The 122,113-nt window shown below is 33.2% G+C and overlaps 5 protein-coding genes and 1 non-coding gene across 8 annotated transcripts; 2 read left to right on the forward strand and 4 right to left on the reverse strand.

Moving 5' to 3' along the window:
- Positions 1-7,027: 7,027 nt before the first annotated feature.
- Positions 7,028-21,560, reverse strand: LOC110999481 (facilitated trehalose transporter Tret1-like). Of its 3 annotated transcripts, none has more exons than XM_022268540.2 (10): positions 21,410-21,560; positions 15,464-15,537; positions 13,604-13,713; positions 12,094-12,213; positions 11,382-11,537; positions 10,570-10,737; positions 9,974-10,106; positions 8,961-9,190; positions 7,741-7,935; positions 7,028-7,472 (listed from the first exon to the last, which is right to left on the reverse strand). In XM_022268540.2, the coding sequence occupies exons 1-10, from the start codon at positions 21,466-21,468 to the stop codon at positions 7,251-7,253; spliced, it is 1,467 nt and encodes a 488-aa protein (XP_022124232.2). In that variant the 5' UTR covers positions 21,469-21,560; the 3' UTR covers positions 7,028-7,250. The 3 variants fall into 3 exon arrangements, with proteins under 3 accessions (XP_022124232.2, XP_022124233.2, XP_022124234.2); XM_022268541.2 differs by lacking the exon at positions 21,410-21,560 and adding an exon at positions 20,097-20,186; XM_022268542.2 differs by lacking the exon at positions 21,410-21,560 and adding an exon at positions 16,752-16,784.
- A 2,141-nt stretch (positions 21,561-23,701) lies between these two features.
- On the forward strand, positions 23,702-31,349 carry LOC110999492 (ovochymase-2). Its single transcript, XM_022268554.2, has 9 exons — positions 23,702-23,775; positions 25,126-25,213; positions 26,300-26,426; positions 26,812-26,897; positions 27,730-27,781; positions 28,637-28,833; positions 29,509-29,657; positions 29,986-30,117; positions 31,072-31,349. The coding sequence occupies exons 1-9, from the start codon at positions 23,773-23,775 to the stop codon at positions 31,228-31,230; spliced, it is 993 nt and encodes a 330-aa protein (XP_022124246.2). The 5' UTR covers positions 23,702-23,772; the 3' UTR covers positions 31,231-31,349.
- A 76-nt stretch (positions 31,350-31,425) lies between these two features.
- On the reverse strand, positions 31,426-37,203 carry LOC110999478 (facilitated trehalose transporter Tret1-like). The gene is made up of 9 exons (XM_045632709.1): positions 37,043-37,203; positions 36,355-36,464; positions 35,630-35,749; positions 34,970-35,125; positions 33,986-34,153; positions 33,749-33,881; positions 33,125-33,354; positions 32,547-32,741; positions 31,426-31,991 (listed from the first exon to the last, which is right to left on the reverse strand). Exons 1-9 carry the CDS (start codon positions 37,098-37,100, stop codon positions 31,731-31,733), a joined length of 1,431 nt encoding a protein of 476 aa, XP_045488665.1. The 5' UTR covers positions 37,101-37,203; the 3' UTR covers positions 31,426-31,730.
- A 3,820-nt stretch (positions 37,204-41,023) lies between these two features.
- On the reverse strand, positions 41,024-95,088 carry LOC110999490 (serine protease inhibitor dipetalogastin). Its single transcript, XM_022268552.2, has 12 exons — positions 95,010-95,088; positions 67,178-67,286; positions 50,056-50,196; positions 48,504-48,651; positions 47,782-47,943; positions 46,956-47,099; positions 46,124-46,288; positions 45,406-45,567; positions 44,579-44,704; positions 43,931-44,107; positions 42,712-42,870; positions 41,024-42,230 (listed from the first exon to the last, which is right to left on the reverse strand). The coding sequence occupies exons 2-12, from the start codon at positions 67,224-67,226 to the stop codon at positions 42,152-42,154; spliced, it is 1,512 nt and encodes a 503-aa protein (XP_022124244.2). The 5' UTR covers positions 67,227-67,286; positions 95,010-95,088; the 3' UTR covers positions 41,024-42,151.
- On the forward strand, positions 68,378-68,469 carry Trnai-uau. The gene is given in 2 exon segments: positions 68,378-68,415; positions 68,434-68,469. It is a non-coding gene; the product is annotated as a tRNA-Ile (tRNA).
- Positions 95,089-106,874: 11,786 nt separating the features above from the next.
- Positions 106,875-121,059, reverse strand: LOC110999486 (facilitated trehalose transporter Tret1). The gene is made up of 10 exons (XM_045632646.1): positions 120,945-121,059; positions 116,111-116,343; positions 114,042-114,195; positions 112,832-113,001; positions 112,196-112,316; positions 111,315-111,401; positions 108,687-108,745; positions 107,854-108,012; positions 107,374-107,556; positions 106,875-107,120 (listed from the first exon to the last, which is right to left on the reverse strand). Exons 1-10 carry the CDS (start codon positions 120,979-120,981, stop codon positions 106,890-106,892), a joined length of 1,434 nt encoding a protein of 477 aa, XP_045488602.1. The 5' UTR covers positions 120,982-121,059; the 3' UTR covers positions 106,875-106,889.
- Positions 121,060-122,113: the final 1,054 nt, after the last annotated feature.

Raw genomic sequence — 122,113 nt, forward strand, 5'->3', positions numbered from 1 at the left:
ATTCTTCGTAGTTTTTATTAATGACCTTATTCAACAACTGTCCTGCAATTGTCTCTTATATGCAGATGACTTAAAAATATTTACTTCTATTACTAATTTAGATGACTGCTTAACATTACAGCGTGATATCAATACCGTATCACAATGGTGCAAGACGAACTACATGTATTTAAATATAGACAAGTGTTTTGTCATATCGTTTACTAATAAACGAAACAAAATCGTATGGAACTACGTCATAGATGGTCAATTAGTTAACAGATCAGATGTTGCAAAAGACCTAGGTATCCTGTTCGATGACAAGCTTTCATTCCGTGCCCACTATAGTCACATCACGTCTAAAGCAAACCATCTACTGGGTTTTATTCTTAGATCCACAAAAGGTTTTAAAAATCCTCGTAGCACCTTGTACTTATACTTCAGCCTCGTAAGAAGTATATTAGAATACGGTAGTCCTATATGGTCGCCGAATTATAAGGTGCACATTGACGATATTGAACGAATTCAGAGGAAATTTCTCAGAATTTTATGTTATCGTATAAAACCTGGCCGGTCTAACTTAAATTATTGCGATAGACTCCTGAAATTTAAAGTTCAACCATTAGAATCCAGACGCATAGTCTTCGACTTAGTTTACCTTTACAAAATCACCCACTCCATTATAGACTCTCCCGAACTACTAGCTCACATTAGCCTTAACATTAGATTTAGTGCCCGTAGAGCTAACGAAGTCAATTTATTTTCCCTTCCAACTTATAAGAATAACATCTCTTTTTACAACCCTTTGACCAGGATGGCTCGTCAATATAACGAGATGGCAAAGAGCAACCACTTACTTGTGGACATATTCTGTCGCAACATCAATAAATTCATTAGTGTCGTTAAAGACATCCTCCATCGTAGGTTAAGTGCTGACCCTTGTGGTCCTGGTTAACGTTACGTTAAATTGGTGTCGAGGAACTTATTATTATTATTATTATTGTTTTTTTTTTTTACTATGTTACCTTTGTTAGTTATGAGCCTTTTATTGATGTAACATTAATTTTGCAGTGTGCACATGGTTTTACATTAGAATCCTGTTCATAACTATTAGTTTTAAGTTTATTTTTGTAAAGATTATAATGTGTTTTGTGCACCAAATAAATAAAATAAAATAAAATAAAATAAAATTAGTTAATGTACTCTCTTCACATATAACATAAAAGTCTCTTAAGTTTAATAAATCGTCAAAAAGATAATTACTCCTAATGTTATCTTAGTCATAAGCTCATGTTTTATACAATCAGAGCCACTACTAGTAACCCAGCTTCAAACAAAGTGTTTTATTTACACCTATTTGAACATACCTATACAGTACAGAACTAGATCCAGCTTCAGTCTCATTTCTAAAACTAATCTAATCTAATAGAAATTATAATAACAATATTTTAATCTTTCAGGGCATCTAGATCATCAAGCAACATTTCAAAGCCTTCTTGTTTTATAATGCGATTGATAGCCAGGAGTCACTTCTCCAAAGGTGACACAGTCAAAATTGGAGGAAAGACTCTTATATATTTGAGCTGTGTACGAGGGAGGTGAGGTCAAACTGGGACGGGTTAAACCAAGGGATCAAAGGCATCCATCCAGCCGCATGTCATCGTCTTTAGAGAAACCTGTTGAATTCAAAATGGTTAGTACATTGAGGCAAGAGGGCGGAGTATGGTGTCCTCGACGGTGGCGTGGCAAGAAAAACAAACTGCACTCTTTTGGCCATGGAGGTTATGGTGTCTAAGGCAACTTCAAACCCACAGGGAAAATTATTAGTGCAAACGGGCACTTCTAAACAAAGGCTGATAGCAATACGGATTCAGGGTCCAAAAGAAGAATTAAATCTAATCTTTCAGGTTTCTAGATCTTCAAGCAATCTTTAGTCTAGTTTTTAGAGCGTTATTGATAATGCAGTCTCCATGGTGACCACCTGAACGGTTATTGCCGTCAGTAAATCTCACTCATAAATGAACCTTACTATATCTTTTTTTTATATATAATAGGGGGCAAAAGATCCGAGCCACCCATAAAAGGTAGTCATCAGCATGGACACACATTTTTAGTGGATGCGTGGCCGACTTTTAAGGGAGGAGTACACAATAACACTCTCAGGGAAGTCTCCATCGGGAGTCGATTTCACAGTTCTGTAGTTTGCAAAGAAAAGTGTCAGACGTTGGAAGACTTCCAGCCATCAAGTAATATACGATGCGTACAATACGGCTCGTACGGTGTTGAAAAAGTCAGGGGGGATTGACCTTAACAACAACACTCAATTCATCATCAACATTCAATTATATGGTCCAGGATGGATAAGGTGGACAAGACATGGAATAAAATGGGATTGTCTAATGATGGCCTATCTTACTCCGCTAACGGAGAAGCCAAAGGGAGTATTGGCCTGCGAAACAAGTGAACGCGAATCTTTATTAGTAGGTTCTACCTCTTTGGCCATTAATGATATAATAAATAATAATTATAAGTAGGTCCGCTACAAAACAACTATTATGTAACACGAGTCAACAAGTCATGGTGCAAGACATATTTAACTAAACATTTTTAAGGCAAGGCGATCAATGTCTATACGAAACAAAATTTTCGCCGGAAATCGATTCTTTGTTATATATATATATTATTGGTTGGTTAGCCAATCACCACCGTCGACACTCGCAGATATACTAAGGCCCGCACGGTATATTACGTTTAATCGTGTTCGTTTGATAACACCCGTGCGGTAACCTAAGTAACCTCGATGGGGCTTTGTATACCGGTGGGGATTGACTGCGTACTCGTTTGTCAAGACGGCTCGACGTAACGCTGGTACCGCCTCGACCCACGCACCCCTGCTAGTGCGTAATTGTAGGTGTTGTCTTGAAATGAAACTGCGCCTTGTTCTTGTTTCTTGCTTCGCCGATTGTTCGTGGATCACAGCTCGTTGTCACGGGATAGAGGAAAGAGCCCGAGTCTCTACGCGCGTCTGCACCGTGTCAAGTCTGAACCGAGACTGCGCGTGTGCACCGTGTCAAGTCTGAACCGAGACTGCGCGTGTGCACCGTGTCAAGTCTGAACCGAGACTGCCCCGAGACTCGCCCGCGCCGAGCTTAAGTACTACGCAAGTATACCGCGACGAGAGCTACGCTTACATACATTTGCGCCGGTATACCGCGTCGAGAGCTGTGACCCTTTTATTCGGCGAAGTATTCTATTTATTTATTATATATATTTACATTCATAACATATTTCTCACCTAAATCTGTATACATATTTTGTCTAACTTATAACTCTTAACACTCGCACTTAATTTCTATTTATAGAGTTACAATTTTCAAACCTAACTTATAATATATTTATATTTCTATATATGAGTCGCCAACATATATAATTGGGTTAATTGCATGGCAATTTAAATTTAAAAATACATCATCAACATGGAGGATGTTGATGATGATGTATTGACAATTAATAAAACAATTATTTTTTGTATTTTATTAGTTTTACATCGTTGGTTAATAGTATTGTATCGCAGTATAAGTAAAATTGGTATTAAATTATTAAATTTATTCTCTGAGTGTTGCTGTACAGAAACACGACTTTTTTACCTTAGGTCTCTCCTTAAGAACTAAATATTATTCTATGAGTGCGATATATAACCAAAAATAGTTATTTTTAAATCTTTGGTCATCTCTTGAGTCTCTCTCTATCTCCTCAACCTCCGTCATTCCACAACTGTGCGTTTATAAGGTAGTTTTTTCCAGCATCACAATGTGAAACCAGCTGCCCACTGGAGTATTTCTGAACCAATGCAATTAAATAAACGAGTGTATAAAAATTTAAATAGCTGGCAACGCACTCGCGCCGTCTAGTATTGAGGTGGCGGTATTACTTAACATTAGGTGAGCCTCCCCGTTTAACCGTTTCTCAAATAAAAATTGGAGCCAAAGATCCCTGGGTAGGTTTGAAACCGGATTTTCAGCTTATCTTGGTGCGAATTTTTAGAATCACTCGTATGGGGAAGAAAAACATCGCGTCGAAAAACCAACATGCCTCAGACCCAAAAAGTCGGGAGGCTGATCACCTACTTGTAATATAAATATGAATTGATCACGAAACAGATACAGAAATATTAAATAAATCTTAATGTTATTCCTTAATAAAGAGACTAATAAAGTACGTAGTCTAAAATACTGACGTTGAAACTATTATTTAAAATATCACAGAACCAAAGATCCTGCTAAAACACATTATCAATTTTGCCATTGCATTTTGTATGTGGGTTATGAACTAGAATTTTAATTAAATTTACGATTAACAGGTTCTTCACCGATGTCTTAAACTCTCTCTCTCTGATATCGCTAATTAATGTATAAATTACTGTAGATAATCTACCAATGGGCCTGATATAATACCTTATAGAACAGGGGGCAAATGGGCAGGAGGCTCACCTGATGTTAAGTGATACCGCCGCCCATGGACACCCTCAATGCCAGAGGGCTCGCGAGTGCGTTGCCGGCCTTTTAAGAATTGGTACGCTCTTTTCTTGAAGGACCCTAAGTCGAATTGGTTCGGAAATACTTCAGTTGGCAGCTGGTTCCACAGAGTGGTGGTGCGCGGCAAAAACTGCCTAGAAATACCTGGGATAAGCCAGCAACAAGTTCGCGGAACATGAGAATAGAAAGACGCAGTGACCAAAGAACAAGTACAGACCATTATAAGGGAGATGCCTACATCATAGGAAATCTTGCTTAGACACGTTCATATGTCATTGTTGTATATGGCCAATTAACATACATCGGTAGCATATTTTTTGACATAACTATAAACCAGAGAGTTATAATAGCCATTAATTCAGTGATCAAAATTCAGTCAGCAAAGACAGAAATGCATTGAAAATTTCATCATCGATCGTCTGAGTAGAAAACAAAATTCCACCCTACTACGGCCGTCCTTCCAGAAATGAGGTTGTAAGGCAGTTTTTGCCGCCCACCACCAGTATATGGAATCAACCATATATTTCTGAACCAATTCGACTAAAGGTCCTTCAAATAGCGTACTAAATCTTAATAGGCACAACGCGAACAAACATTGAGAGTGAACAAATCAAATGAGCCTCCTGCTTGTTTACCAGGTTGTCAGGTCATTAAAATTACGATTTTTTTTATGAATACAAAAACAAATGTTTTTTTATAAATCTATTAACCTGATAATAAAACAAAACGCTGTGTACCATGAAATAATAGAAAAGTTTAAAACTTCTTTCGTTAATTTGTATGGCAATTAATAATACTTTAAAGATAGACAATTCAATGGAAATGAAAAGATATTCTTATTAATATTAAAAATTATTCTAAGCAGATAAAAGGCTGTTAGACTTACTATAGATGATTACATATACATATTTGTGACAGCGATTTTGATTTTAAGTTAATTTTTATAAATATATAAAGCATTTATCTTCTGTAAGAACCTTTGAGATGCTTAGTAGCGTTATATTTTATTGTAGGCAATCCATTCCATCGTTAGACATCGTGGCAGAATCCAAAATTCCATCCTCACTCGATAATATACAACAGAGCGCTTTTCTTCTACTCTCTGCGGACTAAATTTATAATTATCAAGCTAAACTGTACTTTACTTGACCTACTGATTAAAAAAAGAATTTAATAACCTACCTGAAATCAACATTTTTGCCAGAAGGTTCGCGAGTTGTTTTCTGGATTTTTAAGAAAAATCAAACTTACATTTTCAGTGTGATGATGACTCATTACGATAATTTATTGTATTATTTGATAGAATATATTGTAAAGTTTTCAATACAGTTTTACAATACAAGTCAAAAGTGTAGATATAGAAGATATATTTGTCAATTCACAGATAATAGATATAAATAGACAAAAAGAGTGGAACAAAGCTTAAATGCTGACCAATCATCAAACTAAATGCGTCAATACCTCGTCTATTTACATTTGCTTGTTTGGAATAAATACACTTAACAATTAACAATATTTTGTACTCATTAAGATGATACTTAACTATTCGCATCTGTACTAGAACACATATTTCGTAAAATTAACTGGGATGAGTATGGGATAAATGTAAATGGCAAAAAGCTCAACCACCTTAGGTTCGCAGACGACCTGATTCTGCTTAGCGAAAACCAAGAGGGCTTAAAAACAATGTTAACGCAATTAGACAGAGAGAGCAGAAAGGTGGGTCTGACTATGAATCTAGACAAAACAAAACTAATGACAAACAACATAAAAACACCTATACTGTTAGACTCAAATCAAATAGAATATGTCGATGAATATACATATTTAGGACAGATCATTGCACCGGAAAATCAAATGCAAAAAGAAATTAACATCAGAATAAATAAAGCTTGGAAAAGATTCTGGTCTCTAAAGGAAGTTATGAAGAATCCACATATGCCCCTTAAAGATAAGACTACATTATTCAACTCTTGCATACTACCAACTTTAACCTATGGAGCACAAACCTGGGCCCTCACTAGCAAACAGAGTGGAGCACTCAGAGTGTGCCAAAACAAAATGGAGAGGAGCATCCTAAACCTCAAGCTAAGAGACAAAGTTAAACTTAAGAATATAAGAAGCAAAACAAAAGTTATGGATGTCACTCACACAGTGAAAAAGCTTAAATGGAACTGGGTAGGCCATATGGTAAGAAACAAGAAGGGAAAATGGACAAAAGATGTTACTGAATGGTATCCTCGGGATGGGAAAAGAAAGAAAGGAAGGCCAAAAACAAGATGGGAGGACGATATTAGAAATATAGCTGGAACAACATGGCAAAGAAAAGCCGCAGATAGACATGGATGGGAAAGCCTAGGGGAGGCCTATGCCAAAAGGCAAACTGATACCGAAAATTGAAATAAATCTAATGTATATTTGTATCAGGTTAATCAGTAATAAAGGCTATTTTTATTTTTATTTATTTTATTTAAGATGATACTTACGATATATTTACAAATAAACTAAAAATGTAATTATTTAAGTTTGTCTTAACAAATGAGATGCTTACAAAACTCTCCATTCTTACGCTAAATTATCTATATGGTTCAAGCAAGAGTTATTTTATTGTCCATACATAATGTCTCACTATTAAAATTCACACGAAATATTAGTAAAACCATCAGGTCTAGTGTGGATAGACTGATTTTGTCTTTTGTTTCGTCTTGCGTCTGCGTATATCGGTTAAGGAATAAATTAAGCTTTTTTCAATTCGTCATAGATCTCTTCCAATGATCTATTTTTCGTTTCCGGAAGCTTGAAGACCACATATACAACGGTTAAAAGGCACATGGATCCGAAAAAGTAGAACGCGTAGAACACGCCAATTGAATTTGCGAGTGGCTTGAAGAACAGAAGTTGGATGAAGTCAGCTACTGATGCGATCGCCATTGTTGTTGCTAGGACTGTACCTCGGTACTAAAATATATAAAATGTATTCTGATGTAGATAAGTTTTGTGAAAGATATGTTGGCTTACGCCCAAACCCAATAATCTGAATCCATTTTTGACCATTGAGATACACCGATCCGATCTAAAATGCATAGCATGTATCGAGAGATGGCTATTACAATCCGCCGATTGGTTATTGGCACACTATTACTAATATTTGGATTCAGATGTCTCTATCAGATGTTTATAATTGGATTGAGATAGGTTTAGGCGTAATTTAAATTAAATGACGTACCTTAAATGAGAATATTTCTCCCGTTATGACGATGCTTATTGGCATTAGACCTGCTGCATCACAGAATACACACAGGCACAATGTGATTACTGGTATCCACGCGGTGGTGATAATGTTGTAATCTCTGATCAGGAACCAAGATGCAAGTACGCACATACTTATTCCTGATACTAGGCAGGTGATGATCATTAACCACTGGAATTAATTAATGCAGGTATAACATGGTTTCTTTAAGTGGGAAATTTTGAAGGTTTTTATAACGTAGTCCATGAAATTGAGCGATTATTTTATGTCATAGATAAAATGAGAATACTTCAATAAGTTTTTAAAAAGTTATTTACCTAATGTCATATATTAATGTCTATTTTCTCGTATAATAATAAATAACGTTTGTCTATACTTATGTACACGCGCTAGAAGTTATACTTCTTTGGGGTAATAAGATAAAAATCTTTTCAAAAAAAAATCTACGTTTGTAGATAAAAACAAAACTAATAGTAGAAAAAAGGTATTTAAAACATTGCAAGATTTCCGATACCGCATTACTTAGTCAAATAATGTGTATATCACAAAAAAAAAACTAAAATGTTGACTATAGCTAACTTCAGGTGTTCGGTTTTTTGTGATGGTGTGTGCGCGCATCTTAAAAAATACTCACATCGCTTTTCCCTAACGCGCCAATAGAAGCATAACTTCAATAAACACAATAAAAAAAGACTACTGGAACCTATGCTCTTCGGAGCATAGGCTGCACCATCATGTAAATATCGAGGCTTTTCAACATCTACACACCACGGGCCTTGCGAGAAGATTGCAAAGGGCAAAACCAGGACATACATAGTACGCGTTTGTGTTTAGTATTGAACAGTGTTAAGTGGTTACGCAAGAACAGACTGTCATCCCTATAATAGACACTGTAAGTAGTGTTATTAGGCACTTTCTTATGTTAAAAATCCTTATAAGTAAATTAGGTTAGACTTAAATTACTTATAAGTACTAAGTGACTTGCGAACTGGTAGTAAATCTAAATTTACTATTAATTTAGTTTGTTTTTTTGACGTTCATAAGTGTACATGTTTACCTATATGAATAAAGATATGTTTATGTTTCAGTTTATGTTAGGCTTGATCGTTATGTTTCAAAATGCTTTAGTAAAGACACATGTATACAAAATATATAATAAATTTGACGGTCGACTACTAAGTTAAATTTAAAAATACCTTTCTACCACACTTCTCAACAACATTAGATGCTAACAAAGATCCACCCAGTTGCACGACTCCCAACATCATGGCCTGCTTGTTTGGGCTAAGAGCAAAGGCGTTGTCCTCTGATGCCAGGTTAAAGATGTCTCCTGCGAAGTTTTGGATGGGCACAGCACCACAGACCTCTCTAGAAACTGCTGCTACCAAGGCGATGAGAAAAGCCTTGAAGAGGGTTTTGTCAGTCACTAAAAATGTATATTGGTTATCAAACATAATGGCCAAAAATAAGTTACGATTTACTGGACTAATAGTAGTAAAAGTAGTAAGTACAGTAATCCCTTCTATAACACGGTAGATCGGTTCCGCGTTTCAGGAAAATAACGAGCTTGTATGACCCCGTATAACGCGTTATGTACAAGTGATTCAAACGTTTGTAAGGAGCTGAAACCATGTTCCATGTGACATCTTGAGTAATAAGGAATAATAAAATAAATTAAAAGCAAAGTTTTCCTCTATCAGCAGGAGGCATGGTGAAATAGGAGCACGCACTTACATACTCGTGAGAACAACACGCAAATACGTAGTAGAAACAACTAATATCACCGCATACACGAATTCAAGTACGACCAGTATGAAACAGATTTCTGAATCTGTTTCATATTTAAATCTAACAGGCAAGAAGGAGATCAATCTCCAGTGCCTGACACACGTCGTCAACTTTTTTTTGGGTCTAAGAAATGTCGGCTTCCTCACGATGTTTTCCTTCACCGTTCGAGGAAATGTTAAATGCGCACATAGAAAGGAAGTCCATTGGTGCACAGTCGGGGATCGAACCTCCGACCTCAGGTATGAGAGTCGCACGCTGCAGCCATTAGGCCAACACTACTCATAAATATGTGCGTACATTATAAATGTCACAGTACAGAAATATGTGCGGAAACCCCGCGTTGTGTTATACGAGGTACTAAAGTCGCCTAATATGAAAATGCGTTATAAGATTTATTGTTATAAGGGTTATTCATACTAACCTATAGATTTTAACATAAATTGTTTATTCTCATCGCTCTCTTTCTGCTCCTTCATCAAACGTTCTAGTTCCATTTGTATAGATGGATCCGCAATGTCTTTGCATCGTAGCCACGCCAGTGCTTTAACCGCTTCCTACAAGACGTATGTTGTTTATAAACTTCCGTCTGAGGAAAAGGGGGAAAAGTTGGCGAACAACGCAATTAAAATCATATTTGATATATATATTATTCTACAGTATGTGTGTAGGTCACTGAACTCTTAAACGGCTTAATTGATTTTTTTCCGTTTGGTTTGTATGGATGGTTTAGATTCACGCCTCAGCCCGGCAGATGGCGCTGTAATCTGTATCTAGGTATCATATAGTAATTAAACAGCTGGTTATATAAACCTTCTGTGCATGGTCGTAATTAATCTCCCTAAAGGCCTCGAAAAATTTTGATGAAGTTAAGAAAAAATATATAAATACACAAAAGTGTGTTCAAGTTGCATCGAAAATGATTTACTTATTATATTTTTTTGTATGAAGACGTGTGATAGCCAGACGTCTGTTGGTATATATGTTAGGATATGTAGTCGACCTTTAGGTGAAAGATACCTTTAGCTTTCCTTCCTTGACGAGGTAAGATGGCGAATCTGGCATCATGAGAAACACAATAGAGTGAATCATGGGAAATGTCACCAACACATAAAGGATCTGATGATAGCTAAGACAGTCTCCTATGATGTAGGAAAAGAGAGATCCGAAAGCTGTGAATAATGCACCCTGGAAAAAAATAGATGTTTATACATCACATCGGAATCGCAGTTTTGAGTACCAATTAATAATGATAGTCCAGCTAAGCTTAAGCAAGCAAGAGCAGTTTTGGCTGAGTAGATCGTGTGTTCTTTTTTATGTTACAGGAGGCAGACGGGCAGAAGGCTCTTTTGATCTTATGTGACACCTCTGCTCATGAACAATCTGCCAAACGGCTCGCAAGCGCGCTGCCGGTCGAACCCTAATGTCCGAACCCAATAATTAATCCACAACCTCAGATTGTTTACAATCAGACCGTGACAGTCGATCGATCCTATCTGTATCCCTATAACCATACCCTACGAAGACAATCCATTTTTGGCGACGGATAGAATGCAATCTCTTCGCTTTTTACACTCATATTTGATAATCAATATATAACAAATAAAGTAAATAAAACCGTACAAATAATATTAAAATATACATGTCTATGTTTAAAAAAAAACAAATAGCTTTTTAATTAAAATTTAATTTAAAAACTGGTGTAAGTTAAAATCTTAAGATAGGATATTGGCACAGATGAACTGTCATTTTCATACCAAGGCCAACACTGCTCAAACAACTCCTAAAACAGATGCAAAAATCTGAGGACAATGTCAAATTACATGACTCACCCAGCATCCCAAAGCTCCTCTCATACTATCTTCACTTATCTCCTTGATATAAGTTGGGCCTGTGACGCAGGCACCAGCCATGCCGATACCAACCAGTATACGAGCAGTAATAAATACCCAGATATTCATTGAAGAGATTTTTAAAGTCCAAATTGTCTAAAACATGGGTAAAAATTAACTGTCTTTCTTTCTCTTGCTTCATATTTATTTTTATTCCTGTACATGATATTAGTATAGTATAGATCTTGAAACATGTAAAAATTTGTACCAGTGACTCATTAACGCATAAAGAAATTTATATAGCAATATCACATTATCATTTCCATACAAATTAATTTAGCGTGTTTTTATTCAATGGAGCCAATCATTATTAATTCAAAAACAGGCATTATCAGGCAGTTATTTCCAAATAACTGCCTGATAATGCCTGAAACCGCCATACATATCGCTTAGAGTTCAAAACATAGTAGCCAATTCTCAGACCTACTGAATATGCATTATAATTTTCATAAGAATCGGTCGAGCCGTTTCGGATGAATATGGGAACTAACATTGTGACACGAGCATTTTATATATTATGTAGAGAAGATGTTCCATCGTTTATTTTTAAGTTACCAGTAATTAAATTCTTTAATAAACAGAAGTCGAGGGTTTTAGTAGTACATATTATAAAAGTAAATTTGATCACTTGAAAGTATAAGCTATCACTTACAAAATTTATAGCAGACATGAACATAAGTGTTGATTTTCTTCCCAATGTATCTCCCATATATGCCATTAAGTATGTTGCAGGAACACATGTTAAATATGGTAACGATGCCATCCACGATATCTTAAAAACAAAAAATGAACATTTTTCTGATTCAATAACAATTTTTTTGTGTGTGTAATGTGGAACTAAATAGTTTTATTGCCATAAAAATATTGATTACGAACCTTCGCGGCGCAGAGGGTAATATGATAAATTTTTAATCCTCATTTTATTTTATTATTGTTATATATTGTATTTGTATTTTAGAAAAATAGAATACAAGAAAGAGACTTCCTTTCTATAGAGACTGTAAGTAGTGTTTTTTGATACTTATGTTAAATGGCCTTTTTCGTAAAATTAAAAAAAAATACATACATTATCCTTACAGACCATGCTAATACGATAATTTCGAGAATCATTTAATAAAATATAATAAAGTGCATATTAAACACATACAATATCGCTACTGTGAATTCACTCTGCGAACATACAAATATGTCGATAGTGTCAGAGACAGCATTCAGGCGTAGGCGTTATGTTTTTAAATTAATATTTTTTTACGAAACTCAAAAATTTTAATTTAACATTTTTTTTATAGAACAGGGGGCAAACGGGCAGGAGGCTCACCTGATGTTTAGTGATAACGCCGCCCATGGACACTTAATGATAAAGGGCTCGCGAATGCGTTGCTGCCTTTCTCCTTTCCTATAATGTCCAATACGCTACGAGTCACTAAGATTTTCGAACTCTTCAAAAATTCAAATTAGTTTTAATCTAGCGTCGCAGTTTTTATTTTAAACAATAAAAGCCAGTCATTACCCAGCGTTTAATTTATATTTAGTGTATAATATATATTTGAACATAGACAGTGCGTGATTCGTGGCCAAACAGATTAAAGGCCTGTATATAATATTTGACTTATTTACCGGATTGAAGCTATGTATATATAAAGTTATAATTATTTAACATAATTTAAAATTTATCCGAGGTTTCGCGTGCTTACGGCGACACGGTGACTGAAGATAAAAGGTGTTGAATGTAAAAAAAGTATCACAGCTGTAGAAAAAGGTTGTATTATCTGTATTTATTTCTCCGGAGTTGGTATCTAAAAGATGAAGGGTTTCTGCAGAAATTTCTCATGGTGTCCTCCATTTTCGCGTTCGGGAAACGTCGGATAAATTTAAAATTATGTTAAATAATTATAAGTTTACAATACTACATAGCATCAATCCGGTAAAAAAGTGTTTTTTTAAAGACCTGTATATAAGCCAAAGACGGCCATTTCAAATAGAATATATGTAATATTTTTTGCTGAGATTTTAATAAATATGTAAGGTATAATTTTTAATATTACTTCACTAAAAAATGCATTTTATTTGTACCAGAATTATGGCCACAAAAAAAGGGTAACAGGTTATAAAATTGCAATTTTTTAGGATCGAATGTACGAATTTGATAATTTGTTTTATACCTCTAAATCCGTCAGAGGAACGCCTTTCGGAGAGTTTTTTGATTGTAAAAGTAATGTCATTGGAGACATCCATCCAATACAGGTACCATAGCTGAAGGTGGGAAGACATACTGAAAAACAAAACAAAAATATTGTGAAGTTATACTTCTTTTGGCGCGATGGAAAAAATTGTTGAGAGTGAATTTTTACGATGCGCGCGCACACCAACACCTAAATTCGACATCGTAAAGTTCGTTCTAGGTGGCATGAATATCGATAATAACTATGTTCAAGTTGTTTATTATAATATCTAATATAAGTATCGCAATACAGTGCCAGCATTCAACACTGCTACTGAGAGCAAACATTTTAAATTGTTTCAATTTTCTATTCATCAATCTTTAATTATTATAAATATGTTGTAATATTGTAAAAGTTAATAATATTAATTAATTAAAATACAAATTACATTTTCGCGACAGTGTTTCAACAATGCCTTTACAAGGTCGGACGTCTGTAAAATTGATTGTTTTCCTATCGAAAGATAATTTGAAATAATTATCATTTTAATGAGTATACATAAATATTACATAGCGTCAATCGCTTTAGGCCACTGCTGTTTCACGACAACGCTAGACCACACACTATACTAGGCTATAAATAAGAGGAGCTTCGATTGGAATGTCTAAGGGTGCGTCTATCTGGCGAATTAACCTGCAGCTGAGTTTCATCATCGGACGTCGAGGCAGAATACGAAATTCCACCCGTATCACCTCGACGTCCGCCGTTCCACAACTGCGCGTTTTTCCAGGCAGTTTTTGCCGCGCACCACCACTCTGTGGAACCAGCTGCCAACTGAAGTATTTCCGAACCAATTCGACTTAGGGTCCTTCAAGAAAAGAGCGTACCAATTCTTAAAAGGCCGGCAACGCACTCGCGAGCCCTCTGGCATTGAGGGTGTCCATGGGCGGCGGTATCACTTAACATCAGGTGAGCCTCCTGCCCGTTTGCCCCCTGTTCTATAAAAAAAAAAAAAAAAAAAAGAATTTGCCGCGAATATGCAGCTTGCGAGCCGGTTACAGGTGCAGTCACACCACCACAGCATACACCAGATGTGGATGCACCCTTCATGCACCATACTCCTCAAAACTTGCTCAACTGATCACATTATTTTTTAAATGTGGATAACTTCTTTCGTGCAAAGTAAAAACATCAACTCTAATTGCGCAGTCGAAACCGCCTTCAAAGATTTTACTGATACCCGAGTTATGTAACTTTAGTTAAGTTAACTCCAATTGAAGATAATATTGAGATCTTTAGTACCATACTCATAAATTAAGTAATAATTGTCTACCTAAACTAAGTTATTAAAGTTACGTTACATAACTCACTACACTTTTAGTAAGGGGATCAATGAACCACCTATGAAATGGCGTAAGTTCATATATAGCAATGGTAAATACTGTAATTAATAATAATATTTAAAAAAATCCTTCCATACAAACCACAAATTTCAAATGTTACAATAAAATGCTAAATAAAATATGTTAAATAAATTTTTTTTTAATGAAGTTAAAAGGTTAATAATAAAATTTATTTGAAACAAATAACAAAATACATACCTTATAACCTAATAACTAACCTTAAAATTTAATAATTAATAAATATTATTAAAAGGAGTCCCTTTTGGCAAGGTTCCGAAGATACTGGCAGCTATCTCGCACAAAGAATTAGTCTAGCGATTCAAAGGGGGAACGCTGCCAGTATCTTCGGAACCATACCTAAAGGGACTCCTTTTAATAATATATTTAAAGGTTAATTAAATATTTAACATTGTTGTCTATCAAAACAATTATATATAGAATAATAAAATGTACTTACTTAGTAATGCGCAGATGATTTGATTAATTTTACTCCCCGGCGTAAATAACTTGCACTCAGACATGCTGTAGTACCTATAACATGTTATCGCTGTGACAAATGTAATGAAAAATATATTTGTTTCGCTTTCAAATTAGTTAATTGCGAACAATAGTGTTCTCATAAGGTTCCGTACGATTTTAATTTAAAATATTTAAAATCGTACGGAACCTTATGAGAACATTATTGAACTTTTTTAGAGTACCGAGAGATTTTTACGCCGCTTTTTCTCTCGGCCTACATCCTGTATCTTTGGCCATGAGTAGGAATTTAGGTTTTATTTATTAGTCCGTAGATATAATTATTAATTATATTCGAAAATATAAAAAAAAGGAATTTAGTATTTCATTTGGTTTCAAAAATGTATTAACTGTGTCCCCCTCCTAATTCTCTAGTAATTTCACAATTTAAGTATGTTTATACGTTCTTATAGGAACAAAAAGGTTGGCAACGCACTCGCGAGCCCTCTGGCATTAAGAGTGTCCATGGGCGGCGGTATCACTTAACATCAGGTGAGCCTCCTGCCCGTTTGCCTGTTCTATAAAAAAAAAATATATGAAAAAATATGTAAACGGTTGTCATTACATGTAAAAAGGCTGAGGTGGCCCGAATAAGTTGCGAATATAAGATTTGCTATTCTAGCAGATAAATTAATGTAATATAATTAAAATTAATTAAATAATAACAGGTAAATAACTTTTAACCGCGGAATTCCGACACGTTAATCGTTTTCCATTAAATATTAAAATGTAATTAATGTCTTTATGTGTTAACAGGTGAAGCATTAAAATTATCTTAGCATCGTTATAGGCATAATACTGTTTTAAACAATAAAAGACCGATAATACACGCAAATTAATTTGGGTAAAATTTCACGCATCAAAATTCCAAAGACTTATGGTTGCCAACTGTTTAGCTGTGCTCAGGGGAAAGGTCAATGCTCCCTATTAAATTCAAGATAACGATCTTCATTGGAACCTTAAGGGTGTCGCCACAATAAAAAAAATCTAGAGCCAACGAACAGAGGCTAGTGAGACTGAAAAAGACATTTGAACCAGTGAAATAGTGTTAGTGCACGTTAGTATTAAATGCAGTGAATGAAAAAGAAGTTCAAAAAATGGAACACTAGAACAGTGTTTTCCATTTTTTAGAAAGTAGTGTTATCTGACACTTAAGTTTGTTAAATATCCTTATCAGTTAGATTAGAATTTAAGTACTGGTAAGAAAGAAAGAAAACATGTTACTTAACACGATATTTAGGTGATGTATAGTGCACAATAGCGTTCCCTGTGTTGTGGGCAGCCAATCTCCTTTTCACATGTAAACAGTATTTTACTTAATAACTTCTATATGACACATTTATATTTAAACAAATTTTTACAATAAGAATATTTTCTGTATCATCATATTTTAGGGTTAGAAAGATCTTGCTTTAGTGGTTTTAATAAATGTTTGTAATCTGATTTTTTAAATGTTAGTAATAATGTTGTTTTTAAGGAATTGGTTCAACTGAGACTCGGAAGGAGAAAAATAGCTGTAGTAAGTGTAGTCACTTAGTACTCTTATATATAAAAAAACGTAGTAAATTTATCGATTTCTTGAATTTTTCTCACTCTTCTGTAATTTTAAAATTAAAAATATCAGTTGGGATTTTTGTATTTGTTACATCTTTTGTCAATCTAATCCCCACGCCGCCCCACAAGTTAATCTATAATTTTATTCCCTCCAACTCATTGTGTTCATATAAATACACAGTTACTTATTATCACACAATTATCACTTTTTGATTACAATATGCAAAGTAGTTTTTTTATCATTTACATAACTCATTTCGTAATGTATGTTATTCCGTATGTTCTCGTTCTAAATTAAAAAAAAATTATACAAATTCTAATATATCTTTAAAGTAATTAATTATATTATTTTATTTTTATTACAGAATAAAGTGTCTTCCCCTTTAAAAAGACTTAAGAGTTAGAAGTTCATTTATATTGCAACATTTAATTACTAATAAAATTAATTGGCAGTAAAAAACAGTCATTTTGACCTCGATAATTTTGGTGTAACAATAATTACGACAAATTTAATATTAAGTCACTTAGACCACTACTTTCGTGGTATTTTTAGTCATTTTCTACAGGTTAACTAAACTACTACCACTCAATGATCAACCTTAGTCTTAACTGTCATTCGTTAGAAAAAAATTGAAAGAGATGTTATATTATATGGTGTGATAGTATATTATGGTATATATTATATTTATATACTATAATATATACCCCATATAAACTGATTAAATATGTACACTTCAATATTACAATCCAGAACATGATCTATGGAAGAGCACATTAAAACAGTTCACCCAACAACGCAACATACTAAATACCCTCTTTTTTGAATGCACTAAATAAACTAAGAAACGCCCTCTATAACAGAGCACTGCAAAACTATTCCGTCACTAACGCAACGTACTACCCACGGTATTACAATAAAACAAATTATCCATCTACCCTCTTTTTCGAACACATAGTTAATAATATTATATTCTTAAATCAAATATTTACATCAAGAATCAAAACACAAAAGTATCCATACTACGGCAAACACTATATTAGTTATTTATTTATCATAGCCGCGCTAACAGCCGAATGAGTGAGAAAAGAAAATGAGCAGGCCACATTGCAATTATACAAAAGATAGACTGCCGAATCCTACTGGAAGCCAACAATCTCCAGGAAAAAGATACGTAGGAAGGTACATAAAAGGGCTGAAGACACCATGATTTGATTTCTGGGGAGTAATGGATGGAGGAAGCAAAGAAAAGATCCAAAATATGGAAAGTTCAGGAGGTTCCACAAACCCAAAAGAGATTCATATTGCAGGACACAACAAATCTAACACCTATCTCATTTTTTATAGAATGAAATTAAAGTTCCACTATTATTATTAAATATTTTATATATTCATTAAGATTTCGTGCTATTTCAAGTATAGTTTATTTAATTACGTGACAGGCATCACGTTTTAGAATTGATAGATTGATATTAGATCCATTTTTGCGTTTCCCGATTACCTAAATACAATATGACTAATTAAAATCAATAATTACCTAGTGTCGGTACAACTATACATCGGCCTTGATCCCAAATAGCATCCGTTTCTTCGATCTATTATTTATAAATATATATATTATAATTTTCAAATTTTATATCAAACACGATTTTTGGGAAATATAATAGGGAAATTTGAATTGTATAATAACGCTAAATTTTTATACCGATTCTTAATTTTTTTCTATTCAATTATTGTACTGTAGGATAAAGGTATATAAACAAGTTTATTATTAATTATATTTATAATCGAACGATATATTAGATAACAATAGTCTGTATGGAGTTAACGTTGATAGAGGAACTTTGAGGTGAATATTACCATTTATGTGTTATCTTTCTGGGTCAAAAACTTGTTTAAACTATAACAGGGAACCAATAACCTCTCAAAGGGGTTAATATTTTTTTTAAAAACAAGTATGTAGTATCCCTCCCTCCCTCAAAGGCCGGCAATGCATCCACTAACATGGATGTCCATGGGCTGCGATAACAGGCTTATTAATAGAAGAAACTGAATAAGACATAAGTAACATGAAAAATATCAGATTTCAAGCATAAAAGGGCCTCAGATCATCTTTTTCACCAGGAGTCAAACAGGAGGCTCACTTGATATTTAGTGAAGTTAAGACTCGAGAGTGTGTTGCCGGCCTTTTAAGAATCAGTACGTTCTTGGAGGATTCTAAGTCTAAATACTTCACTGCTAATACATCTGTATTTGATTCGTGAGCATTTGTTTATTTGTCTTCTGTGCCTGTTGGTTTGCTAACCGCACGAGCACGTAGATAGAAAGGCCATTGATGCACGGGATTTGAACCTACGACCTCAAGGATGAGTGTCACACTGAAGCCACTACTGCTCGTGTTGGTCTAGTTTTTGATATGATCTCAACCGTTAATAATTATAAAATTATATCATAGTTAAATATTTTTTTTTACAATAATACAATTTTTATAAGTATAACAATGATGAATTATCTGCTAATTCATCAATGTTTCGGGTTTGAGCTCATTACAATACGATTTATGAGGATGTTGCTAATTCCCATCAAAAGTGTGAGGAAATGTTTGAAGCCGTAAGTTATTGACATTATTTGGCAGTAGACAATATAGTGTTTTTTTAAATAGTATATACGCGTTGATTTGATGTTTAATTTAAGTTTTCTTTTTTATCTATTAATGCAGTGTTGGCCTATTGGCGTGCGAATTTCATCGCACAGGCCGTAGGTTAGATCCCCGGCTGTGAACCAATGGACTTTCTTTCTATGTGCGCATTTAATATTTGCTTAAACAACAGGGTACCTTAGACTCAAAAAGTCGAAGTCCTGTATAGGAGGATGATCACCTATTTTAATAAATTCTCTTTTATCCTATGTACCTAAATTACTTATTATTTTGTTTCGTATATTTTGTTTAGCAATGCAGTTTTGGCTTTGTTTATAATATGTATGAGTAGCGTTATTACTAATAAATAAATAAATTACTCACTGAAACACTCCACACTTCAACACGATATCCAAAGGAATAATAAAAAATGTATCAATACGTTAATTTTATTGACGTTTCATCTTAAGCCATTGTCTTAACTTACTGCAAAGATCACGTTGCTGTCACAGATAATATAATTGAGTCATTCTATAAATTTCACCGTTTACGCACTGAACTTACATACCCTCACTGACTGTATACCCTCCTTTTCACACCCATCAGAATAATGTATTATGTTTTTAATATATTTTTAATATTATGTATTCCATCTTTGACTATATTTAGCACCTATAATTGTTGTATATAATTTTGTTAGCTGTTGAAATATGAAATGAACAAATATATAATATAATAAACTTTTAAGCAATGACGATAATTAAGTCTAGCACGTGTCTATTTTAAACGAAAGGTAATTCGATTCTACGAGTATGTAACAAAAACTTAAATTACAATTTTCAATACATTTCACATATAAAATACTAAAGTAGATTCTTTTTAAAATTCAATTTTCAGAAAGATTTGAAATTTAGTTAACTCTGTAGCGTGTAAAATATTTAATACAATACTATCTATGTAGACATAACCTTTTTTTATTGTGACTGTTATAATCTTTTAGAACACAGTTTACTTTTAATTAACGGCTTTGAGTGGACTATGTATTCCATATTTAAAATTTCCAAAACTTTTTATACTTTATAAACCTAAACAAAAGTCTGTTTCAATAAAAATAATATTTGAATTTGGAATCATTCTTATCAAATACTATGTTGTTTTTTTAAGAGCCAAACTATAGTATTTGAATTTAGAATAATGTTTCATTTTGGCGCCATAGAATTTATGTTAATTTAGAATCTGTAATTTTGAAGGTCCATATTTTTTTATAAATATATCTGAGCAAAAGTTAATTACAAGAAAAATAAACCATTTGAATTTTGGAATCTACTTAATAAATATATCTTATTTTAATTTAGGGCCTGTAATGTTTCGTTTTGGCGCCAATTTAGGTTGTTTATATAAAACTTTGCCCTTTATTAATTTCCTATAACAACAAAAGTGTGTTACAGTAAAAAAATTTGAATTTGGAATTTATAATTTTTATTCTTTTTTTCACGCCAAACACTGTTATTTCAATATGGAATAAATGTTATATACATAATAATCTGACGTCAGAATAATGTTTTGGCAGCAATCAACATAATATGTCAAATGTTATTTTAAACTTTATTAAATTGTTTCATTTATTCCCTCTATTGTTAAATTAGCTAAATATTATGTAATTTTTACCCAACCACAAAAAAGGTAAATAATGTTACCCATACGTCCTTTTGCGGCGGTTATTAAGAAGAGGAATCCGTACATGTTCACTACCCATTTTAAACTGCGATCCGTGTTATACTTTGTATACTTATAACGCAGAAGTGTTAAGAGGAAGATCTTTAATATATATTTCTAAGAGAAAAGACGGTGTATTTTCCCTCCAATACAAGCCGGCCCGAAGACCCCCATATATATAATATAAAATAAAATACGTTTATTTTGGAACATAAGATCATCATGGTATCACTTATTCCACGTCATTAAATTCGAACCTGTTGGCATCCCTACTCATCGGCAAAGAAGACAGAGGGTGTTGGCCAAGAGAAAAAGCCGGCGTAAAACCTCTCGGTACTCTTTTAAAAAAGAGCAAATCATCAAACAATTCTACAATATTTAAAACAAATATAGCAAGTTAATTAGAAGTAGCCTGCCCAGCACTAGTCCCAGTATAGTAGCAGTAGGTATGTCAAGGCAGTGCCCTCGTGCAAAGAAACCTGCCTTAACATCGCGTTCTCGAAGCAGTTGGCCTATTGGCGTGCGACTCTCTTCCCTGAGGTCGTAGGTTCGATCCCCGGTTGTGCACCAATGGGTTTTCTTTCTACGAGCGCATTCGGTCCAATGCGACGGTGAAAACATCAGACACAGAAGGCTGATCACCTACATGCCTATTATATTAAAAAAAAAATACGTTTATTTTGGAACATAAGATCTTCTAGGTATCACTTATTCCACGTCAATCAATTCGAACTTGTAGGCATCCCTACACATCGGCAAAGACAGAGGGTGTAGGCCGAGAGAAAAAGCCGGCGTAAAAAACTCTCGGTACTCTTTTAAAAAAGCAAATCATCAAACAATATTTAAAACAAATATATCAAATTAATTAGAGGCAGCCTGCCCAGCACTAGTCCCAGGCCCTTTTATCAACTAGCCTTTTATTAACAAATGATCATAAAACTGATTAAGATAGTAAGTTAATAAATTATGTAAAATAAGTTATCTAATATGAAATAAGTATAATTTATTTTTAACAATAAAAATTATAAACTATTTACAATTTTCTTAACCTACATAGAAATAAAGAAATATGTAATTAAACATTACTTAAACCATAATAAAACAAATTTGTAAGGTTTGGTTACAATGGCAGTGTACCTTTAATGCTGCCAGCATTACCTTATCCTGACACCTGTATTTTATTTTCGCCTGTGCACTTGAACCCCACTCCAAAGGGAACCAAATCGAAAATGGAGGAAATATTTTTTTTTATAATTTAATTATATTTGCACCGTTAAATTGTATACTCCTTAAGCCGTTATCTAAGGTCTTGACATTACAACATATATACTTTATGCGTAGCATACAATGTTGCCACAATTTTGTGATATATTTAGTTTATTACATTTTGTTGGAATATTTATAGTAGTTTAAAGAGCAGTATTGGCCTAGTGGCTTCAGCCTGCGATTTTCATCCTTGAACTCGTATTATAAAATATAAATATATATTATATAATCCGGCCTGCGAGATACAATGTATTTGAACAATGTATACTTACGACACATCAAAAGATTTCAACAAAAATTACCTGGAAAAAGAGAATTTGCCGCAGCTTAGAAAATTCGCAAGATTGATTCGTGCGTTTGGCAGTATTAATGCAGTTCATTTCATTGATGAAAGTCAATAAATCAACACATCTTACAAGACTGACTGACGATAATTGGGAAAACTCTTTACGTCTTTTGTATCAGTGGAACTAATCCAAATATCGATGGACTTATTTCCCAAATTAGTTTTTTTTATAGAACAGGGGGCAAACGGGCAGGAGGCTCATCTGATGTTAAGTGATACCGCCGCCCATGGACACTCTCAATGCCAGAGGGCTCGCGAGTGCGTTTAACCATAATGTATCAATCTTCTTATATTTACTTGTGTTTATCATAAATTGTACTATTATAACAAAGTGTCGTGTTATATTATGTCTAATATCTATCGCAAAACATTTTATCTCTACTTTTAAATGCACTATATGTACTTTTAAACATATCCCCCGAACGTATTTGCGCGCGAAAGGCCCTCAACATGTCAAAGGTATGCCCATACCTACGTTACAAAATCTACGTTGCAAATCTCGGTTTTTTATTATTTGTAAATAATATGTATTATTTTGTAAATAATTTACATAATTAGTATTTCCGTTATCATTGGCTAAATATGTAATAACAGCGAATAAGGAAAAGTAACATTTGATTATTAAAATAAATCAGTATGAGGAAACAATATTGATAAACAATCGTGCGCATCGCTTTGCCAGCCAGAAATACCAGTTCTGTGGGAGATGTGGTTCGAGTGAACCGTGTTAAGATGGTAAGTTTAATTTTATATTATAACGGTATTTAATTATACATTATTACAGCTTTTAGCGCTGGAATAATTCATTGTTTGGTTATATTTGTTTGTTTAATGCTGCTAGCGTTAAAGGTAAGTATACTGCGCCCCGCCAAAACTTTTGAACTTATACTTCTTTTTGCGCGATGGAGAAAAATGATGAAAGTGAATTTTTACGATGCGCGCGCACACCAACACCTAAATTCGACATCGTAAAGGTCTAGGTGGCATGGAAATCGATTACTATGTTCCAATTGTATATTCTAGTATTTTTATATTTAGAGCACGTGTTTCGTAACAGTACATTTAAACAGTGTGAATAAATAAATATTATTTTGGTGTTCTTAAAACAATTTCATATACGACGGAGATAGTATTTATTTTTTACTTTTAATTAATTTATTATTTATCGTTAATCACTACTGCATTTTAGTTTTTTTTCCGTACGCCAAAGAAGTATAACTTCTATTTTTTATTATCATTATTGTGGTAAGAATTTTATATATACTACTATAACAATTGTGTATAACAAGTGGAATATGAATAAGTTGCTAAAATATATTTTTATTAGACACTTAAAACTTCACTAAGTATACGTAAAGGCTAGAATAATTTTAGAAAAATGTAGTGTTTGATCTTTCATTAAAATTATAAACAATTATTTTAATTAAATCCCCAACCATCGAACGAAAATGCTTCTTGTAAAAATTTAAGTATCAAGCCAAAAATCATCATTGACCTTAAAAAATTATATAACACGTGAGTTTTGACAGAATTAACAAATTAGATGTTTTTCTCAGTTAGAGTGGCCCTCTTGCGTTGTAATTTTCAGGGTGCCTGTGGTGTATTTAAAGCGACTGGTAAATAGTACCGGCAGTAGTGTTGGCCTAGTGGCTTCAGCGTGCGACTCTCATACCTGAGGTCGTAGGTTCGCTACCCGGCTGTGCACCAATGGAGTTTCTTTCTATGTGCGCACAACAACGCACAATTAACATTTGCTCGGACGGTGAAGGAAAACATTGTGAGGAAACCGACATGTCTTAGACCCTAAAAGGCGACGGCGTGTGTCAGGCACTGGTGGCTGACCACCTACTTGCCTATTAGATTTAAAAATTATCATGAAACAGATTCAGAAATCTGAGGCCAAGACCTAAAGAGGTTGTAGCGCCACTGATTTTTTTTTTAAATAGTATCGGCACAGCTCTGTGTACCGACAGAAACTAAACTTTTAGAAATTATTTTAATTTTCTATTAATACTTATTTATTATTATTTTTTATTACATTTTTATTAGTATGTAAGTTAATTATTTAACTATTTTATGTTTCAGATAATGGCGTTTTCCGAAAGTTTGACGTTTTTATTTCTAATATCAGCTGTGGTGGCTCAAACTACTGCACGAAAGCCGAATTTCAATGGTTTGCATTTCACATTTCAATCATATTTTGTTTTATTTAACAGGGCATACGTAAGTCGAAACGGCTAATACTGTTCAAATGTAAAAGATTTTATCTTGCTCGTCATGGTATTTGTTACATCCTCCCTCGCGAAGGGGATGCGTATTTCTAGTTTTCACCATTACGACGAAAGGTTGCGCTCGTTGGTGATTGGTCACAACATGATTTAGGAAGTCAATTTATATTTAAAAAAAAATGTATTATGTTATATTTATATTTAAAAAACGATTTTATCAGATTTCTGAATCTTTTTCAAGATTTTTCAATATAATACACAAGTCGGTGATCAGCTTCAAAGGCTGATAAAGCCTCGACGTTTTTGGGTCTAAGGCAAAAGGCGATGTTGCTTGCTGACATAAATCTATGGTTTGAGCCCATGACCTCAGGGACAAATAATGATGCATTTGACAGTCGCATGTTTTAACTCTGGCTGTGTACTAGACGTTTCTTAGTAAGAACGTAGTTCCGAGCGGGGACTAACCAAAATCACTCTTTATTTGATTTCAACTAAGTATATTATGTTTGAATTAAAAACGATAAATATTTCCTTCCCTATGATTTGGCTCTAATTAAAAACACAATATTAATACCTCCGTACAAAACAAAACCCTCACGTTTGCCTTATTTCGTTTTTATTCAATCATGGCTTATATTATGGAGCCATAAAAAAAAAAATATGCACATTGGATAGGCCGAGAGCTGTTTGACTAGCGATATCATTCAATATTGTATATTTTACGAGTTATTAAAATAAAAAGCATTCGGCGTTTACTTCATTTTACTTCCGCGAAACGCGATACAATCCGTCTCATCCCATGCGAACGACATACGTCTGTTGCAATAGTTACTAGGGCGAGAAGAGTCAGACGCGAGGGGGGAATAATTAATTAGCTTAATGCGCGATAAACATTCGTTCATACGAGTAAGAGATGCCTTTGACCTATTGACGGCATGTGACAGGCATACAAAATAAAGAAACAGATACATCTTTGGTCGAGATTTTAAATTATTTTATTGTTTCACGATTTTTATTAAAATTATTTTCAGTAAGGAATACAAGAAGAGAGTGCACATTGGCTGATGGAAGATCAGGAATCTGTGTAGATTATTCATATTGTAAGAAGGAGGGAGAAAAAATCGAGCGTGGAGGAATAATACATATCAGTGAATTCAGGTAAAACCATGAAAAACAACCACGCTCAGCATTACTACTGTAGTAAAAGATTATCAGATCTAAGTAATACCATGTATTACAATACCTAGTTGTCGGATTCGAGTAATCGACACCCAATGTGCTGTATGCCGACCACTCGGATCCGAAAAATGATTCTTATTTATTGCAAATACAATCATACTCTTCACTTTGTATCCATTCTTTAAGCATTCAATGTAAGTTTTTTCTGTGAAACAAACTTGAAATAAATCATTATCATTATCAATATCATTATCATTATCATTATCATTATCATCATCATCATCATCATCATCATCATCATCATCATCATTATTATTATGTATGTTAACAGCTGCTTTGTTACAATAAGTTTTTTGAGTTTCAGATCAGGCGGTTCCTGTAAGGCTGGCTTTAACTGGTGCTGTATTGAAAGTAATATGACCAAACCCCCGGAAGTCATGAATAAGGAAGGTTAAAACTTTTTATTATGCATAATTAAATGTACTATATACAGTAAAGGTACTCTCAGAACGTATTTTCAAAATACGCGACTTCAGTCCTACGTATAACACAGCTATTCCCGCATATTACGCGGGGATTGTACTCGTTATATTTCTGTAGGACACCTTTTTTGTTATATTGAGTTTTTATATTAATAATATTCACTTTAAATCATTTTAACAAGAAAATTTTAACGTTGTTAACGAATCATTTGTACATATGGTGTCATACAAACGTGTTATGTGAGGATACTACAACGCGTTTTCTATAACGTGTTATAGGAGGGATTAGATAATATATACCATTTACACAATTGGTAAATATCAAAATTCCTCCAACTGCATATTATTAAATTGTTTAGTCAGTTACAGCATACAGAAAAAAAACTTATATACAAATCTGCACAGTTTAGTTACAATGTAACACACACATCTTCCAAGAAACCAAAATAATAATTATTATAATTCTCTCCATGGTATTATCATTATTACCTTATCATTACTATACAAATTAAACACTAGACACAAAACCCCACTACAACAATAACTACACTAGGTTAGGTAACTCAAAAGATTTAGTTCTCTTTAGGCGTCTTGTACCTGTTGTATCAAGAAGTTGGATTGCCCCAGTTTAAACTATTCGGGATTAATAAAGATTTAACACACATTTTTAAGAAATAACAATCATTAATAGAAAAATGAAAGGATACTTCATTTGTTTTTTAATGAAATATCTTTTTTCGAAATGTCATCTAATTGAAATTCAAAATAGATTTTTAGCGAGACATTTCTTTAAATTTCAGAATGTTTTGCTCGCGATGGCGATTACTGCCCATGGTGTGTTTCATTGTATAGGTAAGATCTGGTGAATTTTATTACCTTCTTCAGTAGCATTTTTCTGTTAAAGAACGTTCAAGTATTCATTTGGATATACATTCATGTAAAGCGCCGTAACGTTAATAGTAAGGCAATAGTAAAACTTATCGTGAGTAACCAGTGATTCTATAAACCTTAAAGTTTCCATTATGTAGTATAAAGTAGCAGAAAACCTTAACAATAACGCGTAATTCAAATTCGTTACATAATATTTGAACGCTCCCTTAGCGCCACACAACTTTCTCCTCTCACCCCTCGAAGCCTCAGTGCTTGGGTGATGGCAATCATCATCAATGGGGGGTCGGTCCGCACCTGGTGTCACCTTTTTTGGGGTGACACCCACCCGGTCTCTCAAATTAGTAAGAACAATGTACAAACAAAAAAACATCGCTAGCATAAAAATTTCTTTTTCGAGGATTCCTCTTTCTAGAATTCGGGTATTCCCGCAAAAGAGCCTGACTCTGTCGTGGGGGATTCCCTGTCCCATACTCGCGATCTCTTAATGTATGATCCATGTCCTTTATCATATAAAATTTATTGTTTTTTACGATGGGGTGACACAACCAAATTCCACACCGGGTGCCACCCAAAGTATGTATAATGCAGTCGTAGCTAAGCAACGACTGTATTATACCAAGATGCTGTAGTGAAGTAGTGCTGGCCCTCAGATTGTTTAATCTGTTTCACGATCATTTGTCATGTCATGTAATAGGCAAGTAATCGACCTTCTGTGCCCGAATCCAGGGCCAGCCCTAGGATTCGCTGGCGCTGAAGTCCATGAATGACAGAAATAACTCACGAGTCTTTTTTTAATATATTTTTTTTATCTTCTAGAGGTGACGCAAAGAATAAAAATGCGGCCGAGCTTTTCTGCGCGGGAGTGCTAGTAGGATCTAAAGTTGTTTTAACGACTGCTACTTGTCACATTGTGTCTGTCTACCAAGATATTTGGGCAAAAATACCAGGTTCGGCAGAACCAAGGAATATGTATTCAGTTGCATACAGAAAACAGCACGAAAATTACAACTCAGGTTAGTTGGTGTGTAATGTGACTGTTCCGCAATTAGTCTAACCACTAAGCTCCTGGAACCAGTGCGAACCCAAATTTCGAAATTCTGGAATTCTGAATTCGAACCAAAATTCTGGTAGCCAAACACAGAGCATCTTTTTATCAAAAACTTCGCAGACCATATCTGAGATTGTTAACGACATATTTTTTCTACAAAAGTGAGAAACTGAAATATGATGTCAGGGAGATGCTTTTTAGTCTCCAGTGATGTCGACTAACCTATTTGATATTTCCTAAAAAACCTTATAGCGCTAGGATGCCACGGACCAAGAGTCTCGACGGGACAAAATCATATTTAGACCCTAGACCCCTGTATTTGCAGGCTTTAGCTTTTTCAGCCGTACCAACTCTGAAGATGGGACGGGGCCAGTGTGTCTGAACAGGTGGTATCCCATACCGAAACCCGGCCCATCTTCAATGTTAGATTAAATAACTTACGTTACAACTTTTTTAAATACATGGTAAGCGCAAATTATCGGCATAGCCTGAGTGCTCGGTAGCCCACACAATCAGGAATAAATCTGGATTGTATCAAGCAAGTTGCCGTTGATTGAGGCGATTTAAAGGATCTAATAAATCGCCTCAGTCATAATAATAATCGAATCGTCAGTGAGGTATCGCATATTATTAATTTCAGGCACACATGCGTACGACCTGGCAATATTTACATTAGACGAGGAAGTGAAATGGAACGACAAACGTAAAGTTGCCTGCTTAGCTCTGACGTCATCCTTTAAGCCTGTCTGTATCTCGTTTGGATATGACTCAAAAGATAGATTTGTTTCGGTGAGTTGGGAATATTTTAGAATATTCTAGATGAGGAAATTATAAGTTCAATTGGAAGAGATATCCCCAGGTCTTCCTGTTTTCCAGTTTTGTCTTTGTATGGCTTCCTGTGTTTGTTGATTGGCGAATCAACTGGGGATTTATCATAACCAATATTTATTAGCATTCGGTATAATTCGGACTGACCTTCACTAAAGAAAAATAATCAAGCAGACAAAGATGTTGCATGATGATGAGAAACAAGAAATCATTTTTTGTTTCTTCATGCGTTTACATTTAAATTGTAGTATCTTTATATTCTTTATTTAATTTTCTCTAAAATTTTCAGACAATAGTTGAAATTACTAAAGGCAGTTGTATACCGGGAGCTGGAGAAACCGTTGACGTCTCTTGTGGTAAAACTATTGATGATGAACCATGTTTCGTCGCTACTGGAGCCCCTGTGATCTGTGAGGAGGAGGTAACAGATTTGTATAATATTAGTTAGTCAAAATATGATATAACATATTTGTAAACTATGAGGGTTCAATAAATACTGGTAATGAGATACTTTCTCCTGAAAAAAAAAAGGTCAGGCATAGCCAAGATTAATCATATCAGATAACTGAAGAAACTATATTATGTTGCATGATCTTACAGTCAACTTGATAGACAAGTAGGTGATCAGCTTGTTCTTCAGCGTTAGAGTGAATGTTAAATGCGCACATAGAAAGAAAGTCCATGCACAGCCGAGGATCGAACCTACGACCTCAGGGGTGATAGTCGCACGCTACTAGGCCATACTTCTCTGCTGCATGCATTAGATGTAAGCAATCAACGCTCATTTGTTATATAAACTTAGAAGTATTTTGTTTACGTTCTGTCGAAACGTGATCTTTAAAATGGGATAAAGTTCGTACGGTAATATTTCAAGGAATGGAATGCCAGGAATGCTAATGCTGGCTCTAGCATTCCTGAGGTCGTAGATTCAAGTCCCGAATGTGCGTTAAAAATGTTGACTACGGAGCAAAAGCAAGACTTTAGAACAACAAAAGAGGTTCAGGCTCCTCCATATTTTGTGAAGTCCCTCCATCTTTAAAAACTCAAAATCGAAAAGTGCAAAAATACAGGAATGTTATGATAGTGGTATAAATGTCATATTAATTGAATAATGTCATATAATACAAACATAAACATATTGTCATAATAATAAGCCACATATAAATAGGCATGCAAATGTCATATAATTTTTATAATGTCATATAATACAAACGTTAACATAATGTCATAATAATAGGTAAGGTAATTTATCTGGAATTGGTGTCAAACTTAGAAGTCTAGATACTCGCCCACGCTGTAAAAGCAAGCACCTTGCTTTTACAAATTTTATCATAGTGGCCGTTAAAGCAGGCCTAAATCATTGTCTTTCTTTCAGCCTAATAAAATGACAGTGTACGGCATCGCCAGAAGCCCCTGTAGAAAGTCTGCAGCTCAACTTGGCGCTATTAATTTATCCTCACAGTGGCTTGCAGATAACCTTAAGGGTTTTGGCCTTAGTGAAGAGAATTATTTGCTTAAAAAGTCAACCTATTAACCATTAACCATACGGTGCTGTTGAAATAAGATGTTTTTATGTATCTTTTCTATTTATTTTAACTCCAAAAACATACAATTTTATAATATATTAATATATATAGGCTACTAAATTATATATATCTCATTTTATGTTATCTTTTCTTTCAATAGATTTATCGTTTATTTTACAAACTCATGATAAAACTTTTTGATACATATGTTTCTATCTTATTTTTTTCATATTGATCTTGCTTTCTATTAGTCTAGCGCTAGATTTTGCTATTTGTAGTTGAATATCTTAAACAAAATCAATGATAGTTAAGACATAGTAACATAATATCTTAATCATACGAGGTATTAATTTTCATCGATATCTGAAATACAAACTAATATATTCAAAAATATTTTATTTATTTTGTTTTCCCAAATCCAGTAATTTTATAGACTGCTTTTTCTCTCTCTGTAGTTTATTTTCTTTCTTAGCTAAATATATTTTGGAATGCACACAAACTGTATAAATTAAATATCAGTTGCTTCTTTCTCTGTTGTTTCTCTTTTCTCCTTTTTCCTTAAATCCCCATAAATATCTTCCAAAGTTCGCGCTCTCGTCTCAGGTATACATAGAACAACATAAATAGAAATAAAGAAGCAGACGGCGGCAAAAAAGTAGAACGCAGCAAATATTCCAATTTCATTAGTCAATGGTTTGAAGAAGAGCAGTTGTAGAAAGTCCGAGAATGAAGCAATAGACATTGTTACACCCATGACTGTCCCACGGTACTAAAACAAAAACAAATTAAATTTAAATTTGAGTTGAAGCACGTGAATTGTAGTTCCTGGGAACATATGACAGAAAATATGTTCCAGCTTCGAATTGTTCCCTTTGAAGAAAAGACTCTTGAAACCTTGGGTTCAAGTGCATGGGCGCTAAATAAAGATTTAAGTTGGTGCCTGGTTATTACCTGGTTATGACCCCAAGGCTGGTGCTATCCCCAATAAATAAGTATCGCATTACAGCGAAAAAGGAATCAAACTTTTTTAATTTGGTTTAATTGTCTATTTATCCCTTTTAAAAATTATAATTATGTTTATAATTTTGAAAATGGTTAAAGTTTGATCCTTGTTGCACACTGTGTGTGTTCTTTTAGCGCTTGCAACATAGCATACCTTTCGAAGGAGGTAAGAATTTTTTTAATTCTGACAAATTCAAAATAATTATATAATTATATAATAAAGTGTAAAATAAAAATTACAGTCTCTATTAAAGGTAAGAACTAGGCTATTTGCGAAGTTTATACAGTATACATATAAGTTTATATAATTTGAAATACTTGCCTTGAATGAGAAAATCTCTCCTGCAAGAACCATAGAAACTGGTTGTAGACCAGCAGAGTCACAGAAAATGCACAAACATAGGGTTACCAATGGTAGCCAAGATGTAGCTCTGATGTCAAGGTCTTGGAGTAAGAACCATGTTGCTAAGGCACCCATGCTTAGTGCTGAGAGGAGTGACGTGAAGAATAGAAGATTCTGGAAGCAAATGTCTTAGTTTTATAATATTTTAGGCATTTAAATAAAAATATAATTCTGCGTTAAGGTTAGAGTTTTTCTACAAGAAACGAGAAATTAAATAGAACTAAATTCTAGAACAATGGAACCAGAACTTCAGATTAAGGAAAATATTTTAAAAACTTAAATCTCATATGTACGTGTCGCAACTAACTAGCTTAATTAGCCATTAATTCGAAAGTCTAGCCTCTTTACTAAACAGCACCGTTAGCGGCCTGAATGTACAGTAATTTGATGAAACACCTCAAACAGCAGCAAATATCTAATAACTTGAATCGATGCTGTTTGACACCGATACTTCCGTTTGTTTCATTATTCGTATCAATATTTCCGAAAATTGTTACCTTTCTTCCGGATTTCTCCACAATGCTTGAAGCGAACACTGAACCAACAACTTGCACTGATCCAAGCAAGATAGCTTGTTGATTTGGCGACAGTAACAGTTCTTTGCCTCCAGATGCCATTGTGAAGATCTCACCAGCAAAGTTGAGAACTGGTACTGCACCACACACTTCTCTTGCGAGTACTGCTACGAGGGCGATTCGGAAGGCTTTGAAGAGGATCTTGTTATTATCTAGAAAAAACAAATGGTCAATGTTGATTAGTTGGACGATAGAATAAGGGTGTTATTCTATCGTCCAACTAATCTGATATTCTGCAAATTCAGAAATATATGAAGTATCCAAAGTAGATGTGGCACTAAAATATTTTTTAGTTCATGACCTTAGATTTCTGTGTTTCATAGCATCTGGTCAATGGGCAAGGTGATCAGCCTTCTGGGCTTCGGAGTCACACACCGTTGGCGTTTTCGGTCTTAGGCAGGACAATTTCCTCACGATATTTTCCTTCACCGTTCGAGCGAATATTAAATACACAGAAAGAAAGTCCATTGGAGCACAGCATCAATGAAAACCTCTAGGCCAACATTCTTCTACTTGGATATAACTTCTATATAAAACATATCTTACATATTTCTTTAAGCAGGAACTTGTTAGACTGAGCATCATTTTCCTGCTCTCGCCTCGTATGTTCCAACTCTTTTACCACCTCCATATCATCTTCTGATCTGCATCGAAGCCATGCTAAAGCTTTTAGGGCTTTCTGAAATGAATAATACCATAAAAGCAAACTATCTTAAATATTTTTAAGCTTAAACACATTCAACTTCGTCATACGAAATCTTGTGATTCCTCATCCCTGATTACCTCATCCTCTCCTTTCTTCAACAGAAATGATGGTGTTTCCGGCATCATGGATGATAGTATGAGGTGTGTGACGGGGAGAGACAAGCATATCCATAACACTGTATTGTAATCTAACATGTCTCCAATGATGTATAGAAACAAATTTCCGCAGGTATGGAAAACGCCAATCTGTGTAAAAGAAAGCAAAAAAAATTTAGAAATTTTATTTGTTTAATTCTTTATCAAATTCTAGTATGATTTCACCACAGCACAAATACAATTTAATTGCTTGAGCAATGTATGTATTAAGCTTTTTTAATAGGAGTGATAAATATTGGTGATCAGCACAACTACATATATTTATTTTCACTTCGATACATTATACAAAAGCAGGTTACATAAGTTACTCGGCAACGAGCGACCGTATACTTAACAAGCGATTTCTTCCAGACAACACTAGTATAGAAGAAACACCTACCGAGGGTAAAGTACAAGAAGTGCACAAAAAAGAATATATTTAATAACATACAATACACATAACATACAATCTTGAATTAGATTGTCATGATTCATGTGCACTGTTTACTTTTTGTTTTGTTTTATGTAACTTGTATCAGTTTAGTTTATTTTTATTTCTTTTTGTTTCTGTTAAGTATGTTTTTTTCCCCCTTTCTTATTTTTGCACTTCTTGCCTACCTTATCTAATTTACTCATAGTGGTTTTTCCTTTACTAACAGTGGTTGTCTGGAAGAAATCGCTCTAAAACGATAAGGCCACCAGTTGCTTGTCATTAAATTATGTTTAATATTTTCCTTTTATGTAATGCAACAAAGTGTTAATAAATAAATAAATAAATACATTTTATAGTGTATGTAAGTAACATAAAAATCCTATTAAATTTTAAAATAATTTTTATTACTGTTAAATGAACCTAATCGTTTCTTTTATATGCTTATCATCAGACTTTGGATATTTGCTTAGTTAAATATAGACTTAGCAACTTACCAAGCATCCAAGACTTCCTCTGATACTGTCTTCACCAATTTCTTTAATGTATATTGGAAAAACTACATAGCTCCCAGAGGCGCCTATTCCAACCAGTGCTCTCGCTGTGATCAAGGCCCATGTCTCTAATGATGATAGAAGGATAGCCCAGGTTCCCTATAAATATTACTTCCGGTTAAGTAACTACCATCAATATTGATTAGTTGGACAATAGAGACGCATTTAAAGACAATTTGTTTTTCTTTCTTCGTTAGAATGGACCTCAATTAAAAGAAGAGTCTTTTAATGGGGACATCCATTAGCGCAGGTTGGCCTTCAGTCTCTTGAAGTGTGTCTTATCCTGTGACAGATGCAGCAACTTTTCTGGAGTCGCAATACCCGTACACTCGCCAACATTGCGAAGCCATGATTTCATCCGTCTAGCAATACGCTGTTTACCCTGGATTTTACCCACTATAATTAATTGAAGGAGGACCCAGGCACGTAACTTTCCGTTGTTTAATGTTCTGAGTCTCAACTTGTTTAATACGTTAACCTTCTCGTAAGAGACCTTCTGGATCCAGCTTAAACGAAGTATGAGACGCAATATGGCCGCCGCCCATGGACACAAGGCTCGCAAGTGCGTAGCCTTTTAAGAATAACATTCAAAAACATACTTACTAGACAAGATAGTGAGACTAGAAGTATGGCGCACTTTCGTCCAAACTTATCAGCGATGAGTACTAGCAACCAAGCACTAGGCAGTGTTATCAAATATGGAATGGAAGCCATCCATGATATCTGAAAGATGATCAATTGTTAGCGTCTGAAGCCTGAACCTCACAGACTATTAATTTCTCCCCCTTGATAGCTTTTAAGGAAGCTTTTAACTAGGACAGGGCACAGGCGCTAATAGAAGCTTTAAGTTTGCGCCTGGTTTATCTCAAGCTGCTGCTTTCTTTGTTCAACGAATAATTGTACGCAATAAAGCTAGGAAATGTTGAAAGGTTTATTAAATTTCTTTTATTCTTATATTTAATTATTATGTAGGTTAAAAATATTGTTATTACTGTAAATTTGTTTCTTGAGAAAAAATCCTATTACATAAAAAAGAAAAGATTTAGAAGAAAATAGTTAATATTGCACCTCAAACTAGCCGCAATTTGATTTCAAAATGTGAGAGGAGCTATCAGCCAAACCAAGCTCGTTTATTAGAATACTCAAATCATATCAAATCAAAAATCATTAATTCATACAGATAACATAATGTACACTTATGAACGTCAAAATATACTTTAAATGATTCTAATTTTACATTTACTGCCAGCGAGACAGTTAGACGATTCATCAATGATATCTTAAAGTGGGCTAGCCTGGTTTCGTAGAAGAAAGGAATACCTCCCTACCTCTATATCTGAAAGAGGTTTACTTTTTGGGGAATTTTCTGATTGAAGGAGTAAGGTCATCGGCGACATCCAGCCGACAGCAGCTCCATATGAGAAAACTGGTATTAGAGCTGCAAGAAGAGAAGATTTACTAAAGAAAATTATTAGCATTTAAGTGTGCGAACTACCCTCTATTTAATCGAAAATCGTTCGTCTGTCGTCGTTCGGTACGTTTCCAAGTGCCATCGTTTAATTAAAACTTGCACATGAACCGGGAATCGAACCCGGTACCCCTCACCTAGCAGCCACTTTATTATTAAGTGTAAATATCATTAATAAGTAAATATTATTATTAATAAGATTAACAAGACCTCTATATAAGGCCCTTTCCTAGTAATGACTAGACTCTATTTTGGAAATTTCTCAGGCTGCAAAATGATGAAGTATTTTGAAATGGAACTGCCATTTTTTCCTCTTTATATATTCTTTTTTTATTTGTCGCAGGGATAGATGCTTTGCTTCTTTTAAAGCTATGTAACAATATGCTCACCACTTATCTTGTCTAGACTTCTTGCGCTGGCCTTTTATAATTTCTCTTTTTTTCTCGCATCTTGAAAGCGATAAGGTCGAAATTTGGCCTTCTTTTCTAATATGTCAACTGTGATATATTTCTGTATGCATCGAAGTTGAAATAAATAAAAATACTTACTTAAGAGAGAGCATATTAACTGCGTAATCTGGCTTCCTTTGCTAAAGATTGACTTCATTTTTAATTCTTCACATAAAGTTTTCCTTTATTTCAGGAGTACAGAATAGGTGTTTAACACATCATTATTAATATTTAAACAGACATTTGTAGACTGAATATTCATAACTAAATGTTTTATAAACTAATCTTTTATATTTGTTGAGTCTATTTGAATGGTGATAATATTGTTAATATAAATAATTAATGATAACTTATATAACGATGAAACTCAACCTCACCTGTGTATAGCCATTATGAAAAAGTTTACATATTTTTTAAACATAACAGCCACCACCATCACTCAAATTTCCAGGGTCTCACAAGTTACTTTCCTTATACTAAAGAAAAATGATTTATTAATATTCGCTGTTTTTGTTTGAATAGTATTGGCCTTGTGCTTGGAGTCATAGTTTCGATTCCCGGCTGCACCAATGGACTTTTATTCTATGTAGAACAGGACCCAAAAAGTCACTAGTTGCCTATTAGATTATAATATATGCAATATTTTTGTTTAATATTGCATGCACCTGTCACTCCAGGTTCCATTAAAAAAATGGCAGCCACTAAACATGGGCCTACTTTTGTTTTAAGATTTTGTTTTATTTACTTCGTTTTATATATGAGCGTTATTTATGGGATTGCCTTTTACTAACTATCTAACATGAACAGCCAACACCTCGGCTTTTCCAAACACGTTTATACTACAATATTTATTATTTGATTATAATTTATAATCCTTTATTTACACATCATTACATATTTATAACTTGTTTACTTAAGATTTACTTTTTTCGAGATGACTTAAAAAAACGATTTGAGCATGACGTACAGACCCGAGTCGTTGCTCGGGTTTCCTCGTCTCTCAGTTAAGCTCTGTACGTCGAGAGAAAACAACGTACATGGCGAGAGAACATATGTACGTACGTACGTAGAGGTATTTCGACTATGTATTTGCGTGTTGTTCCTACAACAATGTAAGTGCGTGTTCCTATTTCACCATGTCTCCTGCTGCAGAGGATCTTTGACAATCTGAGACAAATCTTTCTTTTATTACTATGAATTACTTAAGATGTCCGGTGAAACGTTGCAGCTCCTTACAAACGTTGTGTAAAACAAAGAAAACTTGGCGATTAAAAAGAGTGGCGGAGAGTTTATTGCCAGTTCTTCACCCTTGACCACGCACGCTGTAAAGCACGCGAAACGTCGGATAAATTTAAAATTATGTTTAAATAATTATAAGTTTAAATACAATAATACATAACTTCAATCCGTAAAAAAAGTGGTTTTCTTTAAATGTGTAACCGTTATGTTAATAAAAGACAATACTACAAATCTATTGTGTTGATTCAATTTTAAGACAAATTTTTGTACCAACAATAAATAAAATGCAATAAAGGAGATATAATCATTATCTGTAGCTTAAATTAATTGCCAAACTTGACAATGAATGTCATGAATTCGTTGTTATTTCCGTGTTTTTCTAGCTAATCAAAATTGGAGAAATTTAACAGTAATATTTATAATTGAATAACTAAACGCGCAAAAGGTAACATTAACTCTTGTAATAGCTCAGAATATATCTTTTTCAGTATTTTAATATAGAATAATGTATACACGGTTTCTTTTTAATTCTTATACGGTTAAATCGTCCTTACTGATTTTTTTCTTTTGTGGTCTTTCTTTCGTCATAATCTCAATGTCTAAGAAGAGGTCAATTTACCAAGCTATCCCTAAAATTAATTAAGCATATATATCGACAAACTTCTAGTTTATATGCTTAACACACGCCCACAGAAGTATAGTAGATAGATAACATAGAGGGGAGGGGAATTTTTACAGAAAAATTACTCTACTGTGGATTTTCGCACTACCTTAAATACAATTCGAATTTACGAGACATCAAAGCAAGCTATTACCAGCACTGCGTTGTAACACAATTTATAATATAATATAATGGTGTATGTAGATGACAATGTTATAGCGATTAGTGTTAGTTTCATGTCATATTATGGGTAATAAGAAAAATTTTGAAAATACAAAAATAACTACTACAGAAAATACTTTTTTACAATGACTTAGCAGTTACATTTCCATCCGCGTCGAGGCTGAGAAATGCCACCCGTATCACCTCGACGTCCGTGCAGTGTTTAAAACTACTATCTGGAACCAGCTGCCTACTGACGTATTTCTGAACCAATTCGACATAGGGTCCTTCAAGAAAAAAGGGTACCAGTTCTTCATAAGCAAGGCACGTGCGAGCTCCCTGCCTATGGGGGACGCTATCATTTACCGTATGCCCCCTTTTATGAAAGAAAATATGGATTTTTCCAAACAAACTTAGTTCGCTTTTTACATGTACACAATGTTCAGTTTCATGACATTTGCGTTTGAGATGTATTCTAGAACACGCGTCCCACTGCACCAACCTACTTACGTTTTCTCTGTTATATTGCCAGGTACACTCCGGTAACTACAACTGTATGATTTGGGCGTGGCTATTAGCATACATAACTACTGTAGGTGAGTTTGATTTGGTATTACCGAGTTTTGATCCCTTGGCGTTGCGAAGAGATGTTGGATCTCTCTGCATCTTCTATCGCATTTAACATGGAGTGTTCAGATTTTTTCGGATGATTACCTGCGGCTAAGATTCATTCAGTGAACCAATTTGAAAAAGGCCAGCAACGCATTCGCCCTCTGGCATTGAGTGTCCATGCGCGGCTGTATCACTTAACATCAACCTCCTGCCCGTTTGCCCCTTGTTCACAAAAAAAAAATTAGTTACACAGTACCGTGCCTTTTCTGGAACACTTAATAATTAAACCAACTTAACAGTTGGCGAAATTCGGCAATCTTGTTTTAGACTGGGGTTTTGCTATACAATTATATATATAATTATATAGCTATTTAATTTGAAATTAATGATATACATAGATGGCGCTTTTTCAAATAATTTAGGAAATAAGTAATTTTGTTACATAACAAATACTGTATGATTGTAGATTTTTTTAGGAATTACTTCGTTATTACAACGCTATCTATCATTTTGTTTATTAACTACGTTATAAATATAATACTACATTTTATAAAAAAATTATTTGAGCGCCATCTTTGATTAGATTTAGTGAAACTGACATCGGAGTCGCCTTTGCTATTGTTGTAAGAGGCGGCTAGTTAGTTTAGCACTGCTTTATAAATATTATTTACAGGTGGAATTCTATTTTGGCATAACGCATTAAATATTACAACATTGGAAGAATTTACAAACAACTTCAAAGCCTTGGTGGATGAGATGTCGATATCTTTTCAGCCATACGGATATCCAATAGAGCTTCTTATTAGAGACAAAATGTTTTTGAATAATATAAAAGTGATTTAATAATATTAATTGCTCATGGACTTATTATAAAATAATTATACTTGAAGCGGTCGGAATTTGTATAATGTAATTAAATATTTTTGAGTCAGTCAAGTAGTTTTTTAATTACAATGATAGATACTTTCATTCGGGAACTAGCGAACTGTGGAATCGACTCTCGGTGGGAATTTTGACCTTTAAAATTTGTGTCCATGGGCGGCGATGTCTATACTGTACTTATCCGGAGCTGGATATATTTGCTAGTGGGAAGTCAGAAGGAAGTCCGCTGTTTTTCTTGCTTTACAAAAATTTCTGGTATTTTTATTAATCTTGTCACATTAATGATTATCTGTGTTAAACATTTACTATAGGAGTACGAAGCATATACCGTAGGTATAGTATAGTGTGTATGTTAACTTGAATAAATAAATATATAAGTAAAGGCTAGTCCGTGTGCGCAGGCATTACGATAACGTTTTCCTCTGAAGTCCACACTTACTGGGTTGGTAATTTTCTGATGGAATCACATCAATCTTATACCATCTTGTGTAAATATTTGCTTAGGTCAAATTAAAAAAAAGCAATTTATTTAAACATTTTATTTGTCTATAAAACATCGGTACACAGACTAAAACTATTAGAATTTGCTAAAGTTATACATAGAAACATGCGTTTATTAAATGCAACCGTGCAGATTTGGTTATAAATAACGAACCGCATTTGGTCTCAAAACCCATGCCAATCATTATTTATAACGGACCAGACAAATACATTATTCGTATAAGCAGTTATGTTGTCTGGTATGTATTTAATCCTAAAAGTATTTACAAATTACATAATAAATAAGAACAATAAATAAACAGTCAGAAATCTTAATCTATATGCCAACGGCCAGCTTAATCAATTATTTCCAAAAAACTAAGTTTCTTTAAGCTTTGTGTCGAAAAAGCTTATAGAAATGGGCTAAGTTTTTTTAAGAAAAAACTTTTAATAATGCGACGATATTTGAATAAGCTAACTAGAACTTACGTAGAGAATAACAGAGAGATTATAATTTTGTACTTAATAATAAAAACGAATGGAAGACGATGAATATAAAGCAACTGGCATGCTTTATCTATTTGTCAAATATCTTGTTTATGTAACAGACTGTTACAAGATATCTTCTAAACAGTACATCACAATACAATCCGAAGAAACGTTATCGTTTCGATAGCAAGTACGATGGAGTTCACGCTCGAACGTTTTTAATTTAACCTGGAAATTGTTTCGTCTTTCTTTTGTTTAATTATACTTTATTCTTAGTGTGCTTGCTAACCGATACAAAAAAGGGAAAACTTGCTTCTGTCAGATATTTCGGTATTTGTGTGTTTTTTGTAAAGTTTGGATTCCTTGGGTTTCCCAGTTAAAAGGTTATTTTCATTAAGTTTTTCCCTCTAAACTACGTTTACATAAGAAAGAATATGAAAGTTGTCCTAAAGTTTTTTAACCAATACTAAAAAGGTGTAAGTTTCATTTTATGTCTTAATTTTTAATGTTGATATCCAGATTTTCCCAATCGGGTTATTTTTACTAAATTTTCCCACGAAAATACTTTTAATATGAAATAAAGTTGCCAGATGCAAATAACTAAGCTATAGCATAAAAATCATTCCTAAAAGAATTGGCACTAATTGAAAATGGTGTTACCATAAGCGATTATGAACACTGAATTATCGATACAAATAGTTTTTCGGCTCCTCAGCGATTGGCTCTGTGCACGTTCCTAGATGTTTTAGCTGCATGAAACTCCTGTAAAAAAAAACAAATCACTGGCACTACAACCCATTTAGTTCCGGAACTCAGATTTCCGTATCTTATATAATCATGTCAATTCAAGCAGGTGATAAGCCTCCGGTGACTGACACACGTCGTCGACTTTTCGGATCTAAGGAAAACCGGTTTCCTCACGATGTTTTCCTTCACCGTGCGAATGTTATTTATTTTATTTATTCACACTTCTTTGCAATACTTATAATATTAGTTAGCTCACAATCAAATTTAATATATATTTTTTATCGAGAACCTTAATAAAATAAAGAAAACCAAAAAATCGAATATTATTAACTAACTAAAAACTAAAATGCTTATCTTAAGGAAATACAAGAATTAAACCTGTCAGGACGTTAAATGCGTACGTAGACTGAAAATCTACGACCTTACGAGTCGCTGATGGCATATAACAACTATACCACTGTGTACTAGCAAGGCTTTGATTAATAAAACAACATACCTTGATCGGCAGTTCTCCATCTCCAAGAAGCATTTATTGGAGTAAGTCTTGTTATCAGTCCCACAGACAGGATCGTATTCCGGTGGGCAGACACGAGCGCAACCAGCGTATTTGAACCGAGAGAGGCAGCGCTTCAATGGCACGACATAAACGTGTTTTCTGGGAATGCCAATGGTGTTAGTAGTTTTATCAATGCATATAATCATACAGCTAAAAATATATATAAAAAAAACAATTAGCCATAGATAGAATACGTATATATATATATATATATATATATATATATAAGCGTTGCTGTGAACTGGCAGTAAATGTAAAATTAAATTCATTTAATATTTCTTTTTTTGACGTTCATAAGTGTACATTGTTACCTACATGAACAAATAAATTTTGAATTTTGAATTTGAATTTGTGGCTAAGATTTTTGTTATATTACAATATAGTAGTCAGCTATTCAAGGGAAACTGTAGGAGTACTGATGTGAAAGGTATGTGAAACTTTGATACTTTTAACACAGCGCCATCTGTTAGAATTGTATCAAATAATAAACAAAAAATTTTCAATAAAATAAAATTGCGACTATAATATTAAAGATCTAAGCTATCCTATCTCTTAAGTTAGTAATTTAAAATCGGTTAAGTAGTTTAGGAATCCATCGCGGACAAACATCGTGACAGAAGATTTATATATATACAAAAAGTTTAAAATATTTACGTTTTTACATTTTTAATAATAACTAATTCGGTTGTATGTGGTATGTGCTCATGATGCATTATATCGGGTAAATATTATAATTTAAATATCTAAAGCATTCTTTTATCTACTATCTCTTTTGTATTAAGTATTGTAAGTAAACAGAGTACAAATATAAATCGAGTAGAAAACCTATAACTCGGAAACAGCTGGACCGATTTTCATGGTTTTTGGTTTGTTGCGTCAGCAAAAGTATACCTACCTTGTGGGTCAAAGTAGGTATACTTATGAGAGCGATAAGCAACGTAAAACAATCAGCGCAATTGTATAAGAATATATTTCCAAAATTTAATTCACAATTTTAAAAAATAGATTTTAAATCTCCTGAAAATTACAAGGGAAATCTATTTTTCGGATAACCTGGGATGTTTTCTTGTTTTTAAGATAGATGTTATATATATATATATACATATATATAGGTAACATAGATTTTTAGAAACAAGAAGAAAGAAAAGAGTTCCCTTACCCACAATTCTCCTTCTTCATAATACACTCGTTCTTATAGAACCGGTTATCGGATCCGCACACGAAGGATGGTGTATCTGGGCAGTCTTCGTGGCAAAGTGCTGTGGTGCGACAGTGAGACGCCGAAACGGCGACCACATGTTGGCCACATGTGAGACGGCGGAGTTCACATTGTGACCTGTAACACAAAATTAAAAAAAAATAGGATAGGTATCCTACAGGACGCTCATAAAGGGCTGTCATCACATGAACACGTGGGTGCGTTGCCAGTCTTTGTGGAAGTATGCTTTTTTTTAACAATTAAACATCCCAGGAAAAAGGCACCGGGAGTGGAATCCACAGTTTATTAATTTTTTAAATTTTACCATATCTACTAAAGTATATGATAATTTTGGTAAACAATGTAACAAAATAAAAATCCCAGCAAAACAACATCCCGGCAACGCACTCGTGAGCCCTCTGGCATTGAGTGTCCATGGGCGGCAGTATATACTTAACATCAGGTGAGCCTCCTGCCGGTTTGCCCCCTGTTCTATAAAAAAAATCTAGCCATGGAACCAGAACTGATGTTCAGCGAGACCATTGTTGATTAAGATCTTGTGAATACTGTACATTATTAACGTAAACTAAATTTTATTTAAGAACTTACTTGTAAACATTTCCGTCTGACCCACACACAGGTTGTTCGACTACGTTGTCACAATTTTCTGGACAATCAGTCTCAAGCCGCGGCAGAAGAGTGCAGTTACCGAAGTGTGCTAACTGGACTCCTTTCCTGAAAATATTATAGTTATTAAGATGATGAACAGAATATATGCAGTATATTTATAACGTGATATGTGAAACTATTTGCACATATGTGATGACAATTTCTCAAGGGCTAATAATACATACATAACATTCAGTTAAATCTTTTTAAGGACCGGGATAACTTTCAAAGTTTCTGAGCAAGCATTCCACTTTTTTGGTCCAGTTTAGAGATCCAGCTATATATCTTTTATATATGACAAATTAAAGTTGTCTCTCCATAGTAGCTTATACAGAAATACTCGTCGATCGAGTTTGCTTATCATGCTGAAGCCGCGTACAAATTATTTAAAGAAATCTATTAGGTATGATGATTACTATCTAAAATTCGCAAAACGAGCGCATTTAACAAATTCAAAAAATGCATTAAAGAGTCAACATAGTAGACTAAAATTGAGACAGCTAATAGCGATGTGTATCTAAATACATTTTTGTAATGAGAAATAAAGTTCTTTAACACATTAAGTGCTCTTTTCTCGGATCCGAGTGGAGTGAGAATAAAGTAGTAGTGCCGTCCGTGCGAACGTCCCTCGGATCCTAAGCATGTTATTTTTTTAATAATAACTATTATATTTACTTAATCAAAATCCGCCATTAAAGTTTTTGGTTTCTGGCTATTACTTAGTATTTGTATTAAGCATTCAATGTGTTAAACATAAAGTTACTCACAGGCAAGTAGCGACTTTAAGTTGACAAGGGTTGTAGTAGACGTTCGCATCAGTTCCACAAACCGGATCACCTTCGCTTGGACACTTCACTTTGAGACACTTGCTCATCTTCGACTTGCATTTCTCCATGTCTACCTTCTTTACTATTTTTCTGCTGTTCACGCTAGAATGGAAATGGAGTTTATAATACAAATATTATATTAATATATATATATATATCGATAGTATTGTTTGTATATTACTATATATGTGTTTCGGAATAAATTTCGATTTTTTATATAAGACAAGACAAAAGTGCTCTAAAAATTTTCAAAAGTAACTTTAAGATGAGAGCAGTGTTAGCTTAGTGGTTTCAACGTGCGACTCAATCCTCAGGTTCGATCCCCGGCTGTGCACCAATGGACTATCTTCTGCTTTTTAATATCAGAACGCCGAAGAAAAACATCGTGAGTAACCCATAAAGTCGATGATTCACAGGCACAGGAGGCTGATCACATACTTGCCGTTTAGACAAATGAAACAAACAAAAATCTGAGGTCCAGGCCTCAAACGGTTGAAGTATGTTGATCTAGCGATCTGAATCACCATTGTATTAATTATTTAAATATGCTTGACGTCCTAGTGGACAGAAAAACTGTGTCCAGTTTGTGTTTCAGGTACACCAACTTCTTTCTTGTAGATTATGTATATAAAATAAAATATTAAAGGGTGCTACATACCCACAATTAAGCATCTTCATCTCACACTCATTCCTGTAGATGCTCTCGTCGGAGCCGCACACCAGCTTCTCTTTCTGATCGGAGCAGTCGGTGGGACAGTATTCGCCGCCAGAGGTCCGCTCTTGGGACACACAGAACGCCATGGGCACTTCGAACACGTGCTTACTGAAAATCGTAAAGATATGAGTGAGTATCTTATAATGGTGAAACTGGAATGATTTAGAAAATCCAGAAGGAATTTGGAATACAGAGATCAGCGTCTGTACTTCAATTGGGAGAGTAACGTCCCAACTTTACAAGTGATTCAAGAGATGTGGGGTCTTTCTGCATCTTCTTCCGCATGTATGCATATGTATCGAAATCAATACAAAATACATTTCAAGTTGCTAAAATTAATAAAAAATGCAGCTGTGCACATTTTATCCATTGATTATTATCCTAGCCTGCAATAAACTCACCGTCGGCACCATACAGAACATTCTAAAAAATTCATACTTTTGTTTACAAATGTACTGTTTGTGACCATGACTAATAGGTATGTAGGCGTCATGGATTATACGCTATCATTTTTCTCAGACCTCATTTGCTAAAAAAATACAACAAAATCACTGGTGCAGCAAAAGATGTCAGACAAAAATAACAGACTATCTGCAATAGTCTTCAAATAAGAAGACAGTTTGATCTCAGAATCCATATATTAGGAGATTTTATTACAAAGGGTCCTAAATATATAGGCCCGTTTGCCCCCTGTTCTATAAAAAAAACCAATGAAGCATTGAGCTTATTGCGTAAGGATTACGTGGATGCATTTACGAAAGTATTTTTCACTCACCCACAGTTCGTCGCCTTCATTCTGCATGCGTTGGCATACAATACGCCGTCCGACCCACAGGTCGGTCTGGCAACACGCCAACAGGACTCTCGGCAGTGGCGCGTCGTTTGACAATGCTTCTTATTAGTCCGGACGACGCCTTGCCTGTGGATTATCAGTTATCCTTAAGTTGGAGTTGCTAGGAGGAAGTTTGCACAGAGAACTTGTGGTATACCCAAGTATTTCGGAACCAATTTGACATTTCTATATTTAAGCCCAATTAAATTAATACTACTAGAGATTACAATTCATTTATCATGAACTACTTTTCAACAAGCGTCAATCAGTTTTTTGTAAACTATCTTTGTGAGGACCTCTATTTTTGGATTGATATTTGTATGATAATGACAGATCGACGCTTTCTATATAGTCTTTGAATTCTACAGATCGAACTTTGACATTTATCAATCAAAATCTGCGATCTTTTCACTTTGATCGATTCACGACTGTTGTGGTGCTGATTTGTCGCGTAATATATGTGTAAAAAACCATTCAAAATGGATTTATTTTCAAGTGACAATGATATGACACTTACGAGCCCATTGTTAATGTGAGACTATGGGTTGTATCATTTATCTAATAAGTCTGTCTGCCCCACTGTTATAAAAAGAAGTGTTACCGCCAGGACTCCCAAGAGTCTATTAGTAACATGGCTCCAGGGGAGATAAACCAGTAAAATACTTTTTATATAGATTTTTATTGGTCGAAAATAAATTAAATTAGCCATGATGATCAAATCTAACTTATAACTCACTCGCGTCTCCTACTTTAATGTCATCCAACTTACCCACAAGTAAACAACTTCATCTGACAGGTATTCTTGTAGACGTTCCCATCTGATCCACAAATGGGACCATCGAGTGGGGCTTGGGAACAATCGACGGGGCAGTTTTCACGATGTGCACTTATATTGTTGCACGCACCCAAATGAGAGAGACCGATGCCAACTCTGAAAGATACACATTGTGCCTTGATCATTAACCTGTTCACTAAGACTTAATGTAATCCCAAGGTCATAGGTTCAAACTCCGGTGCAGCAATGTACAGATTAACAGAATTAATTCCCTTGTCAGCTAAAGTAATTCCGCAAATCTCTCAAAATATATGTACATAAATGTTTAATTTTTTTAGGAATCCCCGAAAATGCATTGCATGCATAAAAAAGTAAATATTTATTTTTGACGTAATCAGCAAATAAGAAAATTAAATATATTATTGTCTTCTGTTTCCTTAATAATTTACTTATGGGCAAGAATAAAAAATCTATCAGATAGTTGATCATAAAGCCAACTAAACGACGCCGTTTAAATGGCGGCCTGAAAGATTTTCAGTCAGTTGATTGAACAGATAGGCAAATGACTTGGATCTTCATTTAAGGCTAGGCTGTTAATTGAACCAATAAACCAATTGGATAATGTTTTCGTCGTCAATAAAATAGGATTTGTATTGCTAACGAATAATTGCCTATAATCTTTGTTTAAACGCCATCTAGTGTTGAGAAATGAATACCTGCAAATTTCTACTTGCAGCATACACCTGTTCAGGTACGTGCGACCATTAGTTCCACACACAGGGTCTCTTTCTGAAGTGCAGCGGTGCTCGCATTTAGACCCTTGGGCTCTTGAACAGGAGCCTTGATCTGGGGCCAGTCTTACTCCTGGAATTCAATGTTTAAGTACGAAGCTATGAAATAATTTCTTTATGCAATTAATGCGAATATAAAATATTTTAATTAATAAATCAAATAAATTTGTTTTACTAACTAAATATTTTTTTTAATGAAATTTAGTAGTCTGTAATATATTATTAAAAATATGGACTTTTAATTGTAAATTATGTACACTATATAATGTGTATATATATATACATTTTTGCTCATTTTATGGCAACTAAATATATCGAGAGTTTCATTGCATTTATCAATTGACTTATGGCCACAGATATGTATATATATGTGTGTGTAACTTAAGTAGTATTAGGTAACATTACTCGTGCTTCACAAATACACCAAATCTTAATACTAGTAGCGCCATCTATGTGTCAGCCTACGAACTGAATCTGAATCTTAGAATTTGATCGCGCACGTACTTATAACAAATCTCTCAAATTAAACTAATAAACATTGCTCTCGCCATTTTATGGTTTCATTCATTCCTGTCATAACATAGTCTATGTCCAATTTACTATATTCCTAAGCTATAAATTATGTTACTGAAATGCATTAACCAAGTCGAAGTACATGTGGGTGTGTACATTGAAACCATTTGTCCCGCGAAACTAGTTTATGATTTATATTCTGTTATAGTAATCGAAACTTTATGTACTTAATTTATCTCCTTGATGAAGTACCTAGTAACAGACAGCGATATATACAATATTCGAAGGCATGAGGAATTGGCTAGTGACCCATCATCGGTCTGGCCACCATAACTGTTGCTTAACGTTAATAATCGATCATTTTTATATATTTTTTTGTAAAAACATTGATTTATTTATAAGTAATCTTACAGGTATACATATACATATTATTAAAAAAAACACAGACTATACAAAGCCATAACAGATTACATTGACAAACAGAAAACAGAAGAACATTAATATATAAAAAACGTATGTGTACATAGGTACACGCTTTAGAAGTTATACATTGGTGTAACAAGATAAAAATGATTTCAAAAACATTATTCTACCTTTGTAGAAGAAACAACACTAACAATAGAAAAAAATAAATGTTGGCTATTTTGTCAATCAACATCGTATAAATTGTAATCTCATAATTTTCGAAACGCACCAAAAGAAGTATAACTCCTAAAAGATATTAATCATGTAGTTAATTTAACACTTATGCATTAGCTAGTTTGACCCATCACAATTCTGGCCATACAACTGTTACTTAACGTAATGATCGCTCATTTTGACACATAAACCATGTAGTTAATTTATCTCTTTGTTTAAATACAATAAAGCATTGCCTTTATTGTTCCGATTGCATTAGCTAGTTTGACCCATCACAATTCTGGCCACCACAACTGTTGCTTAACGATCGATAATTTTGACGTACCTTTTCCACAAGTCTTCTTCCTCATCTCACACAACGATGGATATATGTATCCGTCGGTCGCACAAACCGGTTCACCTTGAAGTGCTGGCCCACAAATTCGTGGACATGATGCGTCTCTTGCGCCTTCACACCAGAAAATAGCTGGAAAAGAGAAGTCAATAAATAAACAGATAGCAATTTCTTTTATGTCATGATAATTTTTTTAAGATCTGTTGTATTGGGAAACACTTGGGGGAGGCATATGTCGTCAGATAACCTGACCAAAGCGATTGATAATAAATTGTTATTTCGCAATGTAAATTTGATTTATACTACTGTTTAATACGAATAGCATGTAAGTTAAAATGGTCAGCGAATAGTATAAGTATTAAAGTATCATGAAAAAAAACAGCAACTAGTTTTAAAGAGTTAACTAACCGAGGTTTGAACTAAGAAAAGTCTTTTACTTTTGCAATACTAAGCTAATAGTAAAATAAAACAGTATTGGCCTTGTAGCTTCAGCGTACGAGTGTCATCCCTTATGACGTAGATTCGATTCCTGACCGTGCACCAATGGACTTTCTATATGCGCATTTAACATTCGCTCGAACGCTGAAGGAAAACATCGCGAGGAAATGCTTGCTTTAGACCTGGCGTGTGTCAGGGACAGGAGGCTGATCATCAACTTGCCTATTAGATGGACAAATGATCATGATGATTTTTTTGAAGCTAATATAAATATTATACTATTTTAAACAAATTATTGTAAAACTTTATAATACATATATTTGCTTTTTCGTTGAAGATTTTATTAAAATACTACTTGACCCGGCTAACTTCGTTCCGCCTAACTGTCTAATAATATCGTCTTAACGTTGTTTTACTTAATTTAGGGTTTTATTAATACAACTTTTTTAGTAAATACATAAATGTTTTATTGCTTGCCATTGCGAGGTAGAATGGCAGTTTTACACGTTAGCCTTGCTCTCCAGCACCACTATTGCGTACTGCTGCTGCATACTGCATGTTAAAGCACTTTCTGATATACAACATTTTTTAATGAGGTCATGTCTTCGATCAAGATCAAAGCCAATGCATCTCTCCTTTCACCTCAAGATCGTAATTTTTTGAACTGACACGAATTCGATGTAGGGTAATACGTAGTTTTGTCAACAGATGGTAGCACATGCTGTTTTTATTCTTAATTAATTAATTTATTGTTATACGATAACTTATCGGATAGTTTATTACTTATTCTGCTATTCGGAGCGGAGAAGAAGCCATCAAAAAGAGAACTCACATCTGTCCAGCCGATCTTGAGTTCTAAGTTATGTAAATAAAACGACTTTGTTTTATATATTTAGATTCCTGATTACCTACCTATGTTTTTTTAATACGGGGCTACAATACAATACATTTGGTACGCTAACATCAGATGTGTCGATTAAAAAATTTATGTAACTGTTATCAAACTACCTAATTGAATTAACACTACCATAAACAGATATTCTATAAATGGCGTTCAATATAAAATAAATAGAATAATTGCATGGCAACACGCAAACCCTTAGCGAGGTCTCTAAGTTTGAGATAAAAATCTTGGACGGCACGCATTGTCTACCGCGTGGCTACTAACGGGGCGTCTCTAATTTACAAATTTTAATATATACTAGTTTAGCTATATATAATAGAATTCAGATTGAGGCCTCCCAAGTAAGTCAGAGACCTGTGACGGGGAAGCTATGCTCTTCTTTGACACCCGAACCCAATAATTAAACCACAATCTCAGATTGAAAACAATCTGCATCCAAATGACCAAACCGTACAAAGACAATCCATTTTCGGCGACGGATAGAATGTAATCTCTTCGCTGTTTAAACTCATATTTGACAATCAATAAAAACCAAATAAAGTAAATAAAACCGTACAAATAATGTACGTACAATAATACATGTCTTTGTTTAAAACATATCACTACTTTAATTAACTTTTGAAAAACTGGTGTAAGTTAAAACCTGAAGATACTAGCACAGTGGAACTGTCGTTTTCATGCAAAGGTCCATTACAATCCGTGGATTGGTTATTGGCACACCTTTATCAATAATTCGATTAAGATGTCTATCTCAGATGGTCAAAAATGGATTGAGACAGGTTATTGGGTGTAAATAGGCAAAGTTTTAACAGGGGTAACCAACACAATTGGTTATAAAACGAGGGTAGTGTAAAAATAATATTTATATTATTATTATCGTTGTAACCTATAAGTCTTTTTTAATCTTATTTAACCTATAACGATAACAAACAAAATAATGGTTTCAATAGAACATCTTTAGTATTGTAAATACCCGCGAATCTCTTGGCCATACTTCGACAGAGTATCTCAATGTTTTGCAGACGAGGAAAATCCATTAGCACCCAGACAACTTTTATCTCGTGAAACTTTTTAGTTTAACATTTGTATCAAAATTATTATCCATTAAATTTTGCTTTTTGCTAGTGTATAAGAAATAGTATCAGTTATCAAGTAAATACTATGAGTACACGCTCAAAGCTTATACGCTTTCTATACAGTATATAATATAATAGAGAAGTAAAGAAGACCGAAGGAGAGATAATTAGAAAGGGCGTACATAGTATGAAGCAAATAACCATGTAGAGAGAGAAAGGAGCAAGCAAGTGTGAAAGATTCAGAGAGAGAGTGAGATAGAGCGAACGTCTCATCATCACAGTGCCATGGAGCAAGAGGTGGGAGAGAGCTATAGTGAGAAAGATTAAGGGAGAGAGTAAGGAAGATCGAGAAAAACACTCGCCATTGGTTGATGTATTCGTTTTATTACATATTAGAACTTTAGATGGCAAATCTATCGCATAACTAATACAACATATTAATTTATATTCACACGTATGTACAATATGTAAACAGTGTAGATATAGTTATACAAATACCTATATTTACACTGTATTTTTTACCTCTGTAATAATTTATTTAGAAAAAAAGGTTTCTATTCTGACATGTATTAATATAAAAAAGTTGACTAAAGTAGGCATTTCTATTAAAGTGTAAACCCTGGTTATATGACCATATTTCTTGGCTACTATGACCCGTTATAAACAATTGTGAATGCCGTTCTCGGTTCACGTAAAATGATAAAGGGTCTGATTATATCTTTTGATGGGGAACTGTTTCCGTAAGGTCGTATCTGATCGCTATCATAGGGAATTCAATCGCTTCTATTATGTTTAAATAGTCTATGGTCTATTAAGATTTGTTTAGATGTTGATAAAATATTATGATATTTCTTAAATAATTCAACTACAAATAGGATAGAAACATAAAAATAAGCTATATTAAATAAAAATATAAGTTGCTTATAATATGTACAATATTTTTTTACAAAGGCGCGGGTAGGCCGCATCGATGTTACAACACGTAATATAAATAAATTCTAGAAGTGAATGTTTCATGTTTTGTAAACACATATTCTAAAATAATAGAAATTATATTTTTTATATGTATTTTTATATATTTTTTCTTACCTACCAATGTGCCGTGCGTTGGCTAGCTTATGTAAATAAATAAATTCACCGAATATTTAACAAGACTATATTTGAAAAGATGAACGTTATTTTTTTGTTCATTTTTAATATATTAACGTTATCTTTGAATGGTTTTGCATTTTATTAAACTTTTTTTATTTAATTATTTGTACAAGACCACAAGTTGCACGAAGACCGCTACCATCTCCTTCAATTAATTAGAATGGGTAAACGGCGTGTTGGTATAAGGAAACATCATGAAGCGGATAAGGCTCTGCTGTTACCGCATCCCGCATAAGGCGATTGTTGGTGGCACCTTGGGGTTTTAGTGGGTATGCACAATGGCGAGTCCAAAGCAAGCACCAAGCAGTCGCGCCGCGGAAGGGTATGCGCAATGCATTTCCCCAAGTAAAAAAAAAAGGAAACCTCATGGCTTATGTTAGGGTGTTGATGGGTATTGCGTCTACGGAAGAGTTGATGCATCGGGCTCTGGACACACGCATTACGAGACTGAGGGAGAGAGAGAAATCTCCAGTAAAGAAGAGGCATCAAAAGAAGAACATGCGGCACCTTTCCACCTTTCCACACAAACCACTCATTTAAGAAATATTTTAATTACAAAAACATGTCTGGCAAATAAAAGACCACATAATAAATGTAGCTGTCATGTTTGACACCGCAATGTAAATTACTTAAGCCGAATTTTAAATCGAGATTATCTTTGACGATAAGATTTATTTTAGCAACAAATTAAATTAAACAGAAAAAAAGTTTAAAATATTTTTCGTATGGTAACAACAAAATTCCCGTTTCGTCAAAGGCGATTTAATAGCTGGCAGCAAAAATCTTCTGATAGCATGTTCCCCATAATATAATATATTTAAAAGCAACTAATATATTTATATCAATATTGTAAGCTGTGTTTCTAATATAATAAAAGTTAAATAAAAAAATATGATAATCTGCTTACAAAAATAAATAATTATTAATATAAACAATACAAAATACGGATGGGCCGTATCACATGGAGGTCTGTCGTTCCACAACAGAGCGTTTTAAAGGCAATTTTTGGCAATGATTGTCCATGAGCGGTATCACTTAACATCAGATTAGCATACTGCCCGTTTGCCCCCTGTTCTATAAAAATAAATATCCGTCGCACTCCCTTTGCCCCGTAACTAATACCGGTACCTCTCTGACGAAACACCATACTAATAGGAGATTGAGAACTTAAACCAGCAGTTTTGATCGGGCAGGTAAATTGTCAATTAGGAATAAGTTTAAAATAATAAGGCTTTTCATCTGATACCTAGCATCGGACCGGTCAAACTTCAAATAGTATTAAGTATAATATAGATAAATGTCCCGTATCTAATATCGGGCCGACTTAATTATAATATCAAAATTCGGGCGTACTCCTCCATTTAAGGCCGGCAACGCACCCACTAAAAATGGGTATCTATGGGCTGCGACGACTGCATTTTTGGGCGTCTCTGTGGATCGTTTGTATATAAAAAAATATTTAGTTAAGTTATCAATTGTTGTAAAATTAAAGCATTTAAATCTACTTTGTTTTTTTGGGATTCACCATTCACTTAATTCACTTCTAATTATTAAATAAAATATAAATATGTAACTTAAATAATGTTAGGTTACATAACTCAAGTTATTATTGTCGAGTTTAACTACGGGAAAAGCTAAATATTTAGCATATAACATCCAAATATATATATTTTAAACCTTCAGAATGTTTACTAGATCAGAGTTTTAACCCACCCTATTGAATCAATCCTTAAATGAGGAATGCGGTCACATCCTAATCGGGTCTGTTAGGTGTTAAGAAAATGTGTCAAGGGCCAGAAAAATCTTCATGATTATATCTTCACTAGATTTTCTTTATTTATATTTTATTTCTAAGGCACGTTGGCGGTAAAATCGTAAAGATAATTCAAAATCATTTATTAATACATGTAACACAATGTATGTACACTTATGAACGTTGATAAAGAAATACATATTAAATGCTACTAATTTTACATTTAGAACGGACGAGAGGAACTGATAACAAACTCTCCGCCACTCTTTTTAATCGCCAAGTTTTTTTGTTTAACATAATGTTAGTGCTGCAACCATTGCACCATGTTCTACTATAAACTCATAGATGTTTGCTGGTGATGTTGGTAAATTCTAAATTTCACCAAGTTCTCCTCGATGGCTGGAAATCTTCCACAGTTCCTTTCACAAGACATTTTCTTTTGCGAACTAGCGAACTGTGGAATCGACTACCGGTGGAGGTCTTCTCTGAGAGATACAACCTCCAACTATTCAAAATTCGAGCGTACTCTTCCCTGAAAGGCCGGCAACGCACCCACTAAAAATGGGTTTGTATGGACTGCGATGACTGCCCTTTTTTTAATTAATCTTAATATAATGATTGTGCCGTAAATGTTGTAATAAATTCGTAGTAAAAAAATGTTGAACTCAATGTAAAAACCATTCATATTATGTCTATGATCTTATCACAAAACAGTTACATGTGATGATCCTAGTTGTAAATTGCAAAGAACGAATAGAGCTGTCGGCGATGGTTTGAACTATAGTTGTCGGCGATATCAAATAATTATGTGCATTGTTCAAAATTTGTTTACCCAGAAATAGTTGATCTTTTTTATTATCTATTTAGTCACATGTATATACCTACATACCTACAACGTGCTCTTGATTCGAGGCAATATAATATAATATAATATAGATAAAAAAATTGTTAGCTTTTTTGAAAGTATAAGTATACATATTAACGTTTGGCGCGATGGAGAAAAATGATGAGAGTGAATTTTTAGGATGCGCGCACACCAACACTTAAATTCGACATCGTAAAGTAAGGTCTAGTTGGCATGGAAATCGATAATGTTCAAGTTGTATATTCTAGTATTTTTATATTTAGAACACGTGTTACGTAACAGTACAATTAAACAATGTGAATGAATAAATAATATTTTGGTGTTTTTAAATCAATTACATATACGACGGTGATAGTATTTACTAGATAATAATTTATTTATTAAATAAAATCTTTTTGATTAATTTCAATATTTAACGTTAATCACTACTGCATTTTAGTTACTTTTTCCATATGCCAAAGAAATATAAATTCTAAGGCGTGTACATATATGCACACACACTCTTTTTTATAATTATACCACTACCAAACAACAAATGTGCCTTTAAAATAATTGCTTCAACGAGGTTTACTTGTAAACAATATTAATTAAAAATATTATTTATAGACGGCCTCAAGACAAAACAAAAACTAAGTTTTACTTAGAGCAACTTAATTGAAAACAGGTTTAGAACACCAGGCGAGCATAACTTATGAGTGGGTGACCATTATTTGCTATGCACGGTTCAGGATTACTGTAAATTTGCATGCAGTACTTATCGTCACTTTCTCATGAACGAAATAGAAATCGCTAGGTCAATGGTGTTTGTGAAGATCTTGAGATAACTTCTTGTGAATTAAGCAGCATAGCATTTTGAAGTTTAAAAAAAAGAGGCCAGTGATTATTTTCGTAAATATCTTACCTGGGCATTGACAAAATGGCGCCAAAATCGGTGGAAGCGGATAAAGACTAAAATTAAAAATGTAACAATATGCCACATCGTTGCAATAGACTATAGACAACGCACTAAACATTTTGACGTTCGTAATTCAAATAATTAAATGCGTTTTTTTAATCTACAAATAAAAAGGAGTTTTTACTATGAGGATTTAAAATACTCTCAGCTACATTATAAATACAGTCCACCTGACTCGATATCAATTACAATAAAAAGTATAAGATTTAGGCCTAGTCTAGACAGCTTTACGGTGTGCTTTCGAACTATAAAGATAATTCAATAAATTACTATTGCGTACACCCAGCTTTACTTTAGGGCTATCACAAGGTCTTAAATAGTCATCAATTATAAAATTTAGTATGTAGGAACCTAAAATCTCACTGCTGAAAGGCTCGCAAGCGCACTGCCTCTTGAAAGACCGTAAATCGAATTGGTTCGGAAATACTTCAATGGGCAGCTGGTTCCACATAGTGGTGGTGAGCGGCAGAAAATGCCTTAAGATGCACTCAGTTGTGGAACGACGGACGTCAAGGTTACAGATGGTATTTTGTATTCTGCCTTGATGTCCGATCATAATGTCTTGCAAACTTACTAGAAAATAGATATTACAGATAATAAATAATACAAAGTTATAAAGTTCATAAAACACCAGAAAATGTTGTATTTTCAAAAAATGCCATTAAGTTTTCAAGAAATAAAGGATTTTTATATATTAAATTAATTCATTTATTATAAGACCTTATTTATTCATTGTTATCCTACAGCTAACATAAATAATACATAATAACAAACAAATACACTGAAAATATAGCCAAAGATGGAATACATTATATATTTTTCTACAAAAAGATTTACAAAAGGGAAAAAAACAAACAAAATGTATTCAGTATTATTATAATAATTTATTTTTTACCGGTGACAACCCTAAAGGACTATCAAGTTCACCGTGGGCGAAGACAGGCGTTGCAGCTCGGACCATTTATATCGTTTGCACGATTTGTGAATTGTCGCTACAATATTTTTTTTATACGAAAAACTGTTTGAATACAATAAAAAACACATATTGTCGTACTTTTAAATTTAAATTTTTGAAAGAATTTTTTTTTATGTTTTTTTCTTTTAATTTTACATATAGCAGTGTTGCCCTAGTGGCTTCAGCATGCGACTCTCGTACTCGGTCGTAGGTTCTATCCCCGGCTTAGCACCATCGTAAGGAAACCGTCTTGCCTCAAGTGCGGCAGGCAAAGGACAGCCTCCTGTGCCTGACGCATCACCTACTTGCCTATTAGACTAACGACCATAAAACAGATACATAAATCTGAGGCCCAGGCCTAAAAAGGTTATTAAATAGCACCATTGATTGATTTATTTAAATATTTAAAAGAAAGAATATCGAGGCTTTGTTCATTGGCATTTCCACACAAGCAAGAGTCTTTAGACATTTTTTATCACTTATTCAAATCTGCTATATCCATATTTTGTCTATGCCGAGAAATGTTTACTCCAAGATAGAAATCAAAAGATAAACTTTCGAGGGTAAAATAGAAAGTTATGACATGAACGCCGTACACAATGCAGGAAAATTTCACAAGGAAAGCTTCGTGCTTATAATAATTTGACCTAATATAAACGCGAAAGTTCGCGAACAAAATTGCCTGACACAAAATGCTTATTGGTTAGACAGTAACGGTTGCTCCTTACAAATATTGTGAAACAAAAGACTTGACGATTAAAAGAGTGGCGGAGTGTTTATTGCCAGTTCTTCTCGTCCGTTTTACGCCCTTGATTTGAACTGGAAATAAATGTAAAATTAGTACCATTTAATGTATTTCTTTATTTTATGTACATGGTCTTTGGGTATAATTATTAAATCAATGTATACAAATATTGTAAGAGCTATTTTAAAAGACATTTTCGAAGGGGCAATAGACATTTTAAAGATTTTTAACATGTATTTTTGACATTCAACACAGCCTTTGTGACTTAATCGTTTAAAGATAATCTTCTTAAGCACAATTAAATAAAACGTTTAAGCAATTACTTTTCAAGGCTGTTTCATATTAAATGAATTATTATTAACAAATAAAAATCTAACGATGCTAAATGAAGACGTTTATCATATTCTGAGGGCTTAGTACAGTTAGTTATACAATGCTTTCACCACCCCAATACCTCAATGTTCAATAAATATTGACATCGTTATAATGCCCTTGCGTTGGTTTCTCTTCACATAATTCACGAGCGCTTGAGAAAGTAAAATTACCCCATTTTCTATCTGAATCTAAAGATTTATTATCATTTAATAACTGTAAGGTTTTCCTTTCGTAAATGTTTGAATGTTTTTGTTTATATGTATTACATCTTTGGCAATCAAATATACAATTTTCTCCTAAACTAACCAACATAGTAATAATAATAATTAAAATAGTAAATTTAAATTTTTTTTAGTTCCTGTGGCTTTAACAGCACCACGCTATATTGCGATAAATATGTATAATGGTTTTATAAATATATTAAACATTAAGTTTACGACGACATCGTTTTGAACAATGGTAATTGTAAATACAATTGTTAAAATAGACATGATAATATCTAATAAATCATTCTAATATGAAAAAAGAGTGGTTGTACTTATATACAAGCGTTAGAAGTTATACTTCTTTGCCGTATGGGAAAAAAACTAAAACGCAGTAGTGATTAACGATGAATATTAAAATTAATAAAAAAAAATATTCAAATAAATAAATTATTAGTAAATTCTGTCACCGTCGTATATGAAATTGATTGAATATTAATATTTATTTATTCACACTGTTTAATTGTACTGTTATAAAACACGTGTTCTAAATATAAAAATACTACAATATACAACTTGAACATAGTTATCGATTTCCATGTCACCTAGATCTAACTTTACGATGTCGAATTTTAGGTGTTGGCGTGCGCGCTTATCGGAAAAATTCACTCTCATCATTTTTCTCCATCGCGTCAAAAGAAGTACAACTCCAATAACTAACCTTTAAATGTAATAACTAAAATATATTATTAAAAGGAGTCCCTTTAGGGAAAGTTCCGAAAAAACCTCGGACAAAGAATAAGTCTAGCTATTCAAAGGAGGAACTCTGCCAGTATATTCGGAACCTTGCCTTACGGGACTCCTTTTAATAATATATTTAGTTATTACATTTTATGCTTTTATTATATTTAACTTACGTAAGCTGTAACAAAGAAATAAATAATATTAAGCGATTTTAAACAAAAAAGTCTGAAGCCAAATATATCAGTAACTCTGTTGCTCACATAACCGAATATTCGAAATACAAAATCACGAATCAGTTATATACATGTTTCCTTACATTTCGAAAGTAATTGACTTTCTAGATCATTAGTATCCAATTTAGATGTTATTACTAGAATTTTCACTTTAACTGGACTTTAGTTATAATTAACCATCTCGTTATATATTGGGTTGATTTCGAAAATAGTCTTCTAAGCCAGCAGAGGTAGTCTTGATACCCCCTGATATTGTAGGTTTGATCAATGCGCCAATGGACTTTCTATGAAACAATGCTCATCTACTTGCCTTTAAAAAAACAAATTCACACACAGATCACATCACAGATATCTTAGGCTCAGACCCTGCAGCCCCTCTTTTGTTTTATCTTAATATATATATTTCTTGTGTGCGTGTGTATGTGACTAAACTCCTCCTAAATGACTGGACCAATTTTGATGAAATTTTTTGTGTGTGTTCGTGGAGATTCGAGAATGGTTTAGATTCACAATTTTGTCCGCTGGACAATGTTTTTTTAAATTAATTAGTAGTTGTTGATTTTGGAATGTTTTACATTGGATCCGACAGACGGCGCTACCATCGCACTGTCAAATTTTAAATAATATTCGAATTTTAATTTTAGTCTGTCCCTAAATTTAAAAAAAGTTTTGTTATCATTGTGTTATTGTAGACCATGTGCTGGATCGTTAGATATTGTCATAACATTTGAATAATAATTTTCATCAAAATGGTCCAGAATGTTTTAGCTTATTAAAAAAAGTTTGAAATTTTCAAATTAAAGACGTATAGACAGGACAACGTCTGTCGGATCCGCTAGTTGTTCTATAAAACAGCTCTTTCATGGTGGCCACACTAGACTCGTCCTTCTAGAAGTTAATGCTAATAATAATAATAATGCTTTTGTGTGTATAGATTATTACAGCTAATATAGAAATTAAAAATATTCAATTGTTATTATGTATTTGTATGCTAGTAGCTGTGCAGTTTTTTATTATATTATCTTTGCAATCCTGGTTATTAAAGATTTTCAAATAAATAAGATGTTCATATAATCGTATAGAGTCGGGAAGACTATTAGATCCGAGTTTAGCACGCCGGCTTTTTCTCTCGGCCTACACCCTCTGTCTTCTTTACCGATGAAGAGGATGCGTACAGGTACAAATTTAATGACGTGGAATAAGTGATACCTGTATATCTTATGTTCTATAATAAACGTATTTTATTGCACAACTTAATGGCGGAGATCTTAAACGAATTGCCTAAGAAGTGGAATTTACAAAATGATACGTGATTTAACTTTTTACTTCATATACGCACTTGAATGTGCAATTTGTACGAATTCCGCGAAAGCGGGAGCTTAATACCGTAAAGCTTTTTACCGTAATCTCAACTCAATATTAAGTGCAATTAAATTGATTTTAGTCGCTGATAACAACGCTTAAAAGAAAAATTACTCCTTTGACGTCCTATTAAACCTTGATCAAATTATAGGACTAAATAATATATCATTAGTTGTGTCGACTCACAATTTTCTTAACGTACATAGTTATAATAAAAAAGAGTGTGTGTACTTATGTACACGCGTTAGAAGTTATACTTCTTTGACTTAACTTCAAAAATAATTATAAATTAATAAAAATAAAATTTAAACAAATTTAATAAGTTTCTCTCTTAAAAACTTAAATGTTTTATTAGCGCCTGTGTACTTGAACCCCACGGCCGAAGAGTCTACTCCCAAGGGAACAAAGTTGGAGGAAATACTTATATTTGAGCCGATATTAAATAATAATTGTATAATATTATTATTTCAAATATGGATATGCTTAAGCTAGCGGCCCGTCTCGGCCTCGCACAGGTAAACATTAGTTTTTTTGAACATGTTTTTTATTATTGTGAAACCTTTTTCTTTCTATCATCTTTTGCAACGCAAGCGATGAAAGATATTTTATAGGCATTGTTTGACATCTTGGATAACAATATTTACCTTAATTTTTGATTGCATTTGAAATAGCCTATATAAATCAGTGATAATATAGCATTGAAATGATGAAAGAATTTTTTTAAATCGGTCTATTTATTTTGAAGCCAATTCGTTACAAACATACTTACATAAAAATCTTTCCTCTTTATCATATTATAGTATAGAAGTATAGATTTCTAAATCTTAGGTGCATGTTATTAAATTTTTAAATAGTTGGACAAATTTCGATGATTATTCTGGATTCAATAATGATTAAGATTTACAGGACAACTAACTTACTTACTTAGTAGGTACTATAAATATTAGAAATACATATGCAGTAATAATAATAATGCAGTGGAGCTACAACGAATGATTCTCTACAATGTGAGTAGAAAAGCTTATATGACAGTTGACTTGTGTCAAAACGGACGTTTCATTTAACGCAGCAGTGGTCATACATTATTATGATAGTCAAGATCTAAGATAAATTAACTTGCTTGGACTGATTAGACATTAAAATAATTTATATTCAAGCGATATCAATCGACCGACTGGTTTGACAACACGTTGATAGATTTATCTTTAGCGAAACAGATAAATCTCATGCATATTTTGATTAAGAGATTAATGTTAAAAAGATGTCCTGATATCTATGTCCTCGATCGAACATAGCATATGTATGTAACACGTCTATGTTCGATTGAATTCTTGGATAAAAATTATGTCAGTTTATATCACATAATATTTTATGACGCCTTTATACTAATTCAATAATATTAATTATTTTAATAATAAGTTAATAAAAGCCTTTTTGCAATTGGAAAATGTTGGGACCCACTGAAACCCAAAAGCCCCATCTGCTCGCTATAAACGGGAGGCACGGAAAAGTTTCTCTTAATCCATGTCCCCATCAAGAGCGTATGCTGCGCTTCTGCAAGCCAAGCAAGGAGTATAATCATGTCGCCGTCTCCCAGATCTGCCGGCTTCTGGGCGCCCCAAACTGCGGCTCGGGTTGTGAGCAACCCAAGTCTTCTCCAAGAACTCGGTTTGTGCCTAAGAGATGTGTACGACAGCGAAGGCCAATGTTGTTTCATACCAGGGCTATATATAACCAGTCTGGTGCAGAGATCCCCGTTAACCGCGTTGCAGGGACTGAATGCTGTCTCCGATTCACTATCGACATTATCTACATATTTCTATTTTATTTTGTTATTATCGTATCGTATCGTATAAGACGGTAAGGATAACGTATGTATTTCTATAAATAAATAAATTTAAGGAAAAAATTAATTTGTTAATAAAATAAAATCTTTCGTTATTTTTTACGTATCGAATAGTAATTGTGGTGTATTTATTTAAACATTTGCGTGTACAGTAAGGATAAACCAATGTAGGCCAGCGTTGAGATAATGATGTTACGAGTTTTTGTTTATATACAGCGTGTTCCAAATATTTCCATTTTTTTACATTTATTCACACATCACAGACTTGGTTATTTATACAATTGGATTTTAAAAAAACTGCATCGTCCAATTGTAGCGCAAACAATATTTTAAGTGGTTACACTAGTCCTCTCTAAACTTGGCCACTTAAAAAAGGCGAAGTGTTTATTGCCAGTTCTTCTCCTCAGCCCCAAACAGTAATTGTAAAAGTAGAAGCATTTCACATAATATATTTTTTGACATTCATAAGTGTACATTGTATTACCTATAAAAATGATTTTGAATTTGAACTACGCGAGTCTTTAAACGTCCCACTTCACAAATGTCTGGGAGATTAAAATATTTATAATAAAAAATCTCTAGACAATTAATATCAGGGAAATATTAATTCCGTTCAATTGCCATTCAGTCTTCTATAAATTGCACTCCGGATACTATTCCATGGAAATACGCTCCTCTAGAAGATTGAGCTCTTGAAGCTTAAGCTTCGTCGTCCTTGGACCTTCGTCGACATACTACTAATAATTGCATCGTCTTTCTCGAGGAGTGAAACTCCTAGCTCTTTTTTGCCTAGACAGTTTAATATGGTTTCATTTAATCAGCGTCTAAATAGGCATGTCCAGGACAACCATCTGGTCGGATTTCCCAAAAAAACATATAAAATTAAATCACCCTGTAGACGCGTGCCGCTAACCGAGCAAAAACAGGCCCAATGTATCACACTCGCGCACGTGTTACTATGTTGAGTGTAAAAATATTAACAGTATGCTTTGACAGGTTTATTGAATACCTTCGAATCTGGGTTAATTAATGAAAAATGTTCAATTATTTCAATGTTTTTAATTGCTAACTAAAGAACTGTTATACGATAACCGACTGTGTCTAAGGCGTTACTCGAATTTATTTGTTTCGCTTTAATCTTTCGTTCTAAATTGCTCTTAGGTAGCACGTAAATGTCTAATTAAATAAATAATCAATTATAGTTTCTAAATGTACGCTGTGCTGAAAAAGTTCGTGTACGGTACAACTTGTACCTTTTAATGGAGGATTTAAGTTTTTTTTTATATTAACCAACAAACCAAATCTTAAAGAGGGTGCTTAAGTCTGGCCATACTCTCAGGGCGTAATTCCCATGATTAAGGAAATCGCCTCGTCCATTTAGCCTGAATGAGCAAAATGAACAGCCTTGTGCTCGTACAGCTCGTAAAATTGAATATTTATCTCAACAGAAAACAAATATATGTATTAAAAACTTACAACGCTCAGTAGACGTGCGTGAAAGTAAATCACACAATCATCATTGATTTTGGCACAGATATGTGGCACACAACACACAAGCTGCCCCCTGGTATACATCACGATCGTCATATTTCTGGAAAGGCCAGCAACGCACTCACGAGCCTTCTGGCAATGTGAGTGTGGGATTACATAACTCAGGTGAGTCTGCCCGTTTGCTGTTATAAAAAAACTGCAAACGTAAAAATCATTGACACAGAATAACACTCTCAAATACAGAGTGTCTTATACGCACACACTTATTCACACACTCATTAATTCACGCATAATTAAGAACTTACACGATTTTTATTTGATTAGTTATAACACAGACAACATTTAGTCAAAAAAAAATGTTTTAAACAAGACAGGGGTACGTTTGATTACGTCACAATCATATGTCTATGATTAATAAAGTTTTATTATTATTATTCAAGACACAAGTGAGTGACCTATAATTAATGATTCAATATTCAAAGGTCAAATATAACAAGGATCAATAGTCCATTAATCGAATTGTCATATTAACGGTTATTGGCATCGCGCCGTCGATCACGATCTATAGATCATTGATGTTAATCGTGCTTATTGAATTTTGATTGTGTATAGATAAACTAATTAACATATATGTTTATTTATTGTAGTTTGTTATATTATAATTTGTTTATCCATAAATAAGATTTTTTTTTTAATTTCTAGTTCTCTGTCTGCTCTTAATTTATATATATATTTCTGTAATTCTCTAGTTCTTTCTTTGTATCATTAGTTTAATCATCAATATGTGTCATTATTATCATTGTCATTATTATTTTAAAAGTATTTCTATCCAGTTTATTTATTACTGTTATAACTATGATGAAAAAAAAATTAGAACGTAGATAAAAAGTACTAGCTTTTTTATCTTATCTAATAATAAAATCTCCGCTTAATCGGAGGATTAATTATGTAGGTCAAAATCATAGACAAAAATCACATTTTTATAGTAGTCTCATTTCTAAATCCCTAATAAAATTTAAACTACGCTTTTAGCAAACGTCGCCGTGCCGAGTCGATTTAACAAAAATTCATTGAATAAAATAATAATTTGCATATTGTCGAGTTTCAGAATTGGGTTAACATGTTTCGCAATCGTTTAGTAAAATTGCATTCATTATATATTTCATATAATTCGATTGTAATTTATTTTATAGTATCGATAGTGGGAAGCTGTTTTTTTAATTGTAATGTACCTATATGTCGGAGCAATGGCAATAATTATATGTCACAGACGTCCGACATTGACATCTGCGATAAGAGAGTGCGGTGCTGTACCTACGACCTGTTGCAGCTGGCTGGCATATGGACCCCACTAGCCTTGTATGGGCGGTGTATACTCATAAACTAGAGCTAAGAATTTGTTCTAAGTATAATTATTTAATTAAAACAATTTTTGCTATGCTGTTTATAGTGCTGAAGACAGCTATACTCTCGAAGCGTAACTCAACGCTTAATACATAGAAGAAAGCCTGAGTCAGCGAAATCTACGGCCTTGTGTCAAAATTGATATAACGAGTAGATTCCGATATTTTTTTCCGAATTACATTTTCGCAATTTTTAATATTTGGAACACGTGCTTGTTAGCCAAAAAAGATGATTGACTGAAATATCGAATTCCTACATGTCATACTCATTTATCTAAGTCGGTTAGAAATTATGTATGTCTTTAACAATAGTTAATCATCGGACGTCAAGGCAGAAAACGAAATTCTACCTCTTTCACTTACGTACGTACCCCGCAACTGAGGAAAATTTTGCTATGCACCATCATTATGTAGAACCAGTTACCCACCTAATATTTCCGTACCAATTCCAGTTAAGGTCCTTCAAGAAAAGTACCAATTTGTAAACAGGCAACGCAATTGCGAGTGTTACGGAGTATCCATGGCCGATGGTATACTTATCTGCATATGAGCCTTCTGTCTGTCTAACTACTGTTAGTTAAACTGTTCTGTAAAATATCCACAAAACACTTACCGCTCAAAAACACGCCAGCCACTAACAGGAGATGAGATTTGACATCCATTTTGAAGCACTTTACAAATTCACTATTTTTCTTCAAAAATCAATGGTCCATTGTGTTCTTCTGTAACAAGAGAAACAATAACGTTAATATTTAAGATAGGAAAAGCAGTACACAATTTAACATCTAACTTCAAAAATAATTCCCTTACAAACACAAAAGGCGCAGACGTAGAAAAAAACCTCAGGCAATCCGCCAACTTTGATTTTGTTTCATTAAAAGTAGTCTCTACTCTAAAGGGAAGAAAGGAAGATGAATTGAAGGAAGGATGGAAGATATTTAAGTTTATTATTTTCCGCCTACTGCCTGATATAAAAGGTTATATAAAAACTGATTAATAGAACAAAATACGGTTTCTATGCTGGCATTTACACGATATATGTATTTGTTAAATGTTGAAAATACCAGACCACAGGTCACCGGAACTATCAACCAGGCGCCAACTTTAATCTTTAATTAGGGACTGTACACTTGAATCTTACATTTTAGTATCAAATCAAATTAAAAATCCTTTATTTATATAGGTAACATAATGTACACTTATGAACATCATAAAAAATATATACATTAAATGAATCTAATTTTACATTTACTGCCAGTTCTCAAATCAAGGGCGTAGAACGGAAGAGAAGAACTGGCAATAAACTTTCCGCCACTCTTTTTAATATAATATATTATTATTAAAAGTAAAGAGTATTTTAAATTCTTAATATGTGTTATGTGGGTAGTTAATAATTATATTTTATTCATTATATTATATTAATACATTTAATATCTATATGTTCCATTGTATCTAAAAATGCCATTTGAATGTTTTAAATTGAATAGAAATGTAACTATTCCGAACTCATAACAAAATTCGGAGACATGTGAGGATCTCTTTGATAACTTTTTTATCAAAGGCTACCATTTACTCATGGGTGCATTGCCATTGAGAGAGAATAGTCAATGATTTATAGGCAAATAGGGGTAAATGGTCACATTTTAGAGTATTTTACCGTATTTTACCCAGTATTTCCTTAATAGAGCATTTAACAGGATTACTGGACAGCTTAAGAATGCTTAATTTTACTGGAGAGCAAAACAATTTTTTGGCAATGGACGGTAGTTATCACATATCTATTACTATGTCAAAATTTGGTAGTGTCATCATCGCTCCAGTGGCGCAATTGGTTAGCGCACGGTACTTATAAGGCAGTGGCCGTGAGCGATGCCGGGGTTGTGAGTTCGAGCCTCACCTGGAGCAAATTTTTGGAGATCATTCGATCGTGGCAAAGTTTTACGTTGATACTGTTGCTATTAATCTGTTCAGATGAATTGAATGAATATTAAAAAAAAAGACTTTTCGAAGGTATTTAATCGAAAATGATTTGTGATGAATGCCTTTGAGAGCAGTACGCCTTTTTAAATAGTACTTAGAAGTCGTGTCTGGAAGCCGATTCCATCAGATTACATCAGAGTAAAAAAAAGTTTTACAAATGTAATGTTTTGATTTTTAACTGGACCGAAACACACCATCACACAACACAGTCAAATAGGTATTACATAGTTAAATGAATTTAATATTTTTATTGATATTTTCCTTTCATAAATGTTTGTACCTTTTAGTATATGTATTCCAACTTGTATATCTTTTATTTATGTTAGCTGTAGGATTACGAAATAAATAAATCAGACAAGAGTTATGTAATTTGACGTTAGTGAAGTTACATTAGTTAATAATATAAAGCGACAACGAAATGTTAACAATTACCTTACACCAAGCCAATAAATTGTAAAACGTTGTTATGGTAATAACAAATGAGCCCTTAAATTATTCATATATTGATAAATTGTAATATAACATTCTTGATTCCGTGAACAATAGGTCATCAATAATATTCTTTAAAGGTAAAAGATATGTAAATTTTAAGATTCCATAAGTAAGTCACAGTTTTTTTTAGTCCAACGTCGCAATAGTTTTTTTAAATTTTTTTTAACAACAGGGGGCAAACGGGCAGGAGGCTCATCTGATGTTAAGTGGTACCGCCGCCCATGGACACTCTCAATGCGAAAAGGTTCGCGATGCGCTGCCGGCCTTTTAAGAATCGGTACGCTCTTTTCTGGATGCGACACGCACAAAGCGACTTGGTAGGTATTGTTTTAATTTTGTTTAATAACTTAGGGTAAAAATTAAAGATTTATGAATAAGTCTACATATAAAGATTCTCAAAGAATAGCATAGACGAACCTTACAGAATCTAGACTTCGTAAGTTCCACATTGTTTTCTCCGACCTGGATAGAGTTAAATTTACCGTTTTCGATATTAACCCGAATGGCTCTCATTCTCATTATAGGCTTTCTATATGTGAAAGGTGTTACTCTTCAGTAAATAGGTGTGTTATTGCAGTTTACTGTACTATAACATACTTTGAAATTTGTTCGAAATATTTTTGTGACATGCAAAAAACAAGATTTGCGCTACAATATTCTTAGTTAGATTCTGTATCTGTCTTGTGATTATCTGTCAATCATACATGCATTTCTTGGCCGGTAAGTGCGTAACTGACATGGATAGTATTGCCAGTAAATGTAAATTACTCATTATAAGGGGAATAATTTGAAGTCATATAGGCTGACTTAATAATTCATTGAAATGTAAAACAATGTATACTTTAATAAATATGACACAAACTAGGTTTTGTTACCTGTACTATTATTAATACACATATCATTTAAAAAACGTAGCAATCAGAACTGTTAGATAATTAAAACTTTGCCATTGCAATTAATGGAACGAATAAAAATAAATACATCTTAGTTGGATTTTATTAGATGTTGGTAGATAATATATACATACATTTCAAAATGGCGACGGTTATACAAATTGACCACTGCCACTGTAATACGCTAGTTGGTAATCCACCTCCTGATCACTCATGTCAATTTTTAGAGACTAAAGCGAGCCGATTTACTCATGATGTTTTCTTTTATAGTTAAATGTGCATATAGACAGAAAGTCCGTTGATTGATAAGAGACGCATTGAAGTAACTAGGCCAACACCTCTCTTAATATTATATAGCCTTTATAAAGTTTTTTATAATATTAAATAAAATAAATCAGTGGCGCTACAACCTCTTTAGGTCTTGGCCTCAGATTTCTGAATCTGTTTTATGATCATTTAAATCTAATAGGCAAGTAGGTGATCAGCTTCCAGTGCCTGACACACGTCATCGACTTTTTGGGTCTAAGACATGTCGGTTTCCTAAAGGTGTTTTCCTTCACCGTTCGAGCAAATGTTAAATGCGCACATAGAAAGAAACTCAATTGGTGCACAGCCGGGGATCGAACGTACGACCTCAGGTATAAGAGTCGCACGCTGAGGCCAACACTACTCTTTCTATAATATCAGTTAAATAAAAATAACACATATGAAAACGCGGCCACTTTAATTAAAATTACGAATCCAGTAGCAATACACGCCCATACTTGACTCGTCAAATCGCGTCAAAAATCATTTAAAACCCCAATCTCGCCAATATCTTATTTCTTATCTTTCTCAGAATGTATAATGGTATATTTTATTCCCGACTTCTCGGAACGATACACAAATAATGACAGGTGTACGTTATAATTTGACGTTTCTTTACGACTTGCACTTTTTGATTTTTAAATCCGTGGAATGTGGGCTGAGATATGGCAATTTTAATTGAAGATGCAATAATAATTGTGATGGATTTATTTTGGAATTTTTGTGTCGATAATGACACACGTTTGGTCGTACTAATTGTTAAACACAAATTACATTTGAAAGCTCTAAAACGTAATAATAAAATTCGCTTACACCAACTTTTTTTGGTTTGAACCGAGAAAAGATTTAGAAAAATCATGGGCGGAGTTTATGAGATATCTTAAGACCATATATCAACATATACAATATATATAATACATGCGAAGATCCTATAACAATACAGTCGGTGAAGCAGTAGTATTTATGTTTACCCGTTTCTCTCTGTGTTGGGGTAATATCATATATTTTACGCAACACAATGGTTTTGGAATAACTGTTTCGCTTGATCGCTGTACCGTTGAACGTGCACTGTTTTACATTTTAACAGTCGAGATGGAACGGAACAGGAAATACTGTTGTGAAAATGTCAAATGAAATACTATCCATTACTTTAAATGTTTTATTTATAGCAAAACAAAGCTATCTTACTATAAATGGAGATTTTTACCAAAAAATATTAGACGGTAAATCACCTACGTAGTTGTTCACAAAAAAACATATGCGCAGCAAAGTGACCTATTTTAAATTAGGAACGTATAAAGGTCATTCACCTCTAGGTTAAGTACGATGTAAATCCCTTGACCTGTTTTCTTTTCGCGATGCAATGACGTTTTATTTAAAAGTTACTTGAATTTTGCTTTAATAATAATAATCTACATTAGATATTAACAGATTCTTTAAGACCCTTTAAAAATTTAAAAACTACTCTTATGAACACTAAAACAAATATTTCAAAAAAGAACTTGTTAATTAGACATTTCTATATAAAATTTAGTTTCATAATGGATGGAAATTAAATTTTCTCGTAAGCATAAAAAATTGGACCTACTAATTTTTTTTTAATTATTAAGGCATTTTGAAATTAATTACAGAAAACATTGTAGAAAAAAATAGTCTATCATCGTAGGAGGATGACAAGAATCCTGAAAAAAACCGTTTAATTCCGCAATGTCTGACCTACAACTTGAACTGTACCAGGGTCGTATGAAATAAAAGAGGTCATCTGATAGCCTTGAGCTTGACCTGAACCTTAATAAGGAAAGTTATAATGGTCAATATTGCACGACTTTCGCGTCGAAAAGATTTCTGTTTGCCTGGTACATCGATTTAATTGCTGCGATCTTATCTTAAGATTAATGGGCGTAATTTATTTAGCTAAATAGGGCCAAACTATGAATTATGCGTCAAGCGGATATACGGAAATATGTTTAAATTGGTTTAAAACATTTTACTGTGGTGTTATTACTATAGATTTAATCAGGTCAGAATTAAGCATATCTTTTTATTAACATAAAATATACTCGTATGCAATAAAAATCGACAATTAAAAACATTTACGTGTTTTCATGTCTCGTTATTATTTTATTATTATTATATTTTTAATAAGAGACAAGTTTAATAAATACATGTTACGTTACATTTGTGACATAACGGGGCAAATTTCGTGACAACAGATCACAGATTATAAAATGTTTGGTACGTGTTATGAATTTTTGATTTCCAACTATTAGTTCTGACAATTTACTAACAAAAATATTCTTAAACACGCACAATGCAGTTTTATTTTGAAAACAACGATATAAAAGGCTTTACAAATAATTCTTTACATGGACTCTCTGGTTCTATACAATGTACAAGAAAAATCACATTTTTTTAAAAATAGGTGTAATATGAATATGTACCAAAAATTACAAGGTTTCCCAATAAAATTGAGTTCAAATAAGTCGATAAATTTGACAACATTGCAAATATGTTTGTGCATTCACAATTAACGACAACAGCCAAAAAACAACGTCGCGTATTGGCGTGCTAAATCAGTGAGATTAAATTACCTACGACTGGGGCAAACATATTATTGCCAAGTTTACTTGTCTTTAAATCATAACAAATTCTAAAAACTTTAATGGTATAAATGCTTAGTTTATAACCGTGTGCCGTATAGTCCTAGTAGGTAATGCTATAGCTTACAAAAAATTTTTAGTTATATTTTTATGAAATCTATTAGAATTTTATTATCCATTTTCCTAAATGTATATATATATATATGTACACAAAAGCGTGTGGTTAGTGCTATAATTGTGATTTTGAGGAGTCTGTTAATGCTGTTAATGCAAATCAAATTACAAGAATTGGACGTACAAGTTGTTGTTTGTAGTAAAATCGATTAAAAACATTAAAATTAAATTCAAATTGTTTAAGGTCGTTGAACCCTACATATGAAGGAAAGGGACCTAAGACACATTAATAACTAACATAACTAGTTCCAATTTAAAGTTAAATTTCGATATTTGTTTTCGAATACATGTAATCTTATTATATTAAAATATAGTGATAGTGAAATCCTATGATAATCTTAAAGTAAAGCCGTGCACGTAGGATAAAATAAATGCACAAAAACGGTACACATCAGTGTAAGAAGCAGAAAATCTCGTAATCTAATTCTTACATTAGCCATAGTGTACAAGAAAAACGTCTATTTTTTACTATAATACCCTATCTTGTTTTTGTTGTTTAAAAAAATATAATTGCCGGTGGAGCGTGTCTGATAACGTTAGCGATAGGGTTCGTGTCCACTGATTGCTATTTGATCATTAAAAATAACTATCTACTAATGAAAATTTAAAGTTTTATGTAAGTATTTATTTCTGCTACATTATAAAAAATTAAATTTAGGGATGGACCACCACGTAACATTTAGGATGAAAAATAGATGTGCGTTTCACAGACCCAACTGATATGCACACAAAATTTCACGAAAATCGGTCAAGCAATTTAGGAGGAGTTTAATTGCAAACATCATGTAATTTATATATCAGATTAAATTATACATTCAAATTCGTATGATGTGGACCGAAATAATGGTACTTACATTTAAATAAATATTCTGTCTTCTGATAAGGGTTAAAGGGTTAAATTTACGAAAATTTTTCGTCCAAAACTAGTATAACTAAGGTGTTAAAAATACCGTAATTCGTATGCCTAATTAAGTTATATAAAACATTTATTTACAAGAATACATACACTCTTTTAACGGCCAAGTTTTGAGTCATATAATTGTTTATAAGGCAGACCAGCAATAATAAGTATTTAAGCTGAAGCAAATCAATCCCAAGGATTTATATCATTTCAATATTCGGCAGATTAATAAAAAACTTTATTGATTAATTTATGTTTATGGAGATTGTTTGAATTTATTCAGTGAGAATTCTTTTTAGAATTAGAGTTCGTAGTAAAAACGATTACAATTTCCATAAGAAGTGGTTTATACAAGTCATATTAAGTAAAACATACTTATAGCTAATCCTTTACTGTGATAGCAGCTTAGCTTGCGGTACTGTGCTTATTGAGGTACCGTTCCAACAGCTGTGTCTAGACTACGCTAAATGTTACAATATCTTATTGTACTTTATAGCTAAACACTTTGTATTTATTTTATGCAAATGCTAAGTTATAATACAAATTCTAGGACGTGCATTCTCTGCGTAAAAGATTTCCAAAGACAGCTCATTGTCATTGCTGTATTTACTGTAGCATTGTTAACGAAACGTTAACTTCGATGTCATAAGCGCAAGGAGCGGTACTTTTATTAGTGGTAAGAAGGTTGTGGTAATGGGTGGGACATACGCCCCGGAGGTACCAAGCCACAAGCAAGCCCTCGACTCCCTGGCTGGCCATCAAGGTCGTGGTGACCGCCCAAATCAGACGCAGAAGAAGCATAATTGTAGAGATGAAGGAAGCTGGAATGACGTGAAGATTAAGAGCTGCCCGGCACCTTAGAGGACATAGGACTTTGAGTCAAAGATATAGGTGGTAATTGTGCAAAGTTGGATTATCATTGGATCCATAAGAAAGATCAAGAAGTAATCAAAAATAATTACACTTCATAGACATGATTCTCTAGGCTAGGTCTGGATATTCATAGCTGCTCCTCTTTTTTTTTAAATTCAAATCGATTTTTGTTTAGTTTTTATAATAAATTTATCTCTATGCACGTTGTTTTATTATAAGCTCCATATAAAAAAGTGCGTGCGTACAAAGTACACATGTCAGAAGTGAAACTTTGTAAATTAATTATTACTCAGGTAAAAGCCCCAATAGATGATAATGTACTAATGATAGTATATGATCAATCCATGTATTTGTATTCACACTGTTTACACACTGTATACGTGCTAAGGATAATATAAATAAATAAAAAATCTACGTTTACTGCAACACGGAATTGCCATCTAAAATTCTAATAAGTAAGTAAGTAAATTTTTCCTCGATCTTCCTCTCTCACTCTCTCTCAATCGGTCTCTATAGCTCTCTCCCTTTTCTTCGACAAACAAGCTGCAAATTTTCTCATTTTTTTACCTCATGCGCCTAAAGAAATTATACTTCAAAATATATATTACATTTTTCTTCTATCAGAGTACTAAGCGGCAAGCTTTAAAATAAATAAATATGATTAAAGAATTTTACTATGGACCCGTTATGTGTCTGTCTCCTTGTGTACTTATATATTTAATTATCCGTCATTAAAATTTTATCTGTCAGGCCATACTCATTCAAGTTTACATGTCTTTGTTTATAACCAGTTCAATTACGCTTCCTCATACCTTAAGCTCACAGCAAAAGCTCGCAAAACATTTTACGAAGAATTCTCTTTACTGTTATATACAATTTGATCTACTTCTCCTGACTTTTGTTCTTAAAGCGAAAAATAATGGTAAGGCTGATAATAAAATTATGGCAGAGAACATAATGCATTATAAATATTTTTTTAGAATGCTACTTTATGCATGACATTGACACAGAATAAACAAAAGTAGTGCAAAGTGTATGAGAATATGCATATAATATAATATTTTGAATCAATTTATGTTGATTTCTACCGAGTTTGGGTTAAAAATATATTTTAATAAAAATAACGTATTAATAAGTAATATAGTATGTGGTAAGTGTATAAAGATATGTATTCAGAATTATAATACAGAATCAACAAAAGGAATGCAAAATTAGTGTATGTATATTATATTATATTCGAACGAAAGTTAAAAGTATATTTTAATAAAAAATATTAAATAATTAAATAAAATAAATTACGTTTACTTTGGAACATAGGATCATAATGGTATCACTTATTCACGTTAATTTATAACAAATATAATTAGTTTATTAAGAGAAGTTTTCAGCATTCTACTCTGTGTATAAGTTAATAACTTAGATTAAATAGTAGGAGTGTAAGAAATAGGATAGATACTACAGTATATAGCCCTCGTTCGTGTATTAGACGAGATATTTCAGTTAATGTTAGCAACGAAATTCTCGCTAGCTAAAAGCTAGTCATAAACTTTCTATAAGCTTATAATGGCTGTTCGGTCAACAATTCTCTCCTCAAAACTTTTACAAATATAAGTTTGAAATCTAAAAATCCTTAAGTTTAGTTGAAGCTGATAATGTATTTCAGCGTCCTGTGCAAATAACACATTAATCATTATTATTTAATAGGTACACCAGATATGTATTATATGTTAATAAAACATAATATATATGGCGCCCGGTAGATGCTGCGAGTAAATGCTGCCAGCGTTACAGTTAATATGTGTTTTTATTTTCTGTTTAATTATTATAGCTATGTAAATTAAGAATATTGTGGCGAATTGCGTGTTGCGTGCATTAAATTGCAAATTGTAAGGCGATGAAGATGCAGCAACCATCTTGCAGCCAGTCACAGGCTTTCTTGGTAGAATGCTAACGCGACCCCAACTTACCCCAACTGTGATGTAATTGGTGGGTGGGATTTAGTGGGTAGGACTGTTGCGGTTGCGAAAATGCATTACCTTAAAAAAAATAGAATACCCTGCATCTTAAATCACATCTACCTTCAGCCCATATACTTGCGTGCATACCCTCACTTTTACACTATCACATAACACTTACTTAGTTTAATTGTATTAACATTTTTTTTATTTTTTGAATAGTTTTACTTTCTTTATACATATATATTTTAATCATTTTATATTATGTATTCCATTTTAACTTTATATTCAGTATAATTGTATTTTTTTATTAAATACTATATACGTTAGCTGAAGGAGTACGAAATAAATAAAATAAATACTGTATATTTGAGTGTTGGAAATAAATATGAATTGTTAGTTTTGTTCTAAATTCAAATAACTTTGTTTCGTATCAAAAACATCGGGGTACCGTTAGACAAAAAATCTAATCCAACGAAAGTCCTGTTTGAGGTCTCTATGTCAAGAATGACTAGACCAAAAATGTTAGCAAAAAAAGTTGACCCATAATCTTATTAAAACTCTTTTACAGCCAATTAAAGCTGTTATGTTTTTGCTGTCAGCGAGTAATGGACAATGACTTTTTTGCTGGTGTAAATTGGCACGTACGTTGTAAACGAGCGACTTTTTAATCGCATGTTAAATATTGCGACAGATTTTCAGTTCCAAAGATCTAGGTATAGCCATTGAAAATGTAATTATATGATTTTGAAATGTCATACATATGTGCTTCATGATCATGCTTGTATGAACTTATCTTCCAGCTATTTTTTGAGAAGCGCATGGATACTCAATGCCAGAGGGCTCACGACTGCGTTGCTGGCGTTTTAAGGATTGAAACACTGTTTTGAGGACCCTATGTCGAAATACTTCAGTAGGTAGCTGGTTCCACATAGTGGTGGAGCAAGACAGAAACTGCCATAAAAGTTAAAACGCTCAGGTTTGGTGGTTCGAGGTTATGAAATCAGCTAATGCTCAAAGAGAGAAACACAGAGATAGCAATTAACTTTCAACGTATATTATTTATCATTAACCATAGACTATCTTCAGTTTAAAACCTTGACGTATTACTATTTTCCATAATTTAGTTAGGTATAAAACTTAGTAACAAAATCTATGTATGAATCATTTTTTCTAGAGATTTTTCTATTATTGTTAACTGTTTTGAATATATCATACATACTAAATACACATAAAGGTGCTCTACTAGAAGACAGTTACAGATTTTTTGTAATAAGCAGAATTTTACAGCTAGATATATAAAATTAAATTAAAATCGCAGTCGCTCGTTTACAAAACAACTCTCACATCATCAAATAAGCATTAAATGATAATGATTATAGTATGATTTGAAAGTGAACACGGGCATGGAAACAAAATAAAATCATGATTGTTCCGCTGGTTCACAATGACATTACTTTCATTGCAATTTGGAAGCTTTTTATGAGCTTAATATGTATATAATGCTGTGAAATTCCAAGTTTTAAGTGATTTACTTAAAAAGCACTTATAAGGAAGTCAATTTATGGAAATTCCCTCTGTTTTCTCTGCCGATGAGTAGGCTACCAATACAAATAAAGTGACATGGAATACCTGTATCTTATAATATATAAAACATATTTTTGAAGTTTGACTTTTGGCGCGTTAAAAAAGTATGAGAGTAAATTTTTACGATTCGCATTGTTAGTGTCGTTTTTTTTCACAAATTAACCTAGAATAAGGGGAACGATAAAATTTTGAAAATATTTTTATCTTGTTACGCCAAAGAAGTATATTATTTAAATACCACATTGACTAAGCAAGGCCCCATTGCGAGCTATACTTGTAATTAAAAAGGTTTTAATGGAGGTAGAAATTTTTGTTTGTTCTAGTTTTATTATTAGTTTTTTTTTAAATTTAAATCATTCATCTAGGTAACATAATGTACACTTACACGTCAATAAAGAAATACACATTAAATGACAAATGCTTCTAATGCATTTACTGCCAGTTCTCAAATCAATGCCGTAGAACGGACGAGAAGTACTGGCAATAAACTCTACGCCACTCTTTTTAATCGCCAAGTTTTTTGTTATACACAAAGTATGGTAGGTGCTGCAACCATTACACCATGTTCCTCATGATATCTTAGGTAATTAATAGTAAATTATTAATAATATAAGAAGTGGTATAGGCACCACAAGCTGGCACAGTTAAAAGAAAGAAAAAATATTTATTCGATTAAAGCAAGATACAAAACCACAATTCTTTCACCAAATGGTCCCAACTCTGGCACCAGCACTGATTTTCAGTGGGCCAAATTTACGGCATTTTGTTTTATAGGGAAGGTCTGTCTTTTTTATTTTATAGTACAGGGGTTAAACGGGTTCATATTATATTAAGTGAGACCACCGTCCATAGACATTCTCAATGACAGAGGGCGAGTGCGTTGCCGGCCTTTTAAGGATTGGTACGCTGTTTTCTTAACCCTAAGTCGAATTGTTTAGGAAATATTTCAGTGCGCACCAGAATATAAGGGAGAATCATGCCCAACCAGCAAGCGTTCGGAGAATTTTTATATTAAACAAAATAAATTATGTATTTTGAGCGCATAATTATTTAATTATTGATTAATATAATAATAACAAATACAATAAAGATAAATGTATTTTAAAAAAATTTAAAATAATAAAATAATTAGTTTTTCTCTTCATATTATAAACCGTAGTCAACTTTCTCAATAACAATAGACATATTATAAAAACGAAAGTGACGTGTCTAATTCATCTGTCATCTTGATGATCGATAATGATCTATAGATCTCAACATAATCAGAAGTTGTATGAATACGTTCACTCTCATTATAAATGTTGCTTTAATTAACGTATTTGATAGTAATATTTACAAGAAAGTTCAAATCAAAATTGATTTATTCATATTGTAACCATTTTCCTCCATTTGTCCTTATTGTATATCAATCTCGTTCAGGTCTTTCCAGCCATTTCCACGATTTCGTCGGCCCACGAAAAGGTGGGCTCTCAAAAGGAGGGCACTCTGTAACAAAAGACCCGAGTGACAGATAGCCACCACCAATTTCCAGTACAATTAGGTCATTGGCATAATATACAATAGAAGAAAAAAGTAAATGCTAAAATGGAAATGGGCTGGATATACTATAAGAGGAGCAGATAAATGGAGCAAAATTGTAACACTATGGCAACCAAGAGGGCATAAAAGAAACCGAGGTAGGCAATTTAAAAGGTGGGCCGACGAAATCGTGGTAATGGCTGGAAAGACCTGGACTAGATTGATATACAATAAGCACACATGGTGGAAAATGGGCGAGGCCTTTGCCTGTGGGCACACAGAATCAGTTATCGTAGATTAACAAAAACAATAGCTATAATGTATATATTATGTATTCTGATATAAGGATATAAATAAATAAAATGTTAAAATTAATTTTTGATTAAACTACATTCTTCTAGAATCCTCCAATTGATTTCGTATGAAATCTGTAACTTCTAGTTTACTTAGTCCTGTTCATATATGATGCGGCCATTATAATTTTAAAGGATTATTAAATGATAAAATTAATTTTAAAGCGAATTGTACTGGGTCTATCTAGTCTGAACTGATCATCTGATTAATTGAAGAATGCAGACAGCGGATGTTTCGTTTATCTAGTGCGGTCAATGTGGATTTTGTTGACAATAATAAAAAGCGTATGCAAAAACTTTCTAGTGGCTTCAACGCTTCATTCCTGAGGTCGTAGGTTCAATCCTCGGAGTATTGATGTTTCTGCCTATGTACGCTACATTCGCTCGAACGGTGAAGGATACATCGTGCGGAAACCGGCTTGCCTTACACTCAAAAAGTCCACGTGTGTCAGTCACTGTAGCCTGATCACCTACTTGTCTATAAAATTGACAACTAATCATGAAACAGATAAAGAAATCTGAGCCCCAGACCTAAATATGTTGTAGTGTTTTAAGATTAATAAAATCACCTCAAAAATACTTTGTTATGATTAGTATACGTTTCTTTACGATGGTGTTAATGTAAAAACAGCTGATTGGTCTGTCTACAGAATAAGCTCGCTTAAAAACTTTCAAAAACTCTAAACGTATCCCGCAAAGATATAAAACCAAAAAAGCTTATAAAGGGAGATATTAAGAGCTTTAATGACGACGGAGTAATCAAGGTCTAACAAAGGGACAATGCCACTGGCAGACCGTAAATGTTCTTTTTATTTTATTAAAAGCACCTGCGAGGTGGTGTCGGCTTGGAACTATTTTAAGAAAAACTAAAATAAAATAGGCATCCTGTTATTAGGGTCAATAATCTGTCTTCCTAAATCTACCATAATACCTGTCTGTTTTTGTCCGTTTCGTAAGCAAATCAATTTTGATAATCACATAATACTTTACCTAATTTGGAACTTCGGATTTTTATGAAAACATTTAAATCTATAAATTGATATAGTCTGAAATAATAAAATGCATGTTAGACTGAACACTTTTTGTAATGAGAAAGTTCTTCTTTATACATATAATAAATTATCATTATTCGGAGGAAAAATCCTACTCTAACAGCGAATAGTGAAAAACTAATTTCAATTAAAAAAGTAATTCTTAATAGGCGGGCAACACACTAGCAAGCCTTCTGGAAATGACAGTGTCCATGTGTCATCTAATCATCACTAGCCATCAGGTGAGGCTTCTGCCCATTTGCTACAAGAAAACTTATGATTTGCGACGTATCTATCTCTATCTATCTATATCTATGTATCTATATTTAAAGTAAAATATTTTTCATCTGTTATTATTGGATCTTTTATGAGAAACATATTTACGATTTCTGTTTAATATTACTGTCGGTAGTAGACTTGCAGGCTCGTTCATCTACCACAAATTTACATTCCATGAATCATAAGCTCACACAAATCCAGAGACATTCTTTGATAGCCAGTTATAAAACGAAGAAAGGAAAGGTCAACATAAATTGGACGACACTTAATGCAACTAGTTTCAATGGCACAAGCAAAAGATCAAGTCGGCTTTATTATGAAGGAAGTTGAAGGGATCAAGTTAAAGTGGTCTCCTTTATGATGACAATTGGAATTCTCAGATTAGATATTGTGCTGGGTAATTGATATTTAATTGGCAGATACCTGTCAAGTTGTTTATGGTGAAGGAATAAATCGTTTTTTACGTACACAGGTATTGTATCATGAGAAATGCAACCAGCTTTAGGTGACGTGAATTGAATTAAACACTGTATACGCTTACGAACTCGCCTGTCTACCATATACCTACAGTGAATCGGATCTTATTCCGCCATACAAATGAAATGAAATGAAATCGTTTATTTGCTAAGATTACCATGTGGTACAATTAGATACAATATGTATATAAAAACCGCACAATCCGCCATGTATAAATAGGCATGTAAATATCATATTAATTTTATAATATCATATTATAGTACAAACATTCACATATAATAAATAATTAAAGGTAAGTTTAGTTATTTAGAATTTGTGTCTGTCTATCTAGATACTCGCCCACGCTATAAAAGCACATTGCCTTTGAAAATTTATTTTAAATTTGATAAATTAAACTAGGTAAAAGATGATGTATGTATACGTATGAAATGACAGACGTTATAATCGGAACCTCTTGATCACAATACACAAGGGCGATGAGAACTTGGAGAAACTGATCGGAGACTAACACAGAAGACAAAAGACCGATCATGAGAAAGACTTATTATCCTCAAAAGCATACTGTCATAAGCGAGGTACTGGACAGAAACTCGTGAAGAAAAAAGTTCGATCCAGATGCTGTGAGGCTCAGATATGAGCTGTCGACTGAAAAAAGAAAATAGAGCTACTTAGCTTAGTTACTTTGACCATATTGCTGATCTCTCTGATGGCCTGCCTCACCTCCCTACCATCGGAAGATCAGAGTCCTGGTCGATCGGTCTGACCAAATAAAGACAAGAATGGGTATCCAAACCTACACACTATGACAAGCTGAGGACTAAGTATACAGTGGTGTGGAGGCAGCAAGTAGACGTTTCGTTAGGGCTTTTCAAGGCAGACATGACATTCAGTAATGAAGAGGAAGAGAAAGAAAAGAGTCTGAATTCTGTGGTTGTAGGTATGCTTTAAGTGTGGCAATGAGAGATCTGACATCTGATTTAAAATAAATATTGTATCTTAAGATTTCTACCCCCAACTTCTAAGGCTGCTGAACTTATTTAGTTTGAATATTGGTTTCTTATGCTAAATTATTTTATTTTTCCAATTCAGCTAAGTATTATATATTATGATATATTGTATATGACATTTTTTTATTAACGTACAAAATCTTATATTTAGTTATAAGCTGTAAACTTAAAGTTTTTCAAATACTTTTATAACTACTCAATTTAAGCTAGATTATCTGGCAAACATATTTGTTTAAAATAATTAAGTATTTTTTGAATTGATTCAGTTTTTTTGAGATTTTTCGCTACAAATATATTTTCATTCACATCGGAGACTGTGGGTGGACTTACAATGATTAATTATTTTGACAAGCCGCCTACATTATTATTTACTTTGCCATTGCAATAAATAAAACAAAATAATAATCGTTTTTACTAAGAACTATGTGTAAACTTGATCTATGTATATGTGTTAAGTGTTTAAATGAAATAATTTTCTCATAAAAACTTTGCGATAAATTTAAAAAAAAAGAAAATTATTTTCGAATATATTTTGCCATTTACAAAAGCCATACAAAGAATGAGTTACAGTTTATCCTCTCGTTATATCGACCACAAATGGAAACCACTAACTGGTCTTTGTACTTTACACTAACTAGGCAAAGATAAGAGAAGGCACTTATCTGAAATCTTTTTATACTGGTTATGCTGTTTCGGTTTATATAAACCTTATGTATAAATCAAAGTATGGAATTTCTTAAACATTTAATAGTGATTATATTGTATATATATTAAAAAATTAAAAAATTGTTGTAAGTGTAAATTGTGGTAGTTACAAAAAATAGCGTATGTATATTATAAGTATTAAAATTTAAGTTTAATTTCAGGCTTTATCAACCAACAACGATCGTAATCATATTTCCATGAATAAAAACTTATAATTAGTGTACATAGATATAACATTTACTAACTAACAAAACACACACACACAGAAACATATAAAATATCAATAATCAAAGAAAAAATAAAATAAAGAATGAGAGATAACATTTTTTATAAGAATATTGTACATTATGCGTCTGTGATGTGGTTTTAATTTTGAAATTTATTACACAATTTCATTCATTTTAATATATTCAGATCCGTGTTTGAGTAGCGGCTTCTGCGATTCCAGCAAAACTAAATTTTTTGTGTAAAATTAAAAAATAAACAAGTTTTTTGTTTCTTAATCATGAAAATTAAGAATCTAAAAACGTTGCAGCACCACTGAATTATTTATTTCACTAACACCGACAGATGGCGACAAAAGATTTACTAACAATATTTAGGTAACATTATTGCCATTATGCAAATTACATTTGTCGAAAGGCTTTATTGCTCGCGATGCAGCGAATTCAATGTTAATTCAGAACCGAGAATGGAATCACTAAACATTCCACAAATGATATACTGTAATTATAATTTTACATTCGCATTGTTTAGTGTTCATCCAGTGCTGATGTTGCCTCGGAAACCTTTTTGATTATTTGTTTGTCTCGTTCCGTCACATTGTGATTGCATTTGATAGAAAGAGATGATGCAAGATTACAAAGTTTCCAAGTTTATTCTCCAAAGAAAGTTCAAAAATGGAATTTGCACAGATTAAACTTCATATTCTAATTTATAAGAATTTGAAAATGGAATGTGCAGAGATCACATATTCACAATGTACTTAGAAAATTTCATAAATGGAATTTGCACAGACTAAAACGTATGCACATTCTAATTTCTAAGAACGTTTAAAAATAGAACTTCTCTTATGTATTCAGATCAACAAGTGAAACCTGTTACACTTGACATTTGCGGAAAAAGTTTTATTTAGCTAACACAGCACGCAGTACCGGTTCGATGAAAGTTAAAAAATCCGCTGGCAGACAGGTTAATTCGCTTGACGACAGATGGGAAGATGAGCAGAAGAGTATATGGTATGCATTCTAAGTATATATCTACAGTTTGTTACAAGTTAACTTTTCTAATATACCTACATGACAATTATGGTAAACTTATGTTATAAAAATTTAAACATGACTCTTCCATCTTTTATTTCTATCACATAGGAATTTAAAAATGTTTTTTTTATTTATGTCAAAATCGCACAACCCTCATAATTTTTAATCTATAGTTATGTTATAAAGATAAGTTTTTCTATTGCGTATCTTATTATAAGCCCAATAACGACTGGATGAATTTCATCAATTCTTTCTTTCAGAACGCTCCATTAACCCTGTCTATGCAGCTCCAAGTCTTCGTTAACCGCGGTCTTGGCCGTATTCTGGGCATGGGGTAGTTCAAGTATGACGTAAGCACCATGGGACGACTTTAATTGTTTTTATTTGATTTGTGATTACCTCAGTAATTTTGTACTTTTTTACATTGACTGTGCTTGAATATGAAATGTATTTTCGAGATTTTCTACAAAAAAAATTAATGGGTTTATGTACAAACCATGGGTTTAAGCAAATCTGTCTATTTGAGTGATTTGCTTAATTGTACTGGGGAGGTAGGCTTCCAGGCTATGGGGGGGGGGAGATAAATTCCTGTTAATCTGCTTACGTGATACTTGAACGGGCCCATATTCTGGTCCGAGAAAATCTCAAGTAAATTTGCCAACAGATCTTGCAACACAAATGGATGTGCAATGAAAACTGTTAGTAAAACCCTATCTATATTCTGCCATATCAGAGTTTAATGCCTTTAAGTCGTTATGTCGTAGACGGTAAAAATTTTAATCCAGATCATAAAATTCCCTTTAAGAACATAACTTTAATTTATTTTAATACCACATGTCTACGGATCAAGTATTTTTATAAGGGATTAATTTAAATATATTCTTACATATTTGGTGTTTAAGTTATCCACTGCCAGACTTGGGAACTATCTGAGATCTTTTAATTTTTTTTTTGAGAAAGCTGAGTGAATTGAATAAACATAATTACAGAATGGCAACCACGAGATGTAAAAAGGAGAAGAAAGAAAGAAAGAGGGCAGAAGACATAAAGAGGTACAACTTGGAAATGAAGCAGCTGGAAAAGGCATGATGATCACGAAAACACGTGGCACACCAGTGTATACAAATGTTTATATACTATATACTGTAAATAAAGGCTTTTAATAAAATAGGTATTTCAAAAAATATTTTTTTCCATTCCACTACTTTATGATGAACGCGTTTCACAGATTGAGATATTCATTCCGATAAACGAGCTAGGTCTGGCATATCCATAGCTCATCTCAGCTCAACTTTTATGTTCTGCTCACCATGTCCAGATTCTTCACGGCTTGCTTAACGGTGTTCAAACTCACGATTGAGACTTACGATCTTCTATACATTTACGATTGTCTTATCGAAAGGTACCATCGAACCTATTAAGTTCATATACTAGACTGGTCCTGCTTTATTAGCCTTTCTATAAATAGCGTACGCGAGTTTTATACTCACTGATTAATTTTTCTCATACATTATAAGATATCCTACACATTACTTCTTGCCTCCTTAAAGTAGTATTCCGGAGTTGCGATGGATTTCGTAAGCTTTTATGAAAATCTTTTTTTATTGAATTTGACTTGATTATATCGGTGAAACAATTTTTCGAAAACATTTTTTTATTTTAGTCTTAAAATAGGGTTTAGTTTCGGCGAGTACTTCTTTTAAGCGCTTTTGTAAATAAAGGATTTGTTTAGTATTTGCTTTTAATTCAATACATATAATTTTACTTTGAAATAAAAGTATTTAAAAAAAACGCCATCAAATGTACGGACTTCGAATGAAGCGTCATAAGCTACTCATAGATCACGTGCTGATATTCATACTAGACATTTAAAAACATTTTATGCTGCCTTTACTTTATATAAGACAAATACTATTGTAAATCTTATATACTCAAAGCAAAGTATATAAAAATATTTATTTCAATAGTTATCTGTTACACGTACTGACTTAATGTATTTTTTTCTCTCTCAACTCAATGTATTACACGATTTTAGAAAAAAACTTTTTCTGGTATCTAAATCTAGATATCTTTATATTTAATAGCATAGTAATCTCGGTAAATATTCTTAAGACTAAAACCAAACATCATGTGTGAATAATTAAAATGTCAATATAACATTAAAACGTTCGGTTCTTTAAATTATTGGTCATTACTTAAGCTACCTGAAAATTAAGATTCCGAACGTAATGGAGCTATAAAATTGCAATTTTACAGCCAGAGATACCAATCAGTAAACTAATAGTGTTTATGGTTAGAGTTTAGTACAATATTAACGACGCCTTTTTGAAGTGACAACGTCTTATAATTCGATGGAGCCGGTTGCACGCACGAAAAAACATGACGCATGCGGCGTTACCTCGCTCTGAGGCGTTCCATTAAAGGCTTGAAGTGCAAGCGAGAGCGCAAAAGGAGCGACAAAGAGGCACAATAGAACTCCGCATTTGGCAGCGTTTATTCGTTAAAAAAATGTCTTAATTGTATTTATGCGTACAAATAAATGTAACTTGATCAATGCAATTATGATTTTCATTTACTTCGTTCTCTATATCCATACAATAAATATAACAAGTAAATAATATTATAATTTTCTTTTGAAAAATGCAACCATTCCTTAAGTAATTTCTTATGACGTTGTTCCGTTCAACTATCGTCAGTAAACCGACTTTACAGACAACGGATTTTTTTTTAGAAAACTGCGTCTTTAGTTCACTACATCGTCAGTCTCTGTTTTGCTGTATTAAAGACGGCGTCTGTGCTGTCTTCGTACAACTGGACAGTTTTTTCTGTGATACAGTGTTTATTGAAATTGATTAAAAATATAGGGGCGCTGCAAGCTTTATAGTTTATAGGTCTGGCTCTCAGATTTCTGTATGTTAAGTGATCATTTGTCAATCTGATAGGCGAGTAGGTGATCAGCCTGTTCCTGAATCATGCCGTCGATTTTTTGTCTCTAAGGCAAGCCGGTTTCCTCACGATGTTTTCCTTCAGCGAGCGAATGGTTAATGCGTACAAAGAAGATCCACTGGGGTTCGAACCTACATCCTCAGGGATCCGAGTCGCATGCTGAAGCTGAAGGCTAATATTGTTCTGCATTTTAAATGGTTTATCCGTGTTTATTCGTTATAAACATGCAAAAATAAAATCTTTATTCGTAAAGTCAAGTCAAAAGTATAATATCATCAAGATAGCTTGCGCAATAAATAACAATTGAATTATTCATTGATAAATTTTCCGTTATTCAAATATCTGTTTCATAGATCGTTGCACTGAACGATTGAACATGCATATATTCATAGTTCTATGAAATATGCACTGATTTGTTTCTCCTCTTTTATTTGAATTTGTCGATTCATCCTACTAATATAATAAACGCGAAAGTATGTAAGTATGGATGTTTGTTTTTCACGTAAAAACCACTGTTTGGATGTTAATGAAACTTTACATTAAATGTGAGTTCTCCAAAATATCAAGTAATTAGGTTAAATCTACCATCTGCGATCTATTCTGGCGTGCGGTAGTTACACATATGTTATGTATGATGAATTTTTTTTCATCCTTTATTTGTTATGTGTAATCCATTATAGCCAAAATAGTGAACCAGAACTATAAAAAAAAATATTTTAAATGCAGATTTGGTTATAAATTTATTCCTAAATAAAAATAGCTACTTTCATCCCTTCTATTATTTTACTATCATCCTATTTAAAGTAGATTAAATTTCTCTTTCACATTTTATTACTAGGACAAATATTATTTTAATCGCGGGTACCAGGTAGTATCAAACATTCGTCAGTAATATTCTCGTTTATACCTTCCATTAAACGCCACAGATTAGACACACTGTCTGATTTTAATAGTTTCTTGATGGCGCCGTCCTATTGAGAGTTCTACATGAAGATATTTTCGTTCAAAAGCGTGCGTAGTCTCTCGTTCCATAACTAATTTCCGGGGCATTACCATAGCCTATCCGGATGCGGGGATGTATTGCGAGAACTGATTTAGGCAGTTTTTCAAGGCACGGAAATTTTTTAATAATAGAGACAAATAAAAATAGATATATTAATTCTGGTGTCATATATTAACGTCACCTTGCTTTTAAAAATTCTATCAACTCTTGAAAGCACTACAATAATTTCTACAACACTTACATTTTATAATCACACGACTGGTGCACATTATATTTTCCGTAGGACAGGTTGAGATGTTGTGAAGATTGCAACGACCAAAAACGGTCCAGAATTTAAACCACGCCCTAAATGGATTGTATTCGTTTTTACAACACGGTGCGAAATCAGAGAATTACCACTGAATAAATTTAACTCTCGTTAAACGTTAATAAATCAATAAAGCTTTTAATTAATTTGACGATTATTTAAATGATCCTATTCCTTAGGATTAACTACCTTTAGTTCAAAAACTTTGTATCACTCTAAACTTGGCGATTGAAAGAGTTGGGGAGAGTTTCTTGATAGTTATTCTTGCCCGCTCTACGCCCTTTCTTGTACCGGTAGTAAATGTAAATTTAGAATTAATATAACAAATTTTCTGTTGACGATCATAAGTATGCTTTAATGTTTATGAATAAAGTTATTTTGAGTTCCAGGTGAAAGTATAATATTTCATTAATGTAATTTTTTTTAAGAAAGTGTATATAAATTAAAATTAAAAACAATCCAAACCTTTTAAACAATTCTTAAAAGGCCGGCAACACACTCGCGAGCACTCTGGCATTGAGAGTGTCCATGGGCGGTGGTATCACTTAACTTCAGGTGAGCCTCCTGCCCGTTTGCCCCCTGTTCTATTAAAAAAAAAACCAGAAACCGCTATTACACTATACACTGTTAATGTGAATATTACCAACTGATGCGTAAACTAACAGTAAATACAGCGTAAATATTGCATAATGTTCTTATGTTTATTCATTTAATAATTAATATACGGTTGCACTGTTGCACGAGCGAATTTCGAATTTGTAAAATAATAATGTAATTTTCAATTAATTATAATTAATTTCAATGTTATACAGATGATGGTTTTGTATACATTGTGTTATTATTCTGTGTGTTGGTTTACAGCTACAGCATGCGATTCTCATCCTTGAAGTCGTACGTTCGATCTCCGGCTGTGCACCAATGGACTTGTGATGGAGAATATTATGAGGACTGGCTTGCCTTACATAGTTTACTATGGAGGGTAATTTTTTTATGTTCGATACATTTTAAAATCCCAGTTGTTGGCTTTGATATAATACAGTTAAAACCTAAATAAATTATGTTGTGTTTAAAATTTTATTATTTCCTTATTAAGCTTATTTAATTAAGTATCTGGAGACCTCGGGGCAACAAAGAAGTTGGGGCCCAGGCCCTAAATTATTAAAAAAAAGAAAATTGTCGAAGTTTTCACACAATCATTTATTATGAAACTAAGTAGATTCATTTAGTATTTTACGTGTATAAAAATATATCAAAAGAAAAATTGTTGACTAGTGTTATAGTGTGTAATTTAACATTTTTAAATCTCTACTTTAGAGGCCCGGGCTGTATCCCTGGTTGCCCCTAAACCCGAGGCCGACGAAATTTATATACCCTAATATTTTAAATGGTTTTAAATAGAGCGAAACAGCCGTACGGAATCGACCCGAAACTACTATAATTAAACCATGGTTTTAACCGTTATTCAATAATCGTTTAGGTCCAAAACCACTGAATGCTATGTTAAGGATTTGTAGTTTTAATCTCGCTTAGATCTGTCTTGATCCTCTTACTCGAGCACCACAGATCTCGACTTTAATGTTGTATTTTTGTACAACGCCATCGCTTCTGGTATCGCTAGGTATCTGTTCCTGCATTTTTTTATATTAAGTAAAAAGCTAAATGGTGTTAAATAATATTTCTGCCATCTGGTGGCAAGTGTAACAGAGTTATCTTAAATCACCAGTCTCCAGCATTTAAAAGGTTTAGTTGGTAAATACACGAAGGTATGCCGAGGGTTGATGATAAAAATAATTTTTAATTATATCTCAAATGGCAAATAAAAAAATATTTATTATTTGCCTTAACTTCGTTTCGGCCTATTATTTTCATTAGTCAATATTTTTAGTAGGTATATCCAAACAGCGCCGTTTAACTTTCGGCCTAAAATTTATTCAGCCAGTTGATTAAACAGCTAGACAAGTGACTTGGATCGATGACGTTTCATTTCTTGCCTAGTTAACTGTTAATTTAAATTTAGTTCCACTTTCTGCTACTCTCAAACTCGAATCGAAACACTACAAACTGCCAGTACGGCGTCAGCAAACTATAACATTAAATATATGGCCTATAAGCTAGTTTGGCTGCGACAGCCACATACCAACATATGGATCATCTTGCTATACTACCCCATAGACGCTGTTCACTTACTACTAAAACAACTATTTTCCTCTCTACAAAAACCTTCTTCGGAGTTCAGTATATAATAAATACTCTGATAGTTCCAGACGTCTTCAAGTTTTGCGCAGTTGTATCTTAAATACATTAAGAGCCATATCTAGCTAAACAAACCAACGGGCATGTAAAATTCTAGTTCATTACAATATTTCAAACAATATTTGACGTTTCACATCTATATATAATTAACAAAGTTTACTTTAAAAAATAACCATAAAACAAAAGCGAATCACAAAAAGAATATCTTTAATTGGATAGCTTCCTTATCTCGTTTCTTATTTTGACAAGATTCTTCGACTTTGATTAGCATAAACTTGTAACGAATTCATTAGTTGATTACTCATTTATACACTTTATTAGAACATTGACCTTATGTAATAAATAAAATATTCAAAAGGGCCAATTATAATTTGTACTTTACCGAATTCTGTGATGAAATTCCTAGTAATAAAGAAATTGAGTTATTTTTTAATTTCACTATTGAAACAACGTTTTAATATTCGTTCATAAAAACATAAATATATTTCAGTCAACGGGAATGAACTGCCGAAGTAGACATGGGGCGAAGTTGGAGTAATTTATCAAATTTCGGCGCCACCTTAAAACAAATCCATTTTTTTTTCTATTTTTATGGCTTGTATGTAATACCATAAGTAATATAAAGGATGCACATGGCCTTGGACTCCTTAAAAATTTAAAAACTGATCCCAGTATATCAAATTAGGTAAACTTAAGACATTTGTAGGGTCCATCCATAACACATTCATCATTTATATTATTGCATCGTAGGTATATTGTTAAAATATGTAGAAATTTTTTAGCTGTTTTAAGGAGTCATGGTAAATAATATATAATATTATCCAACTAATATTTTATAAGTATAGGAAATACACTTCTTGTCTGGCAATAAAGGTTTATTGTATGTAATTTCAAAGACTTTATGAGAGTTTTTTTTAAATCGACTTAATGTACTATTATTCTTTATTATTTATTATTTTTTATTCTTTATTCAATATGTCATATGGAACATGGTGTAGTGGTTGCAGCTCCTTACAAACATTGTGTAAAAAAAAAACTTGGCGATTAAAAAGAGTTGCGGAGAGTTTATTGCCAGTTCTTCTCTTCCGTTCTACGCCCTTGATTTGAGAACTGGCAGTAAGTGTAAAATTAAATTCATTTAATATTTCTTTTTTTGACGTTCATAAGTGTACCTGTTGTTACTGAATGTTAATGAATAAATAAATTTTGAATTTTTTTTTATTGTAAAAAAATAAATTAATGATTATTCGTGTGAGACATTATAATTAATATTAATTTAGTAACGTTATAATCAGAAGATGTAGTGTAAAAATAACAAAAAATGGTGATGGAAAACATAGTGAGGAAACCGACATGTCTTAGACCCAAAAAGTCGACGACGTGTGGCAGGCACTGAAGGCTGATCAGCTACTTGCCTATTAGATTTAAAAATGATCATGAAAAAGATTTAGAAAACTGAGGCCAAGACCTAAAAGATTTTGTAGCCCCAATGATTTATTTTTATTTTTCCTTTTGTAAATACTATTGTTTCATTTAATTTAAGTAAGCTGTAACAAAATCAAAAGCTAAGAGCAGGTTGTTTGATTGTACAGTGTTAATTGTCTTGTCTTATGGGTAACTACTTGTTTTAGTATTTATCTTGTCTTGACCGGACACAAATCGAACTTACATACTTTCGATCCGTGACCTTAATCTCGCCATTGAACAGAACGGGGTCATTGTACTAGTCATTGATGTATTGAATTAATTTAAATATGTACTACTTTTATGTGATAATTGTAATTGATTTTAGTGACATCTATTGAGCGGTGAGTTCGATTGAGTTTCACTAAATTTATGTGTTGTTTGCTAAATTACTTCTATTGTTGGTGTATTTTTTTTCTTTATTTTCTTTTTGTGTAGTGTAACTTAATAGTCGGTGGAAAGAGATAATTTGTTAACAGTTCTGTGTATTTTTATCAGAAAATGATATTCTGTAACCTATAAATACCGATGTCAGTAGATGCATGACTACTCGTATTCGTAAAGATAAAACTTTTATCTTCAAAAACTATTGCATTTATTTTTTTATATACATATACATTACTTAGCTAATTCCACGTATAGATAAATATTTTATATTTTATATCGTTACATTAAAAGAAAATCAAATAACATAATAATATTACTAAATAAATATGATTTGTAACTCGTAAGATATGTATATGTTACAGCAAATTTGAGAATGATGTTAAGATTTTATATTGTATATATGTCATATGTATTTCTCGTCGTGTCACGGTCAGTGTGATCTAGTAGTTTCAACGTACGTTCCTGGGATCGTAGGAACCAATGGGCTTTTTATATGCGCTCGGTGTATTTGGATAGACCTTTGTATGAACTTACAGTTCAACTGTGCTAATATCCTATCTTAAGATTTTAATTTTATACATGTATATTTAAATATTATTTCTATAGTTTTATTTACTTTATTTGGTTTATATTGATTATCAAATATGAGTGTAAAGAGCGAAGAGATTGCATTCTATCCATCGCCAAAAATAGATGGTCTTTGTAGGGTTTGGTTATTGGGATGCAGGTAGGAGATTGTTTTCAATCTGAGGGTATGGACTGATTATTGGGTTCGGGCGTTAAAGACTAGTAACGCACTCGCAAGCCTTTAATCTGGTGATTGTCAGGTGAGTCTGATTGCACCTTATTTAAAACAATAGTTGCCTTTAAATTTAGTCAAAGTTTTCAAAGAGCCTAGTAAAAGCTAACTTTAACATGCAAATTTAAAGGTAATTAAGCTGTCTGTCGATCCCACGTAATAATTAGAAAATGGTATAAATGGGTCAATGCGCTTACAGAGGTCAGTGACCTTTAATTAAAAGTTTTTTAGCTTTTGCATTTTTTTATTTTTATGTTCAGTACTGATGTTTCCTATAAGCAATTTATTAACTATTTAAAACGTAAATATCACACGGCTATAAACGGCTTAATAAAACTGTTGAAATTCACAAGGCTCCCGTCCTATATAATACATATTATATTTTTAACATAGTAAAACTTAGATATTTGTTTTCTTTACTTAAAATATAACATAAGGACTTAAAAATAAATGTCTAAACAAATCGTTTTAATTAAAATAAATAGCTTTAAACGGTTATTTTATAATATAGTTTATTTATTATATATATTTTTTAAATATTTTTTTTTTAATGCATTTATTTTAATTCCAGAAACTAAAAAATACTAATTAACTATTGAAAATAAACCTATTTTTTATTATCAGCACTTTTAATGAAACAAAATACTTATTTTAAATACTTTGTAAAGCCAAAGCTTCAGAAAAAAACAAAACCGATGTAGAACTCGTTCAGTCTCTTTGACTTGATCAATGAATGCTAATTAATCATATTTTGCCAAACAAAAAGCTCCAAAGCATTTAAAACTTTAAACTTTCCTCAAACATATTTTTGCGAAAGCTTTGCCGCCATTGTGTTCCGAATTCAAAAACGAAAAACAGTTCTAAATTTAAAAAATTCAAAGTGCACTACTTACTCAAAAATTATATCGCACCACACTGCACTACACTCACACGTTGTTACTCGACCACGCCACTCTGCGAACTGGACCCGAGGCAGCCACTACCAACATTATTATAGTTGCCATCCATCTTTCACTGACCAGCATCTGGGTTAATGTATAAACCATGTAGAAGTAGAAGAACAGTTTCTAAGCGTTTTCAAATGACAAACACAGATTTTCCTTGATTTTTGAAACGAACTTCGGACATAAATATACCAGATTACAATATTGATATTAACTTCGGACATAAATCTGGTATTTATGTCCAGGGTTTATTATGAAATGTTATGTAATATTTGAAATAAACTTTATTGTATCAACACTCACCTACGTATAAATATTCGTGTTACAAAAATATAAAGGCTTGTTCCGCATTTTAGATAATGTAAAACAATTACGTTTAAACACTAGAAATTAAGGATTTCTCGTTGTAATTTCAAAACAAATCGTAGCTTCGTAACGCACTAGTAGCCATTGATAATTAAATGTTAATATTATTTTCTAAATTAGATACTTTGAGAATCGAACCCGAAGATTCGTCAGTCTCGGTTGGTTAGGCCTAATTAAAGGCACAAAGATCAGTACTTAACAATTATTCAAAACTCAAAAATATTTTACAAGTTTACAATAATGTAAGATTTTTATCAATAAAAAACTTTGTCGATTTAAAAATATTACTTAAGTAAAAAATATTGTATTTTTATTGAGGTAAATTGCCTCATATTTACCCATACAAATACTTTGTAAGTAAGTATGACATATTCAGAGACATATTATATGTCTAAAAATTAGAGAACAAACTGCCTGCTACCTCTCTGTTAATGGTACCTTAAATTATCCTTTAACACAACAGTATGTTCCAAATCATTGTTATAATTTGCTAACATAGGTTTGATATATAACATACTATATATACTTAGAGTTTTACAAATTTGGTCGTTTCTGATATTTCAATATTTCGCATTGTAATCACAAGAAAAGTATATATTTTAGAACGAGCCTACGGCACGCCCAAAATGTAGGTGAGTTGCCAGCCTTTAAGTATATTGGAGTTCCAAAAAATTGGAGGTAGTTTCTCCCTGAGAAGACTCCTAACGGGAGTCAATTAGAGGGTAGGACGTTAGGCCAAACAGTCACATATGCACGTACTATAAACTACTCAATGTAAGTGCGTGATCCTATTTCACCATGTCTCCTGCTGATAGAGGACAAATCTTTGTTTTAATTTATTTTTATTATACTTGATTACGCAAGATGTCATATGGTGTAATGGATGCAGATCCTTACAAACGTTGTGTAAAATAAACTTGGCGATTAAAAAGAGTGGCGGAGAGTTTATTGCCAGTTCTTCTCTTCCGTTATACGCCCTTGATTTGTGAACTGGCAGTAAATGTAAAATTAGAAGCATTTAAATACATTAAATTTCTTTATTTTGACGTTCACAAAGTATTATTATGTTACCAACATGACTAAATGATTTGTTATTTGATTTGAATGTTATGTTGTAGACAATCTCCTGTTATTTTGTAAATTAATTTACAATACTCTTTGATAAGTGACCTATTCCATTTTCAATTCCAAAACTATTAAAAAAAGAAACCACAGGAGTAATAAAATTTAGATTAATTAGCACATGTGCATAGATGCTAATCAAAGATTAAAGACTGCTGTCAGACAGGACCGGTAACCCAAGAGCTGTTAGCTAGGAAGGAAATAATAAAAATAAAGAGAGAAAATACAGCTAGATTTAATCTGATATATTATGTTTCTTTAGTACACAGTTATTGTATGAACCGTTTATGATTATAGAAATGGAATTTCATATAATATATATGATGAATGACTCTAATGTGTTGCTGAAATATATATATATACAACATTTACAGTTTATTATTTTACATGAATTTAGTTTTAAATCCAAAATGTTCCAACAAAAATCAACTTCTAGTAAAAATTTAAATCACAAGTCAAAACCAGCGTTTCCACGGACTAACAAACACATTAAATAAAATGTCAGTTATTACTTAACAGATACTTAATAATCTAAGAAATATAAATATTTCAATACATATATATCTTGGTTTAAAGAAGATATAGCAGTTATATATGATATGACATGCGATAAATTACTGTGTTTAAAAATAACGAATAGTTGTTGACACACATTGCAAAGGTACACTGGTTTTGTGACCCCAATTACAGGGAAAAGATATGAGTGGGCGTATGAAGTTCCAAAATTTTTGCTTATTACGTTGTAATAGATAAAAAATATTATTCATAGAATAAAATACTGTATACGCAATGAACAGCGTGATTGATTAATAGGCTTGTAAGTGGTTTAAGTCAAGTCTGTAACAAAGAGAAACACTAAAGTATCTTCTAACGCCCAAACCCAATAACCTATCTCAATCCATTTTTGACTATATGAGATAGACATCTTAATCCAAGTAGTGATAAAAGTGTGCCAATAACCAGTCGCCAGATTGTAATAGCCACCTGTTGATACAAGCTATCCATAGTAGGATCGGTGTATGTGGATTTTTTATGAAAATGACAGTTCAACTGTGCCAATAGCGAAATGGATTAATTATTGGGTTCTGGCGTTAGTATATTAAGTAAATTTTAGTAAGTATAAAAAGTAGCCTATATTAACATTAAAGTTTTTGAAGGAAGGACACCAATTGATTCATTCACTAGAGAATATTTTGAGATGCCTATTATGTCAAAATACCTTGTCTTGAACAAAGGCAAAAGGGCAAGAGGCTCACCTGTTAGTAAGTGATCGACACCCATGGACACTCAATACCTGAGGGCTCGCGAGCCGAAGCCGGCCTTTTCAGAATTGGTACGCTCATTTATGACGGACTTTAAGTCGAATTGGTTTCGAAATACTTCAGTGGGCAGCTGGGTCCACATAGTGACCCAGCTGCCCACTGAAGTAGTATAGTATAGAGTTAGAGAGAGAGAGTGGTGCGTATTAATTAATCCGAACAACCTCCGAAGCTCCAAAACTCCATGCTATGTATGTATGGTTGGTTGATTCTAGTTTAAACTGTAGCTCATAAAAAATTAGTCGAAAAGCAAAAGCTCGGTTCTTATTTGAAGGCTCTATATTAGTTGTTTAAACTACGTATTTGCGTGTTGTTCTCACGAGTATGTAAGTGCGTGCTCCTATTTCACCATGCCTCCTGCTGATAGAGTACAAATCTTTGTTTTAAATTGATTTTATTATTCTTTATTACTCAAGATGTCATATGGAACATGGTGTAATGGTTGCAGCTTACCCGCTCAACGCCCTTGAAATGTAAATTTAATTTGTTTTTTTTTTTGACGTTCATAAGTGTACATATTTACCTAAATGAATAAAGATATTTTGAGATGAGTTGAGTTTTGTTGAGCTCCTTACAAACATTGTGTAAAAAAACTTGGCCATTAAAAAGAGTGGCGGAGAGTTTATTGCCTTCTTATGTTCTTCTCTTCCGTTCTACGCCCTTGAACTTGAGAACTGGTAGTAAATGTAAAATTAGAATTATTTAATATATATTTATTTTTTGACGTTCATAAGTGTACATTATTACACCTATATGAATAAATGATTTTTGATTTTGAAGGTAAAAACCAAGTATTAAAAATTGAAAGCATTAATTATAGTTTTATATCGCGTCCTAATCAAGACAATGTGAGTTGCTTTATAAAAATGATTTAACAGTACTTTAAACTAGATTTCCGTCATTAATAGAGATTGATCGATCGTAAATAATATAACTGTCGAAGTTTTGAATGAGACTTGTCTTCTTTGAATTATTACGAATAAGGGGTATTCTGTCTTCGTCACCATGATAAATTCTTTGAACAAAAATTGTTTAGTTGATACAGAAAGCTAAAAAAAATACATTTATTGGTTCTAACAGACAATGCTGATCACTGAATAGATAATATGTGTTAAAATTAATCAAATGAGAGTTATGTGACTTAAATTAAATTATATTTTAGTTAATAATTAGAAACACAAACCAAATATTACCAATAATCGCACACTGGAAGAAAGTAAGGGCAGTCTTAACTGTGCCCTTACTTTTTAACACACTCATAAATTATGTGATAATATTTTTTTTTATAGAACACTCTCAATGCGAGTGCGTTGCCGACCTTTTAAGAATCGGTACGCTCTTTTCTTGAAGTACCCTAAGTCGAATCGGTTCGTAAATACTTCAGCTGGCTGCTATGTCCACATAGCGGTGGTGAGCGGCAAGAACTGCCTTGGAAAACGCTCAGTTGTGGAACGGCGAACGTCGAGGTGATACGGGTGGAATTATTGATTCTCGTTAACATTATAGTCAATAGGTTGACTACACTGATATACTTATAGGAAACAAAGAGTCACTTAGATTCACAGGACACATTATGAAATTCTTAATAAGTTAAGTTAGTTTTTTGTCTAGTGTGGCAACCCTACTACCCATAAATGTATGTTAGTTATAAGATTTAAACGAATAAAGCCGGTTGATACTCAGCTTCAAACAAAGAGATTTATTTAACATATTATATTTGAACATTCCTACTACCGGCACCAAACTTATTTCCAGATTTCGAAAAGATTGATGTATAATAATATGTATATCTCACAAACTATGACAGTTGTCAAATTTATAGACAAGTCTTTTGAAGATTAGGGCTAAAAACTCAAGCTTATTGAATTTAGCAGCGCCATCTATGTGTTAACGAACTCTTCAGTCCGTTTAGTTTACAACAACCTACTCACCGTAATTTTGTGTGTTTCTCAGTGATGTTAAACGGCCGGCAACGCACTCGCGAGCCCTATGGAATTAAAAGTGTCTTACTGTGTCTTAGTGTAAGCTTCCTGTCCGTTTCTCTGTTCATCATCATCATGAAAAAATTGAATTCTGTGTGTAAAATTTGTAATTTCATATTTTCTTTGTTTTAGGAAGATTGAAATGGAAATGGACAAGACAAAATATGTCAGAATGCAAAGATAAATGAACGAGAAAAAGCGACGGAATGGCTCTAATATAATTAGAACAGCTGGCTAGTGTCCAGAAGAGTGGACGCTCTTAGAGGAAGCCATTGTCCATAATATATATCTTAATATATATATTTCTTGTGTGCGTGTGTATGTGACTGAACTCCTCCTAAACTACTGGACCGATTTAGACGAAATTTTTTGTGTGTGTTCAAGGGGATCTGGGAATGGTTTAGATTCACAATTTTGTCCGCTGGACAATGTTTTTTTAATTAATTTTCAATTTATTAGTTGTTGTTGATTTTGGAATGTTTTACATTGGATCCGACAGACGGCGCTACCATCGCACTGTCAAATTTTAAATAATATTCGAATTTTAATTTTAGTCTGTCCCGAAATTTAAAAAAAGTTTTGTTATCATTGTGTTATATCGTGTGTGACCATGTGCTGGATCGTTAGATATTGTCATAACATTTGAATAATAATTTTCATCAAAATGGCTTATTAAAAATTGAAATTTTGAAATTAAAGACGTGTAGACAGGACAACGTCTGTCGGATCCGCTAGTAATATATAAGAAATTAACAAGCTTGCTGATTAATTATTAGTGTTTATTCACATGTCTATATACTAGGATAAGTTATTTTCAGTTCAACAATAAACTATAAAGTCCATTATTATTATATAGACTAAGACTTGACAATAAATCCGTTCACAATTATTTTATATATTAACGAAAGTTCCTGGCAACACACAAATAACATTGATTAAACACTAATTGCCTTTTTCGTATGTTTGGAGAGAGTGATACCATAAACGAACATCATTAGATGCGCCCGCGCAATGAAAGTCGCATAACGAACTTTCGGATCATTCGTTAACCGAGTCATGCGCGGGAGACGCGTAGTTTAATTGTGTCTGTGATGTGAATCTAATCTAATTATTTGCGGATATTTTAAGTTTCTGCCGGTTTAGAATGGTCTATAAAGTTCCACGTAACAACGCTTCTGTTTTTTTTTATATAACAGGGGGCAAACGGGCAGGAGGCTCACCTGATGTTAAGTGATTCCGCCGCCCATGGACACTCTCGTAGCTAGAGGGCTCGCAAGTGCGTTGCTGTCCTTTTAAGAATTTGTTTGAAACCAGGAATGCTATATAATTTTAAAACCCGTTAACATTAAAGATATTAAAGGCCGTCAATGCATATACATGTCGCGTCAAGCCATGGCAATCAAAACTATAACTTTATTCATATAAGTACTAAGTAGTCTAATAAACGTCAACAGAAAAGATGATAAATTGGTTTTGAATTTACATTTATATCACTAGTTCGCAAGTCAAGGGCGTAGTGCAGGCAAGAAGAACTGGCAAGAAACTCTCCGCACTCGTTTTCATCGCCAAATTTGAGTCATATAAATTGTTTGAACTGGTGCAAATCAATCCCAAGGATCATTTAATCGTCAAATGTTTAAAAAAGCTTTTATAAATTCGACGATTATAATATAATTTATAAAAAAAGCTTTATTGATTTATTTACATTCAACGATTATTTTGAACTATCACTATTAAGTATAAGACTATATAAGACTTAGATTCATAATGCGCTGTTAGTTACGAACAACTTCAACACGGTTAACAAAGAGAAAACGCATAAGCAATATGCCTTTAATCATTACAACCTTTTTAGATCCGGGCCTCAGATTTTTGAACCTGTTTCTCAATCTGTCTGTCTGTTGTCCTGTGCCTGACAAATGCCGAATTTTTGTGTTAAGGCAAGCAGGTTTCCTGACGTTGTTCACCGTTCGAAATAATGTCCATTGGTGCACAGCCGGGGATTGAACTTACGATCTCAGATAGTCGCACGCTGATGCTACTAGTTCAACACTGCTGCTCTTCACACCATTAAGCCGTTTCCAAGAAAAATTAATGTAATCTATACTAATATTATAAAGAGGAAAGGTTTGATTTTTTGTTTGTTTGTTTGTTTGTATGAATTGAATAGGCTCCGAAACTACTTGGCAGATTTGAAAAATTCTTTCACTGTTGGAAAGCTACATCATTCCTGAGTGACATAGGCTATATTTCATTTTCAAAAAAAATAGTACTTAATAAAACGTGCTTTTCATCAGCATTGCACCCGTGCGAAGCCGGGGCGAATCACTAGTTTAGAATAACTCCATAATATAAAATCCACTGGGAACAAGTATTCAGTATAACTAGGTTGTAAAATGTATAAGTCCTTATCTATATAAACAAAGCCTTGCAATATTGATATTCAGTCCCAATACAGTTAATTCTCCAACAGGCAATGTACATTGAACGGTTTCTTAGATCTCTTCACATAGACTTAACTTTAAAACATATTTATTTTACACTTGCCATATTCATATACGAGTATTTGATTTGATTGATTTGATAACCTCTTAGACATTCAGAGTATACTAATAAAAAAAATGGAAAATTTCAGTAAATTAAAAAAGTTCGCTCCCATTGTACCTAAAATGCTGGCAGCATTTCTTCGCTGTACGATGCTTATTCGTCAGTGAAATATATTTGATAATTGTAAAGTAGCATTGTAAAAACAATCCTTTTCCGAGCACCAACAAATTTTTATTTATATGAAAAAAAAAAATATTTAGAACTCAGAATGGTCACTGTGTGTCAGGCGCAGAAGGCCTTCCACTTGAAATCAGACTTACTAATGCATATAGAAATTGTGTCAATCCATGTCACCGATGCTATCTACCAGGCACCAACTTAATTCTATAATTGGCGCTCCACGACCCAAGAGTCTACTAGAAGGCGAACAAAAATGGAGGAACGACTTTTATATTAGAGCCATTTATTATATTCTGCTCAGCAGCCGCGCCAGTTTTTGGGCTAATATGTCCACATAAAAAGAGTACCGAGAGTTTTTTACGCCGGCTTTTTCTCTCGGCCAACACCCTACTTCTTTGCCGATGAGTAGGGATGCCAACAGGTTCGAATTTAATGACGTGGAATAAGTGATACCATGATGATCTTATGTTCCAAAATAAACGTATTTTTTTTAGAAGTAGAATCCTATATCAATCCCGTCTCATTCAAGGGATCAAAGATATCCCAGCCGGCCGCTTGTCATCTTGTTGTCTTGGCAAGAGCATAGTGGCGTATGATGTCGTTAAGCGCGGTGTGGCGGGAAAAACGAGTATCTGTGCGTCCTATTTTCAATGCAGGCTGTCGTGTTACTTACTTCAAACCCACAGGGAAACTTATGAGGAGTACATACAGAGTCCTTAGCGAAGGCTGATGGCAATGTGAAGTGATTTAGAGGCCAAAGCGTGGGAGTGCATGGCAAATGATGCCAATTATCGGCATTTAAAAGATTACATATTGTCTTAAGAATACTATTATATTATAATTTTTCAAAGAGTTTCCACTAAATTAACAGTGAAAAACAGGTCATCTTAAAAATACCTAGTCTCTGACCTTAGGTAGGGTTTTAAATTCTGGTCGAATGAACATCAGACTGGACTGCAATCATTAGTAAGCCATGGAATCGGCGAAAGCGATGCCGTCAAAGCTTAATTATTGCTGTGAAGCTTGCGCCTTCTCAAGTCTGCTTCCGTACTAATAACCGATAAATAAATTTCCGGTTTTATTTATAACACACAAATTAAAATCTAAATTTAGTATTTTTTTAAATATTTTTATTATTAATATATGGGTTAAGAAAATTGACAATATTGTATATTTGATTGTTTGTAACTGTTGTATTTGAAATAACAAAATATAAATTAAAACCGCAGGTTGTCTGTAAAGTCTTTTAAACCTTACACAATTAGTTTGGTTAAGTTTAATCGAATTTAGCTGAACCGTCAACAAGTTGGTTTAACTGAATAGTTCAAACAGCTGCGATCAGCTTGCGGTTAACTAATCTGTGTTCTCTAACTTAAACAATAAACATACCGCTCTGCAAATTGCTAAGTTTAGTACATGAATTCTATAATACTAGGTGATGTTCGATAAATATTTAACAAAGGGACGGGGACTATACTTATTATTTGTACGGTTTTATTCACTTTATTTGGTTTATATTGATTGTCAAATATGAGCGTAAAGAGCGAAGAAATTGCATTCTATCATTCGCACAAAAATGGGTGGTCTTCGTAGGGTTTCGTTATTGGGATGTAGATAGGAGATCGATCGACTGTCACGGTCTGATTGAATTGTGGATTGATCCTTGGGTTCGGGCTCATAAAGGTAATCGCCGATACTGAATTTTGACCTATGATGGCTCTCGAAGGATAACAAATAAAGACTTTTTCTATACTAGCTTACGAAATTTTCGGCCTAATAAATAAACCCGAGTTTTACTAATTTAGGTTAAATATTTTATAACCTCACAGATTTACTGTTAACAAAAGCTTATATGATTTTGCGTGTATTTGTGATGTTTAAGGTGAAAGGCTTGCATTGTGTGCACAAGAATTCGGAACGATTTTGACTTTACGATTTGTGTCAGCGCAAACATAAAAATCGTTTGTAAGATTTATTTCCTACTCAACAGTATGCTAGGAAACACGTTTTAACATTTTAGCTGTAATTTTTATAATTTTAATAAATATTGTTATTATTATGTAGGTTAAGAAATTTTTAAATCTAAATACATATATAAAAAACTCCTACTCGTTATACCACTTATAACTCAAAATCAGCTGGACCGATGAAAGTTATCTCTTTTTTGGTGGATTCTTCTCTGTTCCGAATATCAGAGTAATAAAATTATCACATAAGTTATCAAATAACAATAAACAAGTATATTAATTTTACAAATGCAAACAGCATGTGGTGCCATCTGTTGACAAAAGTGCGCATCACTTTACATCGAATTCCTGTCAGTTCCAGGAGTTTCGATCTTGAGTTGAATGAGGAGATGCATTAGGCTTTGATCGAAGACACATGTTACAAAAATTGTAAAATGCTTGCACATGCAGTATCGCAACATTGGCGCTAGAGAGAGGAGCTGCAATTCTTCTTTCGCGATGGCAAGCAATAAAACGTTTCATGCACAAAAACGTTGAAATGTAGCCATAATGAAATCCTTAAATAAACTAAAGTAACGACGATATTATAGCCGACTCAGCTAGTACGGAGTCAGCGAATAGTACTATTTGATTAATATGATTACTAATAAATATCAATGTATTAACTTTGACTCTTACTGAATTTTTCGACGTAATTTTTAGATATCTTTTAGTAATGTAATAAAGTACTTGATTACGTATGTCACTCTCCATGCCAGATGGATCATGCGTTGCCCGCCTTTTTAGAATTGGTACGCTATTTGAAGGACCATAACTAGAATTTTTTCGGAGTAACTTGAGTAGGCAGCTTCCTCATAGTAGAGGTGCGTGCGAAAACTGTCTGAAGACCCTCAGTTGTGGAATGATGGATGTCGTAAATCAGGTGTAATTTCGTATTTTGTCTGAATGAAACAAATCGACTCAAAAATTTATGAAGTACCAATTCTTAAAAGGCCGGCAACGCACTCGCGAGCCCTCTGGCATTGAGAGTGTCCATGGGCGGCGGTATCACTTAACATCAGGTGAGCCTCCTGCCCGTTTGCCCCCTGTTCTATAAAAAAAAATCATTTATTCATATAGGTAACATAATGTACACTTATGAACGTCAAAAAAACACAAATATACATTAAATGATTCTATTTTTACATTTACTGCCAGTTCTCAAATCAAGGCCGTAGAACGGAAGAGAAGAACTGGCAATAAACTCTCCGCCACTATTTTTAATCGCCAAGTTTTTTTTACACAATGTTTGTAAGGAGCTGCAACCATTACACCATGTTCCATATGACATCTTGAGTAATCAAGAATAATAAAATAAACAGCTTTTTAAAATAACTATTTTCTACTTTATAATACATTCAAACTAAAACCATTGCTGCTAAATCTTAGCAGGCACTGGTTGGATCTATCACAAGAGCAACAGAACGGCATCTGTAACTAAGGTATCCAATATTTTTGTATCATCACATTGTTACCATGGCAACAACGGTACTAACTTCATGCCAAGCAATACATAAAAGTGGACGGGTGTTAAATGATAACGCCTGCAGAAAATATTAGCAAAAACGTTAGCTACTTCGACTTCCCTAGGAGTTCATAGGATACAGAAATATTCTTTGATTCACACTCTTCGGGAAACAAGCTGAACTTTCAGCGCAATTAACGATGTCAAGGCAGAATACAAGCAACTATCCGTATCACCTCCACGTCCGTCGTTACACGACTGAGTGTTTTTAAGGGAGTTTATGCCGTGCATCACCGCTAGGTGGCTCCAGCCACTGAACCAATTCGACTTAGTCCTTCAAGAAAAGAACAGGCCGAGGGTAGGGTAGGATTCCACAAGTCATCCATTTGTAATATGATTACTATACTAGATTTTGATTTATAAAACTTCAATTTTAAGAATTCTTCTTCTTCTTCTTCAATTTTAATATTTTACAAGTATTATCCGATTTTCTTTCTTGCCCGTTTGCCCCCTGTTCTATAATAAAGTCACTAGACTAATATTGCTCTTTCTATGTGATTCTCTCAAGATTCGTAGCGTAAATGTTGTAAACTTGGAACCGCCATTGCTACAGTATTACGTAATAATAATAAATTAAAAAGTCTTTATTCATTTTAAGTACATTTTCTTTTCAAAGTGTAAGATTTGGAAACCCCTTTAATTAAAAAATACCTGTGTTAGGGGTCTCAAATCTTCTATATACAAATCTAATTACTTAAAATAATGACGTTATTTAACCAATTTTTTTAAGCACGTGTTAAAATACTATTTATAATAATAAACAAAAATAGTGTTCATATATTTTATTTTTTCCGCCTCTCCAAGAACGCTTCCTGTATCTGTTCCTTCGTGAGTCCTTTTGTCTCTGGTACCAGGAAAACAGCAATCAATACATCCACCACAGCGAACACAGCAAAGCAATAGAAAGATCCGTGCACGCCGAAGAATTGCACCATGTACGGGAATATTGCCAGTATCAAAAAGTTAAGAAGCCAAACCCACTCCATAAGTATCATTGATGCTAAGCTTTGCACCTGAAATTAATATTTTGATTATTTTATTTATAAATAAATATATACAATTATTCATTTTGGCTGCGAGAATTAATGAATCTGTATAAAATATGACAATATTAATAGAGTGACAACTCTAATATAAATTTTATAAAAAAAAAATATTTTGATTATTTTATTTATAAATAAATATTTGCAATTATTAATTTTAGCTGCGAGAATTGATGAAACTGTAAAATATTGTCACTCTAATATAAATATTATAAAAAATTACCTCTGCTACAAAAGCTTCAGCCAATAATATGTAAGGTACCGTTCCTGCTCCGAGCATGAAAGCAAAGCAGTAGAACAAAATGAGAATGGCTGAAACAGCCGGTGGTGCTATGTTGGTCTGCATGAAAAAGCCCATTGCCACCAGGCAGATTCCCACTGTGATGGCTGATGCTAAAAGCAGGGGCTGAAATTATAAAAACAGTATATTTCATGATCAATATAAACCAAATAGAGAAAATAAAACCTTATACAATCCGTCGATTGGTTATTGGCACACTTTTATCATATTTGGATAAAGAGGTCTATCTCCGATGTTCAAAAATGTATTGAGATAGGTTATTGGGTTTGGGCGTATGTCAGCAAGGAAATATCTGGAGCCGACATTCAAATTTCGGCGGACAACGGCGATCAGTTGCCCCAAGTTCTCATTGTCTCATTATATAATTATATCTAACTTAGAGTTGCTAATAAAAATAAATACCTTTCTTCCCAATTTATCGGAAAATAACGCACTGGACATACTTCCTCCCATCAGGACAAGCGCAAAAAGAACAGAACAGAGATGAGACGAAAGGCTGGGAGCTGCTTGGGTGAAGATATCCTTTGCATACACCTGGACTGGGACCATACCCATCATGACCTGGAAAAGAGAAAAATAATAGAAACATTCCAATTAACAGAAATTCCTACTTATCGCTTAAGAAACAGTTGCTGGCTATTCTTTGGGACTAATTTTATTGATAATGACGTCTCTATTTAAAGCAATAGAAATAAAAGAGACAACTCATTAAGTTTAATGAAACTGTTCTGGGGTAAAAGGCCGCTGTAACAAACGATACTATTTTTACTCCATATCACTTATATATAAAAAAATCAATAGGACTATAATGTCATTCGGTCTGGGCCTCAGTAATATGTATATGTTTTATAACAATCTAATGGCAAGGGGATCAGTCAAGACCCAATAGGTCGACAGTGTGTTTCAGGCACATTATTATGTCACTTTCATTTCAATTGCGTTAAATAGAGACGTCACTAACAATTTTAAAAGTCTGAAAGAACGGTGTAGGGCAGGCCTGATTTATCACAATGTTTTGCATCAAAAAATGTCAAGAAATTCCATTGGTGCACAGTGCACACACATTGGGGATCGAAACTGCGACCTCAGGGATGAGAGTCGCGCGCTGAAGCCACTAGGCCAACGCAATCATGTTTAACAAAAGATTAAATAAAATTAAATGCTTTGCTTATAATGCCCATGAGCTTGCTTATAAGAGAACCTGTGTGAGCAAAAGGACAGCCATGAACCAGTACCTGTGTGGATATTGCAGCACCAACTACGATGAAAGCGCGCCGTGATGATGGTGAGACAACTGGAAGTAATTTTTTATAAAATACAGTAGGTACCATTTACTTACTTTCCTGATCTTTCAAATATGCATCATATACAACGGAATAATAGTTATCTACAAAAATTGGCTGTGCCAAAATTTAATTTGAAAATGATACAGGAAAAATACCTTTTTTTATTTTAATACTAGCTGACCTGGCGAACTTTGTTCCGCCTTAATGGCAATAAATAAGCAGTTTGGGTTTTTTTATTGGAAAAAATACAAAAAAATTAAATACCTACATTAATCATTCATTATTATTTCTGTATTTTAGTACATAGGTTGCTCTTCACTTAAGTACCTTGTGATACACATTTTTTCATTTTTTGTTTTATTATCAGGCGCAAAAACAAACAACGCTGATGGTCTTCCGACCCGTGAACATGCCACGTATAATTGACCATGGGAAAAACATGAATGTTCTAGATTTAAACCACAAACTTTTAAGGATTGGCCTTGTGATTTGTTGATGGTCATGGCAAATGCAAGACGTATCGGAAATTGAAGTCTTTTAAATTCAAACGGCATATCGGTTGGGATCATCGGGATCCTCGGAATAAGAACTTCCTCACCTTTGAATTTTCCTATCATTATCGTAGCGTAAATTACATTGTTCTTCAATTTTCTAACCACCAAACGCATACCATTATGTAGTTCAGGTCATCTACATCGTTATTCTTTTTCTTCTTTTTTATCAGTAAGCAATGTAACTCTCATGTTTGTTGTCAGCTGCAGTTTCGTCACATAGCGCCATAGATTTGACGATTTGAGGCAAGCGTTTTTCGTCGACAGCCGTAGATCTTGGAATTACTGGCAGTATTTGGCGGAAATCGCCAGACAGTAAAATCATTGCTCCTCCAAAACATCTCGATTCATTGCGTAAATCTTTTAATGTTCGGTTAAGTGCTTCCAATGCACGTTTATGCGCCATTGTGCATTCGTCCCAGATGATGATTTTCGATGCCGCTAAAACTTTGGCCATTGCTGAGTGTTTTGCAATATTACACGTTGGTTCTCCAATAGTTTGAAGATTTAACGGTAATTTTAATTCTGAATGAGCCGTACGGCATCCTTCTAACAATGTGGCTGCTATTTCAGAAGAAGCAACTGCAACCGCTATGTTGGATCTCGCCCGAACAGTTGCTAAAACTAATGACATGAGGAATGTCTTGCCAGTTCCACCAAGGGCATCTAGGAAATATAATCCACCATTTTCATCATCGTTTGCCTTCATTAAAGTATCATAAACTTCCTTTTGTTGGTATTTCAACAGGGGTACATTCGTTTGAACTACTAAATCTAATTCCTGGTGATCATATTCACGTTCCCGTTCCAATACTCGATTAAATGCGTCATTCGACAACAACAACAAATAGAAACATTCATCATTCTTTGGATGAACTGTATACATACGACAATACCGAGTTTTATAGTTCTCTTCACTGTTTATACGAATGGGCAATAGCACTATCATTATAATTAAATTGTAAATTGTAAAAATAATTAAACGTATTTATTTAATAGAAATATTTTGAATATTGATTTCTTACAAATATCAAATTGTCATATATACGTCATTACATAGCTGTCATTATACGTCAATTACATAGCTATCATTTGCGTTTTATTATTCCAAGTCTGATTCTTATTTGTTATACCACTTTTTATAGTGACTGACGTTTCATGTCAAGTCCCACGGGAACGCTGTCGAACGGGATAAAAAGTATCCTATGTCCGTCTCCTGGCTCTAAGCTACCTCCATACCAATTTTCACTCAAATCTGTTCTTTCGTTCTTGAGTTATAAGTGGTGTAACTAACACGACTTTCTTTTATATATATAGATAATAATTTACCAAAAACATTTAGAATTAATACCAGAGGTTTTAATAATCGACTGTACTACTTTTGGAAAAAAGTATTATTATATTAATGTAAAATATAAGTGGGTTGGTTATTTATGGCCAGAACTGGTGATTTCCTCGCCACTGCCACATGGACCAAACTTGATTTTTTTAATCATTTTTATTATTACTATGTGGGTTAAGAAAATTGTAAGGCCTGTAATAATTGCGCGAAATTGTAATTATTATTATTTGAATAACGTAATAAAATGTTTTAATAATGTGAGGATGTAGTGATAATATTTTTTTATTATGTTTTATTGATATTAATTGAGAAGATTGAGATGATATATTTTTGTCATATTCTTGCAATTATTATTATAATAAAATAGACACAATCATATTTCTGTCATTAATAAAGTTTTTATTATTAATATTTCTACATAAAGTAGACTCAGAGACTGGAGATTTAAAGTTCTGTTCTTCAATGTCTGACAACGTTATACATATTAGCTATTAAATTAAATTGGTTTTTAAATGACAAGATTTTTTGGGAATCATGTTTTAGTATTCAAGTTCATTAGTGTACATTTATTACTATAGCGGCGTATTATCAACCATTTCTTTCCCATTATGATGAAAAATGCAGTACTCTTAATTAAAGGTATTTTTCTATAATGTTTATTTTGTGAGTATAATATATACTTACTCAACATTTTGTATGATGGCATTTTCTTCTTTCCATCCAAATCATCTTCGTTTAACATTTCTTTCTCTGCTTTTTCCACTTCGGTGTCTGAAAAACCAAAGTTATTCCGAATAATTTTAATTATAAAAAAGCTAGAATCCTATAGATTATTATTAAACCAAATATTATATCCTATAAACTTTTCATGCAAATGTATGTGAAATTTACAGAGATTAAATTCTATTGATTCGTCGTAAACTTGAAGAATACGTGTCTCTGTAAGTTATGTTTGGGTTGTCTGGAAGACACTGGTTTTGCCAGTAAGACCACCCATTTGTATACATGAAGTCAAGAGTAACTTGATAGTCTCATATGATAGGAGAATAATAAAAAACATTTGTGCAATTCACACATGGTAGAAGTGAAACCTTCAAAAACTAATATAAATTAATCATTTTCCACTATCTAAATGTGTGTGTTCTTTAAAAACAGTATATTTTAATTATACATTTTAATTTATAAGTTTAATATAAATCTTTAATTTGACAAAAACTAAAACAACGAAAGTTTGAAATTCGATCAAAAAAAAAAGCGGCAGTAAATAGAGGCTGTATAATGCCTCCTATCTCATTTTCTCCCACGTTAAATCATATGATGAATTGATGTTTCTGTCTCTCTTTACCGCTGCATCCGGTTTGAAATCACGACGATTCGAAAGAAGTTTATCTATCTCATTTTCTCCCACGTTAAATCATATGAATTAATGTTTCTGTCTCTTTTTACTGTCGCTTTTTCGTTGCATCCGGTTTGAAATCACAACGATTCTAAAGAAGTTTCACTTCAATAACACGAAAACCAGACGGACCGATCGAGCGAAAGCCCTGCTCAAACTTAATACTCACCATTAATAGGTAACATTTCGCGGGCCGGCTGCACTCGCTGCTTCAGCAGAGATAGCTCCTCCATCACAGCCTTCGAATCAGCAGAGCCTCCTCGGTAGTGAGCTATGGCTTGACGGGCATCCTGATGATTTAATACAAATTATCAATTGGCGGACAGATGGCGCCACCAAATATGTCAGAATCTTGTAAATAACACACACAAAGACAAAAACCGCCTCTGACATGATAAAGCGAGTTGTGAAAATAATATGAGTTCTGTAAGAAGACCAGACTTCAGTGCCTTGTATAATATAATATAAGTTTTAAGATTCTTAGATGGCTTTAAGAAATGCCTTTAATAGATAATTAAAGTGATTTAATGAAATTGTATAAACCTTTTAAAATACGTACTTGCTGAAAAACTTTTCGTTTTCTTTTGAATAAAAGATATTGGCAGATTTCTTTGTATTTGTGGTGACATAGTAGAAAAATAAATTAAATCATTTTTGTTGCTAGGCGATCGAAATTAACTTCCTAAGTTTATTTCCTGGTGTGTGCGTGTACTAATATTTTGATAAGTACTCTACTACGTAATAAATTATGTAGTATAATTAAAATATTAATTATTAAAAGTCTCATGCTTAATAAAGAACTAACCTCTTCTCTATTCCTCCTCATCAGATACACAGGACTTTCCCTTACAGAAGCCAAAAGAATAATATACGTAATGCATAACGCCATATTGCACCAATTTATGTACTGATACGTTAATGTCCAGCCCATTACATACGAAAACATGGCACCGATGCAATAAGCTGCAATTGGACCTGGAATAAAGTATACAGCAGTGGTGTAGTGGCTTCAAATTAAAATTCAAGTTCTTCCAGGCATACATACAGGCTTTATTTTGTATGAAGGACAGGATGAAGGATAAAGACGCAAAGGATTTGATACCTTCTTCGTTCCTTGCATCATGACAAATACTCTAAGGTTTCTGTCGCATCAAATTGAAATTGTTTTACTTCGTGTAGTGGTTTTTTAATATACCATGGACACTCAACGCTAGGCCCGCGAGTGCGTAGCCTTGTATAAAAAAAATGTGAGCCGTAACGGGACGCCTGGCAGATGTGAAACATCGACATTATTTTGGAAAAGTAATATGCAGAAAAGAACAGACTGTGATAGGAACCAGGTGAAAGAAAGAAAGAAGAAAGAAAGAAAGAACTTTATTAGACACAAAATACATTAATGTTTCTATAAAGTAGAGTGCACTGGCCCCCACACTAGGATTCCCTGTGTGTGTTTTACATCTAAACGTTATTTAAATAATTAATTTTACTTAACAAATTTATATCTATACTATTTTTGTACAATAAGAATGTTTTCTGTATCAGTATAGGACAGCTTAACAAGATATTGTTTGAGTTTTTTTAGTAAAAGTATGTAAAGGTAAATATGTCATAATGATAAAATAAAATATTACGATTTTTTTTCCAGATAACGATGACTATTTGTTGAATAAACATTATTTTCATTAAATATTTTTAATGTGAAATTTACTACTGCATTTAGACTGTATATCATATAGCGTGGCGACGCGTCGCCACGGCATGCGTCGCCACGCCAGAAATCGGTTTTACGTGCGGCTATAGATGTTTCACATCAAAAACTCCAAGAATTTGCGTCATACCTCACCCAACATAACGAGCTCAAACACGGATTGATTCGTGTCTAAAATTGGTTCTGCTAGGGAAGCAATGGTTTTTGGGTCGAATGCCTTGAGCGACCTTGTGCTGGTTAGCAGAGGGATTAAAAAAAGGGAACACCATGCTAAGGAACAACTAAACTTACAAAAAAATTAGTTTACCTGAACTTAACATCCCTCTTATGGACTCTTCGGCGACTTCAGATATGAATATTGGAGCATGGACAGATGAAGCACCAATAGAGATACCTGCAGCGAATCGGCAGATCAGTACCATCAGGGAAGATGACGTCAAATCTATCACAATCCAGGAGAGCTGAAATTTACACATTTTACTGTATTAAATATTTTAGTCTAGACTATTCAAAACAAATAACAGAATACATAAAAATATATCTAATAACAAACCTTAAAATTTAATTATTAAAAAATATTATTAAAAGGAGTCCCTTTAGGCAAGGTTCCGAAGATACTGGCAGCGTTCCCCCTTTGAATAGCTAGACTAATTCTTTGTGCGAGGTAGCTGCCAGCTCTTCGTTCTCCTGTGATGTCGACTAACCTTTTTGATAATTCCCTAAAAAGCCATAACGCGCTAGGACCCCACGGACCAAGGGTCTCGACACCGAATGGGACAAAATCATATTCAGAGCCAATAAATATGTGTGTATGTTAATATAGCAGCAGGCAACTGGGCAGAAGACTCATCTGATCCACACAAATAACCACAAAAGTGAAACCGTTAAAAAATTTGTGTGTGTGTGGTTTTGAAGATAATGAGACAAATGTAATTTTTTTTTTGTTTAGCGTCAATCATTATTTAATTATTCATACTTAAATTAGATTCGCTTTTACTATCTTAATGTGTATAAGACTTTTCTTTAAAAAATGTTTCATTAAAATTCAAATTTTTAAGTTTATTTTTTTTATATAAACTAAAATAAATAATGTTTGAAAGTCAATTCAATGAAAAAGCGACGGTAATAATATAGCAAATTCATAAGTATATACAGTGTTAGGCTTCCTATCTCATTTTCTCGCACGTTAAATCTTTTGAATTTATGTTCTTCTCTTTAAAAAAATCAATGGAGCTACAACCTCTTAAGGTCTTGGCCTCAGATTTCTGAATCTGTTTCATGATCATTTTTAAATCTAATTGACAAGTAGGTGATCAGCCTCCAGTGCCACACGTTGTTGACTTTTTGGGTGTAAGACATGTCGGTTTCCTCACGTTGTTTTCCTTCACCGTTCGAGCAAATGTTAAATTCGCACATAGAAAGAAAATCCATTGGTGCACAGCCGAGGATCGAACCTACGACCTCAGGTGTGAGTGTCGCACGCTGAAGCCATTAGACACTAGGCCAACACTGCTCTTTATACCGTCGCTTTTTCGTCAATAGACTTTTAAATCACAACTATGCTCTTTATATTATAAGTTATTACTTCAAAAATCATCTTCGAGATTTTGATATCAACGCATCCAGTGATTTTTAGGACATGTAAGACGCAGAGATCCAGAAAACTTAGCAGAAATCATGGTAACTGCCTGAGTGAAGGGCACCAGACTTCGAAGCAGATTCGCTGACCGTTTAACGCCAGAAAACAATAATTAATTAATCCACAATCAGATTGTTTTCAATCTGAGATCACACCGTGACAGAGGATCGATCTCCTATCTGCATTCCAATAAACAAACTCTACGAGGACAATCCATTTTTGGTGACGGATAGAATGCAATCTCTTCGCTCTTTACACTCATATTTGATAATGAATATAAACTAAATAAATTACATAAAACCGTACAAATAATATTAAAATCTATGTACATGTCACTGTTTAAAACATATTAAATAGCTTTTTATCTTTTTTAAAAACTGGTGTAAATTAAAATCTGAAGATAGGATATTGGCACAGTTGAACTGTCATTTCCATACATAGGTCTATCCACATACACCGATCCGACCTATCATGTATAGCTCGTATCGATAGATACGGCTATACATGATAGGCTATACATGAAGATGTTTATCTAAAATTATCAAAAATGGATTGGGATAGTTTATTGGGTTTGGGCGTAAGTAAAGGCCCTTACCAGTCTTACCACCAGCGCACAGGCTAGAGACGAGAAAAGAAGAGAGTGTGCGGCGCCACTGCGACCGATGCTGATAGGTTTCGTAACCTCTTCTACTGTTGTGTGTCAATAGTGTTACTTCTCATATTTTAACAGAACTCACCAGATACGGCATTGCAATAACAAGACCACCATTCTTTCTTCCAAGTCCGTCAATGATCATGCCGGCCATCATAGTTCCTACCATAGCTCCTAGGGCGGGCAGACTGCCCAAAAGAGAGGCTTCAAAAGTAGACATTGGCGCTGACAGAACTGTCGTGCCGTTTGAGGTGAATTCCGCTAGAGTGTATGATGGCCATACTGATAATGAAGCTGATAATATTGAACCGAAGACACCTGTAACAGTTTCATAGATTAGGTACCTGAAAAATAGTATAGGGAAGTTTTATTATATTAAAAATTATAATATATAATATTTAACAGAACTCTTAACAGGAGACTCAACATCCCTAATGCACTAAGACAAGCTGAGAATAGAGTAGCGCCAAAAAATATCGGTTAGGGCTTTTCTAGACAAGCACGACAGCAAAAGTATGCGAAGAAGAGACCACCACTTTGTGGAACCAGCTGCCGACTGAAGTATTTCCGAATCAATTCGACTTAGGGTCCTTCAAGAAAAGAGCACCAATTCTTAAAAGGCCGGCAACGGACTCGCGAGCCCTCTGGCATTGAGTGTCCCTGGGCGGCGGTATTACTTAACATCAGGTGAGCCTCCTGCCCGTTTGCCCCCTGTTCTTAAAAAAAAAAGAAGAGTATAGAATACTTATCAGTCTATTTTTAAGGTAATCTGTGCTTTGATAAAATATTAAGTAAACAACAATAGCATTCGTCATACAAACTAGGCTTCAAGGTGTCGAGAAAAATTTGATAAAGCTATTTTCGTTTCACAATAGTATTTATTTTGCCATAATGTTATGATAATAATGTTAGTTTGTATTGTTCACATTGTAAATTTACCTTATCACTGATAACAATGTATGAATATTGATTCCCTTTGAGTCTGATGAAACTTCTCTAATCCTGTGGTAAATTGCACTTAATAAAAATATATCAAACAATGTGGAGGCTTTAGCTATCGCCAAATTCGAAATTTGAATTTTGCATCCCCTAAATATTATAAACGCATGCGCATTTAACATTCGTTCGAACGGTGAGAAAATCGGCTTAGAACCAAAAAGTCGACAGCGCGTGTCAGCCACAGGAGGCTGATCACCTACTTGCCAATTAGATTGAGAAATGATTATGAAACAGAAATCTGAGGCCTAGACCTAAGAAGGTTGTGAGGCCTCTGATTTACTTAATAAATATTATTAAAACTGAAATTATTACAATACAAAAACCGATTTGCAAAATCGATTCAAAGAAGCGTCGAATTAGACCAGTGTCGATAATTTTTGAAACCAAAAAAAATTACAGTAGGATGAAACCCATTAGAAATGCAGGGGAATATGATCAAAATGAAAGGAAAAATAAATTACGGTCGATCCGAGTTCGGGAAGTGGGAGGGGGGTGACTTTTAAGGGGGAAAAATTGTTTATCTTGATTTCCGGCGAAACTACCAGTCCTATGGAAAAAAGTTAAATGGCAAAGTTGTAGGTCATAAAAAGATCTACAACTTTGGTATTTACAATTTTTTCACATAACCTCAAAATTTAGGTGAAAAATTCAAAAAACCAAGTTTTTGGTTTTTTATTTATATCTTTTTTAAAAAGTTTTTTTTTTCTACGAAATTTGGTGAAAACTTACCTTATTATGTCCCAAATATACTGTAATTTATTTGATGAAAAATATTTATTTTTTCGCCTCATTTTAACTTAATATCAAAAAAGCACCCTAATTTTCAATCGAAAATTCTGACGTCAAAATTTCAGCTTTTTTCAAAAAGTTTGGGGGCTTTTTGTTCGTTAAAATATCTACTTTCTGATGGTGTAAAAAAAAATATACATTACTATAGGAAATATTATTAGAAAATGCAAAAAATTCAAAAAACCTCAACTTCGGAAATTTTCTTTTAATTATGTACAATTTTGAGGTATTTATTAAAATTTACACTTTAATTACTCAAAAAACGTAAGATTTCATGCTTCATTGATAAACGAAAAAATTGCAAATTAAAATATACTTCTATAATTAACAAACAAATAAGTTAATAAAGTTAATATTTAATAAGACATCTACAATATTTTGAAAAAGTTGTAGAATCTTCTGTAAATAATATTTGTAGATGCCTATTTATTGCTGTTTTAAGATAATTTATATATCTGAGTGACCTTTAGTGAATTTTAGCCCAGTGTAAGTTATTTCATTGAGAAGTGGGGATGGACCTAGGAGGGTCTGGGCCTCACTGCTACCTGCTATTTCGTAGCAGCTGTAAAAACCGTTAGCCAGTATTCGAGATACAGAGTAGTGTACAACATCGTTTTTAAAAATACACCTGCAGGCTGAGTTACTCTAAGTGATTTGTGAGAAATTTACTTTATTCAAAGAAAAATTCAAAATTCACCGAAGGTCACTCAGGTATATAAATTATCTTAAAACAGCAATAAATAGGCATCTACAAATATTATTTACAGAAGATTCTACAACTTTTTCAAAATATTGTAGATGTCTTATTAAATATTAACTTTATTAACTTATTTGTTTGTTAATTATAGAAGTATATTTTAATTTGCATTTTTTTCGTTTATCAATGAAGCATGAAATCTTACGTTTTTTGAGTAATTAAAGTGTAAATTTTAATAAATACCTCAAAATTGTACATAATTAAAAGAAAATTTCCGAATTTGAGGTTTTTTGAATTTTTTGCATTTTCTAATAATATTTCCTATAGTAATGTATATTTTTTTTACACCATCAGAAAGTAGATATTTTAACGAACAAAAAGCTCCCAAACTTTTTGAAAAAAGCTGAAATTTTGACGTCAGAATTTTCGATTGAAAATTAGGGTGCTTTTTTGATATTAAGTTAAAATGAGGCGAAAAAATAAATATTTTTCATCAAATAAATTACAGTATATTTGGGACATAATAAGGTAAGTTTTCACCAAATTTCGTAGAAAAAAAAAACTTTTTAAAAAAGATATAAATAAAAAACCAAAAACTTGGTTTTTTGAATTTTTCACCTAAATTTTGAGGTTATGTGAAAAAATTGTAAATACCAAAGTTGTAGATCTTTTTATGACCTACAACTTTGCCATTTAACTTTTTTCCATAGGACTGGTAGTTTCGCCGGAAATCAAGATAAACAATTTTTCCCCCTTAAAAGTCACCCCCCTCCCACTTCCCGAACTCGGATCGACCGTAATTTATTTTTCCTTTCATTTTGATCATATTCCCCTGCATTTCTAATGGGTTTCATCCTACTGTAATTTTTTTTCATTTTTTACTATTTTTGAAGGCTTCGGCACTGGTCTAAATCAATATTATATTATTATTTCTATATTCTGAACTAAAAACTTTTCTTTACCTAACACAAGTGTACCCTGCCCGAAACATATTATTTATTAACATATTCAAACTCCAACAATTTTTGAGATCAATTCCCTAGCAATCACTAAACTTGAATGAACAATATCGCACTCAAAACGGTTCAAACCGATTTGTACGAAACTCGAATCAACATATAAAATGTCGTACGATATAAACATACTAGATGCGATTCTCGTAAGTAAAAATCTTACTAAAATGTCGATGTGTAAATAGATGCAGGAAATTATCACCTAGCGATAAATCACTGGCGTATCGTATGACATAATAGTAAATGAAAATTTAGTTCTTGGCGGTATGTAAACATTTTTATACGATATTGCTATGGCCATTATTGCTGGTAGTAGTGGCGTACGATTTCTTTCCATCTTTTTAGATTAAGATTTTACTTTTCAATATAGCAAATCATGTTTAAGAATTAATTACTACACTGAGAAGCAATTATATATATATTTATTTTATTTATTAACACCTCGTTACATTACAATATAAAAATTGTAAAAAGTTAAATGAAAACTGAAAAGGAGGACAACTGGCGGCCTTATCGCTTTCGAACGATCTCTTCCAGGCAACCACTGTGAGTGAAGGAAAAAAAGAAAATATATTAAATTACATAGGCAAGAAGTGCAAAAATACATATTAAATATTATGGTTATTAAGACGAATCTAAACACGAACAACAACAAAAAATTAAACTTAACTGAAACTACTATCAAAAATAAAAATTAAAAAGAACAAAAGTAAAGAGTGCACATGAATCACGAAAATCTAAATCAAGATCAGTCTCGCGTCAGTTAGTAGTTAGTACGAATGTTAGGTATACAATGTGGACAGGTAATGTTTGTACAGAAGAAATTTAAAGGAAGATAGAGAATCATAGTTCGTGTTTTTTAACAAGGAACAAACGCGAAGGAAGCTCATCTGATGTTAAGTGATACCGCCTCCCAGTACACTCTCAATGCCAGAGGGGTGTGGGTTGCCAAACTTTTAAAAATTGGTACGGCATCTTGAATGACTCCATGTCGAATTGGTTCGGAAATACTTTAGTGGGCTGCTAGCAGTTAAAACTACCCTAAAAATCACTAAGTTGTGGAACGACGGACGTCAAGGTAATACGGGTAGAATTTCATATTCCGTTTCTTCTCTCTTCTCTCTCTTTTACAATCTCACTCCATGGTAAATGCGGTAGAAGATGCAGAGTGACCCCAGACCTCTATGCAACGCCAAGGGATCAAGCACAATTCGAAACGCTATTTACGAATATGCTTAATAGGAGTTTTTAGAATATCCATTGTTAAATCACCTGGTTCATGATCACATACCCTCACTTTCACACCATCACACACACCGAATCAGAAATTACTTAGATCATTGAATAATTTTGAATTCTTTTATCCAATCTTAAATAAACCTTTTTATATATCTTATATCCTATATTAAATAAATACGTACATGCTAAAGTTGTATAACACTGATGTAGTTTTCCCATTTTAATTTCTTTAATTCACTTTATAATTTTGTTACTTAGAAACACAACTCCCCTTAGCCGACTACTATATGCCTTAAATCTAATTTATATATTCATTAAGATGTAATATTTATTTAATGATAATACTCTGCACATAACAGTAGCAAATACTAAATAAACTAAACGTTATTTTGAAGGTTGATTGTAAATCACATCTTTTTGAAGTTCTTTTGGCGCGTTAGGGAAAAATGATGGGAGTAAATTTATCGATGCGTCACAAAAAACCGACACCCTGAAGTTAGCAATTGTCAACATTGCAATTTTTTTCTATTGTTAGTTTTTTCTTAGGCGAAAGGTAAAATTTTTGAATTTCTTTTTATCATGTTACTTCAAAGAAGTATAATTTCTAACACGTGTACATATAAGTACACACACTTTTTTTTTAATGATATATTTGCTAAATTACAAATTAGGCTTTTTAGGTATTGCTTAATAAATTATAAATAAACTAAAAGTACAAAAAACCATAACTTAAATTCCTTATAAACTAGACTGAAAATAATCATAAACAAATTTACACGTATTTTATTCATATATACATCGTATTTATACCTTATAAGTAATATTACTTAACTTATTTTTTTTATTATGGCAGTTAATGGCTAGGATCGTAATTTTGAACCCTGTGATAGTGCATTCAAATCATCGTTGTGTACTTTTATCTCTATGTGCAAACGACCTCATATGGTGCTATAACATAGACACCAATATATACTGGTGTGTGTCAGGCTCAGACAACTACTTAAGAATATTTTTTTTAAAGACTAGTTCTTTGGCCTGGACCAAGAGTAATCATTGTTATCAGTCATCTGTGTATAAACTTTTATAAAGTTGATTTTACACTGATTAGGGATTGTCAATATGCTGTTTCACACTAGCTGGGTTCACAAGAGTAGTTTTATTATTAATTTGAATATGTAGAAGTAAAGCTCTCAAAAATAATAGTACAAGTATTTATTTTTTTATGAATCCTCGAAAATGCATTCGTTTTCAAGCGTAGACAATGTATGGATAACTTATGTGAAACGTTGGTACTGTTATCATAGCGCCATTTAGTAAAAGTCATTTTTAAAGTATTAAATAATACACAAAT

The sequence above is a fragment of the Pieris rapae genome, chromosome 20, assembly GCF_905147795.1.
Source record: "Pieris rapae chromosome 20, ilPieRapa1.1, whole genome shotgun sequence".
Classification (NCBI taxonomy): Eukaryota; Metazoa; Arthropoda; class Insecta; order Lepidoptera; family Pieridae; genus Pieris; species Pieris rapae.

Bases quoted from the DNA above. Each gene is read 5' to 3' on its own strand.
- LOC110999481 (XM_022268540.2), bottom strand. From the start codon at position 21,468: ATGGGTAGTGAACATGTACGGATTCCTCTTCTTAATAACCGCCGCAAA. The intron at 9,191-9,973 runs GTTAGTATGAAT...ATACATTTTTAG, and splicing joins ATTTATGTTAAAATCTATAG to TGACTGACAAAACCCTCTTC. The intron at 7,473-7,740 runs GTACGTCATTTA...TATATATTTTAG, and splicing joins GAGAAATATTCTCATTTAAG to TACCGAGGTACAGTCCTAGC.
- LOC110999492 (XM_022268554.2), top strand. The intron at 27,782-28,636 runs GTAAGATCTGGT...TTTATCTTCTAG, and splicing joins TGGTGTGTTTCATTGTATAG to AGGTGACGCAAAGAATAAAA. The intron at 29,658-29,985 runs GTGAGTTGGGAA...TAAAATTTTCAG, and splicing joins CAAAAGATAGATTTGTTTCG to ACAATAGTTGAAATTACTAA.
- LOC110999478 (XM_045632709.1), bottom strand. From the start codon at position 37,100: ATGAAGTCAATCTTTAGCAAAGGAAGCCAGATTACGCAGTTAATATGC. The intron at 33,882-33,985 runs GTAATCAGGGAT...TATTCATTTCAG, and splicing joins TGAAGAAAGGAGAGGATGAG to AAAGCCCTAAAAGCTTTAGC. The intron at 33,355-33,748 runs GTAAGATATGTT...TGTTTTTTCTAG, and splicing joins GTTCCTGCTTAAAGAAATAT to ATAATAACAAGATCCTCTTC.
- LOC110999490 (XM_022268552.2), bottom strand. From the start codon at position 67,226: ATGGATGTCAAATCTCATCTCCTGTTAGTGGCTGGCGTGTTTTTGAGC. The intron at 45,568-46,123 runs GTATGTAGCACC...TTTCCATTCTAG, and splicing joins ATGAAGATGCTTAATTGTGG to CGTGAACAGCAGAAAAATAG. The intron at 44,705-45,405 runs GTGAGTAACTTT...TAATATTTTCAG, and splicing joins CTTAAAGTCGCTACTTGCCT to GAAAGGAGTCCAGTTAGCAC.
- LOC110999486 (XM_045632646.1), bottom strand. From the start codon at position 120,981: ATGGGAAAACTACATCAGTGTTATACAACTTTAGCAT. The intron at 108,746-111,314 runs GTAAGTATATAT...AATTACTTCCAG, and splicing joins GCCATCATACAAAATGTTGA to TTGTCTCACCATCATCACGG. The intron at 107,557-107,853 runs GTATTTATTTTT...TTATAATTTCAG, and splicing joins CCGATAAATTGGGAAGAAAG to CCCCTGCTTTTAGCATCAGC.